General features: G+C 40.8%; 5 protein-coding genes across 11 annotated transcripts; 2 read left to right on the forward strand and 3 right to left on the reverse strand.

Annotated features, from left to right (window-relative positions):
- Nucleotides 1-1,647: 1,647 nt before the first annotated feature.
- On the forward strand, nt 1,648-21,416 carry LOC113418192 (low affinity immunoglobulin epsilon Fc receptor). 3 transcript variants are annotated; one of them, XM_026676939.2, is made up of 9 exons: nt 1,652-1,840; nt 5,458-5,577; nt 7,380-7,442; nt 8,669-8,722; nt 9,434-9,496; nt 11,406-11,495; nt 12,851-13,002; nt 17,209-17,315; nt 19,885-21,416. In XM_026676939.2, exons 1-9 carry the CDS (start codon nt 1,756-1,758, stop codon nt 20,021-20,023), a joined length of 873 nt encoding a protein of 290 aa, XP_026532724.2. In that variant the 5' UTR covers nt 1,652-1,755; the 3' UTR covers nt 20,024-21,416. The 3 variants fall into 3 exon arrangements, with proteins under 3 accessions (XP_087811738.1, XP_087811739.1, XP_026532724.2); XM_087955612.1 differs by lacking the exon at nt 5,458-5,577 and having other exon boundaries at nt 1,648-1,840; XM_087955613.1 differs by lacking the exons at nt 5,458-5,577; nt 7,380-7,442 and having other exon boundaries at nt 1,650-1,840.
- Nucleotides 21,417-37,671: 16,255 nt separating this feature from the next.
- On the reverse strand, nt 37,672-40,767 carry TRAPPC5 (trafficking protein particle complex subunit 5). Of its 3 annotated transcripts, none has more exons than XM_026676940.2 (2): nt 40,630-40,767; nt 37,672-38,346 (listed from the first exon to the last, which is right to left on the reverse strand). In XM_026676940.2, the coding sequence occupies exon 2, from the start codon at nt 38,337-38,339 to the stop codon at nt 37,773-37,775; it is 567 nt and encodes a 188-aa protein (XP_026532725.1). In that variant the 5' UTR covers nt 38,340-38,346; nt 40,630-40,767; the 3' UTR covers nt 37,672-37,772. The 3 variants fall into 3 exon arrangements, with proteins under 3 accessions (XP_026532725.1, XP_026532726.1, XP_087811741.1); XM_026676941.2 differs by having other exon boundaries at nt 37,672-38,343; nt 40,630-40,707; XM_087955615.1 differs by having other exon boundaries at nt 40,433-40,677.
- A 97-nt stretch (nt 40,768-40,864) lies between these two features.
- Nucleotides 40,865-56,091, forward strand: LOC113418239 (perlucin-like protein). 2 transcript variants are annotated; one of them, XM_087955614.1, is made up of 6 exons: nt 40,865-41,051; nt 51,103-51,189; nt 51,832-51,963; nt 52,717-52,871; nt 54,455-54,555; nt 55,577-55,849. In XM_087955614.1, the coding sequence occupies exons 1-6, from the start codon at nt 40,982-40,984 to the stop codon at nt 55,704-55,706; spliced, it is 675 nt and encodes a 224-aa protein (XP_087811740.1). In that variant the 5' UTR covers nt 40,865-40,981; the 3' UTR covers nt 55,707-55,849. The 2 variants fall into 2 exon arrangements, with proteins under 2 accessions (XP_087811740.1, XP_026532807.2); XM_026677022.2 differs by lacking the exon at nt 40,865-41,051 and adding an exon at nt 41,500-41,651 and having other exon boundaries at nt 55,577-56,091.
- Nucleotides 56,092-63,667: 7,576 nt separating this feature from the next.
- LOC113418231 (G protein-coupled receptor 54-like) lies at nt 63,668-82,257 on the reverse strand. The gene is made up of 5 exons (XM_087954082.1): nt 81,827-82,257; nt 77,121-77,245; nt 76,661-76,796; nt 66,173-66,411; nt 63,668-64,167 (listed from the first exon to the last, which is right to left on the reverse strand). The coding sequence occupies exons 1-5, from the start codon at nt 82,131-82,133 to the stop codon at nt 63,808-63,810; spliced, it is 1,167 nt and encodes a 388-aa protein (XP_087810208.1). The 5' UTR covers nt 82,134-82,257; the 3' UTR covers nt 63,668-63,807.
- Nucleotides 82,258-128,305: 46,048 nt separating this feature from the next.
- RETN (resistin) lies at nt 128,306-133,702 on the reverse strand. Of its 2 annotated transcripts, none has more exons than XM_087954083.1 (4): nt 133,570-133,702; nt 131,743-131,885; nt 128,775-128,852; nt 128,306-128,504 (listed from the first exon to the last, which is right to left on the reverse strand). In XM_087954083.1, exons 2-4 carry the CDS (start codon nt 131,864-131,866, stop codon nt 128,377-128,379), a joined length of 330 nt encoding a protein of 109 aa, XP_087810209.1. In that variant the 5' UTR covers nt 131,867-131,885; nt 133,570-133,702; the 3' UTR covers nt 128,306-128,376. The 2 variants fall into 2 exon arrangements, with proteins under 2 accessions (XP_087810209.1, XP_026532730.1); XM_026676945.2 differs by lacking the exon at nt 133,570-133,702 and adding an exon at nt 133,511-133,562.
- Nucleotides 133,703-144,179: the final 10,477 nt, after the last annotated feature.

The raw sequence follows: 144,179 nt of genomic DNA on the forward strand, positions 1-144,179 counted from the left end.
TCAGGGCACATGGCATGACTGCATGTCGGAGCTCTTCTACACTGCTTGCTAACTATTGAATGGAGATGCTCCCACTATCCTATGTAGAGGATGTAAATGGACAATACTTCTTTAAACTTATCCATGCCAATGCAGAGATAGCTTCTATTTGTCTGCTCTACTTCTCCAATTTGGGCTGTCATTTTCTTTGGGTGCAAGCAAGAGAAGCAGGGACTGGGAGGGAGAATTGGGGAAGTGGTTTGCAGTCCTCTGAGCACCAAGAAGATTCACTTCCTTCTATGCTTTACTATATGAGAGTGGCAGAAATTGAGTGGTCAGCCATTTCTTTCTAGTAAAGGATTGCTGGAGATTTATTCTTCTTGGTGCCAGGAGGAGTGTTACTGAAGGAGCTGTTCTTCTCTACCGGTAGCCCTTGCTTACTTGTTTGTTCAGCAATGGTTTGAAGTTACAATGGTGCTGTCCCTCAGTCATATGATCACTATCAGTACATTATATCCTGTACTTGACTATTGTTTCCTGCCCCAACCCACCCACCCACCCCCGACCCCAGAGAGAAAAGGATTACAAGAGAGCAAGCAGGCACACAATGGGGTACACATTGAAAGCAACGTGCTGGCACTGGCAACCACTACTGCACTCTGCAACATTCCCCAATGTGTGCCTGCTTACTCTCTTATAATCCCTTCCTCTCCAATGAATATAGATATAAATATTAAATCTCTTCTGGCTAATTATCGCAGCATCATTGCAGTGAACATTCCAGATTGCAGCAGGGTGGGGGAAAGTACAATCATAGTCATGTGCAGAGGTCTCATTCTTGTGGCCCACAGGCCAATTGCGGCCCGCAGGATGATATCCTGTGGCCCCCACCGTGATATGAAAGTATAATATTAGTGCGTTCTCCATGCGTCGCTAGCTGGCTAAACACTTCTATGTGCAGCCCAGCCTCACCCAGACTCTGCCTCCAGCGGCCCCCAGGTAAATTGTGTTTGAGAGCCCTGGTCATGTGATCTCCCTCTTAGTGAATGCTTCACTTATTGACAGAGTTGCCAGCCCCAATTGTCACTAAACAAGGACTACTTGTACTTCTCTGCCCCAAGAAGCAAGTGGAGATGAAGCAGGGAAGAAAAACTCCTTTGTATCAGTTTTCGAATTCCACAGAATGGAAACTCCACTCCATGTAACTGAAGAACAACAGAAGTTCCACAGACCTTCTGCTATTGGTGCCAATCACTAAAAGAGGCTTTTCCTGCTCCTCATGTCTCCTATGAACAGAATCCATATTCTGCTTCATTGCCAAGGTAGAAATCCAGGTATATTTTTATGTTGGCCTATTTTCTTCTTGCCGCCTGTGTAGCAGAAAAGCACTTTAATGCTGCCAAGTGGAGGTGTCCATGATTCCCGGAAAAGATACTGATACTGCGTGGCACTGGGTTTTCCAATCAACATTGGCAGTTGGCTTGAAAGGTGCCCAGTTCTGTGAACTCATTCTGACATGCACAAAGCAGACACTTTAATACTGAAGCAATACTAGACATCATATTCCAGTGTAGCCCTTAGGAGGCTGTGTTAACCAGTGCATTAGGATGATCTCCGGATTTTCAGAGGAAGGTTTTAAGAACTTTGTAGAAGTTCTGAGCTAAAAAGAGGAAGAGTGACTGCTCATGCCCATTTCATTTCCTCAGAAAAAGTTTGGGAGAACTTTAGACTATAATAAATAGCTGAAAGTCCCACAGCTTCCAAAGACTGAGAAAAATGTCATCACCACAGGGTATCTATAAGAGATGCGAGGAACCCGAGGAACAGGGGAAGAACCCAAGGAAGATATTTGAAACAGCAGGTAATTGCCAGCTCTAGCTGGATTCAGAAATTTTGACGTATTGCCTCTGGGGGGAGAGTTTCCAGACATTCAGAGCCAAATGGAAAGAAGCTTAGAACGGCAGCACAAACTCCCTCCAGCTATTTAAGAACTTATTCATGAAAATGATTGCCAATTTGGTATAGAACACCACAACTTCTTCAATAATATGAATTCTTATACTTATGGTGTCTGACAATAAGCCTCACTCACCATGATGAGACTTACTAATGATTGGATTTGTGCAAAATTGGACTATAAAGAGGGGAAAAATTGCAAAGGTGCATTCTATGGGAAATGAACAGGTATCTGAGAAGAACGAGAATACTCTTTCCATTTTCACTTATTTCCAAACATTTAAACATTCCATCCACCTAGCAATTTAAAGGAATGAGGGAAGAATTCTAGCTGCTTGAGGTACATGCTTATTGAGAGTAACTGTTCTTTGCTGATACGGAGCGATATGAGCTGCTGTAACTCTGTTTCTCGTGGTTTTGCATATGAGGAAACTCTGATTTAATGGTCTTCTAAGGCAGTGGCCCCCAATCTTTTGGGGTACCAGGGACCAGTTCCATGGAGAGAGGGTTTCCCACCAACCAGAAGGGGCATGGTTTTGCATGCTACCTGCATCCCACGGATGGGACTTTACTTGTTTGTGCGGCTCGGTTTCTGGCATGTTGTGGCCCAGTGCCGGTCCACGGACTGGGGATTGGGGACCCCTATTCTAAGGTACACGGGGAGGATCCTCTGTCTTGAGCTGTGAGAAAATCAACAGTCAACTCTAGCTAACACTGAGGTTGACGGATCAATGATCTAACATGATAAAAGGCCTATAGTCCTAACCTGAACCTGAAGACAAAACTTAATCTCTTTACATTTATGTTCCAATGTTGGATCTGCATTTCTGTCAGCAAGGAGATAGCAACCAAATTTTCTTAAACATTGCTTTTCATTAAATGTTGCCAAGCATAAATTAGGCAACCATCTCTCTGGGATGGTTTAATTTGTATTCTTGTACTGGGAAGAGGGATGGAGTTGATGACCTCAATTGACTTTTCTAGTTCAATAATTCTATGAAATAAGACTTCTAAGCTTATCCTTATAAAGTAGGCACAAATAATGTGAACCCACATGGTTGCAGTTCCTTCAATTAACCATGGTTAAACAACCATAGTTTGTTTACTAACTAGGTCAGTATTCTGTAAGAAACATGTACCCGAGTTTCCCTTAGAGAATATCAACTATCACACCAACAGAAGTTAACTGTTCAAAGAACAAGCCTTTTCCCTTTTTAATGTGCTGCTTCTGAACTCTGCGTTGGTAAGGTGGATCACAGTAATCTCAGTTCAGATAGTTGGCCCCACCCTAAGGCAGCTTTCTATGCACTTCTGTTCCACTGTAGAAAGCATCTTGAGCCTGAAGCCGTATGATCTTTGTTGTGTAATGTTTGAGAGGACAATCAGTTTGTTCCCTTTCTCTGGGTCATACCAAAGACAGCTGCTTCCTGCTTCCATCAGTCTGTGATCAATTGGTCAAAACCATTTTTGTTGGATCAGCAAGATTCATAATGATTCAGAACACAAGGCATTCATATGTGTTCTGGAACTGAGACAAGATGACTGAATCTAATTCATGTACTTTAAGACTTCTCATGAGGTTTAAAACAGTTTAGCTATAATAGGTTTCCTGCAAGGAATTCTAGGAACTGATGAGGTTAAAAATGGCATCCTAGCCATTATCTTACTGCTTTTTTTGCTGAGAAACCTTCTCTGTGTAACTCAGCTGAAAGTAGATATCATCATTTCCCTCTAAAGTCACATAGATCAGATGAAGAAAAGAGCCTAATGTGGTACTTGAGAGATCAAAGAATTAATCTTTCCCTTGCCTATTTTACCTCACAGATAAAATGGTTTGGTACATAGACTGATTTTTAAAAAAATACTTCAAAAATACAAAAAATATTTCTAAAAATGTATTCAAAATTTAACATGGGAGGTACATAATACAAATGATGTTGCTTTTAAAAGATTCAAGGGAAAACTAGCACTTTCTTAGTAGACATTAATAACTTTTTAAATCAACACCTTTAAATAATATTGGTGAGAGTATGACAGTTAATGGGAACTGACAGATTATTGCTATAGTATAAACACTCGTAGCCTGCTTGCCCCCAATTTCATTTCTCAGGGTTCTGTGCAGAAAGAGAGACTATGAGCACAAGACAGAAACCATGGCAAAAACTCCTTTGTAACACGGAAATGATCTCTAAGGTTCAGACAGAGGGACACCTAAAGGTGCTTTTTCCAGACAGCAACTGGACTGTCTTCTTTTTTTTTTTCCTTTGAAAACATTTTCCTCAGAACATCCAAACGTCTTGGATTAAAAGTGAAATATTTTCAAAGGGAAAAAAAAAGCCAAGAAAGTCCAGTTGCCTTTTGGAAAAAGCACCTTTGGGGCAACCAATAATCAGGATGATGGAGAATCACATTCAGAGGGGCAATTGAATGTACCTGTGGTAAATGACATGAGCTGGAATAGATACAGAATACACAATATACATCAACTCTTGTTCACTGCAAATAAAGATTTTTTTAAAAAAATTATACTGTAGCTGACTTTCCATTCAAGAGCATATTTTGAAATAAATCGATTTACCATAGCAATTATTGATGGAGTAAATTATTTTTTAGTTTAGAATCTCTCTTTCTCCTTTTGCACAGAAGCCGGGGAAATGAAATTTGGGGATGAGCAGGCTAGGAATATTTGTATTATTACAATGCCATCACTCCTATCAACAATCATATTCTCATCAATATTATTTACCATAGCAGTTATTGATGAAATAATTATTGTAGTTGAAAAAATGAGCCATGGACAAGAGAGAGAGAGAGAGAGAGCATCAAAAGAACTTGTCTGGGACAACTGTGGACATTATGGTAGGATCGGTTTCTTATGGATATTATTATATTGACATTCTGCCTTAGAGGATTACCAGGAAATACAGTGTTAGCCATTGGGTCCATTCAAATTGATGTGTGCTGCATTCAGCTTACTGCAGCATTCATCCAAATAGATGAATGCTACAGTAAGCTGTGGAGAAATAGTAATTTTCTTATTGTGCAGTTATTTAAGAACATTTACTCTGATGTATTGTGTTTCATTTCAAAGGCAGTTTTTCCCTGTGCACATTCTCATCTCTGTCATAGTCCATTTCATATATGTGTTGAAAAAAGTGCCTAATGATTATAAAAGTTTATACCGTGTAGGAAATCAGCTGTATAAAAGCATGTTTTGTTGCTATACAGAAAAGCTAATACAAATATTATTCTAGAATGAATGGGATTTTAGCTAGTGTGTCTGAAACTTTGTAGAGTTTTTCTTCTATAGCAGGGCTGTCAAACTCGTGGCCTGTAGGTCAGATGCATCACGCGCTGGCCACGCCCATGCCCCGTTTAGCGAAGGGGGAAAAGTCACAATATGTCATGAGATGATGCCGTGATGACGCGAGTTTGACATCCCTGTTGTATAGTATTAATATAGAATTCTTATCCTAGTTTTACCACTGTAGGTTTCATAAAACACATGATTTTTGTCTACAGGTAATTTCCTGCCACAAAGCTTCCGAGGTGGTTCAGGAGTATCCCTGCCGATCATTTCTCTTGTGACCATTGCGTCATTTTTGCTATGGATCATCACTGTTGCTGTGATGGCATCAAAATGTATGTCTTCTGAGTCAAAAGCTGGATCATCTATCTCCTTTCTAAAATAGCAGATCTTGGATGTGAAGAGAAAGAAAGAGAATAGGGTACAATTTGGTGCCCTATGTACCAGATTAGTATGGAAGATCAACCTCATAGTATACCTTCAGATGTGTTAAGTCTGCATTTTCCACAATTCCCCCCCAGCTTGGGGAATTTTGGGAGATGAGAGACACCTTTATTAAAAAAAATTCTAGTATCCCAGTTATGTTTTCAATTATATGTACATTTGAAAATAATTTATTTTTAGAGAGTCAAATCACTAAACAGCTCTGGTGGCCTAGAGGTGGAGCTCTCGCCTCACAATCAGGAGGCTATGAGTTTGATCGTAGGTAGAGGGTAATATTTGGAATAGACTCCTGCTTGAGCAGGGGGTTGGACTAGATGACCTCCAAGTGTGCCTTCCAATTCTGTTACTCTATTCTATGAAATATATTGACTAAAAACTATTACTCAGTTTTACATAAGATGTAGCTGTTTTGTCACTGAAATATTTGCACAGATATTATCAGTTATTGCTATCATCTCTGGTTATTAGCCATGCTGACTGGAATTGATTGGATGGAGCCCAACAAAATACCTCACTTCTAATCCAATTTAGTTTGTGTTTGATGAAGTTTGGGGAAGGGAGGAAGAATATTTGCTTTTTGTGACTACTGATCTCAATGTCCTGATTGGAAAAAAAAATACTGTAGGAAATAATGTGGGGTTTTTGCTCAGGACCCAATACTGCCTCTTGATTATGGACATTCTTTTCCTGTCATGCAATTCCCAAATTGAACACTTCACATGAAAGCCTTTATTTAGAACCTCACATCTGGTGGCCAATCACCATCCCTTCTCACATTTTTCTCTATAGATTTTAAAACACTTCACTCCATAAGCTAGCTATTTATTACAGATACTATTGGCCACTCTTTTTAATTAGAAAAGTTGAATACAATTGTATTAAATAAAAACATTGTCCTTTTCATAGTGAGCCTTGTGTCTTCCTCCATGGATGCATCTTATTCATTGACGCCTCAGATTTTTTTAGCTGTCACTCAGATTCTCTTTGCTTGTCACCCTTTCATCTTTACCAAGTATTGTTCCTCCTAATTGTAGAAGGAATACTACCTCCATGCTAGCAAAAGACAATGAAAATCTGAAATATAGACTAGGAAATACCAGTGCTTGAACTGGAGAAATTTGGTCAATAATTGTACCTTTTTATTATAACAAACTTTATGTAAGACAGTGGACTGATAATGTGGAGTACAGATTTATCCTTTAAGAAGACAACAATTTGAAAAATATCAGAAATGTATATTATTTTCTGTTATAGGGTTGAGATCATTCCCCTTTAACTTTCATAGGAAACCACAATCTATTGCTTATAATTAATTGATCACAGGCAGTTACAGGTTTCTTTGTTCTTTCTCCACTCCCACTGCTTCACTTGTCTAGTCTAGGCTGGTCCGATTGCAGTGGTGCTTATAATTAATTGATCACAGGCAGTCCATGCTAATGAGGCTGTTTATCTCTCAAAGTGAAAATCAAACTAATTCATTTCAAGTTGACTAGTCTTGGCCAGGTTAAACATTTCACATAGATTGCAGTGTAATTGGTTTGTCTCACTGAGTAGTGCATACCCAGCTACTGTAAATTATAATAGATGATTTGTGGCTTAGCGTATAATTGTTGTGCTAACCTGGACAGTTATGGTTCATCCAGGAAACCATGGTTTGATGAAATGTCTGAATTCAGTCATCCTATTCCTTCAGATTCTAAGATTTCCAAGGAACTAGAAGAACTGCGTTTGAATCAAACTTTGCTGACTAAAAATGGTAATAATTCCGTGTGTGTGTGTGTGTGTGTGTGTGTGTAAATTACAAAGATCACATTTTAAAAGAATAATAATTGAAACAGCTAACCACTCATATTCATATGCAGAATATGCAGAAATATTTTGTAAGTAACTGCAAAAGTAGACTTACATGAAAGGGGAAAGATGCAAATAAACAGTCTTTTGGGAAAATATCTTTCCTATATTTCACCACCGAGTTCCAGAAAAACAATGAAAAAACATAATACAACCTGTTTTGCTGTAAGCAGTGTAGTCTTGCACAGCCAGAGGGCCTTCAAGATGTATGGATTTCAACAATCAGAATTCCCTAGCCCGTATTCTAGAAATTGTTTCTACAGATCTGGATGGTATTCACTTTAGCAAAGGCTATCTTATGATAGCCAACGAAGTTTCATAGTGATAATAGTAACTACAATACAACTGAAATGCAGCATTTCACAAAGCATTCATATATTTTCCTATTTCTTGGCAAGATATATTGATCAGAAATTAATGATTGTCCTTTTAATGGGTCTGGACAGTGGACATTTCCAATTCTGAATTCATTAAGATGTGTACACATAGTACTTATACAAGCTAACAGTACATTCACGTTGAGATTTCTAGGATAGGCTAGCTTTTCTGTGTATCCATTCTATTCTACTATCATAAGTTTGTTAGGCCTGAACCAGGATCTCCCCAGATATTATTGCTTTTATTGAGAAAAAAAACACCTCCCATAAGCATTCAGTTTCTTGTTTTGATAGCAATAGCAATAGCAATAGCACTTAGAATTACATACCACTTTACAGTGCTATACTGTCCTCTCTAAGCGGTTTACAGAGTCAGCATATTGCCCCCAACAATCTGGGTCCTCATTTTACTGACCTCAGAAGAATGGAAGCCTGGGGGGAGTTGAACTGGCAAAATGCAGGCAGCAGGCAGGCAGCAGAAGTACCCTGCAGTACTGCACTCTAACCATTGCGCCACTGAGGCTCATTACAAAGAACTTAATATCTTTAGAGAAAAAGCTCTGGGTCTTTTGGGAAAATTTTCCAGTGGGGTTGGGTCTATACATTTCTGCTCAAGCTAATCCTGACCACGTAGGGGTTTAAAGTGATAGAGCTGTCTTATAATTTCCAGTAAATCCATATATTGTACATTATCTGCAAAACATTAAACTTTGAACTACTGTAAGTCCCTCAGGCTAATATTCTGTCTTTTTAGGTCTCAATTCAGAGAAGCAGTTGCAGCACCTCCGCTCCGACCATAATTCTTACGGTATGCATTAGCTTCATCTTGTGTCTGATATTTCAACTGAAGTTTCTCGTCGCTTCTTTCCTTCCTTGTGCCAAGCATCCTTGAGTTATTTATTCTTGTTCTCCCAACTATCACAACATATTGTTTTGGCTGCTGGGTAACCATATTTTGTTCAGTGTCTGGGGGAGGGGGTGAAAAATTCAAGATGATGCTGTGACCATACAATCAAAGGCATGTAACCACGACCTTAACCTTTTCTTTTTTTTGGTCTCTTTTATCCTATTGGATGCCTTGGCTGATAAGGAGAAAATGATTAATGGTACCAATTGAATGAATTAAGCAATTTGTCAATGGGAGTTCCTGCCTACTTAGGATGGGGGTTGGGGTGTATCTTTTCTGTGAGAGGAGAAAATTGGCTTATTGGATAAGGTCTGAGACTAGTGTACTTCAAGGATTGCTGGAGGGAGAAGAAAAAGCAATTCATATTTTTAAACTCGGGACATAGAGAAACATCTGGACTGTTGCTCTGAGAAATTTTAAGCAGAACTTACAGTTCTGTTGCTTATTACAGAAGTGGGCTTCCATTGTGGTCTCGACATTTAATTTTAAATCAAACCATTATCCCGTAGCACCTCCTATTTCTTCCTGCATAGTGAAATTTGGAGGTCTTAAAAATGCCTTTTCTTCCAAAGTAGCAATTACAGTTTACTGTGTCTTTTTCTTCTTCTTCAGAATCATCAGTAAATAACACCCTAAAAAAGCTGGAGGAAAGTCACAATAGCCTGAAAAAGAATGGTAAGTGGTTTTTATAGGAAGATATGGGCTTGCTTCTGGTGAGAAAGGAAGATAAGGTGGATACATGAGCTTGCTAATAGGGAATTTTATGAATAAAATTTACTTTGGATTGTTCCAAATTGAGAACTGTGAGTCATTCCTGGCAACATCAGTCTAAGTTCCTAGATCCTGTTCATTGTATCTCTATTGTTTTTTCTTTCTTTCTGAAGGACTCTTCTGACAACTTCCCCTATCAAGGATGGTCCTACATTAAAGTGAAGGATCTGCCTTGGGTAATTGATCAATGGGAGGGGCGAATGGGACACATCAGTATCAACAGTCCACCAATTCCTCTCCTGTCTTGTGTTAGAAAGCAGTTGTGTGAATCTTTCATATAAACAGACATGTTTTCCAGGAACGCTTTTCAAAAAAGCATTTTGGCCAAACATAAGTACTCATATTCTGATCATCAACAAGGAAATGAATGGCATCTTCAGCAGAGTAGGATCCCCTCCCCCGGCAATTCATAAGTTTTCCAGGCCAAAAAGAAAGTAAATATAAAAAATAAAATAAAATAAATAAGTGGAAAACATTCATGAAAGATGGAATAAATTGGTCAAAGGATATTATTTTTTCTGGGTTTCTTAAATAAATATGTGTTTTTATTTAAAATGGCCACAGATTATCAATATATTAATGCTGTTTAACATGTGAAGGAAGCATAAATGAGTTAGCAACCGAATAAACAAGAAACTGTTCAGTGTTAAATGTCTTCTAAATATATTGAAATTAGAGTATTGAAAGTATTGTACTGGTTGAAAGTCCAACAACTTTGGTTTCAGCACAGCTGCAAAAGTCCCAATTGACAAATTACCGCCACAAGCATATACTGCAGAGGTGAATTTAAGGGATAGAATAATGATATTTTCCTCTTTTCCATGCCTACATATAAACATCTGTACATGTAGAAAATGGCATGAGAAAGAAAATATAAAACAAAAACCATTTTTCATGCCTTCCCAGTGTTGATGAGAGGAAGTATATGGAAAGCAATAAGATTATTCAATATCTAAACCAGGAGTTCTCAGACTTTGTGGTACTATAATCTCTGAAAATAAAAAAAGGAACCTCTGTGACTCCCACTTAAATAAAACTAACAAATTCATGGACATTATTTGGGCAAAAATATTTTAAAAATTATTTTTAATCTATATATCAAATAAAACAATGATACAATCTTATAAATTTATAATTTTTTTTACTGAAAATAAATAAACCAAAACCTTATGTTTAACAGGAATTATAAACTTACTTAATTTTGCATAATTGCTAAAATTTATGGAGTGGGAGTTGAGACAGTCACACTAATTTTTCATTACACGTTCATTTTGAATTCATATTGTGTGATTTCAATCAAGACAGTGATTCAATTTTGAATGTGTATGCTATTGGATTTCTGGTCCCAAAGATGGTGCTGGGTCAGAAGCTACTCTGGACTTTTTTTTGACAAGATGGTTTCGGCAAGATGATTTTCCAGCCATAGTGAAAGCAAGTTCTGCCAGATATCCATCTTTGCATTAATGGAAAGATGGAAAATGATATTGCTTGTCATCAAAATCTCAGTGACAGGAAGAATGGCTTTAGACTGATCTTCTCTTGAGTTTGCTATCTGACCTTTATATATGTGTGTGTGAATATAAGGAAAATATTATTTCTTTCTTTGAATTCTCCTCTGCATCAATATATCAATGACTAATCTTCAATCTGGTGCCCATCAGATGTCTTGAGACTGAAATTCTTCAACGACCCTGTCAATAGAACATGATAGGTATAGGGTTTCAACATATCTGAAAGATACAGATTGGGAAAAGTTTTGTTATATCTAGTTTTATTTACATTTAATTGTTTTCCTGTAAATTTGTACTTTTAGTGAATGAAAACATAAAACAGATAGACACTCGAAGTGAAGGAAATGGGAAGGTAGTCATTGAATTAATCAATGCAGTTTATCAGATTAACGGTAAGATACAATTCCTCTGTCTGTCAATTCATTAAGATGTTACTCCTTCAGAGTTAAGCACTCAATCTTGTTGTAATTGAAGCTGTGTTGAAGAAAGCTTGTGTTTGATACTAGGCGGTTGATGTTTGAATTAAACAATACATGTACAAATGAAAGTTCTCCTACAAGTTTTGAACTGTAGCCCAATTTTACCACATGCCTCAAAGCATTGGTTACAGCACTATATATGGTATTATTATGCATCTTCTCTGGCGATTTAAAGGGGATAGATACAAACTAATATATTTGAATCCAAATTCTGATCAGGGCCTCAGTCAAACCACCCATAGAACCTAAGGGAAAATAATAATAATAATCCACCCTGGAATCCCCAAGTCAACTATGGTGGACCAAACTGTAGTTTCTCCCTGACCACATGATGGTAGCAGCATTGGCAAGCTGAAAAGAGAATTATCTAATTATGCAAAAAACTGATGGTGATATCCTCCATTCCCAGATTGCGACTGCTTTGAGATACAAACCAGGTCTAATACATAATCTCGAGTGTGTGTGTTAGGCTCTTGGTGACTTAGGTTAGGACCATGATTGTCCTGGTGGTGAGGAACTCCTGGACCGACCCACACTTCTTGCCATCTGTGGGCAGATAAAAGTCCCAAGAACTATAAGCCATCTGGCAAACAAATCTAACACTTTGGGTAGGGATACTGTTGAGCAACAGGGAGGCCAGTATAGCAGCTAAAACCTTAGAGCCAATGTTTAACCAAGAGGTCTCATATTTGATTATCTGCAGCACAGAATATCTGAAAGCCATTAAGGTGTTTTTTTTTAAAGCTGCAAATACAGTATTGCAGTTTTTACCAATCAGGACCTGGGACTAGTCTTTATTTTCAACACTGTATAGACCAGGAGTGTCAAACTCAAGGCCTGCAGGCTGAATCCCGTCCACGGGGTGCTTAGATCTGGCCCGTGGGCCCACCCTGGAAACAGTGAAGGACCAGCCTGTGGTGCCTCTGCCAGTGAAAATGGAGCTCAGGAGGGTTGTGCGCAACCCACCCGAGCTCCATTTTTAGCCATGACGGCCTCCTGCAGCCCTCTGCCAGCGAAAACAGAGCTCTGGAGGACCGCATGCAGCCTTCCAAAGCTTCATTTTTGCTGGCAGAGGGCTGCAGGAGGATCTCCTCCAGCCACACCCGGGCCATCACAAGTGCCCCCAACACGAGTGATGTTGAGCTGGCCATTGTTTAGATTTACAGACAGGACCAAACTATCACAAGCATTGGTAATATTGGTTTAATTACTAAAAGCAACTAGAATATGTGATTATCTGTCTTTAAATATCTACAACTATTTTATAGCTTCAGGCTGCCAGGTATGTCCAAAAGGTTGGCTGCTGAACAAAGAAAAATGCTACTATTTCCAGATGGGGAGTGAAGCCTGGTCTCAGGCGCAGAGGAGATGTGAGGCTTATGGAGGCCAACTGGTTGTCATTGATGGTTGGAGTGTGGAGGTAATAAGCTGCTCCAGTTTAATAATCAAACATTTTCCATTTCTCAAACTTAAACCACGCACATTGTCTCAAGGAGCACATTTGTGGGAAGGAAACCTCAGCTGTTGAGAATCGAACAGTGGTGCCATGTTGGCTCTCATTTTGAAGCTATTAGAGGTAAGGAGGAAGGAGAAGGGCAAAACTTGCACAAACCTCCTGCTTCAGTAGAGAACAAGGGTCAGAAGTCTCCTTCACATCTGAAAAGATGGTGGAAAGGGATGTGCACTCCAGGAACAGGACTCCATATCCATACACTGCATTTGTCTTCTTGTTCCTCTGGGAGGGAGCTAATCTGAGTGTCTCATGAGAGAGGCTGTTGGGTGGAGGGCTACTGGTCCTTTGCTTGGCTGCTGATAGTCAATACTAATATGCTGGTGATGAAGATAAATGATATGCAGCTCCCCTTTACAGGATACATTTTTACAGTTTCAGGGAAAGGTGGTGACCCCATTCACAAATTCATCTGCATTTCCTGTGTCAGATGACCGAGCACATAGAATAGAATGGAATGGAATGGAAATGGAATGGGAATAGCAATGGCAATAGCAATAGCATTCTTTATTGGCCAAGCCACAAGCCAGCCTCCTGAGTTTGATAAACACAGTTGTGATATGATTTTGTCTGAGTTCGACACTTTGCTAAATAAAACTCAACAAATGGGGAAAAAAGAATAGAATAGAATAGAATAGAATAGAATAGAATAGAATAGAATAGAACAGAACAGAATAGAATAGAATAGAATAGAATAGAATAGAATAGAATAGAATAGAATAGAATAGAATAGAATAGCATTCTTTATTGGCCAAGTGTGATTGGACACACACTAAGTAAATAATTATATTATAATTATGAAGTCCCAAATCCTGCAGAGGCAAATAAAGTATACGGTGTACATTTATTTTATTACATACATGACAATAGAAAGCAGAAGGAAGAACTAGCAAATAAATTAGGTATGCAGGTGGTAGATAAAGTAAAATACCTAGGGATCTGGTTGACTGCTCGATTAAAAAAGATAACTATGATAAGTTAATAAGGCAAATAGTTAAAGATTTAGATAATTGGGTCAAATTGCAGTTATCGCTATTGGGATGTATTTCGATAGTAAAAATGAATATTTTGCCAAAATTGTTGTTCTTGTTTCAAACAGTGCCAGTCAAGTTGGAAAAGATTTTTTTTTTGTAGAATTAAACAAATGTATATCTAAATTTATATGGCAGAGGAAAAAACCCAGAGTGAAATACAAATTATTACAGGATGCCAAGAAAAAAGGAGGATTTGGCCTTCCAGATTTTGAATTATATTATGATGCTGCTATAGTAAACTGGCTTAAGGATTGGGTTAAATTAGAAAATAGAAGGTTATTAGTATTAGAGGTTTTGATCTCCAACTTGGCTGGCACGCCTTCATGTGGGATGAAAAATCTAAACAACATTCATATTTCCAAAGGCACCATGTAAGAAATGTGTTGTTTAATATCTGGGGAAAGATTGAAAAAAACCACTACTACCCAAAGGTTCCATTGTGGCTATCTACACTGAAAGCAGTTACACATCCAAATATATTGGATTATGAAAATATTGTTAGGTATAAAGATTTATTATATGACACTGGAGAGCTTAAAAATAGGAACCAAATACAAATTCAAGGAAAGGAGATAGCATGGTGGCCCTTTGCACAAATACAAACCCATTATAAAAAAGATAGAGAACAATTTGGCTTTAATGTGACTCCACAAGAATTAGATAAAATATGGCTAGGAGAGGAAAAGAAAACAATTAGTAAAACATATAAATATCTTTTGGACTACAAATTAAAAGAAGAAACAGTTACAGAATCTATGATAATTTGGGCTAAAAACATGGGTCATAGTATTGAATTAGATAAGTGGGAACACATTTGGCAAACAAATTACAAATTAACCATGTCAGTCTCGTATAAAGAAAACTTATATAAAATGGTTCATCACTGGCACCTACCTCCTGCGAGACTGGCTAAGATGTTCCCCAACCTACCACCCAACTGTTAGAAATGTAACTATGCACAAGGAACATATTTTCACATGTGGTGGACTTGCCCATGTGCTCAGAAATTTTGGAGAAATATTAGAAATTGGATTTTAAATATAACAAAACAAAATTTAAAACTTGAACCTGAAACCTTTCTGCTAAGTATGATAGATTCAAACATGGAGAAAAAATATCAATATCTAATTTTGCACATCATAACTGCGACCAGAATAACCTATGCACAAAACTGGAAACTGTCTTCCATTTCTTCAGAGGATATGGTAATTAAAAAAAATACATGAATGCACTGAGATGGATAGCCTAACCAAATTGTTAAAAAATAAACAAGATAGTGACTATTATGAAATATGGAACATTTGGCATGAGTGGTTAAAGAAAAGGTAATATTTGATATTTGGATAAGTTATGGAAATGACAGAAGACGTGCATTTAATCACAAACTATATAGAGAAATTAAAACATTAAAAGAATGAAGGAGTTATGGTAACAGGGCAGATCACGTCAATGATAAAGATAAAGAAAAAAAAATTAACCATTGATCAATATATGCTGTAAAATCTATACATACATACATACATACATACATAATTTACATACATTACATGTATTCCAAGCTGATCAGTACTTAAATTTCAAAATTAATTAATTTACGATCTCACTATGTGAAGCTTTAATTGTTGTAGCCCAAAAGAGATTCAGCGGAGCAGTCACTCTCTTCCTCATCAGGCTTCTGAATCAGAAGCCTGATGATGGCAGATGAGACTCTGCAGACTTATAAGCAGTTCGCAAAATGGTGAAAATACTCAATATCACAATAAACATTATCACTTTTTTTTTGTTGTGCTTTAAAGTGACGTTGCATTCATCGCACATCAGGCTTCTGAATCAGAAGGAAAATACCCGAACAAAGCTGAATACCACACATGTAAGTACCCACGAAAACTTAAGAAAACATACATACATACATACATACATACATACATACATACATACATGTTGATTTGTCTGTTTTAAATGTATGTCAAATAAACGTTTTTTCTAGAATAAAATAAAATATTATAAAAAAAGAAAAAAAAGTATCACTGGAAGTATTTCTCCAGTGCCCCAATTACTTTAGGTGGACTATCCTTTTTATATGCCTCCAGATGACTGGAAAGCATTTGGTTGTAAATGATGTAGGACAACAAGTCACAAGTCATTATAAACCTCTGTTAAGGTTCTCAGCTAAGGTAACTAATCATATTTTAGGCTATTCCTCACAACCCAGTTAAAGTACTCTCATTCAGTTCTGAAGTTGACAGAAAACTAGACAAATAATATATTCATTGTTGCCATTATTACTATCTTATTTCTTTATCCTGTATTGTCAAATGATAGTACTAGTAATCCTTGACTTACAGTTGGGCCCAAAATTTCTTCTGCTAGGCAAGGCAATGTTAAGTGAGTTTTGCTCCATTTTACAACCTTCCTTGCCACTGTTGTTAAGTGAATCATTCAATTGTTAAGTTAGTAACATGGCTGCTAAATGAATCTGGCTTCCCCATTGACTTTGCTTATCAGAACATCACAACAGGTGATCACATGATCCTAGACACTGCAACTTTCATAAATATATAAAAGTTGCCAAGTGTCTGAATTGTGGCCATGGGGACTCTGGCACAGTTGTAAGTGTGAAACCTGGCCATACGTTTTTTCAATGCTGTTGTAACTTCAAATGTTTGTGAAACAAATTGCTGTAAGCCAAGGACTGTGTATATCCTGTTTTCAGGTATACATGGTATATTAATCACAACTATTGGTTAACTTCCCGGCTCTGCTCTTCTCATTTCTTGATGTCACCAAATGACAGGAAACACCATTGTGATTGGTACGTGTGTTTTAGAGAACACTAAATCCATTCTTTCAAAACACACTCCCTTCCTTGATATGTGCCCAAACAATAGGGGTACACAGTTTTAAATTATTAAATTTATACTCCTAGTTGCATATAAGCGACTACAAACCAGATAATCTGCAGGTTGCACAAAATTGTTGACCAATTTTGGAAAACGATTGGACAGTTCACAAGATAGAAAATTGGTCTATTCCATGTGGTATACTATAGCTGAACTGTTTAAACGGCCGTATTATTTTTCAGAATTTTCTTACTGCACATACAAAAGGCAAGACATTCTGGATTGGTCTAAGTGATATGCACTCTGAAAACAAGTTCGTTTGGGTAGACAAAAGCACTCCATCATTTACGTAAGTCTCTGCTAAAATGTTTCCTTTTTTTCTCATTTGTTTATAAATACTAGGGAATTTCTATACCAGACTTTCAAACTATGCAATCAGACTGCCTCTGTCAACATACTTTTTAACTGATTGCAGGTAGTCCTCAGCTTACAACCACAATTGAAAAAAATTTGTTGTTAAGCGAGAAATTTGTTAAGTGAGTTTTGCCCCATTTTCTTGTCACATTTGTTAAGTGAATCACTGTAATTGTTAAATTCAGGGGTGGAATTCTACCGGTTCGACAGAGTTCTATAGAACCGGTTGTTATGATTCTGTGCAGCTCAGAGAGCCAGCAAATCATACCTCTGGCTGGCCCCACCCCTCTCCACCAGCCCCTCCCCTTCCCACCCAGTCATTGCTGACTGCGTTCTTCCCTGCTCAGCCACTCCTTAACATTTTTCATTGTTCTATATTTCCCCTCCCAATGTGCTGGGATCCCTCTCACTGTCTTACTGCTTTGCCCAGGAGGCTTCCCTGAGGCCCAGGAGGCAGAAAGAGGTGTAGAGGGGGTTTGCTGTGCTCACCCCCACTCCATTTTTTGCCTTCCTGGGCCTCAGGGAAACCTTCTGGGAGCAAAAACACCCCCAAGGAAGCTTCCCCGAGGCTCTGGAAGCCCAAAAATGGGGGGTATGCTGCAAAAGGAGGAGGAGGAGAAGGAGAAGGAGTAGTAGTAGTAGTACCGTGTTTCTCAGAAAATAAGTCCAGGCCTTATTTTCTTTTGACCTCCGAAAAAATGGCTAGGCAGTCTTTTCAGGGGTGAATTAATTTCTCCCCTCCCCGCGCACCCTCGCCTAGAGCACCCTGTGGGCAGCCATGCCTCGCAACCAGCCACTCCTAATGGCCGATCATGGCGGAGTGCAAAGGGTTCCCTACCCCCTCCAAGCGCCTTTGCTGCAGACCTGGATATGGTGCTGGTTGCAGGCCGGGTCAGCAGGTGGGTGGTGGCGGCATGGATGTCGGCCTCAGCAGGGCACTTTACATTATGAGACCTTCAGCGCCTGCCACCGCTGCTTCCTCCAATGCTGTTGCTTTCCCTTCTGCCCATGCTACTGCGCATTCCTCCACCAGCAGCATTTCAGCCGCTTCTCGGAAAGGGGAGCCACCTCTGTAGCTTCCACAGTTCCCGCCGGCGCTGGTGCTGTTGTTGGAGATGGCTCTAGCGAGAGAGGCGCCAGCGCCAGCAGGAACCATGGAAGCTACTCCCCTGCCCAAGAAGCAGCTGAAACGCTTCCACGGTTCCCGCTGTTGCTGCCCAGGTTGTTGGAGATGGCACTGGCAAGAGAGGCGCCAGCGCCGGCGGGAACCATGGAAGCTACAGAGGTGGCTACCTGCCCAAGAAGCAGCTGAAACGCTGCCTGTGGAGGAATGCGCAGCACTCCAAATGCAGCAGCAGCACGGGCAGAAGGGAAAGCAACAGCGGCAGAGCAAGCAGCAGTGGCAAGCGCCAAAGTTCTCATGATGTAAAGTGCCCTGCCGAGGCTGACATCCTCACCACTACTGCCCGCCCACTGACCAAGCCTGCAACCAGCACCATACCCGAGTCTGCAGCAAAATCACTTGGCGGGGGTAGGGAGCCCTCTGCGCTCCGCCATTATCAGCCATTAGGAGCGGCTGGTGGCGAGGTGTGGCTGCCCACGGGGTGCTCCTAACAGCAAGTCCCCCCCCCATTTTTCTTGTTTTAAAATAGGCCTAAATTTGGGGGGTGGGGCTTAATTTCACCTTATGCCTAGAAAACATGCTGGGACTTTCTACGGGGGATTGTTGGAGAAACATGGTAGTAGTAGTAGTCATGCCTACATAGCCACACCTACAGAACCAGTTGTTTAAAAAGTTGAATCCCAACCTGGTTAAATTAGTTAACAGAGTTGTTAAGAGAATCTAGTTTTCCCATTGACTTTGCTTGTCAGAAGGTCACAAAAGGGGACCACATGACTCTGCAACCATCATACATGTGAGTCAGTTAGCAAGCACTTGAATGTAAATCATGTAACCGTGGGGATGCTACAACAGTTGTGTGAAAAACGGTCATAAGTCACTTTTTTCAGTGACGTAACTTTGAACAGCCACTAAATGAATTGGGTGATTGTGCCTTTATGCAACTAGGGCCCTGTTTTGTGCTGGTTTCATTCATTGATAATGTGCTGGTCACACACACACGCGCATATATCTGTGTGTGTGTGTGGTCTACTGGGTCATCCACTATCATCAGATGGGCCATTTTCTGGCTCTTTCTTCTGCTGTTTCCATCCTGCTGCAAGTTTATTGGAGACCCGTATCTTACACTGATAGGTAAGAATTGCTGCATAGGCATTCATACAGAAAAAATAATAATCACTGTTCCGTGTAGAAGTGTGCCCGCATGGATATCTTTCCCACTTCTGTGCTTTCCGAAGCATTTTCTTCCCACATATTGCTGCAATAATGGAGAATACAGGTAGCTCAGGTTGACTTATTGGATTCTTCATGCTTGTTCACCAATTTATCGGTGCTCGCTAATTAATTTTGCCATTTATATAATCCCTTGAATTTCTAACTGCAGCGCTTGGAATGTAGGAGAACCCAACAATAGTGGACATGGGCAAGACTGTGTAGTGATAAATTCTAATGGCCGATGGGAAGATCGTGAATGTGGAAGAAGTGTGGATGGCTGGATTTGTGAAAAGCCCTGGAAGTGCTAATTGTATCCAGTAAGAGGAAGACTCAACATTCAGCATTCGTAACCCATGTGTATTATTTTGAGCTTTCTTATTTTTATTGTCTTTTATTAGTTTTCTGTATTTTGCTTTACTGAAGACTATCAATATATGGTGCAGCATAACTATTTCGGTAAACAATTCTTTGAATAAACCGAGAGCTCAGCCTAGAACAAGAATGGGCAGGCTTTAGGTGTGCAGGAGCTATTGGGGTTCTTTTTACCAGAACAAGCTACAAAAATAGGAGTTCAGGACTACAGACAAAGAATTGAGGAACAAGTTGTGCTACTGAACAGAGAACTAATGGATTGGCTGTCAGCAGCACAGTTGGAGCTTACACACAAATTATTTCACACATTGACGTTCCCCTCTTACAAGCACTGCTGATTTTAGCAACCTCACAGGGCAACAATTTTTATTAAATTATCATGAGTCACAAACTTCTACTAATTTGCTAGGTAAATTACTTGGAGATCAGCTAATATGCCCAATTTCTGCTCATCCTGTGTAGAAAACATAAAATCGAAGTTGTCTAGTTTAGTAAAGTTTAATCTTTGCTAGCCTAGGAAATTTTAGTTTTCTGTTCTATAGTTTTTCATTTTTCATTGAAGCACTCCTAAAAAGTATCTAAATAATCCCAGATTTTCCAAAATACAGTTTGAAGAATCTCTAGTATGGATTCCCCGGAGTTTCATAAACAAATGCAAAGGGATCTCTCTTGTGATAAAATATTTGTAAATCCTTCGATTAGAATAATGATTTTTCAGCTTAAGAATCCATAGTATTATTTGGCACACTTTCAAAACTCCCTTGAGATTTCAAATTAAAATAACAGATTTCCAAGTGTGTGATTTCAATAGACAGGTACCTAATTGCAATTGTTATCTGTCTTTGCTACTTTCAACAAATCTGGCAGCATCTTGGGAATCAATGTGTGTTACTTTAGGTTTTATGATAGAAGGAGCGTGATATAATTTCACTAAATTTAAAAAAATTAAAATAGGACAAAAGGTTTCATACATACAGAATTCCATCACCTTATAGAACAATATTACCTTCAAAACTGTAAAGCTAATGGACCCAGGTAAAGAAACTCCAGGTCCAGAAACATGAATCTATACATGACACATACATTTGTGATGGTAATCTATCTTCAAAATACAACTGTTACTTAGGAAATAGATGTAACAATGTGCAAAATCACAGGACTGACTGAGTTTAAGGTGAGCACTTGGTACAGAATAATTCATGACACTGAAAATATTTGAGAAGTAGAAGGCATCAGCACAGCAGTTATGGATTCAAATTGGTGCAGAACTTTTTTATCAATTGTATAATGTGCAAATCTACACAATAATAAAATTTAAGAAAAACAAAACACTGATTTGGGCTGTATTTTTGCATTCCCTATATCTCAATGTCAATTTGCTGTGAATTCTTCCCCTTGACCAGGTCCCTTTGGAGTACAGTGCATAATGTCCTAGATAGAAAACTCTCTTTTTAATGATGGTTGGGAATCCAGTAGCGTAGGTTCCTCAATGCAGAGGCTCTGGTGCAATTTTTTCCCCAACCACAGAAACTTCTTATTGAGATTTAATAGCTGACCAGCTGTTGTAAGGCTGATGCAATGAGGATGAATCAGCATGGTTATTGCAGCTTTAAGACTGAGGTTGGAACCATAGGGTTTTACCTCTTTAAGAAGCTGTATATATAAAGGCGGCCATGAGAAGGCGTATCTCTCTCTCCTTGTGTTCTGTCTCCATTTGTGAGTTTTCCATGCAGAGTAAAGAAGATTGATAGATTACTAGGTATTTGCCTACCATGTATATTTATGTATATAGCTGTCTTGTATATAAACCACTGTTAAAAGACAAAGCCTCTGTGTGCTGTGTTTTGCTCCTGGGTTGTCTCACAATAGTAGTCACGCTGCAAATACTCTGACATTCTTTATCTGTGGACTTCAATTCACAAAATTATTAGCAATTACTAGGCTCTATCCTGACTGGAGAATCCCAGGAGTTAAAAGTCTACAGATCTGGAAGTTGTCAAGTTTGAGAAACACTCATCGAGCAGTTGTGTAAGTGGACATGAGGGAAGAATAGCTTGGTTGGATTAGTGAGCTGAGCAAACTGAAAGCTTCCACAACCATCTGGATGCCATTATGGTCCATTGTTACCATATCCTGTTTTAATATCCAGACCTTTTGTTAAAGACTTCATTGACAGATGTTTTTTTTAAATCTTGGAACTTCTTAAACATTAATGTTGTACTATTCCATTGAACTACAACTACAACTCTACAAAAGCTGTAATGGAGAAGAAAGGGGAAGCAGAAACTAGTGGTCTCAGTGGCATCCAGTTTCAACCCATTAGTACCAGTTGATCCAGATCAGAACAACTTTCATAGAAGAACTGAGATTTCTTGGGTACTTTCCCTTCGTTCTCGTGTCCTGAAGACAGTGCAGCTACAGATCGAGGCTGCTCCACATATTGATTCAGAATTTGAACTTCCATGGAGTAGAAATCTGATAGTAATTAATGGGAGGTACAAAGTATAGACGTTTTAAAATAGCCCTTGCTGCTGTGAAAGTTATTAAAAATTCTGGGATTAAATGAACTATTTAATTTAAGGGAGGGAGCATCTCCTTTAAGCTGAGTTAGATTTCACCTCTGCATTTTGCCCTCCAGAGCTGCTGCATCTGCAGTTCCTTTCATTTCAAATTTTCTGCAAGAGATGCAGATTGCTCAGTGCCTCACAAAGGAAGAGCAAAACCCGACAAAGGCAGGATACATACAATCTGCAGATGCATGCAGACAAGAAAATGTCAAAATTGCAGAAGAGGATTTGGTGTGCCTTTCAATGGAATTTTTCCCCCTTCCCTTCACCCTCCAAAAAATTGGATTCAGTTGGTTCCCTCACCCAGTAATTCAGCAAATTAACCTGGAGGTCTTTTGTCTGCAATTACCTGCAACAGTGAAGATTCATTCTGCTTTCCATTGACTGCTACTTGTGCTGGAGCCCCTCTGCCTTCCCCCATTAGCATGTTATATTCTAATGGTGGGTAGAGAAGAAGCACCAGAACCTATTTCAGAGTCTAGGTACAAGGGGAAATAATTGGAATATCTGATTAATTGGAAAGACTATACAGAATCAGAAAAACTATGAAAAACTAGGTCCTTGTCACTCTCCAAAGTCTCTCTTATTTCTTCCTTAAACCTTGAAAGTGAAGCCGGATAGGGATATGATGGAACTGAGATTTTGTAAAATGCTTCTAGGTATAGTTGGAAATTTGGATAGATTTTGGAGGAAGGGTTTCCTTGAAAAAGAAATACATTCTTGGAAGAATTTCTCCCCAGATTACCTGTTAGAGTCTAATTTAATTAAATTACTAATATATTTCCATGCCAATGTTTAGAAATACAGATCTCTCTAAGACACAGATTGAACTTTCTTGGACAAGTGAAACACTTTCTACATAAATCCTCTTTTATACTTTTTCTAATCGTAGTCTACTTATATGCTTATTAAATCATGTCTTATGTTTGATAGGTGATTATGGACAAATAATATAACATTGTCTTCTTTTCCAAGTTGTAAAATATTGTTCTGTCAATGGATGAATATTTATCAATGTATAAAATTCGTGAGTCAGATTGATTAAAACAAAGCCGGTTTATGCGACTTCTGAGACCTTATGAGACCTTTTCTCTTTCTCTTTCCCATTTCAACTTTTTGTCTATTTCCAGAAGTTTTCTCTCTAAGAAACACATAATTTATTAATAGTGTTGATAATTTCCACATTATAGTCTTTGCTAGCTGATTTCATTGACTACGCATAATTGAACACCCAGTAAAAATATATGTTATCTTCATCACTTTCTTCCTACAAAAGTCTTTTGCATTTTATTCAGTAGCTATATGTTGAATTGTTGTTTCTTGAAGATTATGTTTCCCCCCCAAATCTTTCCAGTATGGTTGAGTCCTGGTACAACTGAATCACTCAGATATCAACACCAAATACAGTAGGAATAGCAAAACAGTAAATCATTCCACTTCTATTATACTTATATAACACATAAATAATTAGTTGAAAAGTTCTGTTTTTTTACTTCTGCAACTTCCCTCTTCACAATTCAGTACAGAAATAGATCACTAATCGTTTGAGGAACAAAGCTGTGGAGATACAGCATATGATAAGAGTAGAAAGTTAGCACTCCCCTCTCCTAGAAGAATGAAATATTCTAGGAAATATTAAAAAGGCAGAATATTTCCCCTAAAAGAGAAATAACAATCTTAAAGGGAACAGAAACAAAAGACTGCAGCTCTCTGCCCCAGCAGATATTTTGGTGCCAGCTTATCTACAAGACAAAAGACTGGGCCAATCTATCTACAAAACAAAAGGCCTCAGCTCCAGGATGATGGGATTATCCTTCAGGGCAAAGCCAGTAAAAGTCCCAGGACTCATTGTGTTATATATTTGCATACTTACCTATGATAGGTTGGTCCGTGGCGGCGGGAGATTTGAAGAGCCGTCATTGGCCACGAGCCGCGAGCAGCCGGCTATAAAAAAGGCTGCCGTGGTTTCTCCGCATGCGATTACTAGAAAGAAAATAAAAAGGGAAAAAGTCAACTGGGTCTCGAGTCTCTTTTCCCACAACGCAACACATTGTGTGTAATTTTAAAAATACCAAATAGCCTAGATTGCACACTGGCTAACTTCAATTTGGCCTCATAAAAGAAAGAGCTAGGGCAGGTTCAAGAAACAACCCTTGAAATGGTCAGCCTGTAGTTATTTAAAGGAAAACCATGGCTTTGAAGAATTTTGGGGGTTGTGCTTGCTTGAAACCTGATTGAAAGCCCACAGAAAGTGACATCAAACATCTGAAAAAAAGTTGGCATAGAAAATTGGATACTGTAAATTTCTTTCCAGAACTTTTGCCCTGGCTGCCAGACCTTCATGGTTGAAAATTCTCCTTTTGGGAGCCACTGAAGGATCTTTTTTTGCTGCCTCTATCAAAGCCTTTCCCTTTGCATCAGAAAAATTAAAAGCACCCATCAAGTCTCCCTGATCTGATCAATTTTTAATCTTTTGCCAATAACGTATGTCCCACCCAAATATTTTGGCAAAAAGGGGGGGATTGTAGAAAGTTAGCGTCTACCCCTTTCTTAGAAGAATGAATATTCTAGGAAATATTAAAAAGGCAGAATATTTCCCCTAAAAGAGAAATAACAATCTTAAAGGAAACAGAAACAAAAGACCCCAGCTCCCTGCCCCCAGCAGATATTTTGGTGTCACCTTATCTACAAAAGACTGGGCCAATGTATCTACAAAAAAAAAAAAGACCTCAGCTCCAGGATTATGGGATTATCGTTCAGGGCAAAGCCATTTAGCCACAATAGGAAATTGCCCTTCATTGCATCACCCAGCAAGATTCAACCAAGCTTGGGACACAGACAACTTCAGCTATGACTGTATAACCCCATGGGAGTCTGACAACCAATAGGATGCATTTCTTGCAAGGCCCAAGAGAGGGTATAAATGTATCTCATTCTCTACTCCAGGGGTCCCCAACCACTGGGCCGTGGACCTGGACCGGTCCGTGGAACATTTCCTACCGGGCCGCTGGTTTGCTGGGCGCCGCCATCTTGTTTGACGAGAAAGTGCTTCCGGGTGAGTTTTTCCGGTTGGAAAGCGGCGTTTGGGTCCTGAAGGAATCCTTGCGCCCTAGTTTCATCGAAGGGGGCTTGAATGAAACTAAGGCGCGAGATTCTTTCAGCACCAAAACAAGGCGAAACGGCGACCGTCCCGAAGCCGTCCCGAAGCGAAGCCCATCAACAAAGGTACAAAGGAGGAGTTGAAGGTGGCGGGGAGAAGCGGGGGATGGCTGGCTGGCCGGTCGCTCGGCTCGCCTTGCCTTGTCATGCGTGCTGATGCCGGTACGGGGCCGCGGATCATTTTGTGATGCCAGTACCGGGCCGCAGCACAAAAAAGGTTGGGGGCCACTGCTCTACTCCATGTGTTCAGCTGCACCAGGATCATGTGCTTAATGGTTCTGCTCTATTAAACCATCCTTCCAAGCAGTGTCCACATTTCCAGTGTCTTTTTCCCCATTTGGAATTGAACCCAGATGGACATTTCTTCCAACACAAGTCTCAAAGGAGCAGATGTACTGAAATCTTCTGAGATTAAATTGTCAAACTGAGACCAAGAGACGTTCATGTAACTCTGATATATTTTTGATGCAAATATAAGTAAATGCAACTTGAAAAAGATCCTGAGATATGGAAGCTTTTGGTCCTTTGTTTGAGCCAGCTTTGTATGTGTGTATGTGTTCTACCTTCAATGAATGTACATTAGACTGACAGGGAAGAAAGTGATGGATCTGAAGGGCTGAGATCTTCTCATATCCATCCCTATTGCCCATTTTCTTCTCATTCTTTGCTGTGCCCGTGAAACATTTTCCTCGTTGCTTTTTGTCAGGAGGCCTGTGTGAAAATGCCAAATGCTTAAAAGTCTGGCATTGCACTTTGACCAATGTATTGCATTACCTTGATTCACCAATGTAAATGCATCTGATCTTTTTACATACTAAAGCAGATTTTCTGTCAGGACCTTTCTAAAACTGGAGCAATTAATCTAAGTAACTGCTCAGAAAAAAGTTCCTGATTGTAATGTGAAGAGAATATTTCAAAAAGAGAAATATCTGAGGATAATTTTGGACTCTCTATCAGTATTTATAGCATCATCCAAAGTGAATTAAAATAATCCTAACCCTGCTGGTGAGTCAGTTTTTCCACCATAAATGCAGTTAGAAAGTGTTGAGGTTTGCAATCACTTAAAGCTGTTCTTACTTTTCTTTGTCTTTTCTGCTTCAATGAACTTTCTCTCAGGGGTGGGATTCAAATTTCTTAACAACCGGTTCTGTGGGTGTGGCCTAATTTGTGGGTGTGGCTCGGTGGTTATATGACTGGGTGGGCGTGGCTTGCTGACTGGGCATGGCTTGGTGGTCATGCGACTGGGTGGGCATGGCTTGTAAGTAAATATTATAAATATTTATGTAAATATTGATTTTTTTTATTAAAAAAGAGCAACTTTTACTCAAAAGCAGGCAAAGCAGGCAGGCAGATTGAGTTGCTCACAGAATCACAGATTCATTTAGAGATCTATCCATCTGCAATCGGCTATCTGAATCTGTCACATAAAATTTGCTTGCAAGCAAATTCACAAAATTAACTCACAACACACTATGTATGTAAATATTGGACTTTTTATTAAAAAAGAACAACTTTTACCCCAAAGCAGGCAAAGCAGGCAGGCAGATTGAGTTGCTCACAGAATCACCGATTCACTTAGAGATCTGTGTTTCTGCCATCTGCTACCTGAGTCTGCACTGAAAAGCTTCCATCCTAAGGAAGGTTCGCCTCTGCTTTTAGATTAGCTAGAAAGCAAGAAATCCAAGGATTTCCTGCTTTCTAGCTAATCTAAATCTCCTGGCAGAGCAGAACAGCTGATGGTTGGGGGGGAAAAAAGGAAAAATAGCAATTTACCAAACCAGGCAAGTTGGATGACTTGCATGCCAGGTAAGGAGTGAGTGGGTGGGGAGGGGCAGGGCCAGCCAGTGGAGCGATTTGCCATTTCTCTGAACTGTGGACAATCGTGTGTGCAAGAAATCATCACCTGTGCCGCCTGGACAGCTGACAAATGCTGCACTTGGGTGCGCAGTGTTTGATAATCCTCTTGTTTCCTGCTTTTCCAACCTCAGCTGTGCTGCGCAAAGCAGCGGAGGAGGGAAAAGCAGGGAATAAAGGACAGCTTAGAGCCCGGGCAGGTGGGTGGGCCAAACACTGAACCGGTTCAGTGTCAGCTACTCTTCGCAGCTACAGGTTCTATAGAACCAGGCCGAACCAGTAGCATCCCACCCCTGTTTTCTCTTCAGCTGTCCTCACAGAGCTAAAATGTTTTTTTCAAACTCCTTAACAAAATGGGTGCTGTGATGGCACAAATTTTCAGTATTATTGAAAGGCAGCCAAGTAATACAAAATGCTGCTCCTTGCTGCCATCATGTGGTCAATGGGTGAAACAATTACAGTAATAATCTATATTATATATAAAATTAGTCAGGTCAAGGTGGCAAGCATACTTAATTCTCTTGTCCCCTATTTCCCACACAACAACAACCCTGTGAGGTAGATTGGACTAGAGAGAGAGAGTGATTAGCCCAAAGTCACCCAGCCGGCTTTCATATCTAAGGACCACAACTCACAGCCCCTTGATTTCTAGGCCAACACCTTCACCACTACACCAAATTGGTTCTGTTTCAGGTGAGGTGACTGAAATAAAAACCTCCAAAATAATTACCTAATGGTATGGAGGGAAAGGAATAAAAATAGCAGAATGTGAAGTAACTCAAATATAGAGGATGCCAACATGAAGCAGATTTTCACCTTATGGGGGTTTCTAGGCTAGTTAGGTTAAAGCTGTGTGGATAGTAATGCAACATTGGCCTATTTGGGGAACAAGGTAAGATCACACTGTGAGGATGACAGTAAGATGTAGGACATAATGAAAGTAGAGTATGGCAAAGCAGCCTTGGGGATATGGATTATAATTCCACCCATTATTCCCAGAGCTGGCAGTGACAAAGACTGCATCAATAAATGAGTTGATTCTCATTATTGCTGGTAGCTATGTCCTATAAAGTTGCCATGAACACTGAATTAACAAATACTGAACCATTGTCCTTAGAAGAAATACAGAACCTTTGTTTACAGTCCAAAAACTGAAGACAGTGTGTTGCTTCATTCAACCTCAATTGGGAATGTGCACCTCAAGCGACTCAAATTTTTCATTGCTCTGCTATGTCTATGAAAGAGCTGTGAGTATTGATCGGGGTTTACAAATTTAGTGAGTAGGTGAATCTGTATAGTACTATCTATTGCTTTCATAATTTGTTAATAGATTATTATAGAAAACAAATCATTATGATACTTTAATACTGATATATACCCCTCTCTGTGTGTATGCATGTGTGTGTGTGTATATTATTATGCTATTCTCTTTTAAGATAAGTGACATTATACAAAGTGTAGAAAAGGAATAAGAAATAATATGCCAATACCAGAGATAAGCCCTGAGGTAAGAAAATGAAATCGAGCTAAATCTAATTTATACCACCAGTCTTTCCGTTCTTTTTCATAGCACTTGGCAATAGCACTTAGATTTACTGTTTCATAGTAAATTACACTGCAAAAACATATGGACGACACAACTCGATCAGGGCAAAGCAATAGATGCAATCTACATAGACTTCTGTAAAGACTTCAGTGGTACATGACAAACTACTACTAAAACTAAAATCTTATGGACAACTGCATAACTGGATAGAAAGAAACATTCCTGTCAAACAGACATCAAATGGTCAAAATTGGGAGCATCCTATCAAATTCTGTACCTGTCAACAGTGGTGTCCCCCAAGGCAGTGTTCTAGGATAAACTCTTTTCATACTCTACATAAATGACCTCTGTGATCATATCAAGAGCAACTGCATTCTCTTTGCTGATGATGTAAAGCTATTCAGCACCACAGACAATACTGCTACCCTTCAAAAAGACCTCGACTATGTATCAGAATGGTAAAAAAAAATGGCAACTTCAAATCTCAACAAATAAATGCTCTGTCTTACATATTGGCAAAAAAAATCAGAAAATAAAATACAAGCTGAATAGTCAAGATCTTGTTGATGATCCAAACTCTGCCATGAACCTTGGAATACTCATCTCTAATGATCTCAGTGCTAGAGCCCACTGTAACTACATAGCCAAAAAGGCATTAAGAGTTGTTAACCTAATCCTATGTAGCTTTTTCTCCAGTAATATCACACTACTAAGTAGAGCATACAAAACATTTACTAGACCAATACTCGAATACAGCTCATCAGTCTCGAACCCACATTATGTATCTGATATTAACACAGTTGAGAAAGTCCAGAAATATTTCACAAGAAGAGTTCTACACTCCTCTACTCATTGCAGAATACCTTATGCCACCAGACTTGAAATTCTAGACCTAAAAAACCTAGAACTACTCCGTCTTCGGTCCGATCTAAGTATAGTATATAAAATCATACATTGCAATGTCCTACCTGCAAATGAATACTTCATCTTCAACCATAACAATACAAGAGCATACAATAGATACAAACTCAAGGTTAACCATAACAAACTTGATTGCAGGAAATATGACTTCAGCAACAGAGTGGTCAATGTCTGGAATACTCTACCTGACTCTGTGGTTTCTTCCCCAAACCCCAAAAACTTTAACCTTAGACTGTCTACTATTGACCTCATCGCTTTCCTAAGAGGTCTGTAGGGGCCGTGTATAAGTGCACCAACGTACCTACTGTCCCTGTCCTATTGTTTCTTTTATTTTTCTTATATGTATCCATTTCATGTATTCATAGCTATGTTTATACTTATACCTATTATCTTGCAAGTGATTGACAAATTAAATAAATTAAAATTAAAATAGTGCTTTACAACACTCTCTGGGAGGGTTACAGTGTCAGCATATTTTCCCCAACAATCTGGGCCCTCATTTTACCAACCCAGAAGAATGGAAGGCTGAGTCAACCTTGAGCCTCATCAGGACCAAACTCCTGACTGTAGACAGAGTTAGCCTGCAGTACTGCATTCTAAACATTGCGCCACCACAGCTTACTACATTTTCATTCATTTCTGATCTCCTGAATAATTTTTGCTTCCCTGGTGACTCTGTAACTCTTTGCTCTTTACCTTGTAAAAGGATTTTTTTTCTTTATTGCTTTTTTAAAGGCCACTTCCATTTCTTTGTTCTTCAAGATAAATATCATGGGGCTGAGAAATGGCGTAATTAAGGTATAGAGAAAGGAGAGCAACATAACATCATTTAATGCTCTGGCAGCATTTGGCTTGAAATAAATGATGGAGGCACACCCATACTGCACAATGATCACCGTGAGGTGGGGAGTGTAAGTGGAGAAGGCTGTATGCTGTCCATCAGTGGTAAGAATGTGCAGGATTGTGGGGAAGATGAAAATATAGGACAACATGATCAACATGAAACTGACAAACAAGCCCACAATGGAGGCTGAAGTTATCACCACTTCTATTATGTGATCGTCAGTGCAAACTAACCAGGGTCTCATGTGAGAAAATGACATGGAAGTCATGGAAGGGTAACCCAAACACTAGAACTGGTTCTGTTATGGATGTGAGAAACGCCACATCCCAGGAAAAGGCCATAAGTGGAGAAAGCTCTGACAATTCATAAGGACCGGATAATGCAAGACATAGCATATTGTCAGGAAAGTCATATCTCATGGCTATGGCTGTCAAAATAAGACAGCTTGTTCCCCACAGTCCAAGAGAAAAAGAACATTTGGGTAGCATATGCAGCAAAGGAAATGGTTATATTTTTGGGCTAATAGATTGACCTGCATTTTAGGGGTAACAACTAAACTGTAACAGTTTTCAGATGACAAAATGGAAAGGAAAATACATGATAACATGGAGGTTGTGATTAACTCCAATGACTGAGATGATCACCAGATTTCCCAACAGGGAAGATGCTGTAAACCCATTTAGAACAAATTTGTTTACATTTGTTTGATTTTTCTTTATTATGCTTATTTGGAATCAGGTAGCCTGTAAAAGAAACAAACAAATTAAACAAGAAAGAGTTTGTTACCCACTGTATGGTTGCATTATTGTTAATATTATTTAACAAACAACACGTGTCTCACCAAATTACATGATTTGTAAAAGTTTTCTGAACAGTGAACCCCTAATTGTTTACTTACTTACTTACTTACCTTCCATATTGTTTTATGGAACATGGAGGGAGGGAAATACAATGTATGCTATATGCTCATATTATTTTCCTGGGCTTATTCATATTCTGATTTCAGTTTGCTTAACAAAGTCTTCCATGAGATTCTACTGGGGAAAAAAGGGTCTAATGTGGGCTGAATCACATTATGATATAGGAAAGGTTGAACTGGTATATTCCATGGTTTTGCAATGAGCAGGTGACAAATAACGTGGTATGTGGTAGAAATTTGTTCTAGGTGTGTGCTTTTGAAATATCTATAGTGCAAACCCTTTGCATTGCTATTAAACTAAAAGGGAAAGGGCCACACACTTTATGGATTGTAATTTTAGTATAATTAGACCATGTATAATTGACAGACTGAATTTTATCATATTTTAGTTGTTATTTATTATTTTATACTATAATTTTTAATTGTATATTTACTAAGTGTTTTTATTTGTTCTGGTCTCTGGTCTATGACTGTAATAAATTGAATTATTTATTTATTTAATATCTATAAATGACTTGGACAAAGAGAGAGAAAATATGATAATTATATCTGAAGATAACAGGAAACTGTGGGGGGAGGGGTTACCCAAAATTTCAGAGGACAGTACTCTGATTCAGGAGGAACTTGGCAACTGGAACTGGGCAGAAACATTCCAATAAGAAAAAAAAAAGTCCTATATTTCCATAGGGAAGCAAAAAATCAAAGGATTGAATATACCCTGCTCAAAAAAATAAAGGGAACACAAAAATAAGACATCCTAGATCTGAATGAATGAAATATTCTTATTAAATACTTTGTTCATTACATAGTTGAATGTGCTGACAACAAAATCACACAAAAATTATCAATGGAAATCAAATTTAGCAACCCATAGAGGTCTGGATTTGGAGCTACACTCAAAATTAAAGTGGAAAAAAACACTACAGGCTGATCCAAATTTGATGTAATGTCCTTAAAACAAGTCAAAATGAGGCTCAGTAGTGTGTGTGGCCTCCACGTGCCTGTATGACCTTCCTACAATGCCTGGGCAAGCTCCTGATGAGGTGGCGGATGGTCTCCTGAGGGATCTCCTCCCACACCTGGACTAAAGCATCCCCCAACTCCTGGACAGTCTGTGGTGCAGCGTGGCATTGATGGATGGAGTGAGACATGATGTCCCAGATATGCTCAATTGGATTCAGGTCTGGGGAACGGGCGGGCCAGTCCATAGCATCAATGCTTTCGTCTTGCAGGAACTGCTGACACACTCCAGCCACATGAGGTCAAGCATTGTCTTGCATTAGGAGGAACCCAGGGCCAACCGCACCAGCATATGGTCTCACAAGGGGTCTGAGGATCTCATCTTGATACCTAATGGCAGTCAGGCTACCTTTGGCAAGCACATGGAGGGTTGTGCAGCCCCCTAAAGAAATGCCACCCCACACCATTACTGACCCACTGCCAAACCGGTCATGCTGGAGGATGTTACAGGCAGCAGAATGTTCTCCATGGTGTCTCCAGACCCTGTCACGTCTGTCACATGTGCTCAGTGTGAACCTGCTTTCATCTGTGAGGAGCACAGGGCGCCAGTGGTGAATTTGCCAATCTTGGTGTTCTCTGGCAAATGCCAAACGTCCTGCACGGTGTTGGGCTGTAAGCACAACCCCCACCTGTGGACGTCGGGCCCTCATACCACCCTCATGGAGTCTGTTTCTGACCGTTTGAGCAGCCACATGCACATTTGTAGCCTGCTGGAGGTCATTTTGCAGAGCTCTGGCAGTGCTCCTCCTGTCCCTCCTTGCACAAAGGCGGAGGCAGTGGTCCTGATGCTGGGTTGTTGCCCTCCTACAGCCTCCTCCATGTCTCCTGATGTACTGGCCAGTCTCCTGGTAGTGCCTCCATGCTCTGGACACTACGCTGACAGACACAGAAAACCTTCTTGCCACAGCTCATATTGATGTGCCATCCTGGATGAGCTGCACTACCTGGGCCACTTATGTGGGTTGTAGACTCCGTCTCATGCTACCACTAGAGTGAAAGCACTGCCAGCATTCAAAAGTGACCAAACCATCAGCCAGAAAGCATAGGAACTGAGAAGTGGTCTGTGGTCACCACCTGCAGAACCACTCCTTTATTGGGGATGTCTTGCTAACTGCCTATGCTTTCCACCTGTTGTCTATTCCATTTGCACAACAGCATGTGAAATTGATTGTCGATCAGTGTTGCTACCTAAGTGGACAGTTTGATTTCACAGAAGTGTGATTGACTTGGAGTTACATTGTGTTGTTTAAGTGTTCCCTTTATTTTTTTTGAGCAGTGTAGAAGAGGCAGGAATCATATTAGACAATAGTATATGCTAAAAGAAATTGTGTGTCTCAGTGGATCACAAATTGACCAAAAGCTAATTATGTAATTAAATTCCAAAAAGAAAAGAAAATGCAATCTTACAGTGGTATCAAAAGAAATGTAGCACCAAGGTGATTATCTGTTTCCGGTCAGTGCTGGTCAGAACATAACATTTGTTTCAGTTCTCTTTATTGCCTTGATTTTCTTCAAGTCCACTTCCTGCAGATTTGTGATATAAACTGTGAGGAAAAATTGTTCAGAAGGCATATAAACAATGGGTTTAAATTATAAAGAAGTTTACTTCAGTTAGATATCAAGGAAAAAAAGCAGCTTTAGACAGAGATCTTAATTGTATAACAATTATTTTGATGTAATCTGCAGTTTTCTATTAATGTTATATTTGGCTTTGTAAAATGTAAAGTATGTTATGCTTACCAACATCGACATTTCAAATCATAGTTAGCACTGACATAAGCCTCTTTTGAAAATATTTTTGTTTAAGTTTCCTAAACATTATTAGACAGTTAAAGATTTCTAGTCAGCACTGCATCTATTGAATATATTACTATTATGACAATTTTCTTTTTTTAAGGAAACTTTCTAACGAGTTGCTTATTTAGCAAAGAGCAAACTTCCTTGGGAAGTTAACTTCTCTCCTCTCTCTCTCTCTCTAACAAAACACTGAATCCCCTCTGTTTGGGATGTTGCAGGTTTCTGCACTGGGCAGAGGGTGGACTGGATTACCACAAAGGGTTACTTTCAACAGCAACATGTTACGAATTGGTGATCCCTTCCCTTCTCTTAATTTAAACAAATATGAACCTTTTGGAGAATTACAGAAAAAAGCTACTATAATTGAATTTGGGGATAAGGCATTATCTGAAAGTGAACTAAATTATATTGGAAACTGTTTCTCACTCGTACAACAGCACTATTTGTTATTTACACCTCTCTCTCTCTCTCTCTTTCTCTCTCTCTCCCTCCCTCCCTCCCTTATATATCCTAACCATTATTGAGCTCTATCCACTGTTTCAAAATGGCAGAAGAATAGCCTTGATTGGTTATAAACCTTGGTGCTTCCTAATTGCACTTATAGTTGTATAACTCTCATCAGCAGGTAACTGGGATAAATTTAAATCATTTTGGATGATGCTAATTTAAGGTGAAAATGAATATTGAACCACTCCAAAACTATCCCCAGAATTTTCTCATTTTAAAATATTCTCTTCACAATACATACAACTGGGAGCTTTTTTAATGGACATTTGCAAAGATTGATTGTGCCATGTTCCAGTTTTAAAAATCTGCTTTAGTATGTGAAATGATCAGATGCATTGTACATTGGTGATTCAAGGCAGTACAATAAACTGTTCAGAATATAACTCCATGCTTTGGAGTTTGGCATTTTCATGCAGGCTTCCAGGCAAAAGGCAACAAGGAAAATGTTTCACTGACACAGCAAAGAGTGGAAAGAAAATGGGTAATTAAGAATGGAGGAAAAGATCCCAGGGGCTTTAGAGTATTTGCAAGTGTAAAGTTTCAATGATTCCAAGGTTTCTAATACATCTGTACAGTATTTCTGCTGCCCTTAAGCTAAGTCCTACATTTGTAGACGAAAGGAAGGTTTGGCTCTTACACGTCCCAGGATCCCCAACTTTTCCCCTGTCAATCCAGTATACATTAACTGAACTTCCTTATCCGGTATTCACAATAGGCGTCAACCAACTCTTCATCACAGATTCAGTTTTCTAATTTCTGAAAGATTTTTCTTCTAAATAAAGCAGGAAAAGGAATATAAAAACAAACAAACAGTGGTCCAGAACAAGTTACCAAAAACTTATTACCTATGTTTGCATTAAAAATATATAAAATCCAGATAAGCTAAGTAGGGTAGCTACAAGCTACTCCTCCGAGTTTGACAGTTTAATATCAGAAAACATCTGATGAAGAGCGGAATGGGGATAATGCAACCATAGTTGCTCTCCTTGTCCTCGTAGCAGCCTTCAACACCATCAACCATGGTGTCCTTTTGAACTGACAAGGAGCAGGTGGCACTTGTGGCTATGAGAGCCTTTGCACAACTTTGGTTGCAGCCTTTCCTGGATCAGGAGACCCTGTGCTCAGTCATCCAAGTCCCAGTCATCTCATGCTTGGACTACTGCAATGGACTCTACTTGGGGCATCCTTGAACAGCATTCAAAAGCTTGAACTGGTGTAGAGTGGGCTATTTTCAGGAGGAAAGACTAAAAATGGCCATTCACCAAATTTATTATTTCAGTAAACCAATTCTCCCAAATATCTAGTGCATTAAATAGTAAGAACAGATTGATGTTAGACGTATTAAATGACAAATCAGTCTTGCACCTTTTATTATCTCCTTCCAGAAGTTTTTGCATTCAGTTCCTATCATTTTTAACATATAAATGGTCATATTGTCTGGGAATTTGATTTCAAGTTTTAGCCTAAAATACTGACAGATCTTTGGCTGGGTAAAGCTGGTCAAAACTACATATACGAATAGAGCTTAAGCAAAGATTTGAAAAAAATGCTCTACCCCACTTTGCAGCTGGAAGAAGAAATAAACCAGGACTAATATTCATTTTGCCCCCAAAACAGGATTGAAGAAACTCTGGTAAATGATTAAGCACCATCTGTAAACTTGGGATTGCTTAGATGAAGTTGAAAATATACTCACTTGTCAGGAGTTCTATTGCTTATTGTTCTGTATGAAGTCTATATGCATGGTTTTCTCATTTACTTTTTCTAAAAAGAGAGATAACTATGTTACAGTTATAATTATCCCCCCTGCCCCCTTTCTCAAAACATAGCAGGAAACATAGCAGGAAAGAGCTGTATGAAGGGATGATTAAGTTGACAGGAAATGCACGTGGCTTTGGCCTACTCTCAAAAGAGCTTTACTTGATAATCTATCACAATTTTTGCAGGCAGGTAGATTTATCTTCTTATGCTCAGAACAGAAACATCAGTAAAAAGTACATATCACAGAGAAAGGCATTGCTACTACTACTATCTCTAAGAACACATTTTAGATGAAATGTTAACATAGGTCCAACTTCTTATTTCAGATACACATAGGAAATTGGCTGCAATAGTTATGAATAATGGCAAGAACTAAGTAAAAAGGGCAACAGCACAAGCAAATAACCTGCTGGTAGAACATACATTTTTCATTAATATCGTCAAACTCCAATAGGACAGTAACAAAGAAATGCAATGTACTCCTTTCCCAGACTGGTATCCTCCAGGTATTTGGGATTACAATTCTTCTCAGAATGCCAGAAGTCAAGGATGAAGTATACTGCAGATTATCTGACAAGAACTAGGTTGAGAAAAGCATTATGGAACACAATAACCTTTTTCCGATGCTGGCTGGATCTTGCTTTCCCTCACCAAATACCATTTGCATATAGTCAAAATTTCAAAGTACATATGAATAAATTATTTTATTATAGAATGTGTGTGCCTATCTGTACATACTCTCTATATACATATACACACATGGATAATTCAAATTTATTTATACAAAATGTCAACGGCCATCCAACCCTTTGTCACGTGCTATAACTGACTCATCAAATTTAATCATGAGTGTGGTCCCTTTGTGCCAATGGGCTGTGACTTTAGCAGGGAAGCCACTGCAAGTGAGCATGGCCTCCACGATGCCAGCAGTGAAGGAAGCACAGTTGAGGGTGCTGTTCTCCTTGGGAACTGAAATGTAAGTATTGATAAGAGGCTCTTTCTCAATGATGTAGTAGGTCTTGTCATCATCGTTGGCTTGCTCAAGCTTGTCAGCTTCCTTCCCAAAGAGAGCCTTCCAAACTGTCACCTTGATGAAGAGCAGAATATTGATGACCTTGGTCTCACGTTTGCCATTTTTCTCTCGCATCACCAGCACATCCAGGATACGAGCTCCCACCTGCTGGCCTAGCTCAGAAAGTTTGTTCTGAAGCTCAGAAACAGAATAGACCCTGTTCTGGCAGTACTGTACAATCTCGGAAAACAGCAGGGAAAAGGCACTGAGGCTTACATCGGTCTTGGGTCGGGTGAGCGAACGTTCCAGGATAGCAGACTTGCCACGGGTAAAACGTGCATCCATAGTGCTACTGAGAAAAAAGTGATTGAGGCAATAAGCACCTGGCTATAATAATTTCGAAACAATATCTATGGAAATATTTTCCTTCACCTTTGATACCAGAGATCACTATAGAAATTGATTAAAACGGTTGATTGGGAGATTCAGACTGGAAAGCTAACATTATATACCTGTATTATGTAATATTTACGTATGTATGTAACAGTCATTCGTACATTTGATTTTTTATTCTCTCTCTCTCTCTCTCTATATATATATATATATATATATATGTGTGTGTGTGTGTGTGTCTGTGTGTGTGTGCAAGTGTGTGTCTGTGTATATGTGTGCAAGTGTGTGTATATACAGTATGTATAGCTATATGTATAAAATTTAATTTAAATAATGTGCTTATATTTATATTATTTATACATACAAATATACATGTATACACATATACATACCAATAGGAAGCCCCACTGTTTTATTGGCATATCAATAAGCCCCTCCCCAATTAAGCCCCATATAAACATGCAAATGGGGAAGGGGGCTTGCCGTTAGGTACTTTTGTGCATGCCCGGATATGGGCTACCTGCGGGTGGGCACTTACGGGAGACCTCCCACCGTGTTCTTCCTTCTCCCGCGCCTTCTGGCCGGGACGCAAGGCCCTGAGGGTGGCCCTGCTGCAAGCGCGCCGCCGGCGGGGCACAGAAACTGCAGCGGGCGGCGGCAGCAGTCGAGCCGGCCCGCCTGGCCTTTCTTTGAGGTGGAAGAGCTCGCGGGCTGAAGGGACCGGCGCGTCAGAGGCGCGCAGCGTAGGGAGGTCGGGAGGAACGGAAGAGGCCCCGGAAATTAGCCTCCCACGTGGTGGGCTGCCCTCTCGGGCAGGGAGGCTTGTAAATATCGCTTTACCTTCAAAGCAAAGGGAAGACGGAGCGCCTGAAACAGTGTCTGCTCAGGGCTCCGGTTACAGGGAGGAGCCCTGACTGGCCGCACGTGGCTGCGCCAAACGCCGCGGCTTTGCTCTAATGCCGCGGCAGCAAGGGAGAAGGGAAAGCAACGGTGGCCCGAACCCGAAGGTCTCCCGATACCCACCCGAGGATGCAGGGATAGTCACCCCGAAAGACGTCCTAGCCGTTGGGTCAAAAAATAAGGCCCGGCCTTATTATGTGAGAAACACGGTACATACATACATACATACATACATACATACACACACACATATCCTTGACATATTCATTTCATGGCTGTTTGAAATTTCAGTGGCAATGAAAAAAGTGACATGACTGTTTTCCACACAACCGTTGCAGAATTCCCCAGTCACGTGATAAAAATTTGGGGTCCCATAATCACCACTTGTAACCTTCCCAGACAGCTTCCAACAAGAAAAGTCAAGTGGGGAAGCCAGATTCACTTAACAACTGCATGATTCACTTAAGAAACTAACGATTCACTTAACAGCTGTGGCCAAAGAGGTTGTAAAATGGAGCAAAACTCACAAAAAGTGAGCAAAGCTCATTTAACAACTGCCTAGCTTAGCAACATAAATTTGGGCTCAACTGTAATCATAGGTCATGAACTATTTTATTGTATATCCATATCTGTACTATATATGTATATGCATATGTATATATAAAAATGACATCATTTAAATTAAATGACACACACACACACATATAATTAATATATACATCATATACATATACATATACATACATGCATACATACATACATACATTCTACGTTATACCCGTCTATCATTTTATATATATGTGTGAAAGTCTGACTCACAGATGAACACAATACAGAAGCCTGATGAAGCCTGATGGCAGATGAAATTCTGCCGAAACGTTGTGACAGTACGTTTTTAGACGCTTTTGCTGTTATACTACATAATTATAAATCAGAAGCACAGGCTCACACCACTACCCCATTTCAGGGCAAGTTTCCTTTAAACTACATGGGTGAAAACGTTCCCAAATGGTTTTGCTTTCTATGATGGACTTAAGGATCACTAAAGTGTCCCCCCACCCCCGCCCCGCCACCTCACATCGCACAAGATTTGCTTGGGAGAAGCCCCGTCAGCCATATCCGATGGTCAAGCTTACTTAACGTACATGAGCCAGGCAGTACTTTGCTCATGCCAGACTCCACCAGCTGTCCCTGGAGTGAGCTGCTGCTTCCCTCCAAATTAGGGAACGGGGGCAACACGACCATGACAGGAAGGGGAGGAAGGCAGGGGGCTACATCGTTTCTCTTGCAAACCAACCCCGCCTCCCCGAATCATCGCCCCCCACCGCCCCGCATCTCTCACCCAAAGAACGAGATTAACGCTTGACCGCGGCTCCTTATCCCTTCCGGCAGCGCGACTCCTTTCCGCTCGCTGGCAGAAGGACCGGAAAGAACAAGCGCACAGCGGAAGCGCCCGGAACCCGAAGGCGTCGCTATGGCAACCGGGTCCGGGGCCCAGCTGGTTTCCCGTAGCACTCCCCGACCTAGCCTGCAAAAACAATGGGCAGGCACTAGATGGCGGTAAAGAGACACGGAACTGTCTCGAACAGGCGTCACAAGCTCAAAGAAACTGGAAGACAACGGGAGGGTTGATTGATATAAAATATCATTACAGTAAACGAATGTAAACTTATTTTATTTCATAGAACAGCTGAATGCTGCAAAATGATATTCTCAGCACGTTAAAGTTTGTCATAATTGAAATGGCTGCTAGAGCAAATACTGGTGAGTTCAAAAGAGAGATTATATGCTTAATTTAGGAGATAATTCCACACTTGAACTGTACAGTAAAATTGCACAATTAGTTTTGCTTTGCGCCTTGGGTAATTCAAAACACTTCAACAGTCACTTTCCCAATGGGAAACTTTTTTTATGGGAGTGTCTATGACAGTGTCAAGTTCATATGTGTTTATTGTCCCCAAATATTTTGAAATCCTTTTTCATGTTTCCTAGCTCTGTGGTTCTCTACTTTTTCCTTTCCCTTAATAACCTGCCTTTCTTTGAAACAAATCTACTTTATCTGGATTTATCAGAGCATTCACCACATTTTACCCCATAAAGTTGCCATTTCTTTCCTTGCTAGCGCTCACTCAATGAAGGGACTGAGTGAGCAGCTAAAAGTCTCAGTATGGAAGTATTTGTGTTTGTTTGTATGGTATCTAAACTACAGGAAGAACTTCTTGGAGTTTTGCAATACAGAAGCATTGTCATCATCTCAAAATAAAACACTGATTGTTTTGGGGGAAGTAGCTGGATCTCATTTTAAAAGAAATTTCTGGAGCTATCATACCAGAGGAGTGGAACATATGGAAGACCAGAGGAAAGGTAGGAACAAGACTACTTTTTTTGGTAAACATACTGACACACATTAAAAAATGAAATTCTGATGCCCTCTCTCAAAAGAAAAAATATATACCCATACATGCACATATTTATACATATGCTACACACACACATACACATGCACACACTAATCACAGACCATTTAGAATACATAATAATAATTATGAAAGCTATCTTTTTCTATGGCAACCCGATCCTGTTTATGTATTGGATTAAACTCTTAAATCAGCAGATGCTTTTAAATATGAGACATATCTCAAAGAAAAACATAATGATTATGGGAAACTCTGGAGTTCAGACTGCCTCAAAAGGCCAAAACACAGAGATGCTTTAGTAACCGCTTCTTTCATTTTGTCCACATGAAATTCCTACGTATCATCCCCAGTTTGCTCCTGGACCCTTATCAAGAGTGATGCCAACCAGAACTTCACCCCAGTTCACATTCCTCCTGGCCTGTAATCTATCAACTGGGCTACTCATCAGAACAATGAGTGCCATAAAGGGAAAAAAAGAGCCCATCTTAGCATCAAGTTTCATGAGAACCATTTTGGTGTAATAGTTAAGGAACCGGGCTAGAAAGCAGGAGATCATGAGTTCTACCTTGGGCACGATGCTAGACGGGTGACCTTGAGCTAGTCTGCCTCTCTCAGCCCCAGGAAAGAAGCAGTGGCAAAAGAGGCATTTCTTAAATCTTGATAAGAAAACCTCAGGGAGTTCTCTAAGTGGTCACCAGAGATCATCACTGATTCAAAGCTCCCCCACCTCCCAAATAATCTACTGCCAAAGGGGAGAGAATGTGGGAAAAGGGAGAGCAAGACATAAAGGCATCAAATATCTGGGAAAACAGGAAAAGCCCGTTGACTTGTGAAGCGAGAACAGTCTCTAGTTTGGACTGAGGATCAACCTGACCCTGTAATCAGTCCATTTCACATGGAATCTTTAAAGTCAACTTCAGGAATATCCAGGAGTTCAGTGGGTCTTTGCAGTGCATTATATAGGTATACATCAGTATTTCATACAGGAGAAACAAGATTGTGCTCAAAATACAGAATTCCAAAAAGCAATTGCACACTGCCACTGCATCCTACTCTTTAGAACAGAATGTTGGCAGACTAGAGGTAAGAGACATGTTCAAGTTAGTATCAAATTTGGTGTGAGTTAAGGAACCAGGCTAGAAAGCGGGAGACTGTGATTTCTTCTCCTTCCTTGGGCCTGAGACAGCCCTCTCTGACTTACCTATTATTTTCACCTGATTTCATCTCTAACATAATATGTGGCTGAAGCCTTTTTACACATATACACATACACTGCTCAAGTGTTGAACGTACCAATATTCCTTCCTCCTCTTAGTTGGGCTAAAAGAGTGTGTCTCTCCCAGCTACTTTTTCATGTATAAGGCAGGAACTACAACTCATAGTATCCTGGTTTCTAGGCCGTTTAACACCTTAACCTCTACATCAAACTGTTAGATATGGGCTAGATTGAAGCAGCAGGACAACGGGGAGAGGGAAAAGATCTCTTTATTCTGCTCTGAGTAAAGACTGCCGCCAGGTGTGCCTGCTGTTCTTTTTACAGGCTACTGTCCACAACTTTAGCCACTGACGGCTGTTCATTTTCCCGCCTGGAAAATGAACCAATGGGGGAAGTCTGACATCACGGACTTTTCCCCATTGAATATCTAACACTCCTCCCCTCCTTGAAGAAGCATTCATCCAATCAGCTCTTACTCACAGAACATAATCACGTAGGCGGGACTCCTGTGTGTGTGACTGGACCTTCGCACTTCAGCCTCACCAGCAGTGGCAACCTGACTAGTTGGGTCTGTTGTCACTCCAGAGCCAGCCCTTTTGAACTGCCTCAAGGTTTTTCAGGGCGGGGCTGGCTCCAACGAAACAGAGGGCTCTGAGTTTCTTTGCTGGATTTCCCCCCCTCCCCAGCTAAGTTATCCTGTGGTATACTCGAGTTTGAGTTCCGTCCTAAAGTGGGGAAGCTTGTGTTTTCAGTATTTTTAGTTGTCAGGGTTAGTCTTTCCACTCTATGTTGGGTTTCTGTCTCTGAGGCTTTCTGGTCATTCTGATCCTGGTCCAATCATCCCCGGAGTTGTTCTATGTGTCTGCTCCATATTTTCCCATCTTCTAGTTCTACTCTATAAGATCGGGGGCCTGTGACTTCCACTACTCGTGCAGGGATCCATGCCCCCCCTGCCCCCTGCATAGTTGTGAGCATAGACCAATTGGCCTGTGTTCAAATATCTACATTTACTCGCTGAATCTGTGGGTGTGCTTGGATTGTAGTATGGGTGTAATCTGTCTAGCTCTGATCTTAACTTCCGCCCCATTAAAAATTCTGCTGGACTTCTATGTGTGGCAGCTGAGAATGTGATAAGTTGTTTCATTAAGAATTTGTCTATTTTCATTTGCCAATCCCCTGGTCCTATTTTTGCTAAGGTTTCCTTCGTGGACCTTATGGCTCTCTCTGCCCGCCCATTATTCTGGTTGTGTCCAGGTGCTGATAATGTATGGCGGATTCCCGGTTCAGCTAGAAAGCATTCAAAATTGTTTGCTGTGAATTGGGACCCATTATCTGATACTACAACATCTGGCAATCCATGTATGGCAAACAATTTCCTCAATATCTTAATCATGGCATCTGCTGTGGTGGTTTTCATTATTGTTACTTCCACCCACTTTGAATATGCATCAACGGTTATTAGAAATGTTTGCCCTTGCATTGGCCCTGCCAGGTCTATATGTATTCTAGACCAAGGTGCTTTTGGTGATTCCCATTCTAGGGTTGGTGCTGAAGCGGGTGCAGGTCTGGATTCCTGACAAGGCGTACAAGCTGCAACCCATTTTTCAATTTCCTTATCCATTCCCAGCCACCAAGTATAACTTCTGGCTAATGCTTTCATTCTTACTATCCGTGGGTGGCCCTCATACAACATTCTTAAGACTTGTTCTCTCAGCTTCCCAGGTATCACAACTCTATCCTCCCACAACAAACACTCTTTAATTACAGACAGTTCATTTTGCCAGATTTTAAATGGTTTAAAGTCACCTTCCACCTCTTCTTCTGGCCATCCTCTCAACACCCAGTTTAAAATACATGCCAGAGTTTTGTATTTGGCTGATTGATTGGCTATTTCTGATGCTGGGATAGGGCCGGTGACAATGTCTTCAATGAGGAGTATGGATGTGGCTGGAGCTGGGTCTTCAACAGGTTCTGGAAGGGGGCAACGGCTGAGTGCATCTCCATGAGTTATGGTGTTGCCCGGTCAATGTATAAGGCAATAGTTATATGCAGCTAAGAAAACAGTCCATCTTGTCAGTCTGGGGGATAATATGTTTGGTGTTGGTTTATTTTCTGCTATGATGCCTAGGAGTGATTTGTGGTCTGTGACTAGTTCAAATTGTCTCCCATAAAGATACACTGCTCAAAAAAATAAAGAGAACACTTAAACAACACAATGTAACTCCAAGTCAATCACACTTTTGTGAAATCAAACTGTCCACTTAGGTAGCAACACTGATTGACAATCAATTTCACATACTGTTGTGCAAATGGAATAGACAAAAGCATAGGCAGTTAGCAAGACACCCCCAATAAAGGAGTAGTTCTGCAGGTGGTGACCACAGACCACTTCTCAGTTCCTATGCTTTCTGGCTGATGGTTTGGTCACTTTTGAATGCTGGCAGTGCTTTCACTCTAGTGGTAGCATAAGACTGAGTCTACAACCCACACAAGTGGCTCAGGTAGTGCAGCTCATCCAGGATGGCACATCAATACGAGCTGTGGCAAGAAGGTTTGCTGTGTCTGTCAGTGTAGTGTCCAGAGCATGGAGGCGCTACCAGGAGACAGGCCAGTACATCAGGAGACGTGGAGGAGGCCATAGGAGGGCAACAACCCAGCATCAGGACCACTACCTCCACCTTTGTGTAAGGAGGGACAGGAGGAGCACTGCCAGAACCCTGCAAAATGACCTCCAGCGGGCCACAAATGTGCATGTGGCTGCTCAAACGGTCAGAAACAGACTCCATGAGGGTGGTATGAGGGCCTGACATCCACAGGTGGGGATTGTACTTACAGCCCAACACTGTTCAGGACGTTTGGCATTTGCCAGAGAACACCAAGATTGGCAAATTCGCCACTGGCGCCCTGTGCTCTTCACAGATGAAAGCAGGTTCACACTGAGCACATGTGACAGACGTGACAGGGTCTGGAGACGCTGCGGAGAACGTTCTGCTGCCTGCAACATCCTCCAGCATGACCGGTTTGGCAGTGGGTCAGTAATGGTGTGGGGTGGCATTTCTTTAGGGGGCTGCACAACCCTCCATGTGCTTGCCAGAGGTAGCCTGACTGCCATTAGGTACTGAGATGAGATCCTCAGACCCATTGTGAGACCATATGCTGGTGCGGTTGGCCCTGGGTTCCTCCTAATGCAAGACAATGCTAGAGCTCATGTGGCTGGAGTGTGTCAGCACTTCCTGCAAGATGAAGGCATTGATGCTATGGACTGGCCCGCCCGTTCCCCAGACCTCGATCCAATTGAGCACATCTGGGACATCATGTCTCGCTCCATCCACCAACGCCACGTTGCACCACAGACTGTCCAGGAGTTGGGGGATGCTTTAGTCCAGGTGTGGGAGAAGACCTCAGGAGACCATCTGCCACCTCATCAGGAGCATGCCTAGGCATTGTAGGGAGGTCATATAGGCATGTGGAGGCCACACACACTACTGAGCCTCATTTTGATTTGTTTTAAGGACATTACATCAAAGTTGGATCAGCCTGTAGTGTTTTTTTCCACTTTAATTTTGAGGGTAACTCCAAATCCAGACCTCCATGGGTTGCTAAATTTGATTTTCATTGATAATTTTTGTGTGATTTTGTTGTCAGCACATTCAACAATGTAATGAACAAAGTATTTAATAAGAATATTTCATTTTGAGCAGTGTATTTGTGAAAACGCTTAATGCCTGCTACCTTCCTTATCTAACTGGCTGTAATTTCATTCAGCTTTGGATAAAGTTTTTGAGTAGAAAGCAATGGGTGCTTCTCTGCCATTTGGGAATTTATGACTGAGAATGGCCCCTACCCCAAAGAGGGATGCATTACATGATAGTAAAAGAGGTAATGTTTCATTATATTGTACTAGAATACTGTTAGAAGTTAGGAGTCCTTTTATGGATTCAAATGCAATTGCTCCTCTGTGCCCCCAAGTCCATTCTGCATTTTTATCAAGAAGTCTGTGAAGCGGTTCAGCAACTGTCTCTTTCTGTGGTAGAAAAATACTGTAAAAGTTTAAAAGTCCCAGGAAAGCTTGTAATTCTGTTTTGTTTGTTGGAGTGGGAGCTTCCTTAATTGCTTTTATTTTACTATCTGTGGGGTGTATACCTGTCTCATCAATTAGATATTCCAGAAATTCAACACTTGGTACTGCTATGTGGCATTTCTCTTTTTTGAATTTAAGGCCAGCTTCTTGAAATCTGCTCAAAATGAGCCTTAGTCTTTGTTTAAGTTGTTCTTTGTCCTCTTCTGCCAAGAGGACATCATCAAAATAAGGTACCATCCTCCCAATGCCCTGTAGTAGGTTTTCCATTAAGCTTTGAAATAGTCGTGGGGCTATGCTTACCTCAAATTGCAGTCTTTTGCATTTGAAAGCACCCCTGTGTGTTACAATGGTCTGAGCTTCTGCTGTTTCTTCATCCACAAGTAACTGCTAATAAGCTTGAGCCAAGTCTAATTTGGCAAAAAAAATTATCATTTTCCTATTGAATGCAACAGATGTACTACTGGCACTGGTATGTGCTCTGTTGCAATGCGGTATTTATGGAAATTTTATAATCCGCACAGATTCTAATGGACCCATCTGGCTTAACTGGAGTGACTATAGGGGTCTCCCACTTCGCGTGATCAGCTGGCTCTAAGACTCCTTGGGCTATTAGTTTATCTAATTGTTCATCCAGCTTGGGCCTCAGGGCAAAAGGGACTCGCCTTGGTTTTATTCTGAACTTTTGGATCAAGGTTAAAAGAAATAGGGGTCCCCATATCCTTGCCTAGGCTCCCATCGAAAACATCCTTGAATTCAGTCTGTAGGTCCTCTCTCATTTGATTGTACTCCTCTGCTTGCATGGTGTGGATGGTCACCTTCACTCCTATGGCTCTAAACCAGGGGTGGGCAAACTATGGCCTGCGGGCCACATCCGGCCCGTTGGTCATTTTAATACGGCCCGCCTCCGGAAAAAAAATTCCCCTCTGAAAAAAAAATCGGGGCCGGCCAAAAGAGACCCCGCCCTGCGCGCCAAAAAATTGCACACACAACACGGAGCTGGGCAGCCGCTTCCCTGGTGGCGGGGCCGAGGTCGCCACCCGGGGAACGCCCACTGCTTTCCCTCACCAGGGCCGGGCGGTGGCGTGTTGCCCTGCGCCGCGTGGCCCCCACCTGGCAGCGCGCTTCTCGGCTGGTCTCCTCCTCGTCGGCCATACAGAACAAACAGGCAGAGAAGGAGACCATCCGGCTGGTTGGGGGAAGCTTTCTGCGCCGAAAGAGGCAGCTACTAATCTCCGGCTTTGCTCCGCTTCTCCAATAGTCCGGCACCACCCTGTTCTATGCGCCGGCTGCTCGGACTTGCTGGGCCTGACACATAGAACAGAGCATGCTGCAGACATCTCGCGACAAGCCCCAGGACATGTGGTCACCTGCTGGCTGGCCGGGCCAGGCTGGGCTGGAAGAGGCACGTTCTCCAGGAGAAGGAAGAAAGTGTGCTCCGGGAGGGCGGGTGCCGGGCAGGTGGGCGGATGTTCCGGGACCACTTAAAGGTCGACTTTAAGAGTACCCCCATGGAAGAAGCCGAGCAAACGTAGTGGCGGCAGGGGTGACGGGGCATGTGTGTCCCTCCACAAGGAGTATGAAGGGAGGCAGACACCGCACCTCAGGAAAAAAGTAGGTGCCAAAGCCCTGGCTGTCACCTGGGAGGGGACCCATCACATGCCCTTGTTGCCCCCGCCGCCTCTACTTTTGTTTTCGTTCTTGGCTTCTTCCATGGGGGCGCTCTTAAAGTCAATCTTTAAGAGCTGGAAGACGTTTTGTTAGATCGCCACCAACTCATCGTTGGGAGAGGTGTAGCCCCTGAATACACGAGAAGTCTTGGGCAAAGTTCTCTGACTTTTAAAACGCATCCGTGCGGTGTTTGCCTCCCTTCATGCTCCTTGTGCATGCCGGGAGCACCTAACTGGAGCAAAAGAGAGCGAAGTTGACTGCTATGAAATGAGCACCTTGGCTTCCCCTCTTGCTCCTCACAGTTGCCCTGAGCTGGTGCGGTTCTTTACTTGGGCAGCCAGACGCCCGCAGCAGCAACAGGCAGTTCTGCCCGGGCTCCGCTCAGGTGTCCGGCTGGGGCTGTCAGGAGTTGCTACCGCCGGCGCAGCTCCGCGCGGCTCCAGTCGCGTTGCCTTGGGAAGGGAAAGGCAAAACCAGGAGCTGCTGAGCCTGAGCCTCCGGTGCCACTGCTGCCATTGCAAAGCGCCGCCGCGGCTCTTCCTTTTTGCCTTTCCCTTCCCGAGGCAACGCGGGACTGGAGCCGCGTGGAGCTGCGCCGGCAGTAGCAACTCCTGACTCAGGGGGCCTCCGAGGGGAGGGGAAGGAGGAGAAGAAGGGTGGGGAAAGGGTGGGGGGCGATTCCCAAAAAATCTTGTGCTGACCGGCCTGTCTGTCAAATTTTAAAAGTCAGTGAGGCCCCTGAGCCAAAAATTTTGCCCATCCCTGCTCTAAACCAATCTATCCCGAGGAGGCTTAGTACTTCTTTGTCCATGATAGTTAAAGGCAATTCACCGGTGAAGTTTCTGAATTTTACTGGAAAAAATCCTCTTCCTAATATGGGAATTCTGTTTCCTTGGTAGTCTTTTAGTATTAAACATTGTGGTTTTAGTTGTTGTTGAGTTATGCCAGGGATTGCTTCCTTTATAGTTGTCCAGGACACCATAGATATGTAGGATCCAGAGTCAATTTCCATATCACAAGGTTTTTCTCCTATTATCACTGTGATGTTGAATTTCTTTGATTTATGGGGGTCAGAATGCCCCACTATTGTGTGCTCATAGTCTCTGTCCCTCTCCATTCTATTCTCTTCCCCCCTGTAATTTGAATTTGGCGGTCTCTGGAATCCCCTTTGTTGTGGACCACGTGGCTGATTAGGGAAACCTGCTTGTCTCTGATTGGGGTATGCTGGCAGATTTGCTCTGCATGCTTCAGCAGTATGCCCCCTTCTCTCGTATCGACGGCAGATTGCATCCCTGAATTTGCAAACCGCCCGGGGGTGGTTTCCTTTGCAGCCTGCACACCGCAGGGGTCTCTGGCTCACCCCTTGCAGCCCTGATCTTCTATCTGGTTTTACTCTATGTATTTCTTCCTCCTCTTTGGAGAATTCACCAATCTCCCCCTCTCCCTGATATTTGGTGGTCGTTCCCCATGCTGAGTGAACGCTTTCGAACTTCTCAATTTTAGCTGCAGGTTTTTCCGAGATTTCTGCTGCTCGGGCTTCCTCTATTACTTCTTTTAAAGAGATGCTCTTTTTAGCTATTAGCTTCCTTTGCAATCTCAGGTCTCTCATTCCAACCATAATTCTATCTCTTAAAGTTATTTCCACATTTTCAAGCTCACAGCCTGCGGCAATATCTCGTAGGTTTGTAAGGTAATCATTTATGGTCTCACCTGGTTTCTGTTCTCTGCGGTAAAAGTCAAGTCGGTGAGCCAGTGATGATGCAGCAGGAGCATAATGTTCTTCTAACATCTTCTGCAATTCTTTCCATTCCATTGTTTTCACATCTTAGTTGCAGCTAGGGTTCTAGCTGTTTTGTGGAGGCGATTCCCACAATATCCCAGGAATAGAGCTCTCTTCCTCTGTTCTGTTGTATCATGCAGTGAATTTGCTTCTAGAAACATTTGAAATTGTCCCATGTACACAACCCAGTCATGCCTTGTTGGATCAAAAGATTCTGGTTGAGCGTGAGTGTACATTCTGATGATCAGCACAGTGATGGAAGTGTTCTGTTGTAAGAAATTATCCATCTATACCTGCTTTCCTTTGTTCTCTTCTAGAATCCCACCTTTGTCACTAGTGTTAGATATGGGCTAGATTGAAGAGGCAGGACAACGGGGAGAGGGAAAAGATCTCTTTATTCTGCTCTGAGTAAAGACTGCCGTCGGGTGTTCCTGCTGTTCTTTTTACAGGCTGCCGTCCACAACTCTAGCCACTGATGGCTGTTCATTTTCCCGCCTGGAAAATGAACCAATGAGGGAAGTCTGACATCACGGACTTTTCCCCATTGAATATCTAACACAAACTACACGAAGCTTATCTTATATGGCAACTTATGCAGTCCTGAGAGTTTTTTTAAAAAGAAGAGCAATACTTAACAGTGTTTCTTTCTCTAGTCTTTGGAAGCAATCTTGATGATCCTGAAAGAAATTACCAGAATGTTCTACGTCCAAACAGAAAAAAAGCAATGAAAGCAAAGTCAGGTATGAAATTCTTAAAAACATAAAACATCTAGGAATTAAAATTTAAAATCAGGGGGGATTTTTCTAGTTTGAGAAAGATTAAGAAGTCTCAATGGGCATGGGGGGGGGGGAATACTTATGATTTCAATTATCCCCCCACATGTCCTATTCATGCCTATTTAAATGCTATATTATTAACAGTGCTACCAGAAGAATGAGATGATGATCTTATGAATATTTGATTATGAAATTGTTGGTAGTCTTCTAGTTTTGTTTTGTTTTATCCTGAAGCATTTTGGGGTCTAGGTGGCTCTGTTGAATTGTATAGAATCTTAATAAATTGTAAATCAGAACTCTTGGTTGTCCTTTTAAATCCCTCTGTCCCCTCAGAAAAGCAGGTTTAAAAAGTATAAAGATTGATGGCGTATGGCCAAGATAACACTATTTTTGACCCATGTTATGCCATCTTTCCTTTTAATCCCCACAATGTCCCCTTCCCAATGGTGGTGTGGAGAGATAAGTTATTCAGGCATGGGCTCTTTTCAATATTGTCACTTTTGTACACATGCCTCCTTCTGCTTATATACACTTGCTCTGCTTTCTACTATCAGCTATCTCACAATATACTAACTAATCAGTTCGCCTTCTATTGGTTATTTACAGGGGTGCCTTCATTTGGGATTACCAGTCATACAGGTTGCATCTCATCGAGAGCATCTAAGATCATCCTTTACATCTTGGTGTGTGTATCCCTGTTGATGGCAACAGCTGCTTTTCTGCTGGCTTGTTTGAAATGTATGTTCAGCATTTCAATTGCTTCCTCATCAGATGTGCTTATTTGTGTTCGTTGTCATTATCAATCTATGCTATGAGACAACTCACTTATGGGCCATAAAAATACATTGAAAAATACAGCTATAATGAAATAGTTCCCCAGAAAACAAGAGGTTCACTATGCTACTTTCATTTCCTTCTAATCAACCAACTTTGCAGGTGACTCATGCTATTGCATTTCTCTTGTATGGTTGATGATTGGTTCATTCAGTCACCCAGATGCAGAGATAGAGGAGAATTATGTGCTCTCAGCAATCCCAGAATGATTCCTACAGAAAGCAAAAAAGTAGGGATCCCCTGGTGAGAAAAGTTCTCAGTGTTACTCTAAAAATGATGGAATCTTTGGCCCTGTAGAAATGGAGAATGTCTTCAGAAATATACGTGCCTCAGCTATCCAGAGATTGGGGAAATTATACTTGCTGGTGTTAAAGCTATAATAAGTGGAGGGCTGGAGGAATGCCATAGAAACAGAAAATTAATAGCAGAAAAAGACCTAATGGTCCATTGAATCTGCTCTTTGAGTTTCTTTCTTTTTTGTTCTTTTCTTTTTAATTTATTTATTTTGGTTATTACTATTTTTATAAGTCCCAGGAAGTATGATAGCAGATGTTTTGTATTTGTATTATGTTGGTATAGTTGGCATAGCACTACTGAAGTATAGAATCCTTGCAATACTCTCTTACTTACTATATTGCATGGCTCTGTGCCCTGCAGTTATCCCTCAGTGTCCAAAAGGCTGGCTGAAGTTCCAGACAAATTGCTACTACTTCTCTGCTGATCAGCAACCTTGGGAGATGGCAATGAGTAGTTGCCAAAGCCTCAAAGCTCACCTGGTCGTGATTGATGGTAAAAATGACACGGATAAACAGGTGAGCCATTCTTTAGACAGGGTGTCTTGCACTTTGAAGTCGTCCCCGCCCCCGCAACGATTCCCTCATCCTTAGCCCTATTCTTACAAGAAGTAAGGCACAATACAGTACAAACTTTTACAATTGCGCATAGTTCAAATTTTCTTCTGCCATCTGTTTCCTAAAGATTAAGTATGTGAAATAAATCTTAACATTTTAAGAGAAGATGATATCTCCTGAACATTCTCTGTTTTATTAAAGATTAGAAACCTTAAAAAAGAAGCCTTCTCTTTTTTTTTTGATATAAAAATGCAAGCACTTTTATCTAGCTGACATGTACACAGGCTTAAGAGAGATTCCAGATGGAAGCTGCATTATTCCAATGCATACTAAAATATATATATTGGCATAACAATTACTGATCTGATTGTCATTCCAAATTTATCACCTGAACCTTCGGACCTAGCTTGTTGCTAAATGGTAGTGTTCTGATTTATATTGTGAGAAGGACAAGAGTTAGAAGAGTTCCCTCTCTCTTCTTTGCACTAACCCCCTCATCACTGTTCTTCAGCTGCTATTCGGGGTAATCTAAGCTGCTAAGTATTGGCTTGGAAATCTAGTAGGTACAGAGGAGAGTCCACTGTGAAATAAAACAGAACCCCCACTTGCCTCAAGTAGAATCATCATGATCCTCTTTTAATGATCCCATAATCCCTTGCGGGGTGGAGTCTGGGCAACTGAATGAAGCTGAGTATTTACTAGCCAGATGCCCTTCCTGTTGCCAATGCAGAGTTTTATTTAGTAGATATATTCTCAGTGTGCCCAGAGAGAGAAATATCTACCTCTACCTAGGATCGAACTCACAGCCTCCTGATTGTGAGGCGAGAGCTATACCCCTAGGCCACCACAATACTCTGCCTCAACTAGAATGCCCCTGGAATATAATGCCAAGGACCCGAAGACCAGTTGCATCTGCCCACATCATCGCAAAATGGCCAATAGATGCCACACCAATTCCATCCCTAGGGGTTACTTGACTATGATATTGATCTGAATGTGAGACAGCTGATTTTAAAACTCCCAAGTCTATTGCCAATTTAAGGGGGTGGGGGTGGTGTTGCTTTAACGCCAAAACAGATAAAGACGATTTCAAAGTGCCTCAGATATGAGTTGAGGATGAAATGAAAGCAACATCAGGGAAAAAAAAGAATTTTGCCATAGCATGTTCAAATTATACTTGAATGCAACAGGGAAAAGATACAAAGATAATTGACCCCACTGTTAATCCCAATCTGTCCTCTGATTTATCTGTTGAAGCTTGCTGCTGGATGGTGTTCTGGAAATCTTTGAATTTTCCTTTCAATATAAATCATCGGGATTCATTCATTCACATCTCAAGTGTTTGTATTTTTAAAAAAAGAATTTTCAGGTGCAGCTTTTACTAATATCTTGGATTGTTTTGAGAGAAGTGAAATTCAATAAACTTAAATCTGCTGCAATCCTAGTTTGGGTGAATGCCACCAGTAGCCTTAATTCAGTGAATTGGGTCTCAGTCACAAGTCCAGTCTTTGATACAATCCTTTTTGCTTTTAATTTTTCCCCAGGAATTTCTGGACCGTCTAAAAAATTCTAGCTATTGGATTGGCCTTAGGAGGTACCCTAAAGACAAGTGGATGTGGATAAATGGCAGACCCTTTCCAGAGTTGTAAGTAAAAGTTACTGATGACGGCTCTTTCTCTGATTGCTCTTTTCATGGTAAATCTTTTAGGAGAGAAAAGGAGAAAAAGAACCTCCAGGAAAGTAGTCATAGAAGCATGAATTCAAATAGACTTTTCAAAACATTTAAAGATATTTTCCGGTTATGGTGACATCTTTATATCATGAGTATGTGGAGTACTTCAAAACCACTTATTTACAAGGACAAACTGTCACTTGCCACATTCATTTTATCTGCTCCAGAGAAATCTGCTTCATGGAGATTCTATTGTAGGCTGCTGTTCAAGGTTTCCCTCTTCTTCCATTCTAGAGAGTCTGGAGACGAGGGAAAATCGTAGCTGTGAGCAACATTGAGGAGGAAATGTGTATTGGTAGGTTCACTGGCACTTAGAGCTGAGTGAGGAAAGGATGACGGGCAGCTTGGCTTTCTGTTCATGGCTGCCTTCCCAGTTTGACTGGTGGGGTATGCTGGGAAGAAGAGGCAAGGGGAAAAATTGGCAAATAGTCAGCTAGATATTACAGTTGGGACAAATCTTTGTAGAAAGATCAGACACTTTTTTTTCCATTTTATTCCAAATCTCATATATTATTTTGTAATTGCCTTCAAACACAATTGCATAGTTAATCTGTCAACAGTGGATTGCAAAGTGCTATTGGAGTTTTTATAATTGCTATCCCATTAGAAAAAAAAATTCACGTGTGAGATGGACAGCTACATAAATCTAGTGAATAAATAAATATAGTTTGGTTCCTCTTCTTCCTGCCTGCAGGGATTGGTGAGGGAGGAAAATGAATGAAATAAAAAACAAATGAAACCATTTATATACTGAGATATTGCAGAGATTAAATTGTGGTATTTAAGTATCGTGCAAACTATCACTTTAATTTTGGTTCCAATAGATTGTAAGAACCTTAGGTTGAAAGTCATCCTGAATTTATTTATTCTTAACTGACACTGTAGGAAAGATCTTCCTATTCTAATAATTAATGCTTGTCACTCTTCTTAACAGGACTCAATCTGTTGAAAATAATGAAAAAGAAAACTGTATGTATAATCTTTGGAAAGATTCCAAAAGTAGGAAAAAGAAAATTGCTTGTACAGAATATTTACCTTATATCTGTGAAAAAGAACAAACATAAAAACTTGCAATTTTATAAACTTTACATTTTCTTCTTTGAAAAATCATGTACTTCATTGTTTGATGGGTTCTATCTAATTTCTTATGGAGTTACAATTTTTAAAATGCTGCAATAATCAGAGTAAGACATTCCAATTAGGAGATGCTGCTGCCTAACAAACACAATTTGCCTTTTTTTTTTATTACATTGAAACAAGATAAGGGTAAAAAAGATGATAAGGTGGAGCATATTTTAAATATTTTTAAGGAGAGTTGTAATTTTAAGCAAGAAGAAACATCCATGTTCAATCATTCTAACTTGAAAAATAGTTGCATAAAGTTAATATGTGACTTAAAATGTTAATGTAGCAAACAAAGAATTTTTAATAAAACTATTTGTTACTCTAGAGGTTTTCAATGGGTTTTGTTTTTTTTGCTTTTATATAATTTTTTAGCAATGGTTAAATGACCATAATAAAGTTATTTTGTTTTGAATTTTTCATCAAATAGCTCTGTTTTATCCAAAGAGAGCTGCACATTTATGAATAGATTCAATAGCTTGACACTGGCTTGAAACATCACACTTGTGGCAGATTTTGTAGACCAAATAATTGTGCATAGTCTTCTTGTATGCAAAGAATTGGGAACATATCCCAAAATAGGAGAGCAAGTTTCCATAGTTCAGTTGTTCTGGCAGAAATATTTGTTGCCTTGATAGTAATCCTGATGGCATGCTATTGTAATTGCTTTACTATTGTTCAGTTCAAAATATTGTTCCAATAATATTTGACCTAAGTGGGTTGAGGATAACACAACAGCATAGTAAATATGGGATTTTTAGTCCATGCTCGTGAGAAAGAATTCCTACAAATACTTAATCATGGGAATAAAATGGATTCATGTGAATTTATACTTGAAATTTCATTCTCAGAACTACCTAAATTCCTATAACAAACTGATAATGATAAGAAAATGCAAGGAGTTGCTAGGAATTTAGAAATAGAAGCTACTACATTTGAAAGCCATATTTCTAGTTCTTGAATTTGTCATCAGTGGAAGTAATGTTTTGGAAGATGAGAGTTACCCTATAATTTCATGCCATTGGCCCTAGAGTGTATCTATTCTTCCCCACAATACTTTCTGCCTTGGTCTGCACCAATTTCATAAACTTACCAATCTCATTAGATCTAGTGTTCTTAGGTAAATCTACAATATGTAATCAGTTGCAATCAATTACTCAAGCACTGCTAGAAGAGCATAACAATGTAAAATGTGTATCATGCAATAGGAAAATGGACTTCAGTTGAATGCTGGGAGTGGGGGGGAAATCAACCTATGTAGACCCCAATACTCTCCCAATTCTAGGATAAGACTTTAATCGCAGTGCAGACAGGATAGCAATGGATTCCTCCAGTGGCTTCATGGTGGCAGAGAACTGAGTGCTGTGATTTATATTAAAGACACAGCCACAGGCCAATCTTTCCCTCTTCACAATCCTCAACTAAAACTGCCCAAAGAACAGAACCACTGCGTGTGGGAATTCTTGAAGGGAAAAAAAAGGATGGTTTTTGACATTTCAGTCTTATCTCTAAATTAAAACACCAGTCCATCTTTTAGATTTTCTGTGGGGAAAAAGGGTGAAATAGCTCATAGACACCCTTTCATATGCTCACTAATAAATGACGGTTGAAATCTCTTCATCTAATTTCTAAGATTCCATTAATTAACCCTTTTTCTTGGCATGACATTTGATTAATGAGATTTTATTGAATGTTGCTTCCTTGGCCATGTATTGTATGCTTGACACAATGTGAACCAGTACCTCCAATCCTCACAGATGATTCAGAAGATGCTATGGGGCCTAAAACAACCAGGGCGAGCATATTCTTATCCAGATCCAGACAAAAATCAACTACTTAGCAATCAGTACCATATCTCTTCCATGCTCAGGGTTGAACCTTAGCTAGTATAGACAATCTGCTTTTTTGGGGTCAGTCTATAACTAGCTCCCACCTCCAATGTCTCAACAGACCCCTGTAAAAATAGAAAGCTACACAGGGTGAGATTATTCAGACTAGCTGTATCCAAACCTCCTGCAATTGAAGCACACAACTTCCTTGATTCAGCTTGTCATACTCTCCAGCCATACGTGAGTCAGGAAGGGCAGGTGTCTAGCTGATAAGTCACTGAAGAGATATCAGAAGCCTATCTATTGGAGTCTGCGGACCAAAAGGAGTAAAACTACTACATAAATGTACCATAGACTTTTGTTTGCTAGGTTGTATACTTTCCTAAAATGTTTGTTACAAATGAATTTTTTAAAATCTCTTTCTCCCTTCCCTGCATTGTATAAAAATGATGGATATCACGAGAATCTTCTGAAATCCTATCTAAGATGTCACTGGGATGAGTGGCACTTTCTTTGCTAAAGCAGGACTGCAGATCAAGGATTCTTGACATGCCTAAAATCCTTCAATTCAACCCCAGGCTCCTCCGGTTAAGAGAAGTCACAGCTGATACAAGAACGCTTGAGAGCCTGTCCTGGAGGGCCATTGTAGGTCCAAGCAGAGCATTTTGAATATGGGGTTAAAGGCCCATTGTTTGCTATATATACAGACTCCTAATTTGCTCCACTTTATGAGCATTTGCTTATTTAACTGTATTTATAATCTGCCCCAGTTCCAAAGGATTTTTTTTAAAATCGGTTTGGTGTAGTGGAGAAAGTGCTAGCCTAAAAATAGGCTGTGAGCTCCTGTGGCACGAAAGCTGGCTGGCTGAACTTTGGGCCGGTTGTTCTCAGCCCATCCACCCCCACAGGGTTAATATGGGGAAAATAGGAGGAAAAATGAGTATTAAGATATATTCGGTGCCTTGAGTTACTTATAAAGGAAGGATTTGAAACAATAAAACTCTGCATAATAATTGGAAAAACAAAAACAAATGACAGAAAAAAAATCCAATTCCAAACTCTCAGTCAATCATCTGGAGTTAAAAGCTCAGTAAAATAAAACAGGTCAAATAGTTTTTGAAATATCAACAAAATGGGAACTGCAGATAGACTCATTATCTTATCCTCTTGGCAACCAATGCAGTGTCTTTAATATAAATGTTATTCTAAATTGACAAGCGTAATCTTGTCACTGTGTTTTGTGCCAGCTGGATTTTCTGGGTTATTTTCTCATACAGCCTCACATAAAATAAATTTTAGTAGACCACTAGAATATTTCACTCTATCACAACGTTGAAAATTCAGGATGTTTCACATGCAGAATTCCAAAGACCAGGCTCATCTAGCTTGAGACTCCCTATTGGGGACATCCACAAAGGGTTCAATAATATCAAAATGGCAGGCCTGATCAAGTGACCAAAGTCCACCCCTTTTCATCTGCCTGCATTTCATGTGATCCATTAAAAAAGGGTGGGTCTTCAATAACTGCAATTGCGCCTGCCATTTGATGTCATTGATCCCTTCCTGTGAATGCCGCTGCTCTCCAGATGTGTTGGATTAAATCTTACTATCACCAAGCATGGCCAAATCCTCCGTATGCTAAGGGTACTGGATTAGGGAAGGCTGATGCCACCCTTATTTTATTTTTATTTTTAAAAGCAAATGCCTGCAAAACTAACCTACCATCTTCCTATGAAACCAACTTCCTGATCGTCTAGATCTTTTGGAACTTCAATTCACAAATTTCCCCATTACAATGGCTAAAGATTATGCTTTTTAAGCATTCAATGAGTTGAAATACTTTCCATCACATCTGGTGAGCACTAGAAAGGCAAGGCTACTTACTATCCATCCCTCCATCCCTCCCTCCCTCTATCCATCCAACCAACCACAATGAACATTGTTCTATTTTAGCTATCCACTATTTAGAACATGTCCCAAAGTTGCTTTTCTAGAAGGCAACTGGCCTTTCTTGGTTTTTTTTTCCCCCTAAAAACATTTCGTTTCTTATCCAAGAATCTTCTTCTTGAGAAAGAAAATGTTTTCAAGGGAAAAAAAACCAAGAAAGTCTTTTCTTTTTGAAATGACCTTTGGGGCAACCATGACCTGGATGACTGAGAATCTCCATAAATATCTGGAACATGATTAAATAGTAGAAGTCAGCTGGGAAGGTTACAAATGGTGATCACATGACCCCAGGACAATGCAACTGTCACAAATACATGTCAGTTGCCAAATTGGCATGTAAATTTTGATCACATGACCATGGGGATGCTGCAATGGTCATAAGTATGAAAACTGGTCATAAGTCCCTTTTTTCAGTGCTGTAGTAACTTTGGTCACTGAACAAATGGTTGTAAGTTGAGGACTTACCTGTAAAGTAGCAGTAGTTTATTTCTCACGTGCTTATAACCAAAAGCAGAATAAAGTAAAAATTGGAACAGTAATGCAACTATCGTAATATTAAAATATAAGATCAGGAGTTTTTCAGCTAAATGATAATAATCTCTATGTATTTAAAAATTACATAAAAATGCAATTATATAGGCATAGACGCACAGATAACCCTAAGTATAACTTGAGTCTTTTTAGATCTGGCTCCAGCTGGATTCAACCCATGTTCTCTCTTTTTTTTAATTATCTCTAAAGGGCATAAGAATCATGAGAGTGTTTCAGCAACATATATTATTTTTCAGTTATCTGAAAATTAAAAGGGAAATGGAGAAAGAGGGAGAGAATTAAGAACAGAGAAATAACACAAACAGGTAGCAAAACAAGGTGGAAAAGAACTCTGGAAGGGAATTTCAGCTTGCAAAGCAGATTGGAAGGAATAAAAGGTACACTAAAGATTGGAATATTTCAGTGATTCAGGAACGCCAGTTGGGTTGTGACACTGACAAAATGATCACTTCTGAAGTAATGAGGTGAAAACATGGGATTTCTTCCTGTAGGAAAGTATACTCAAGTTAAGTTTCAGTACAGTAATGGTCAATTTTGCTTTTCAGTTTCACTGGGTTTCCTGTCCTAGTTTCCTGGTCACCTGAAGTGATAGGCCATATTTTTGGTCTTTGTCCTCTGTTGGTTGCCTTAGAAACTGTAGAATCTAGCAGTCATATTGGCTAATAGCAGCTCATGTACTGCTACGGATAGAATGATAGAGGTGGACAATTTAATGAATTTAATGCAATTCATAGCAAGGCTCATGTTAAATGTATTGAAACTGGGGGACAGGAAAAAAATGTCAAATTTAAGTATATTTGTCAGGTGTTCTCCTCTTATATTTATAATAGCTTCACATATTAGTGCTCCTGAACAATTATTCCAACTGATTATAGAAGATACTCAATGAAAGAGAGACATGCTTTCTTCAAACAATCACGTAGCCAGTCTAGTAGTAAAGCCTCCATCTCTCAGCTTAACCTACTTCATAGGGCTGTTGTGAGAATTGCATAGTAAAACAGCAGAGAGTCTGGTGGTCCTCAGAGCTAAAACAGGTCAATTATTCTCTTTTCTGCTTTCTTTACCACCTATTTAGCCACGGTTTAGTGGTTTAGAGAAGAGTTTTTCCTATTTTCATCTTTGATTTGGCGGGAAGCAAGGTAGATTTGCAGGCAGAACACTTGCCATTTCTTTTCTCCTTATACTGTGGTTTGTTTTGTATGCCCTCTTGTGAATATCCACAAATCTTTTTTTTAAACTCATGAATCCCTGAAGAAACAATTACGCAGGTAGAATAATGGCACCGTAGGAGTATAATCCTGAGTGATGGACTGACACTTCCATAAAGAAATATGATCTGTGTTTTTCTGGTCAGTTATCAGGCCAATACAGACACTTTTTAATTTTCTTCTTCTATTCTGCCTCTCACAGAGTATTTATGGTGCACTTTACTGATAGTGTGCAATTAATAAGCTTCAGTGTTCCTGAATAAGGCAGCAAGATTGCTGATTATAAGAAGGAATGATTTGGTATCACATTTGTGTGTGCAGAGCATTACTGAAACTAGCGATTTCTTTCACAGAACCATCTTTTGTGATCTTACCTTTATAAAAAATAGTGCCCATAAATATTAATGTTGCATGTTTCTTCAGGGACAGGGTAGACAGATCTGCCTGGTAAATCAGTTACAATAATTCATGTATGTTATGGCATCTGTAAGCAATCACATAGCAAAAGACGTATAGATGTTGTTGAAAGGTACAGGTTAATCTATCATGAAGGCTGCATCCTTCTTTTCTCGATGTGTATTACCATGCTAACAAGAATGAGGGGCTATCTGAAGTCCCTTCTTACCCTGGGCATCCATCTTGGAAATAAATCTCAGTGAATAGGACAGCGAGGGATGGAATTCTGATTATTCTTACTGGGAATATGGTTTGTTTTTTTTAAAAAAAAATTCCTTTCACTGCTCAAGCAGTTCCCATCAGATTGAAATGTTTGTATTTTATAAAGGAAGGGAATCTGAAACAATTGAATGTTAGTACATGAATATATTTAAAGTGATAAACTTCAAGAGAGGTTCAACCATCATTCACAAAAACATGAATTCTCAAACATTAAATATAAAAAGTGGGGGAGGTGAGACGAAAAGAAAACGAACTGCCTGGTGAGTTACCAGCTTGTTTAAAAGCACAGTATCCCTAGCAAAGGGTGACTGCTGACATTAGAAAATATGAGTCATGGGGAGACAAGTGGAAAGGAGAAATGATTACATTGTGGATTGATGTGTGTGGGGAGGGACAGAAATTATTTAACCTTCTCTTCCCCACAACAATTACCGTTGTCAAGGAACTTGTTCAAGTTATGTGTTGCAGCAGCTTGAACTGTGCAAAGTTGTCCCTACTCAGTGACAAGCTGGCCAGAATCACTTGGAAGATCTGCCTGAGTTAATGCAGTCACTGCTAATTATTGTATTCTCATCTGGACACTTTGTGAACCAGATCAAGGTCTCTATTAAAAGCAAGAGAAGGAAGGAGGGGGAAAAAACCCCTAAGACAGTGTGCAGTCTGGAAAGAACACCTCTTGCATTCAGTAGTCGATCCCAGGAAAGCTGGATCCCATTCAGATCTCAACTGCTATGGACTCAGATGCACCTGGAGAACTCTCTCCTGGTCCACAGCTCTCTTCTTGTCCTATGGTTGGGCTAGCTAGTTGAAGACGATGGGTATGTCCTGAAACTTATCATATGGTCAGAGCAGTCTCTGTTCCAGACTGAGATAAGAAGGGAGAAACTTGGAGTTCAGTCTACTTAGGGAGCCTAGTCAAGTGTTAGCAGGTTGGTTGAATCAAGCCATCATCTTTTCGCATCATCGTTTGTTTTAGCAGTTTGGCTTAGTGGTTAAAGTCCTGGCCTACAAACCAAGAGACTGGAAGTTCTCCATTAGTCCTGAATGAAAGCTGGCTAGGTAACTTTGGGCCCATTACTCACTCTCAGCCCAACCTATCTCACAGGGTTGGTGTGAAAAAACTAGAAGGAGGGGGGAGTATTAGGTATATTTACTACCTTGAATTACTTAGGAAGTAATAAAGGCAGAATAAAAATGTAATAAGTAAATCACATGTCACATGACAAGACATCTGCTGCCCTGAACTCTGTTGGAGAAAAAATAGAAAACAATAATGTTAAGGCACTAGTGGATATTAAATATTAACACTGTGTGGGTTGGTTAAACAGGGATGCATTTTAAATGCCATTGAATCAAGGATGTGTCTTTTGAACAATATTAATCTGTTATTTTATTATCATTTTAATCTGTTATTTTTTTAAACAAAACCCTTGAATCTCAATAAGTCTCAGGAAAAAAAATCAGTTTCAAAAATTTTATTTTTATATTTTACATCCAGAGACCGGATAGATCCAAATTGTACAAGACCTATATTCTAAAGATGGCCATAAACACAAAACAGTAGGATTTATTCTGGCAGCATTGAAACCTAATACAGCAGTGCGGATTCCTGAAGCCTTTAAAATTAAAATTCACAGTGAATAATATGGAATCCCTAATTCTTATCATTATGGAACTTACTTAACCTAGAATGCAGAAAATTATGCTTTGTGTAGGTGGTACAGAAGAAATTACCTTTCATATATGGCTGAGTCAGTAGCCATCTTACTTTAACATGTCAGTTCCTTTTTCAGGAAGGAAGCCAGCCAAGTTCTCCTCACAATAGGTCTCTAGGTCTCTTCAGTAACAAATTTCATCTCCGCGTTATGAGAGCCTGAATGCATGCCATTGTCCCGTACACGCTGGCGGAAGAGGAAGGGGAAGGCCTTCTTGAAGGATTTGCGGAAACTGTCTCCCATGAAAGCATAAACAATAGGGTTGAGGGAAGAGTTAGCATATGACATGCAATTAGCCCACGTCTTAATCTTATAGGTTTCATAGTTTGCCTGGAAATGGAGATAGAAGCCCTGAAAAAGCAGGTAGAACTGGATAGGACCCCAGCAAATGGCAAAAAGAAGGACAATCACTACAACCATCTTGGAAATCTTAGCTCGCATGGCAGCTGAGCGTTCAGAGAGATGTTGCACTTGCTGGAAATGAACAGAAAACACACATGAACAGTGTTTATGGAGTGTGCGCCAGTTGAGCAGCCAGATCAATTGCCTAGTTTAGCGGGGCCGGGGGGAGACCTACTGGTTTCAGATTCAGGAGGAAGACAATTGCAATTTTAGACAGTCATTTTAATATATATTTATTTTACTTGTAAGCTGCCCAGAGTCACTTTGCAGAGTGAGGTGGGTGGCATATAAATTGAATAAATACGTAAAATAAAGTATCCCAAGTTTTTAGAATATGTATCTTTGGAGAGGTATTTTCCAAAGAAAGGCAAAATGATGGAATCTCAGTGAAATGCAAGGAATTCAGCAGGCCTTTCAGAGCTATTTTGATACTCTGCGCTGCTGGATACTCTAAACTCAGCCCAGATTTTTGGCAATTTACAAAGCTTTTGGAAGCTTTTGGAAGAGGCTTGCCAATACCGTTTTGCTAGGGCTGACCCAGATCGACCCATTTGGATTTTGCGATTCTAGAGCAGGACTAGAATTCATGGTCTCCTGGTTTATAATCCAACACCTTTAACCTTTAACTGGGGCAGGTGGTGATGGTATTATTTGCCTATCCTTATATTGACAGTCCCTCTACTTATCATCTTATGTTCACCTTTTCTTCCATTTTCCCAATCATTGCAATTTTTTTCTTCCTGAATTTTCCCATAAGTTTAGAGACCTTTGAGGAGGGGAGATCAACTGAGTAATTTAAATTTAATTTAATTTAATTCAATTCACTTCTTGGGTAAAAATGATTGGGAATAAAACAAACAAAGCATAGCTTAATTTTTTGTGCTTCATAACTGATAGATAATTTGAGAATTTAGAACACATAGGAATTCAATTTCTTGGTGAAAGATATTATATAAACAGTTGAAGAAGACAAAATGAGAATTGATGAACCCAAATATTGTATGCCAAGTCCAAAGGTAAGATACATTTTCAGATAAGATTTCAGCAATATAGGAGCATACAAAAATATGTCTGTTTTGCCAGGTATTTTAAACTGATAATGAAATGAAATAAGAAAAAAAAGTGTTTGTTTATCAAATTTTTATCCTGCCCATCATACTTGCATGACTCTAGGTATTTATAAACAAAACAATAAAATCATAAAATCATTGCTTATTGTACCCTATGACTATTATTAAGTGTTGCACTTTACGATTCTTGACGAATGTATCTTTTTTTTATGTATACTGAGACCATTTGCACCAAGACAAATTCCTTGTGTGTCCAATCACACTTGGCCAATAAAGAATTCTATTCTATTCTATATAAAAGCCATAGTTAAAACATAATTAAAAATCATATTAAACCAAATATTTTTAAAAAACAACAACAACTGCAGAGTTAAAAGACAGAAGGAGCACCTTCAACCCCCAACCACCCCCAGGGTTGCACAACACTCTTAGATCCCCTGACCAGTTGATAGAACCAAGTTTTAATGCTCTTCTAGAAGGCCAGGAGAGTAGGGACCAGCCACTGGGGCAAGATGTTCCATAGGGTGGGACAACAGCAGGGAAAACTCTCTTTCTAGACCAGCCAAAGTTCTTTAACCAATGGGATTATATTTCATTAAATATTATTTTATTCTTAATTAAAATTAATATATTTGTTATTATAAATGAAGGCATGATTTATTAGGCATTTATAAGTCACAACAAACCTGTTTATGATTCCTCAGGCTCCTAGTTGACCTTAAGGTTAATTATGTGCAAAGTAGCTTCATTAGCAAAATATGCTGCATGAGCGAAGAAAATGATTTCAACTCTCACCAAAACTTATTACGGCATGGAATTTATTCTGGTGACACCTAAGCAATGTATGGAACAGAACAGGCTTTTAAAAGTTTTCTTTCAGATTTTTTTCTTTTTAACGTTTGTTTAAATTACCTGAACTGGGACTTTGTTCTTGCACATACAGGAGACTGCAGGAGCTATTTTAAAAAATCTAACAACAGAAGTACAGTTTCTTTCTACTTTCTTACCTGGTTATCATGGTCTACTGGTTCAACCACTGGACGTCCAATGCGCTTGAGCATGATGGTGTAGCAGAAGCAAATAGTGAGAAGAGGCAATAGATAAACACCCAGGAAAGTGTAGAGGATAAAACTGCGCTCCTGGCTCTTGCTTGTGAAAGCTTCAATGCAGTAAGTACGTAAACCATACCAGTAGCCATTTTCAGTACGGTGATAGATAGCCATGGGCAAGGAGAGAATGAAGGAACCTGGAGGTCATAGACACAGAACTCACAATCCTTGGATTTAGAAAACAAGCTCTACAGAGACTTGAGGAAAACTAGGATAATGATAATAACCCTCTTATTTTCCTTGGTGACCTCAATCTACCTCTTATAAATTGGACCCTAAACGAATGTTCATCCGAACCCATACATGCAACCCTGTACAATACTGTTACTACACTGGGACTGGATTAATTAGTAACTAACAACACTAGACTCAACAACTGCCTTGACCTCATCTTCTGCAACAGCTCAAACTCAATTTATGGCCTACAAATACAAGAACTCTTTTCAAACAGTGACCACAGTATGATTGACTTTTGTCTCAGTTTACGCCCTCACAAAAGAAGATCATAATGGAGACTTCCGGTGACATCGCGGCATGGCGAGATAGGAGAACCTTGATCTGCTCTCCTTCAGAGGTGAAGAAGAGACCCCGAAGCACAGGGCAAAAGAGGTCAGCCAGCAAGGCTGGCCCGAAGACACAATGGAACAACTTTGAGAAGGAAGTGGAGAGACGAGATCGAATTTGGAGTCCGGGAAAGAGTTCGAAAGGAATCGGTGTTGGATTATAACTAATAGATAAATCTGAAAGGTAATTGATACATGTGTGAAGTGCTGGAGCGGAAGGGGGAAAGTGGAAAGTGGCAGCAATACTGAACTGTTTACCCATAGCTCCGGATAAAGTGGAAAAGTGCTTTTAAAAAGGAAGTGGAAAGGAAAGGAAAGAAGAGTGACTATTGATGAGGAAAGTTTTGTATTTCCAGTCATATGAATATACCGCAGAGAATATTTTACAGCGGAGAAGAATTGTGAAACTTTGAAATTTTTGAAAGCGATCAAAGGAGTGACAGTGCTATTCGTGGAGGCAGACATTGTGACAGGGAAAGCGGAGTAAAGTGGCACAGGTACCAGATTGAACTGAGAACTGAGAATTGAGACTCAAACTTATCTCTGGATATAATCGGATTACTAAGGAAACACTAGGAAAAAAGGAGATTGTAAATCCTCTCTCATTGAGTGTTCATTTTGTTCTCTTTTCCCCCCCTCAAAATTGATTGGAACGGTATAATCTCACTTTCTATTTACTTAAGGTATACATTTAATTAATAAGAAAACAAGATTGATTGGTTACTTTGAAATAGGTATTAACTTAAGTAAGTAATATTTAACCCCTTTGGAGTATATTTTATATCTCTCTTTTCTTTTACTCGTTACATATATTTGATTGACTATAGATTAATGACTTTAATATATTGATTAATATAAAGATCAGATAATTAATTGTTCTTTCCCTCTCTTTCTCCTACCCTCCTTATATTAAATACTGTGAATTATTGAAATATTCATATATATATGAAAAATATTAACTGGAAATTTAAATTCCTATTATATATTTAAGGTAATATTAATTGAAATATTGTAATTAATTTAAAGAAGTAATTGGGGTTATAACACTGTTATATATTTAAACATAGTTGAATGATTTTTCAACCTGCTAGATGATTTAAGAATTGATGATTTATTGAATTTATTAATACTAGATACAATATTAACAGAATGTGAAGTGGACAATCAGGGTAATAATGAGTAAAGTGGACTGGAAAGTTTGAAAACATAATTAATTAACTGATAAGAATCTCCTCGCCTAATGGTGTTAAGGAATTAAATCAAGCAGATAAATAGTAATATAAAAGCTTAAGAGAATTGAGAAAATCGAACTGTTAAACATAGATAAAATTGATGGTAGTAGGCAATACAACTTGGGAGAATATAGCTAGGATAGTGGAGAAACAACAAAGAATTATTAAAGATATGACCAGCACATCTACCACCACTACTAAAGTAGGAAGAAAACCAACACCAGCAGTAACACCATCCACCCCCACAGCAACATCAACCCAAAAATGATTGAAGGGATGTTGGCACCAGAAAAATCTACAGCTCAAACCAGTACACAATCGGTCCAAACTACACTATTAACTATTCAAAGCATGATGTTGACATTGCAGGAATCGATGTCCAAAAACCATATGGAAAGCAAAGCAGAAAGAGAAATAATAAAAGAAGAATTAAAAAATGAGTTAGGGGAAATGAGAAGTGAAGTCAAAAATTTAGATGGAAAGATAGGCCAGATTCAAGAATTGATTAAAATAAATGAAGAGAAGATTAAAGTGAATCAAACAGAAAAGAAGTTAGAAGGCATGGAACAAACAATTAAGGAGCAAAATAAAGAGACCAATGAGATCCTGACTCAGGTTGAGATGGACAAGGCCTCCTATTATCTTAGATTCCAGAACGTGGAAGAAGAGAGGGAGAGAATTTACTGTTGGTGATGGCGGAGATGTTGGCGGAGCTTCTGAACAGAGATAGGGATGAGATGGTGAATGCGCTGGATGATGTATACAGAATATACACGAGCTACGCGAGACATAGATTCCCCGGAGAAGTGCATATTAGATTTGCAAGGAAGCGAGTGAAGGATATAATTTATAGAGTTATGAGAGATGAAGGAATAAAATATAAAGGTAGATAAGTGATTGTTCTAAAACAGGTGCCGAGGAGAATTCGTGAACAAAGGAAAGACTATCGATTTCTCACAAATTACTTAAACAATATATATATATATCTTTTAGATGGATTACCCCAGAGGGTATACTAGCAATATGGAAGGAAAAAAGGGTGAGAATAGATAACCTAACCAAAGCTCAAGAATTCTTCGACCAAATAGGAGGAACAAAGAAAGAACTGAGCAGCAGAGACAATCATGAAATTCCAAGCCAAGAAGAGCCACAATCCAGAAGCAGGGGGGAGGGAGAAGGAGAAGGAGAGGGAAGGAGATGAAGAGACGTTGGGAAGAGAAGAAATAGGAGTGAGGACGAGAAGTCAAACGACGGGTAAAAATGGTAGAAGTGGTAATACAAAATAAAAAGACATTTTTGGTGGGGATATATGCCCCTAACTAAAACCAAAGTGAATTTTACAAAAACCTATATGAAAAATTAATAGAATTTGGAAACTCAAGAATTTGCATAGTAGGAGACTATAATGCAATAACAGATAATAGACAAGATTATGCATGTGAACAAAGACAATTTAAGAAACGGAATACATTGCCTAAGAAATTTATAGAGATGGTCGAAGAATTAGAATTAATAGATGCATGGACAAAAAGGAACCCAGGAATATCACAGTTCACTTTCTACTCCAGCCCACATAAATCATGGTCCAGGATAGATATGGCCTGGGTAGTGAGAGATTATAAAGAGATTCAGGACATAAAAATTTTGGTTAACACATGGGCAGACCACAACCCGATACAGATAGTATGGAAAAATAGTCATTATAAAAAAGGTAAATGGACACTTAATTCCCAAGTACTTAAAGAGAAAGAATATATTCAAAAAGTTAAGGAAGAATTGATCAGTTTTTTCAAATTTAATAAAAAACAGGATACCTCATTGCAGAACCTATGGGATACAATGAAGGTATATTTAAGGGGAATATCGATAGCTTATATAGCAAATAGAAACAAGGAAAGAGAGAGGAAGTGGAAAATAAGCAAATGGAAACCCCGGGAGATAAGTATATCAGAAATGAACTAGCATTAGTTAAACATGAGATGAACATTTTAGATCAAGAAGAACTAATTAAAAAATTATTATATACAAAACAAAATTGTTTCGAACATGCAAAAAAAACCGGAAGGTGGCTGGCATATAAATTAAGAAAAGAAAATCAGACAAGAATGATATACCAATTACAGGATAAAAATGGAATAATACAGATCAGGAGAAAAAAAGGAAATTGTAAGAGAGTACTTCGAAGATCTTTACAAACAAGAAGCAGTTGGCTTAAATAAAATAGAAGAATATTTGAAAGAAGGAACTCTCTATCCAATATCAGAGGACAAAAAAGAGATGTTGAATAAAGAAATAACTTTAGATGAGCTAAAGGTGGCGATTCAAAAACAGAAAAGAAATAAAATGCCAGGCCCAGATGGGTTACTAAATGAGCTATGCAAAGAAATAGGTGATATATTAGAGATAATGTTATTAGAGGTTTGCAATGGGGTATTACTGGATGCTAAAATACCAGAATCTTGGAAGGAAACATACATAACATTGATTCCAAAAGAGGACACAGATGCCAATCAAACAAAGAATTACAGACTAATATCCCTTTTAAACTCAGATTACAAAATTTTTATGGCGGTAATGGCAGAAAGATTAAAGAAAATACTCAGTAATAAAATTCACCCGGATCAAAATGGATTTCTTCCCACGAGGCAGATCAGGTATAACACAAGAACAATAATAGATATATTGGAATATTATGAAAAGCATCCAGGAAGCAAATGGCTTTGGTCTTCCTGGATGTACAAAAGGCCTTTGATAACTTAAACTGGGACTTTATAAAAAAGCAGATTAATTTGATGGATTTTGGAGATAATTTCATAAAAATGTTGAATGCAATCTATGCCACACAAAAGTCCAATGTATTATTAAAGAAATTATCAAATCATTGGAGATAAGAAAGGGGGTCAGACAGGGATGTCTGCTTCCACCTCTGCTTTTTATGACTATTTTGGAAACTTTGCTGGATAGAATTAGATTAAATAAGGAAATTAAAGGAATTAAAATTAAAAATCAAGAATATAAATTACAAGCCTTCGCAGATGATATGGTCTTTGTCATAGAAGATCCAATAGGCTCAGGACCAGCTCTACTAAATGAAATAGATAAATTTGGGAAATTAGCAGGATTAAAAATCAATAAGGAAAAAACCAAAATACTAGTTTAAAACATAACAAATAGTAAACAAAAAAATTGGAAGAAAAGACGGGATTACAAATTGTAAATAAAATTAAATATTTAGGAATCTGATTAAGAGCTAGAACATTAAATCTGCAAGAGGATAATTATACCAAATTACTGAAACAGATTGAAAAGGACTTGGAAAATTGGAATAAGATGCAAATTTCATTATTAGGTAGAATAGCAACAATCAAAATGAATGTTCTACCTAAAATATTATATTTATTTCAAACAATTCCAATATTAATGGACAAAAAATTCTTTAAAGATTTAGATAAAATTGTGATGAAATTTATCTAATATAAGAAAGAATCATTATACTAAAATTCTTTAAAGATTTAGATAAAATTGTGATGAAATTTATCTGGACAAAGAAGAAAAAAAGGATAAAAAAAACTTATTTACAAGATAATAAAAGCAGGGGTGGATTTGGACTACCTGTCTGGGAGACATGCTGTAGAGCAGTGGCATTAGTGTGGATAAAAGATTGGATTGATTTAAGGAATAACAGGATTTTACAATTGGAGGGACATGATTTACAGCTAGGCTGGCATGCATTTCTATGGAACCCGAATAGTAAAAACAATTTATATTTTACTAGACATGTATTCTGAAAGTCTTTAATTAAAGTTTGGACTGATATAAGAAAGAATCATTATACTAAAATCCCGAGGTGGTTCTCAACGATGGAGGCAATGTTTCATTTAAACACGATGGACATCAGTAAAAAACTTAAATACTACCAAATATTAGATAGTGAGAGAAGAATTAAAACGAAACAGGAACTAGAATCACAAAAGATAGCTATTGATAATTGGTCAATAGCGATACAATAAAGATGTAAAGGAATATGGAATTGAGGTAAAAGATACATATTTGGATAAAATATTTTTAAACCCTGAGAAAAGTTCGATTTCCAAATTATGTAATTATTTATTAGAATATGAAATGGCCGAGAAAATTGTGAAAGGTCCCATGTTGGCTTGGGAAAAAACCTTTGGTTATAGTATTGGTCTGGATGACTGGGAAGAAATCTGGCAGAAAAACCTGACACTAACCAAATCAGTAGCACACAAGGAGAATTTATACAAAATGATGTACAGATGGCATCTTGCACCCTCTAGATTAGCCAAAATATTTCTGACAGCCAATCCTTGCTGTTGGAAATGTAAAGGGAAATTTGGTACATACTTTCATTCATGGTGGACTTGTCCTGAGATAAAGAAATATTGGCTAAAAATAAAAACGTGGATAGAAGAAATTATAGAGAGTGGGCTGGAGTGGAAACCGGAATTATTTTTGTTGGGAATGATCAAAGGGGACTACTCTGCTAAAGTAAAATATCTGACCATCCATTTATTAACTGCAGCATGTATCTCACTAGCACAATATTGGAAAAACCCAAACGTACCACTGATATATGTTGTAATTCAGAAAACATATGAGTGTGCCCAACTGGAGAGGCTTATGCTTAAAATTAATGGGAAGGACGATACAATTACCGGATATAGGATAAATGGCATAAGTGGGTAGACAATAAAAGGGGAAACATGTAAATGAACCTAAGATAAAAATTATATCCAGCGGTTTATAATATACTGTATTAAGTACATAAAAACAATTAAAGATTTTAAACCTTCTTTTCTCTGTTACTACTATTATTAGTATTGGCCATTTATAATATTTTTTTGTGTTTATTAGTTAAAAAACATGAATGTATTCGCCAACGTGAAAATAAATGGAGTATATTGTGAATTATTTAGCACTTGGGATGTGATAATGTGTGAATATGTGACTAGTACTAGCCAATAATGATTTTTAGGACTTATGAAATTCGACAAAAAATGTAAAAAATTATGTGTTATTGTTGTTTCTGTATTTTTGAAATTGTACGTTTTAAAATTTGTAAATAAAATTGTTTTTAAAACTTAAAAAAAGAAGAAGATCATAATGATGGATCTCCAAAATACAATTTCACAAAAGCCAACTACGATCTCATAGATGCCGACCTATCATCTCTTGAATGGCACATTCTGTTCTCTAACTGTAATACTACAGAAGACCATTATAATGCATTCTTACTTGAACTTGAAAGAGTCATTAAACTATATGTACCATTAGTTACCCCCTAAAAACAACAACAACAACAACAACAAAACAAATTACCCATAACAATAAGGAAACTTCAATTAAAAAAAATGACTATGGCATAAAAACAAAACTAGGCTACGTAGCAAACTTTAAAAACTGATACAACACCTTATGCCAACAGATAAAGGCACAAATTTTACTGCAAGCAGGAGGAAAACCTCCTACACACAAAATCTACCCGTGCCTTGTACAATTTTGTAAACACTCAAGAACCATCTCACCTCTAAAAGGACCAAATGGAAAAGACTGCAGCGACGAAGCTGTTAAGGCTAACCTCTTCAACACATTCTTCAGCTCAGTCTTTGTAAACAGCAATGGCTCATGCCCAACATTTCTTAGTCATACCACAACTAACTGCAATGATTTACTTCATATTGACTTTACAAAAGATAACGTAGAAAAGGTACCACAAAACCAAAACCATCACTATCTATTGGCCCTGATGGATTATGTGCATACTTCTTTAAAAAGCTCTCCTCTGCCATAGCAGAACATCTAAGCATTATATATGATATATCATTCAGAACCAGCTCCTTATTGAACCTATGGTCCTTAGCTACAGTCATCCCTATCTTCAAAAAAGGTGACCCCAGCCTGGTTGAAAACTGCAGACCAATCTCACTGTGTTGTGTCACGTGCAAAGTCATGGAATCAATCATTAACCCCCTCCACTTAGAGTCAAACAACCTACTCTCCCAAAAACAATTTGGTTTCAGGAAAAAAATGTCCTGCAACCTACAACTCCTACACTACAAAAATATATGGAATACTGTACTTGACCAGGGTAAAGCAATAGACGCAATTTATATAGACTTCTGCAAAGCCTTTGATTCAGTGGTACATGACAAACTACTGTTAAAACTAAACTCTTACAGCATTTCCGGATCCCTTCATAAGTGGATTACTGCATTCCTGTCAAACAGGCAACAAATAGTAAAAATCGGGAGCACTATATCTAACCCTACTCCAGTTAACAGCAGTGTCCCCCCAAGGCAGTGTTCTAGGACCCACACTCTTTATACTCTATATAAATGACCTTTGCGATCACCTTATAAGCAACTGTGTCCTCTTTGCGGATGATGAAAAACTACTCAACACCACCGACAATGCTACTGTTCTTCAAAGTGACCTTGATTATGTGTCTGAATGGTCAAATGATTGGCAATTCCAAATCTCAACCAACAAATGCTCTGTCCTACACATTGGTAAAAAAAAAAAACAGTACACCAAATACAAACTAGGTGGATATGACCTCATTGATGACCCACACTTTGTCAAGGACCTAAGAGTACTCATATCTAATGACCTAAGCACCAGAGCTCACTGTAACAGCATTGCCAAAAAGGCATTAAGAGTTGTAAATCTAATCTTACAAAGCTTCTCCTCTGGAAATATTGAATTGCTAACTAGGGCATACAAAACCTTTGCTAGACCAATACTCGAATACAGCTCATCTGTCTGGAATCTGCACTGTATATAGTGAGTCCAGAACTATTTTACGAGAAGAGTACTACACTCCTCTGCTCGCAACAGAATACCCTATATCACCAGACTTGAAATTTTGGGCTTGGACAATCTTGAACTATGCCGCCTATGGTTGGACTTAAGCGTAGTATATAAAATTATCTGCTACAATGTCCTACCAGTCAATGACTACTTCAGCTTCAACCACAACAATACAAGAGCACACAACAGATACAAACTCAATGTTAACCACTCCAAACTTGATTGCAGAAAGTATGACTTCAGCAACGGAGTGGTCAATGCCTGGAATGCACTAACTGACTCAGTCGTTACATCCTCAAACCCCCACTCCTTTAACCTCAAACTATCCACTATTGATCTCACCCCATTCCTAAGAGGTCTGTAAGGGGCATGCATAAGTGCACCATCATGCCTCCTGTCCTTGTCCTATTGTCCCCATTTATTCGTACCTATTTCCTGTATTCTTACTCATGTTTATACTTATACTTATTATCTTGTAAGTGATTGACAAATAAAATAAATAAATAAATAAATAAATAAATCATATCTCTTGGAAAGGGGAATAGCAGATGGATGGATGGATGGATGGATGGATGGATGAGTTGGATAGATGGATAGATGGATGTATGGATATGTGGATAAGTATGGTTAGGGATCATATCTCTTGGAAAGAGGAACAGGCAATAGATGGATGGATGATGGATGGATGCATAGATGGATGGATGGAAAGATGGATGGATCGATATGTGGATAAGTATGGTCAGGGATCATATCTATTGGAAAGAGAAACAGCGGATGGATGGATGGATGGATATCTGGATAAATATGGTTGCTGATTTACTAATAGAGATAAAGCTAGTCCCTGCAGTTTTCTTGGCAAGATTTAAGAAATGGTTTGTCATTGGATTCTTCCTAGGGTTGAGAGAAAGTGACTGGCTGGAGGTCACCCTGCTGGCTAAGTAGGCCTAGAACTCATGGTTTCTAGCCTGGTGCCTTAACCACTACACCACACTGTCTCTCCTTATAATATGTAATAAAGGTAAAGGAGAATATTTTTGAAAGTGGTGTTCAAAGCATTTATCAAACATAGCCCAGAGACAGAAGGATGAAAAGAGAGGAAACTGAAATATGACCCTGTTCAAAAACCCATCATTTAGAATGTTTAGCTTTGCCATGACAGTCAATGACTTGAAGTTTAAACAATCTAAAGATAATGGTTACCAAAGATTATTTTAAGCTTAAACATAGTACTATTAGTTAAAGTAGTATTTATTACATTATTTTCATGTAGTAAAAGTTTGGGGATTGATTAAAAAAAATCTGAAACTTCATGAAGAGGTTGATGAACTGAAAGGCTTGGAGACCTCTGATTTACAGGAAATTGTGGATAGTTCAGGGAAAGGTAAGTTCTAGATTCTGATGTCAAATGATTATGATTTATTAAATTTATATGCAGCCTGACTTGCAATGAGACTGGAAGGTTTGAACTGAAATAACAGCTTCAAAAGTTAGGATAATTGAGTTGTCATGATTTTTATTCATGCTCCTTATTTTATACACCTGTATATTTAAAGTAATAGTAGCACTTTTTACATCCCCTTTCTTTCTGACCTCACTTCTTAATTAAATAAGCAACTCCAGAGATTATTGGGCTAATCCCAAGAAGGAAAGTCTGGATGTGTCAGGCATGGGTTTGGTCTCCCTTCCACTTCAAGCTACATAGTCTCTTCTTTTTTTCCCAGAGATATAAGTGCTCATAGATTTTGCAGATCCTCACTCACCAATCCAAATAGCAAAGCTGATGGACATGGCTACCTGGGGGGTTCGATAACGCAATGACTGCAGTGGGTACAGAGTAGCATAGCAGCGGTCCACACTCATAGCCATCAGAGTAATGCAGGTGGCCTGGACAGTCACCTGGTGAGAAGACAAAGCATGTGGTGAAGACACCGAAATCTAAATCCATCCTTCAGCACCTCCTTCCTTCCCCTTTTTAATGTGAGAACAGCACTATTTGCATTCACTGTGAATCGTTTATAGTCCCCGCAGATCTATAACAGCTTAGCAAAGGTGTTGGGAAAATGTAAACAGCCTGTGAGATGCCTATCCTAGCATACAGCTATGTTTTTGGCACCATATAGAGCCATTAACATTTATCCACTTCATACCATCCATTGTTCCCGTGGGGATTTAAAACAAAATTATAGATACGATAGATAATAAAATTATACTATAGCTCACCTGCTGTAAATAGTTGACAAATTTGCACATAAAGTCACCAAACACCCAGCTGGGCAAAGGATAGAGAGTGGCAGTGAAGGGAACACAGCACACTAGGAATATGATGTCAGTGGTAGCCAAATTTGCTGTGAAAGACACAAAGTTGAGATCAGCTTTGGCATAAGGTTAGTTGAGACAAGTAACGTCAATCTCCTTCCCAGATTCAAGTCTTAAAAGTTCTGTCTAACACAAAGGATTCCTGTTTGTCTGGGACTCAAGAGAAAAAGTGCCGTAGAGATCACATGACTCCATACATCCCTCCTCCTGACTTCAATTGCTGTTGTTTCATGTTCTTCACTGGATTTTTGAACTGCGGTACTTCAGCCCACATTTTGGAGTCATCAGTGCCTTAATAGTCCAGAAGAAGAAAGGAACATCTCATTAAAGTATTCTTGCTGAATATACAGCCTAGAAAGTTTCCTTTAAACATTTATTTATCCTTGCCTATTTCTTGCATCTTTATATTCATCTCCTTATCATTTATTATTTACCTACCTTTATATTCATCTCCTTATCATTTATTATTTACCTACCTAAAGTCATTTTAGAAGTTCTGGGGTTAAGATAGTTGCCTTTTCCTTTTAAGCACATAGCAAGTCTATTGAGGTAATTCCCCGTTAGGAGTATGAGTGCATACAGGGAGACGTATTTGAGAGGAGTGTTTGAATAATACACATACAGCACACAGATACACTGTACAGTAAATGTAGGTTTTTACTTCCAGAAACATTAAGCAAAGTCCAAAATAAGCAATCCAAAATCATTCACAAGTTAAATCAGTCAGTTTTCAATCCAGGGATAATCCAAATATCAAAGTCCAGTGTCAAAAACCAGTTCAGTAACAGACTTACATTAAATCCAGAAATATCAGTCAATTAGAAGAAATGGAGGAACGGCAATACTTTCCAACAGAAGGAAACAGAGACTGACTCACACTCTCTTCTGAGACTAAGACTAAACAACCCAGGTTTCTGGCTCCATCTTATGGTCGTTTGAGAAACAACACCCAACTACAGTTTTGCATTTTCTTAAAGATACAGTTTTAAAATGTTTATCCTGGTTTATATATTTCTAACCCAAATACCTGTTAGGTGACTCATATTCCTAATAAAGTCATGGCAGTTTTTCCTCTGAGTGAGACATGGTGTACTTCGCCAACTATTTGGTTGATAGTATGATTCAGGGGACCCCAAGTGGATGAGGTCAGGACTGCATCTGTAGACTATCAGTTGATATAGGAAATACCATCCCACCCACTCCAGTCAATTGGTATATTCCTTCAGGGCCATTCAGCTCTGAGCAATGAGAAAGTTCAAATCTTTCCAGCCAAACCTCCATTTGGATCAGCTTGAGTAGTCAGTGCCCAAGGGATTGGAAGGAGAAAGAGAATATAGAAAGAGTGCTCTTTTTCTGCTGCTTCATGGCATACATCTCCTTATCCAGTCACCTGCTTTCAGGCTGCCTTGGAGTATGGATTACTCACTCTGAGCAGATGGGAGGAGAAGAAGAGGAAAATGGCTCTTGAGCTGCCAGATCACTTATCTCACAAAACTGATCTCCGGGGATGGAGACCTAATGGGTTAAGAATCAGATCCCACCTTCTCCTGGCTTCTGATCTCCAAACTGGGACAAGTGGGAGGAGAAGAATGGTAATCAGCTCTTTGCCATTTTCTCTTGCCATTTCTTTTTGCACTTTCTTTTGCCATCCTAAAATGGGCTGCCACAGCTCATGCAAAACCAGGAGTGACTTTTGACAGACAACTAAATCTCTTAAAGTTCACCTGATTCCCAGATTCAACCCTCAACCCAGAACAACTGGTCTCATTTCCCCCTGGTTGAAATATTTATTCAGAGTGGAAGGAGCAAAATTGGGGTGATCCAGTCAATCCTGTTCCCCTTTTTGCAGTAAACAAAGGCAGAAACACTTAGCAGCTTCCATGAGTCAGCAGCAGGGCAGCAAAATTTGTAATTGTAATTTTTTACCCATTGAAAGATTAATGGATTATACTTGAAGTGGATGAGGAACCCAAAATACCGTATGGTGGTATTGCACTACCAATTCCTACAAGTATTGTATTTAATGCAATGACACATATAGATTAGAAGATCTGAGAATGTTTGATGAAAATCAGCGGAATTCAAGTCCTAATTTTAGAGAATGATTACACAAAAGGGGCAAATTATCTGAACTAAGGGATGGAAAGTGGACTGAGATTAACTCTAAAAGAGGAAGCATACAGCCTTTGTCTAGACTAAGTGTGCATACCTTTTTCATAATGTGAAATTATTTACATAGAATGGCATGCATAATAATGCCAGATCAACTAGGGATATGATACAGAATACCTCACCTCTTCTGATGCATATGGTTGTCCAGCTTTGTGAGCTATAATAGACTAAGCCAAGGGTGAGGAACTTATGGCTCTCTGTGAAACACTGAATTTCTATTCCCATCAGCCCCAGCTGCTGTGGCTAACAATAATGAAAACTGGGAGTTATAGCACAGCCACCCCTGGAAGGCCACAAGTTTCTCAATATCTTATGAGGTCATATGAAAATGTGCCCAAGCTTGGGAATAAGCATTTTTTAACCTAGCTTCTCTGAACATAGTGTAAATAGCTTTGAAATATTCACAATCTTAATATATTCAGAATACAGAATAACAGAGTTGGACAGGAACTCAGAGGTTTTCTAATCCAACCTCCTGCCTAAGCAGGAGATCTATACCATTCTATACAAATGGATGTCCAATCTCTTCTTAACAACCTTCAGTGTTGTAGCACCTGAAACTTGAAAACACCAGTTGCGTGTAACATTACAATCAATTGTGTACAGGAAAGTTGAAAACTCTTGAAAAATGCATTGAGCAATATATTGGTTTACATTAATTTTTGATTGGTATATGTATGTATGTATGTATGTATGTATGTGTATGTGTATGTGTATGTGTATGTGTGTATATATGTGTGTGTGTGTGTGTGTTTTCTTAAGTTTTCGCGGGTACTTACATGTATGGTATTCAGCTTTGTTGCACAACTATAATGTGCTACAATGACGTGGGAAAATACCCAAACAAAGCTGAATACCATATATATATGTTATGTCTCCCCTTTAATTGCAGGCGAGCAAAACAAAAAGCAGCCGTTTCAGAATTAATTCAAATCAAAAACAAACCCTCACAAGAGAACGGCTGGAGTTAATTCCAATACACAGCAATAAATCCACACTCTGTCCGGCAATCCTGGCGTGGCAGTAAATCACAAGCCTCAGAGAGTTTGCTGCATGTCTTCACTCCCAATTAGTCACTTTGCTTCTGGCGAATTCCACCAGCCCAGCCGTGTCCTTTTATTCCCTTATGGAGCGTGCTAATTTCCCTAATTAATTACTAGCTCGACGCTTCCTTTCTAACTGAGTTTGTTGTCTCAGCCTCCTTCTGTTTCTGACGTCTAGCCATAAGTTCTCCAAATTTTCATCTTCACTGGAAAACTCTCTCATGCCTTCCCTGTCAGCCATTCCCGGCTGCTGATCAGATAAAGAACCAGAGGAGGTCGAAGGTCCTGACAACTCTATTAATTCAGGTCTATCTTCCCTTGTTACATCCATCTCCTCATCCTGGTTACTATCCAAATCACTAAGCAATGCCGGCTCATATTTTGCTGCCATAAGTTTTCACGGGTATTTATATGTATGGTATTCAGCTTTGTTTGGGTATTTTCCCACATCATTATAGTTGTGTTTTTAAAGTTGTAGCAACGTTTCGGCAGAATCTCATCTGCCATCATCAGGCTTCTGTATAGTGTTCATCAGACACAATACAGAAGCCTGATGATGGCAGATGAGATTCTGCCAAACGCTGCTACAACTTTAAAAGCACAACTACAATGACGTGGGAAAATACCTGAACAAAGCTGAATGCCATACATGTAAGTACCCGTGAAAACTTAAGAATATATATATATATATATATATATATATATATATATATATATATATATATATATATATATATATATACATACACACACATACATACATACATACATACATACACATACAGTATATATAATATTATTCCTTTAAAGTTACAACACACTGTGGATTTTTGCCTGGCAATTGCTGATGAACTTAAAGAGCAACACATCAGTGTAATCTGGAAATGCACTAAGGAATTAACGAATGTTTTTTTTCTTTCTTTAAGGAAATATTTTAACCTTTTGTGAAATCATTAAATATAAACAAACACTTTATTTACAACTCGGAGTAAGTGGCAAGCAATATAATTCCTGTTTCAAATATTACAAGTTAATTTAATGCCTTAGAAATGCCAACTTCCCTGTACACGATTGATTGTAATGTTACAAGCAACTGGCGTTATCAGTGGGAATTTGTATGGTCTTAAATGTTCATTTAAATAGTCTTGATGGAAGTTGACTGGATGGAGCGAGAACCTAGGTCTAAAACCCTGTCAGGTTCTAAGGTTCTAGGATTTAGGTTCTAGGCTCCAGCTAAGGCAGAACATCCAACACAAGTGCCAGAAGAATGTTTCCCCCCGCCCTCACTTGACAATACACAGAAGAAAGCATGTTAGATGACTCTGCCCGCCTTGGAACCAGCTGGGTTCCAGGTGAGTTCTGCTCCTACTGAGTGGGGACGCAGGATTCACTCACCAATGTAGAAGTTTGTGGCTGTGCGCATCTGACGATGCTTGCTGATGACATAGATGACCAGGCCGTTCCCCACCAGACCCAGCAACATGATGAGGGCGTAAAAGAGCGGCACGAGCCAAGCATCGGTCAGAAACGGGGGCGAGGTCTCCTCTCCGCTGTGGTTAAAGATCCAGAACTGCGTCCCGAGCTGGAAGGTGCCTGCTGCTTTCTTGGGCTTGGTGCTGATGGGGTCACTCTGCCAGGCGGCGGTGGGCTCGCCCATCCAGTTGCCCCAGGAAGCCTCGGAAGGCAGGGGCTCCGCAGCCATACGGAGGGGCAGCGGAGGGGCAGCTCCACAGTGGAGCAACCCTGCTTCCAACAACACGGGGCCGCGAGATAACTCCGGAGCAGGACCGGGCAGGAGGGAGCTGAGGCACGCAGCCCCTTCCTCCTTCGGCAACTGAAAAGCCTCAGTCTCTTCTTAGCGGAAGAGGTGCACGATGCGTCTAGTGGTCCCACCACTAAGGTAACCGGCTGCCCAAAGTAGGGACGGGGAGCCTGCCCTCCCCTTGTACAGTTTAGGACCCGGTCAGCAAAGGCTGTCTCCCCCGTGGTTTCTGGCGCCTCCCTGCTCGCTACTGCAGCCGCCGCCGCGCCAATCGCCAGAGTTAGGCTTGCGGGCGCAAGGAGAGGAGAAGCGCATCTTTCCAGGACCGCGGATGCTCTCCGCGCCGAGCTTGCTGGACTCCGCGGGACTCTTGCCGTAGTCCGCCCAAGCGCAGCATTCCGGAGTTTATTAAGAGGCTCCGGCGGCTGAACTTAAGGAAAGGAAGAGCGGCTTCGATTGGCTCCCGAGGGCGCTGCCGCAAGCGGCGGAATAGATAGAAGAGGTTCTTCGCTTGAAGACCGTCTGCCTGGCGGTAGCCCCGAAGAAGAATTAAGGGTCGACGGAAAGCCGAGTTAGCAGGAGAAATAAACTGCCCCTCTGCAAGTTTCCCCGATTTGTGTGTGGGTGTGTGGGTGAGTGTTGGGGGGGAGTGTCCCCTGGAGTTCTGCTGATTCAGTTCTACAGAATAATTATTGAGTCTGTCATCTGCACCTTTAAAATTGTTTGGTTTGGTTCTGTAACCCAACAGGAAAGGCACAGACTTCAGAGAGTAATTAGGACTGCAGAAAAAACAATTACTACCCACCTGCCTTCCATCGAGGACCTGTATACTGCACGAGACAAAAAGAGGGCTGTGAAAATTGTTCTGTACAAGTCAATTTACACTACTGTAGCCCCGCGTCGCGATTGGTTAAGGCGCGCGGCGATCGGATTGGTCGGCGAGCCGCACTGATTGGTCCGTTCACGAATCCCCGCGATTGGTGGAAACTAATCGCGGGGATTCAGCGGTGTCATTGGCCGCGGCCGCCGCGCTCGGGAATAAAAAGCCGCAGTTTTTCCCTTCAAGCTTAAGCTGTATCAGGAGCCAATAAAGAGCTGAAACCAAGTCACTGACTCCGAGCTTCCTTTTCTCGACGGACACGACACTGGCGGCGAGGATGGGATTCAGAGAATAACCACCGAGCACGTGTCCAGAGGAAGACAAAGGACCGACGAGATGGCCAGCATGACCCCACCAGCACCCTTCAACCCCGCTACCGAGGACTGGGAATCGTACACGGATAGATTCCTGATGTTCCTCGAAAGTAGCAATTTGAAGGATGCGAACGGGCAGAAGAAAAGGGCCGTCTTCCTCACACTGCGGGCCCGCAGTGTTTAAGATGGCCAAAGCCCTCGCGAAGCCAGAGGACGTGAAGGCGATGGACTGGGCCGATCTCGAGCCACTCCTTCGAACCACTACGCCCCGCTGTGCCCATCCTCATCCGGCGGGATGAGTTCTGCTCGGCGAAACCAGCGGCAGGGCGAGCATTAGCGACTTTATAGCCGCCTGCGAGACCTAGGGGGATGTGCGAGTTCAGGGACCTGGACGATGTCCTCCGAGACCGCGTGGTCCTAGGCCTCAGGGATCAGGCACTAAAAAGTCGACTGATGGCGAAAGGCAACATCGACCTCGGGGGCGCCCTGGCCGAAGCTTCCGCAGCCGAAGCCACCCGGAAGTCAGCAGCCAGACTTCGGAGGGCAGACAACGGGGACCACACTGAAACCCCGAGACAAGCCGACGAGAAACCACCACACACCACGGGGACCTGGACTCCGCCTCCGATACCACGGACGAGGAGGAAGGCGTCCACCGACTACAAACAGGACGGGACCGGCGAGATCAACGGGGTCGTAAGTCGGGAACCAGTGCGCCGGGTGCGGGAAACCACTTTCGATCCGAGTGCCGTTTTATCGGCGCGATCTGCCGGCATTGCAACAAGAAGGGCCACATCGCCCGAGTCTGCCGACTCAAAAAGACACACAGCCCCGCCGGCGAGAACCAAGCAACCGGGGCGAGGCGACACCCCCGAGAACCAGAGATCGCCAAGCCGACTATCGCTGGAACCGAGACAACCGAGGACGACGGAGCGGGGAAGGCCGACAGAGAGAAGAAACCCACCAGACGGTCACCATCGGCCATGCCGAAACCACGGATGCCCGGAAGGTCTACGTGGAGGTGAGCATCGGGGCGAACCATGCCGGATGGAGGTAGACTCCGGATCCTACCTCTCCATGGTCGCCTGGAAAGAACTCAAGCGCCTGGTGCCAAACATCCAGAAAAAAGGACTGGAGAACCAGAAACTGATCATCAAGGACTATCAGGGGAACCGCATCCCGTCATTGGGACCGGACAGTTCGTGGTGACTTTCAAAAACCGCACCTGAAACTTCCCTGACTATCGTGGACGGAACCGACCCAGCCTTTTAGGACTCCAATGGTTCGCGCCACTCGGGATCGAGGTCACGGGAGTAAACCACACCACAGAGGCCGACTGGGAGCAGCAGCTGGCGAGGGATTTCCAAGAAGTATTCGACGGCACCCTAGGCAAGTACAAAGGGCCCCTATCTCCTTTAGCCTAGACCCAAATGTCGCCCCCATACGCCTAAAACCCCGACGGGTGCCTTTTGCACTCCGGACGAAAATAGACGAGCAGATTGACAAACTCGTCAAACAGGGGTTTTGCAGCCAATCGACCACGCCCGGTGGGAGACCCCTATAGTCACCCCAGTCAAACCAGATGGGTCAGTAAGGATCTGCGGGGACTATAAGGCCACCCTCAATTGCGCCCTGCAACAAAGCGCCTACCCCGTCCCAGTAGTGCAACACCTATTACACTCGCTGGGGGGCAAGGTCTTTGCGAAGCTCGACCTGGCGCAAGCCTATCAGCAACTGCCGGTCGATGAAGAAACCGCCGGCGCAAACAATAGTCACCCACCGGGAGCGTTTCGTTGTAACCGACTCCAGTTTGGAGTCAGCGTAGCCCCAGGAATTTTCCAGAGCCTCATGGAGAGACTGCTGCGAGGAATCAAGGGGTGGTTCCCTATTTTGACGATGTATTGGTGTCATCAGCCAACCAGGAGGAACTAGAGGGTCGCCTAAGGGAGGTACTAGAAAAATTCAAAGGGGCGGGCTAAAGGTGAAGAAAGAGAAATGCCAGCTATACACAGAGCAAGTCGAGTTTCTGGGGTACCTCCTAGACCGACATGGCATCCACCCAACCGGAAGCAAGGTCAAAGCCATAAAGGAAGCCCCCACACCCAAGAACAAAACAGAGCTGCAGGCATTTCTGGGACTGCTAAATTTTTACAATGTGTTCTTGCCCCAAAAGGCGACCGGGCGGAGCCTTTGCATAGGCTCCTGGACAGGACGGCCAAATGGACCTGGGGAAAACGGGAGGACACCGCATTCAAGAATACCAAAGACCTACTCACCTCGGATGCCGTTCTCATTCAGTATAATGAGACCCTACCCATCGCCGTCACATGCGACGCCTCACCATTTGGCGTCGGCGCTGTCCTCAGCCATACACTCCCAGACGGAAAAGAAGCACCCATCGCTTTCTTTTCAAGAACACTCAGCAAACCCGAAAGAAACTACAGCCAATTAGATAAGGAGGCACTGGCCATCGTCGCAGCAGTAAAGAAGTTCCACGAGTACCTCTACGGCCGCCGATTCACCCTCATCACAGACCACAAGCCGCTGCTAGGCATCCTGGCGGGGAACAAGGCCACACCGAACATCCTATCCCCCAGGATGACAAGGTGGTCTGAGTTCCTCGCCGCCTACGACTACCGGCTCACACACAGACCGGGTAAGACGATCTCCCATGCAGACGCGTTGAGCCGCTCGCCGCTTCCGACCTAGGCGACGATCCAGCTCCCACGACGACCACCCTCAGCATAGAGACATTGCGGACCTACCCATAACCGCGTCAGACATTGCCCGAGAGACTAATAAAGACAAGCGTCTGGCGCGGGTATTACATTGGGTAGCAAAGGGATGGCCAGAGAAAGACAGCGATGATGCATTCAGGACATTCGAAACCGGCAAACAGAACTGTCACTACAGAAAGGTTGTTTGTTATGGGGGACAGGGTGGTCATACCGGAAAAACTGCAAGGAAGGTATTACAATTATTACAAGGGCACCGGGGATTGTGAGGACTAAAGCTTTAGCCAGAAGCTATGCTTGGTGGCCAGGTATGGACAAGGAGATCGAGGCCTGGGTAGCCAAGTGCTCGCGCTGCCAAGAAACCAGACCAAATCCCCTGCAGCACCAATTTTAGAATGGGAAACGCCCAGGGGACCATGGTCGAGACTCCATATAGACTTTGCCGGGCCCACAAGGGAACACATTCCTCATCACGGTGGATGCTTACTCCAACTGGCTGGAGGTAAGCAACATGAAGACCACCACAACAGATGCGGTAACAAAGGTCTTAAACAAACTCTTCGCAACCCACGGTCTTCCGGATGTCATCGTGTCAGACAACGGGCCCCAGTTCACCTCGCTGGAATTCGAAAGATTCCTAGCGGGCGAGGCATACGACACGCACTGACAGCGACGGCGCATCCGGCGGCCAATGGTAGGGCAGAACGGATGGTTCAATTTACAAAAAGAACCCTCAAAAGATCGAACACGGGGACATACAAGAAAAAAATAAATAAAATGCTCCTAATACAACATATCACCCCTAACACAACGACTAACAAAAGCCCGGCAGAATTACTAATGGGGAGAAAACTAAGGTCACCACTCGACAGACTACACCCCACATACAACCCGGAAAAACCCCGGACTCATCTAGCAAGCACCGGGTTTTTACACCAGGCGACGCAGTCTATGCAAAAACCTTACCGGAGACCCACTATGGGTACCGGCAACTATAACAACTGACAGGACCCCACTCCTACCGACTACAGACAACCGGCGGACAAACATGGAAACGCCACATCGATCAAATAAGATCAAGAACAAAAACACAACCGACACGCAACCAAACACAGGCGACCCGATAACACAAACCAAGAGGGGAGGGAAGATACAGAGGATCAAATAGGAACTAACCAGCAATACTCACCAGTCAACAGCCAGCCCGAAGTCTCACCAGGAAGGAACAGCCAGGCCAGCTCAACCAGCCCGGAAAGACCAGGCAGGAGCGGCGAAAGTCGCAGCTCGACCAACCCGGGTAGACCGGGAGGGAGCTGCAACAAGAGGCCCAGCGACACCTTCCAGGGGTTCCATCGACAGGGCCAAGAGAAACAGAAGTCCCGACCGAACCGGCCGGGAACCAAACAACAACTAAGCTGCGCAAGTCAAATAGACAAGTACGAAGCCCGCCTACCCTACGGGACTACGTTACGTAGGACCGAACCAAGAGGGGAGGGGTGTTCTGTACAAGTCAATTTACATACTCGTAGCCCGTCGCGATTGGTTAAGGCCGCGCGGCGATCGGATTGGTCGAGCGAGCCGCACTGATTGGTCCGTTGCGAATCCCCGCGATTGGTGGAAACTAATCGCGGAGATTCAGCGGTGTCATTGGCGCGCCGCCGCGGCTCGGGAATAAAAAGCCGCAGTTTTTCCCTTCAAGCTTAAGCTGTATCAGGAGCCAATAAAGAGCTGAAACCAAGTCACTGACTCCGAGCTTCCTTTTCTCGACGGACACGACAAAAATATTTACAGACCCCTCACACCCTGGACATAAACTGTTTCAACTCCTTCCCTCAAAACGACACTATAGAGCACTGCACACCAGAACAACTAGACACAAGAACAGTTTCCCCCCGAAAGCCAACACTCTGCTAAACAAATAATTCCCTCAACACTGTCCAACTATTTACAAAGTCTGCAATACTATTACTATTAATCTTCTCATCTCCCCTTATCACCCATCCCCTCCCACTTGGGACTGTATGACTGTAACTTTGTCGCTTGTATCCTTACGATTTATACTGACTGTTTCCTAGGATGATTTGATTGCTTATTTGTGCCCTATGACTATCATTAAGTGTTGTACCTTGTGATTCTTGACGAATGTATCTTTTTCTTTTATGTACACGGAGAGCACATGCACCAAGACAAATTCCTTGTGTGTCCAATCACACTTGACCAATAAAGAATTCATTCATTCATTCATTCATTCGTAGAGGAGAGCGGGAGGACCCAAGGCTTGAGGGTGACTTGCCTCAGTGGATGGGGGTCTCACTTACTTGGGATGAGCAAGGCCACTCAAACTCTTCACTCCCCTTGTCGTTTGCCATTGGCCAGGCTCACTGGGGATCCTGGGAACTGTAGTTCAAGAAACATTTTGGAGGGCTGCAGGTGGTCCAGACGATGTAAAACTTTGGTCCAACTGTAGCTAAAGAACTAGCAGTTCTGATTTCACATTTCTGTGTATAGAGTAATAATATTGCTATCAAATATCTGTCAGGCTACCCCACCTCCTTTATAGGAATGATCTGAAGCTGTATAGAAAAGCACCACCTGAAATAGGATCACTGCTCAACCCTGCCCATATATACAGCCAAGATACTGCAATAGGGTTTGGACAAATATGGCACTCTTACCATTGACAGGGGAAAAATAATGAACATTGACAGTATCAAGATGCCCTATGGAAATAATATCATGAATCTGGAGCAAGAAGATAGTTACAAATATCTGAGCATCCTTGAAGCTGACAACATCAAGCATGTTAAAGTCAAGAAGAAAACTAAAAGTGAATATAGCATGAAAGAGAAGAACTTAAAATCTAGACTCAGTGGAGGGAATACCATTAACCCCTGGGCAATTCCAGAAATTAGATATACAAAGCTGGAATAGTGAATTGGACTCAAGTAGAACTAAAATCCCTGGACAGGAAGATCAGAAACATAATGACAATGAATGAAGTCTTTTATCCAAAAGCAATGTTGACAAACTTTAGTGGAGCCAGTTTGGCCTACTGGTTAAGGCACCAGGCTACAAGTTCTTGGCCAATCTTTGGCATTGAAAGCTGGCTGGGTGACTTTGGACCAGTCTCTTTCCCTCTCTCCCTCTCTCCCCTCTCTCTCACACACACATCAGGCTTGGGCAACAAGAGAGCCAGTCAATTTCTGTCTTGACCAATGGATCAGTACTTGGTTGATTTGCAAAAGGGCAGACTCTGTATTTGTGGGAAAACGCTAGGAGGAAAAATTTGGGATGTATTTTCAACAAAGCAACAACGTTTTATTGTACTTGCATTGCTGTGGGTAGAACATGTACTTTGTAAGCAAACAGAATTAGGTCCATTCCCTTCATCTGAAACAGAAGGCACAAAGCAAATGATGTTTTAAAAGCTGTTTTATTTGTTTAAAGTTCTTAACAGGTTTATAGAAAGAAATACAAAAATACTATCTATCTAAAAATATATATATGAAAAACTACAAAAAATCAATTACTCAACAAAAACAAAACAAACTGGTGAAGAATTTTATATGCTGCCAACATATGGCAATGCCGAAAAGGTAATGGCTGAGAAACAATTCATGTGTTTCTTCTTCTCTTTCTGATACCCACATTTTTATTACCTGGGAAATTTGTTATTTTTATCTTTTTAAACTTTGTATTTCCATTATCCTGTGAACAATTATGAGGTGTTTTCCTTGCAACGATGGAATAGCCTAGATAAAATATACTCTTGGTGTATTGTTTTTGGATCATCTAGTGAAACTGAATGATGGAAATTTCAGGGCATACAAAAGAAATTATTTCTTCAAAGACTCTATTGTGGAAATTGCCACCAGAAGATGTAGCTATGGTTATCAACAACAGCATTCATGGGATGGGGAGGGACTGCCAAAACAGGCTAGATGGCACCTGCAACAATACAATCTACACTCAGCATTTTTTGTGCATGTGTCAATAATGGCATTTATGTACAAGGGATTGGAGACTGAATCCCCAACCCTCCAATTTCACCACTGATTCTTTTTTCACCATGCCTCTTTCCGTATGATGACCCATAGTCTCTCAAAATAACCCAAAACCCAAAACATACATTAAAGTCCGGTAATGCCTTCAACTTAAACTTCACTGTTTTATTAGGCACAGTTTAAAGTCACAAAAGTAAATAATGAGGCAAAAGGAAAACCAAAACAAACCGCATTGACGAGAGTTCTGAAGCAAGCCAAGATAATTAATCATACATTCCAGGAAAATAACGGGGAGAGTCCATGGGAAGAATGCCAACAAAGATAAACCTCTTTCAAAGGAAACAATAAACTTTGACTCCAGCAATTCTGACTGTGCAGTTACAAACTTATATATATAGCTCCCAGCTGCAAGCCACGAGGAGGATCATGATAATCTCCTCCTGAGTAGACCTCGCTTTTCCCTGATCCTCTCCTCTCTGCATGCCCAAGGATGGATAGGGGATGGGCCTGGATCCTCTTCTGATTGCTCAGCTGGCCTCTGCCCTTCCCCAGCCTCCTCCACCACCTCTGGAGCCACATTCCCACTCCCTGTTGGTTATTCCTCCTCTTCCTCGGAGTCGGTCTCCACCAGGGGCATGACAATCTGCAGGAAAAATGGACAGATTAGGAGGGCAAATTTACCCTGATGCTATTTTCAGGCTCGCACCATTTCACTTTTGCACAAATCACCTCTGCTATCTGTTGTCTTCCTCTCTTCTTTATTTTATTTTTAGGGCTAGTATGGGGAAAAGCTTTTCCCCTAATACCATGGAAGTGGATTATGCCCCTTTATGAATAAAGAACGGCTCTATTTACACAACACACATAAGGTTTTTATTGAATCAGTCCATGTTCTAGATTTGTATATAATATTGAACCATAAACAAACCACCCTCAAACACAGCAGAAATTAATACTAACCAAGCTTAGTTTATTACATGAATTATCCACTCGACTTTTAACATCCTGTTTAAGAAGGAGATTGAGATGCAGCCAATGGATTTATGCCAGAATCAGTGCCGTTCTTTTTCCTTCTTTAAACCATCCTCATCACCTGAGGAAAATGTGCTCCAAGCTCATGGCCTTGCCTTTAACGTTCCACATTTTAAATAATGTATGCCTTATCCTCTCCAGAGGGTTCACAATATGAGCCTTTTATAGCTCATTTTTAAGCCTCAGCTCAGCTCTTAGGTTCTTTGCCTGAATAACGAAAAGAGTATTCTTCTTTTCCCCCCTGTATCTCCAGTTTGATGAATTTGTAACCACCTTATAATCCCTCGCAGGAAGAAGCCTCTCTCTAGCATTTCTGCAGGGTATGGAGTGGCTGGCCCTCCTGGTCTGAAAAGGCTTAAGTGTTCCTTTATTTGCCTTTCATCACAAGATGGTGCTTGAAGAGCACCTAGGGCTTCATCTCCTTTGTACCCTGGCAAATGTAATCTCGGTCTTCCTTTGCAAATTAGGCACATGCAGCCTCTCCAGCCCCAAAGATCTGTTTGAAAGAACCGTTCACAAGGTCACACTTGCTGGCATGTCCCATTCGCAGGGACATGTCTCAGTGGAGAGGCGCACAGCGAGAAAAAGCCACTTGGGTAATGACTGATAAGGAGAAATCGAAGGGCTCTTTGTGTAGTGAATGGGAAGTGATGGAAGGGAACAAAACAGAAGGGAGGAGGGAGGAGGTTGTGTTCTTTTTTTAACTTTTTCCTTCTTTCCTCCCTTCTTGAACATGTTTATCACAAGGGTCCTTTCCTTTTCCCCTTCTCGGTTAATTTAGCACCAGGCAGCATCTAAATAAGTATCAAATAGGACTGTGATTAATGATACATTTGCTGGTCAGAACTACAGCAAAACTTCTGCCTGTCAAGTGTGTACATTGTCAAAGAGTCCAATGTTTGGGTTTAAAGGAGTTGCTTATTTTGTTTCATCCTTCAAAAACCTGGGAGGGCACACCTGCTCCATCCTTTTTATCCTCCAAGCAATTCATTGTTTGCATCTCTTAAGCTACTCTTAGAAGCACAATTGTCCATATGGTTTAGATGCACTCATACATTTGCTAAAAACATTAGGGTTCCCCCCCCCACCTCCACTGTTAGTCTGATTTCATGTTTTTGTGGTTGAGTTTTTCTCAATGTTTGCCAAAGACCTTGATCAAATAACTATTTGATTTATCTTTGCAATACTCCTGTTGCTACTTGTTATATCCAGCCATGCAGTAATGTGGAACTTCCCCATGGATTGAAATGCTATAAATAGGAGCCCAGAGATAAAGCTGTTGAGACTTTTTTTCAGTGTTCTATCTTGACTACAGGATATTGATTTGAGTACTGGCAGGGAGAATCTACAGTGCCTAACATCTACAATACATTTAGACAAGATGCATTACAACTTTTACTGAACAAATTTTCTGTGTATTGAACCATCGGTCAACTAACTGATTAGCTTTACTCCATAGACAACAAAAAACAAACTAATTTAAAACTAACCAAGAACTCTTTGTGCAAATGCAGCAATTCTTTTGAGAGAGACAGGTTGGTGTAGTGGCTAAGGCATCGGGCTAGAAATTAATTCTAATTCCACCTTAGGCACAAAACTAGCTGGCTGTCCTTGGGCCAGACACTTTCTCTCAGCCCTAGGAAGGAGGCAATGGAAAACCACTTTTGAAAAATTTTCCTCAGAAAACTGCAGGGACTTCTCCAGGCAGTTGCCAGGAGTCAAAAAGTTGGCTTAAAGGTGGATGCATGTTCTTATGCAACAGGTAGGAATGTATGTGTGTATGTATGTATGTATGTATGTATGTATGTATGTATGTATTTTTTTATTTATTTATTTTATTTATTTGATTTGCCAATTGTTTACAAGATAATAAGTATAAGTGTATACATAGTTGTGAATACATGAAATGGGTACATATAAGAAAAATAAAAGAAGAATAAGAGAAACAATAGGACAGGGACGCCCCCTACAGACCTCTTAGGAAAGGGGTGAGGTCAATAGTAGACAGTCTAAGGTTAAAGTTATTGGGGTTTGGGGAAGAAACTACAGAGTTGGGTAGAGTATTCCAGACATTGACCACTCTATTGCTGAAGTCGTATTTCCTGCAATCAAGTTTGGTGCGGTTAACTTTGAGTTTGTATCTATTGTGTGCTCTTGTGTATGTATGTATGTATGTGCCAGCTTAAAGGTGTACATGTGTGTGTATACACCCAACCCACACACAAGTCTTGACCTTGCTCTTGTTTGAACCCAGACACTAAGATAAAGTACCAATAAAGTCAAGTCCATCCAAGTTTACTAAATTAGTGTTGCTACTTACTGAAGGTAGGAAGCCAAAATGATTGATTGGCAAGATTGACATCTAGGCTTGACTGACATCTGAGTTTATTTAGCTTGGGGTAAAGGTAAGAAAGGGGGAAGTGTGATAAAATATGTAATATTTTATCATATGCATATGTAATCAAATATGTACACTGTCAAAACATTAAAAGATTTTTTTTCTCCCCTGCTTGAGATATAACTATGTAAAACAAAATGCAGAAAAATTCACAAAGAATGAAGGGCTCTGCTTCTTTATGAAGTGCATACATTTACTGGTATCGAATATGATTTTTAACATTGACCTGTACAAATCCTTCAATATCTTCATTAACGACTTAGATGAGGGAATAGAAGGGGAACTCATCAAATCTGCAGATGATACTAAGCTGGCAGGAATAGCTAACACCCAAGAAGATAGGCTTAAGATCCAGATGGATCTTGACAGACTAGAACACTGGGCCATATCTAATAAAATGAAATTCAATATAGAGAAAAGTAAAAGTCCTACACTTAGGCAAGAAAAACCAAAAGTACACATATAGACTGGGTGAAACCAGGCTCAATAGCAGTAACTGTGAGAGGGATCTTGGAGTCTTAATGGACAACCAGCTAAATATGAGCCAGCAGTGTGCAGCAGCAGCCAAAAAAGCTAATGCAATCCTAAGTTATATTAACAGAGGGATACAATCAAGATCAAGGGAAGTACTAATACCACTCTATAAAGCCTTAGTAAGACCACACCTAGAGTACTGCATCCAGTTTTGGTCACCACATTATAAAAAAGATGTTGAGACTCTAGAAAAAGTACAGAGAAGAGCAACCAGGTTGATTAGGGGACTGGAGGCTAAAACATACAACGAATGGTTGCAGGAACTGGGCTTGGCTAGTCTAGTAAAGAGAAGGACCAGGGGAGACATGATAGCGGTTTCCCAATATTTGAGGGGCTGCCACAGGGAGGAAGGGGTCAAGCTATTTTCTAAGGCTCCTGTAGGCCAGACAAGGAATAATGGATGGAAACTGAACAAGGAGAGATTTAACCTGGAAATAAGGAGAAACTTTCTGACAGTGAGAACAATCAACCAATGGAACAGCTTGCCCTCGGAAGTTGTGGGAGCGCCATCACTTGAGACTTTCAAGAAGAGATTGGACTGCCATTTGTCAGAAGTGGTGTAGGGTCTCCCGCTTGGGCGGGGGGTTGGACTAGATGACCTACAAGGTCCCTTCCAAAACTGAGATTATCAGTGATTTCTAGTCTTGATGACTGTTGATTTCCTCAGGAATCCCATGGTTTGCATCATGCCAATTGGTGGCGTGTAGAAGTGGAGGAGCATTATGACCTTTCCCAATGCCTTAGTTTGTCATGGTAGGACATCAAATGCTAGGTTAGATTGATCATTGGCCTGATCCTGCAAGGGTTCTTCTTTGAGGGAATTCTTAGGCTGGTTCCCTTTTCGGAATATTATTCATCGGAATGCTTCCTTAAATGTGGTATCCAGAACTTCACACAAGTGCTCTGACCATCTGACCTGCAGAACAAAGATAAACTATTACTTCCCATGATTCAGAAATTATATTTTATGGTCTTTCTGAAGCTACATCACTGACTCATATTAGGTTCCATGATCAGTCACAATTCCAATATCTCTTTTATATACACTGTATTATTACCAAGCCAGATCCCCTCTTTTATTCACGTGCATTTGATTTGTTTTTCCTAAGTGAAGAACTTAGCATTTATCTCTCTTTAAATTGCTTGTCATTTACTGCCTGCTTATGACATCAGAATCAGTTTTAATTCTGTCTGGGTCTAAGGTGGTAGTTATACCATTCACTTCTGTATCATCTGTAATTTGGACAATCTTTTCCTGCTGTATGACAATATGTAATTAAATTATGTTTACTGCTTTCTTCAGGCTTACTATTCAAATAATCATAATTGGTGCAGGGAAGGGAATTGATCTGAAACATGATAAACTCTGTGGGGGAGATAATAACTTAGAAATAGTTTTTATCTAAAAAGGAAAGACGCTTTCCAGCCCTTCCAAAAGTGCAGTTAATTAGCATGGATGATCTCCAGTTTAGATTTAAATCTTGACTGGACAAATTTCCTTCCTTCCTTCCTTCCTTCCTTCCTTCCTTCCTTCCTTCCTTCCTTCCTTCCTTCCTTCCTTCCCTTCCTTCCCTTCCTTCCTTCCTTCCTTCCTTCCTTCCTTCCTTCCTTCCTCCCCTCCCTCCCTCCCTCCCTCCCTCCCTTCCTCCCTTCTTTGTTTCACACTTACTGTTTACATTGCAGTATGTCCCACAGAAATACTTGAAGTATATCATTTGTTAATTTATTTGAAATTCAGAGAGAATGAAAACTCATAAGAAAGTCAGAAGACATAAATAAATTCTCTGCAATACAGACTAAGTAAAAAAGAGAATTTTCATGGTTCTTACAAGTAAAAATGTTCTTCTCAATGTAACTCTAGCTATAAAAAAGAAGCTGGCCTTGATTCCCTTAGAAAATCTTACAAATCTTTCAGCTCCTATATAACTTATTTTAGCTTAGCTTACTTCCAAATGCTTCAACAGCACAAGAGGGGCGCCCTGAAGTAAAGTGACCATATGCCCTTTATAACAAAGGGCAGGTCTTTATTTCAGAAGTATATCCTTTAGGTTTATTTAATTTAATTATTCATTTGCTTAGTTTCGCTCTTAAAGTTGTAAACAATTATTATGATTCTTTTTTTTACCCTTACAGAGCTCTTTCAGATTTGACCTTTTTTCAGGTTTGTCCTAAGGTTTTCCCCCCAAGAATATGTTCTCACTTTACAAGGACATTTCTCTCTTTTCGGGGGTAGTCAGTAAGAAAAATAGCCCCATCTAATTGTGAATCTCTTACAGTTTTCATTTATAGGATTAGGAAACAGCTTCCAAGCACATGAGCAATTTAACACAAGTAGAACAACAAAATTACTTACATATATTACTTGAGTAAGGAAGCGGCAACAAAGAGACTTTCCTCCTAGCAGTCCTTGGCCTGGCTGGAGTACCACTCTCTGCAGCTTCCTCGGGAACAGGAGAGGGACAGCTTGGCAGCCACAAAGGATGGCATTCAGCCAATGTGGATAGGAGGGCTGGAGTTTCATCAGGTAGGAAATTGCCCAGTGGATGGGAATCAAGGCTTAAAGGGCTGAGAGCTACATTGGATTTAGGTGGGTGAGATTGAAAAGAGCCCAGACCAAAAGGAAGGATTGGCAGGAACATTGATATAGGGGACACTTGCAGAAACAGCTACTGCCATGGGGCATTTCGCAAGGGATGTATTGAGCTATGTATATGGTCTCTCTCAGTCTGCTGTGTACCAACTGCTAGCTCTGAGCAAACCACAGAGGTCTATGTCTATGGAGATTCTTAGCCGAAGAAGCTTCTTGGATGAGAAGAGAAACGTCTTCAAGGAAAAACAAAGTCTAGTTGCCTTTGGAAAAATGCAGAGATCTATCCTATTGAGTTCAATAGCTTACCATAATATAAAGTTAGTGTTAAGGTAATTCCCCGTTAGGAGAATGAGCGCACACAGGGAGATGTAGTGAGAGTGGTGAAGAATAACACACAACCAGCACACAGATACACTGTATAGTAAAAAAATGTAAGTTTTTACTTCCAGTAAACGTTTAAGCAAAGTCCAAACACAGTCCAAGTCATTCACGGTTAAAGCAGTCAGTTTTCAGTCCAGGGATAATCCAATAACAAAGTCCAGTATCATAAACAGTTCAGTAACAGGCTTACGTCAAATCCAAGAAGAACTATGATCAGTCAATAGTCAATAAGGAACAGCAACACTCTCAGCAACAGAACAGGAACTAAAACAACCCAGGTTTCTGGCTTCATCTTATGGCCGTTTGTGGAACCACACCCAATTACAATTTTAGCATTCCCTTAAAGAGACAGTATTAAAATGTCTATCCTGGTTTATATATTTTCCAACCCAACTGTTAGGTGACTTACATTCCTAACAGTTACACATGTACTTAACTGTTACTATGTGGATATCTCTATGGTTACTGTTTTTCTCATGCAGGTGGGAAAGCTTTTATTGTCACTGTTCAACTGGAGTTTGGATTTTTTTTTTCTTACTGCAAGAGGGAGCGGGGAATTTGCATCTTCTAGCCCCTCATATGAGTTGGAGACATGGAAACGAATTTGTTTAAAATGAATAGAATAGGAATTGGAGGAATCCTGCTGAGGAGATCTCTGGGGAACATTGTTGCTATGGGGGAGCTATACAGGGAAACTGAAAGTGTAAGCCTCCAACCCAGATTTAATATAGTTTTGGAAAAAAAATATCAAAACAACCTCCCCTTCCAAAAAAAAAATCAGGCCAAAAACAAAACAAAACAAAATCTTACAAAATTGCTACTTTAAGTGCCCTGAGATATTTTTGCTCCCCAAAACTGAGTGGTCTAACAATTGGATTCATACAATTGATCAAGCCATCATGATGGAAGACAAGCGTTCTCAAACTTCACAGTATTGTTATTCCTGAAAATAATAAATGAATATATCCTCCTCCAATAAACCAGTTGGTTTGATTGCATTTAGAGTTGGGCAAGAAATAAGCACTATATACCACTTACGTTTAATAATATAATGTTAAGCATAGAGCACAGGGATGCTCCAACCTTGCAGTACTTCATTCACCTGCAGAAGTTAGCCAAGTGTGGAGCAAAGGCCAGACCAGGTTTTGACTGCACTCCTGTGTTGCTCGTTTTTTAAAATTGTGACACACACACACACACACACACACCAGGTTGTTTCTAATCCCCATAAGGGAGAGGTCCCAACCTGAAGTTTTCAAAACCTAGTTGACTTTGTGTTATATGAACTTAGATAACATTTCTCTCTAGAGCTGCCTCCAACAGCTGCCTAGGATCTATATACTGGGATTTTGATGCAAATACTAACTCAATAGGAGTCAGCCAACCACATTTCTTTGATCATTGTACAGAGGTTGGAATATACAAAGGCATTCAATTAGGATACAAAAGTATCCCACAGAAAGCCAAAGAGGAAAAGGTACCATATTAATTAGACAAAGATTCATTTCCTCATCTGCAGCATTGACGTCCAAGAAGTCTGCTCTTAACTTGAAAAAACATCTAGTCGGGTTGAGGTCAACAGGAGATTAAATTCTCTGAGAAGGATTAGTTACTTTGGTAAGGCTTGGTCAGTATACGGCCCCACTGGCTATTTAGCATGGTTTTTAGCAGGAAGCACTAGTAGTGCCCAGTTTTGCAAGAGAAGCAACTTTTATTAAATGTTGGTTGTAGCTGCTATGGAGTGTTGTACAGGTAATCCTCAACTTACGACCACAATTGAGCCCAATATTTCTATTGTTAAGTGGGATGTCTGGTAGGTGAATTTTGCCTCATTTTGGGACCTTCCTTCCCTCAGCTGTTAAGAGAATCACTGCAGTTGATAAGTTAGTAACCTGGTTGTTAAGTGAATCTGGCTTCCCCATTGACTTTGCTTGTCAGTAGATTTCAAAAGGTGATCACATGATCTTGGGATACAGCAACAGTCATAAATATGAACCCATTGCCAAGCATCTGAATTTTGATCACATGATCATGGGGGTGCTGAAAATGTCATAACGGTGAAAAATGGACGTAAGTCACTTTTTTCAAAGCCGTTGTAACTTTGAATGGTCATTAAGCAAACTGTTGTAAGTCAAGGACTACCTGTACAACATGCTGAGCAAGTTATACTAAAAAGTCAGAACTAGCAATGTACCATTATCAGAACTAGCTTCCTCTGGAAGGAACCCATCTGTTCTATATGGTTACGAGCTGAGAAAGAGAGAGAGAGGATACTTCAGAACTCCTGACAGATCTTCTTCTTCTTCTTCTTCTTCTTCTTCTTCTTCTTCTTCTTCTTCTTCTTCTTCTTCTTCTTCTTCTTCTTCTTCTTCTTCTTCTTCTTCTCCTTCTCCTTCTCCTTCTCCTTCTCCTTCTCCTCCTCCTCCTCCTCCTCCTCCTCCTCCTCCTCTTCCTCTTCCTCTTCCTCTTCCTCTTCCTCTTCCTCTTCCTCTTCCTCTTCCTCTTCCCATGCCCCTCTTCCTCCTCCCCCTCCCCCTTCCCCCTCCCCTTCTGGCTTCTTGGCAATAGATATACAGGCGAGGCTAACAACAGTCAGACTGAACTTCCTGATATATGCAGTTCTGTTACCAGCCTTTCCACAAGGATTTCTCATTCGGCCAGCTTTAGGGAACAGAGAAGTATTTTAGATATTCCTGCCCTAAGTCCAGAAATCCAAAATTTAACAAAAACGGTCATAAGATTGGGCAAGACTCACTAAATGACTCCATCACTTAGCAATAGACTTTCCCATCCCAATTGTGGTTATAAGTCGAGAACTATCTGTACTTCTGGCAACAATTCTAGTCTAAGAATGACAGTATCTGAAAGTTACTAGCTTTGAAAAGGCTGATCTAGATTACTTCTGAGATCCCCTTCCTCATTAAGATTCTAATTTGAATTCTACAGATCAATCTGTTAAATTAACACTCTAGGCGAGCTCCTCCTGGGTCTTTTTTTCAGGGGAGGGGGTGCTTTGTTTGCCCTCTAAATCTGGTGGGATAATTCTTCATGATGCAGCAGCCGTCTCCCAAGGAGAATAGCGGTGAATGTCTGAGTCAGAACGAATCAGCTAGAAACACATTATCAAATTGGCAAATTGGTAGATTAGGAAATCGGCAGTCTAACCCCTGGGGAATTGGCAAACACATGTCATGACCATTTTTAGAGAAACCTGTGCCTAGACAAAGAAACTGAAGATAATTCTCAAGCAGCTGCTGAAATCCCAGGGCAGCACAATATTCTTTGAGTTATTGCCAGAAAAGTGATGGAAGATTCCTTTTTTCCAAATATTGTTAGCGCTAAAAACTAGCTAAACTGACTGACTACATTACATTTTTTAAATGAACAAATTCAATTGTTTTTAATCTGCTTTAATTTTTCCTCATGAGAGCTCAGGAAAATCATGACCCTCAATGTTGTGCTTCTAAGAAGATGGGGATTTTGGGCAGTCATCTGGACAGTCATCTGTCACTGATGCTTTCAGTTGAATTTCTGCATGGAATAGGAAACTGGGCTCAATTGTCTAAATCACTGTTTAGCGTGGCAATTTCCAGGCTCAAATCACAGAATCCACAGCCAACATGGCAATTAATGAACATTTGGGTTAGAAGGTTGGAAAGCATTATCTGTTCCGACCAAGGCTTCCAAACTGTAATTACGCACTTTTAAAAACAAGAATTGTTTCATTGCAACGCTGGGAATTGTTTTAATTCATAGCCAGAATTAATCTCAAACAGTCCCCCGAGATAAGCACACACCTTTCAGTTTTATGAAGTGCTGCCAAAAACAGAAGTATCAAATGAACTAGAAAAGAAACCAACCGAAGTACAAAAAGAAACCAACCGAAGTACAAAGAGCTTCAAGAATGACTCTGAACCGATCGAACTACGTTGCTTCCTGTAAAGGTACCGTCATTGTGGCCTGACCTTTATACCTTATGGGAGGGGCAATCACCTCCCAGCCTTACTCCCAAGTTGCCCCTTTTGTTTCAGCTGCTCTTGCCTTTTAGTAGCTCTGCACACACGCGCACTGGGAACAGGCTCCCCTGGGTCCTCTGCCTCGCTGCTGCCAGACTCCGGAGGCTCCAGAGGCAGCACCCACTCCCAGATGGTCCTGGCCCCATCTCTGCATCAGATGCAGGACCCTCGTCCGAGTCCTCTCCAGACTCCCTGACTGGTCCCCGTTCTTCCCGACTGTCCGATTCTGCTGCCTTCTGCACAGGCTGCCAGCGAACCACAACATAATCTTAAATGGCTTTTCAATGTTATGACTCTGTGGTTCAGAGAATCTGTCATTTCCCCATTCCTACATTAGAGTTATTTACCCATACTTGAGTCAACAGAAAACAAGACCACATTAAATTAATTCAATTTAAGTTTTACCTATTTTCAAATGGTCCTTATGAAAAGGCAAATATTTCTCTTGTTTTACCTTTACCAGCTAAGGATAATGTGAGTTGGGAATGACATGGAAACAATGTCAATGGTGGAAAAGAAAGCAGATGTTGCCGAGAGATCTTTGTGTCATGGAACTGAGAAAAGGATAACATAGTATAGCAGAGGAGTGTCTATGGAAATTCTCAGTCATCTAGGTCATGATTGTCCGAAAGGTGCTTTTTCAAAAGGCAACTGGGCTTTCTTTCTTTCTTTTTCTTGAAATGTTTTACTACTCATCCAAGAAGCATCCTCATTTCTGACTAAATGCTAAAGAATGTGGGGATTTATTTAGCATTCAGTCAGAACTGAGGATGCTTCTTGGATGAGTAGTGAAACATCTTCAAGAAAAAAAACCAAAGGAAGTCCAATTGCCTTTTGAAAAAGCACCTTTGGGATATAGGAGAGGAGAAAAAGGTTTCAGTTAAAAAGTATAGAAAAGGGTGGAAAGCCCCTCTTGTCTATAGGAGAATAATAGAAACAGCGGACTCTCTTTAATGTGTCTGTAGTAATGTTTTGTCTGTGAGCCACAGACCACTTATAAATTCCTACATGAAAATATATAAGAACTGAAAAACAGTTTGTCTGTATTCAAGGCAACTCAAAGCACAATGACCAAATTGTATTATGGAATCTGAAAGACATATTTATGTTCACTGTTGATGGAGCCATGCGTCAGCTAGCAAGCTGAACCCAAAACCATTTACCCGAGAGATAATGCTGCTCAGGGGACTATTTGGTTCAGAGAGGAGACTTTTTCTAAAATCCCTGTCATCTTAATGGGGAACAATGGGCAAAGAATGACAAACAACTCTCACTGAAGTGCAGTACTTGGACTGATTTCCTGAGACATCATGGGGAAAGGGAAAGTGGACAGAAAGAGAAGGCAGTTTGCTGAAAACTGAAATAGCTGTTGGGATGGAGTGTTTATGCTGGCAGACAAACTATTTATGACCACTGTATGCCACATGGGCATCTATGACAGAGCTAGTAGTGAAATATGCATAGTGATGTAATCCCACCAGTAAAACAACTTAGGTACTTAACTTCAGATGTCCTTATGCAAGTACATACTCAAGGTCTTGGCATGATTGTGTCATTGTGCATGATGCTTTTAGCATCATCATGGTTTGCCAGGTTTGCCAGGTAACACTGGCTCAACATCAGGGCCCATATTTTCCTTGTACAAAATCCCAGCCTGATATATTCAGGCAGCAGTCAAAAAAGATTCCTCTTTGACTTTCTGGATTTCTGGTCCTAAAGAGGACAAACAATATTCTAGACTAGAGGGCTAAGAAGTTGACTTATTACATATTGCCTTTGTCAGCATCTCTATTATCTGTGTGCTAAGGCTAAATTTTATAAACCTCAAACTATTGTTTAATTTCATAAACAGCAGTAATAGGATCCCTTCCCTTAAACATCATCTGGTGAGACCTTTGAGTTTCTGTACCGTCTTCATGGCTGCCCGGCTCTTTGGAACACATGAGGTGTAGAGTGCTTTGCTCCTATCTTTATAAGTTTTCTGGAAGGCCATGAAATCCTGACTCTTTCCCCAGGCTTTGGGCTTGGAGGAGGATACACCATTGTAAATATAATTGATGTGACATGATTTTCCTTTATAAAGATAATACAATTGCTTTATTGCTGCTTTATTGAATTTGTTGTGAGTCACCCAGCATTATTGCATAAAAGATAGGTTGCTGCATAAGTTCTATATATAAATAGTATTGTTATGTACTTTTTTTTTCAAATATTGAAATGTTCCTCACAGGGAATTGTTCCAACTTTTTGATCCTTTGGGTTATTGTTTTCTACATCTCTCCAGCAGGGGCGGGATTCTACCAGTTCGCACCTATTTGCTAGAACCGGTTGTTAACATTCTAACAGTTGGGAGAACTGGTTATTAGAAGAAATTACTGGACTAATCCTGTAAGGAAGGCAGGAAGGAAACATTCTGGTGTTGCTTACAGAAACTGCCTCTCCGTTAACCCTTACTACATTCTTGGCAGGACTAGACTTCCTGTCTCAGGAACTTCTCTGGAGTTTTTTTCCCCTCCTTTGCTGGTACTTTGCTTGTGTGGAGTGACCATTCAAAGTTACAATGGCACTGAAAAAAGTGACTTATGACCATTTTTCACACTTACGACTGTTGCAGCATCCCCACAGTCATGAGAGGCCAGGTGAGGAGATGCGTGCCTCGATGTGAGTGATATTGAGTTGGCCACGCCCAGCCAATAACATGACCAACAAGCCATGCCCACCCAGTCACATGACCACCAAGCCACACCCACCACCTAAGCCACGCCCACAGAACCGGTTGTTAAAATTTTTGAATCCCACCCCTGCTCTCCAGGGCTTTGGTGTCATCTTCAAGATATGGCAGCCCAATTTCTACAATACTGGCAGATGGATTGAGTTATGTGTGTGGTGTCCACGTATATTGCAACAGCTGTTCATTTTCCCGCCTGGAAAATGAACCAATGGGGAAAGTCTGACATCACTGACTTTTCCCCATTGAATATCTAACACTCCTCCCCTCCTGGAAGAAGCATTCATCCAATCAGCTCTTACTCACAGAACATAATCACGTAGGTGAGACTCCTGTGAGTGCGACTGGACCTTCGCAGTTCAGCCTCACCAGTGGTGGCAACCTGACTAGTTGGGTCTGTTGTAACTCCAGAGCCAGCCCTTTTGAACTGCCTCAAGGTTTTTCAGGGCGGGGCTGGCTCTGACGGAACAGAGGGCTCTGAGTTTCTTTGCTGGATTTCCCCCCCCTTCAGCTAAATTATTCTGTGGTGTGCTTAAGTTTGAGGCCCACCCTACAGTGGGGAAGCTTGTGTTTTCAGTATTTGTAGTTGTTAGGGTTGGTCTTACCTCTCTATGTTCTGTTTCTGTTTCTGAGGTTTTCTGGTCGTTCAGATTCCATTCCAATCATCCCCGGAATTGATCTATGTGTCTGCTCCATATTTTCCCATCTTCTAGTTCTACTCTATAATATCAGGGGCCTGTGACTTCCACTACTCCTGCAGGGACCCATGGGGGCCCCCTGCATATTTGTGAGCATAGACCGATTGACCTATGTTCAAATATCTGCATTTACTTGTCGAATCTGCGGGTGTGCTTGGATTGTAGTGTGGTTGTAATCTGTCTAGCTCTGATCTTAACTTCCACCCCATTAAAAGTTCTGCTGGACTTCTGTGTGTGGCAGCCAAAGGTGTGATATGTTGTATCATTAAGAATTTGTCTATTTTCATTTGCCAATCCCCTGGGCCCATTTTTGCTAAGGTTTCCTTTGTGGACCTTATGGCTCTCTCTGCCTGCCCGTTATTCTGGTTGTGTCCAGGTGCTGATAATGTATGGCGGATTCCCGGTTCAGCTAGAAAGCATTCAAAATTGTTTGCTGTGAATTGGGGCCCATTATCTGATACCACAACATCTGGCAATCCATGTGTGGCAAACAATTTCCTCAATACCTTAATCACAGCATCTGCTGTGGTGGTTTTCATGATCGTTACTTCCACCCACTATGAATATGCATCAACAGTTATTAGAAATGTTTGCCCCTGCATTGGCCCTGCCAGGTCTATATGTATTCTAGACAAAGGTGCTTTTGGTGATTCCCATTCTAGGGTTGGTGCTGAAGGGGGTGCGGGTCTAGATTCCTGACGTACAACCCGCAAACCATTTTTCAATTTCCTTATCCATTCCCAGCCACCAAGTATAACTACTGGCTAATGTTTTCATTCTTACTATCCGTGGGTGGCCGTCATGCAACATTCTTAAGACTTGTTCTCTCAGTGTCTCAGGTATCAAAACTCTATCCCCCCACAACAAACACCCTTTAATTACAGACAGTTCTATTGCCGAATTTTAAATGATTTAAAGTCACCTTCCAGCGCTTCTTCTGGCCATCCCCTCAACACCCAGTTTAAAATACGTGCCAGAGTTTTGTCTTTGGCTGAGTGTTTGGCTATCTCTGATGCTGTGATAGGGCCAGTGGCGATGTCTTCAATGAGGAGTATGGATGTGGCTGGAGCTGGGTCTTCAACAGGTTCCGGAAGGGGGCAATGGCTGAGTGCATCTGCATGAGTTATGGTGTTGCCCGGTCAATGTATAAGGCAATAGTTATATGCAGCTAAGAAAACAGTCCATCTTGTCATTCTGGGGGATAATATGTTTGGTGTTGGTTTGTTTCCTGCTATGATGCCTAGGAGTGATTTGTGGTCTGTGGCTAGTTCAAATTGTCTCCCATAAAGATATTCGTGAAAACACTTAACGCCTGCTACTACAGCCAGTGCTTCCTTATCTAGCTGGCTGTAATTCCGTTCAGCTTTGGATAAAGTTTTTGAGTAGAAAGCAATGGGTGCTTCTCTGCCATTCGGGAATTTATGGCTGAGAATAGCCCCTACCCCAAAGGGAGATGCATCACATGTTAGTGAAAGAGGTAATGTTTCATTATATTGTACTAGAACACTGTTAGAAGTTAGGAGTCCTTCTTTGGATTCAAATGCAGTTGCTCCTCTGTGCCCCCAAGTCCATTCTGCATTTTTATCAAGAAGTCTGTGAAGCGGTTCAGCAACTGTCTCTTTCTGTGGTAGAAAAATATTGTAAAAGTTTAAAAGTCCCAGGAAAGCTTGTAATTCTGTTTTGTTTTTTGGAGTGGGAGCTTCCTTAATTGCTTTTATTTTACTATCTGTGGGGTGTATACCTGTCTCATCAATTAGATATCCCAGAAATTCAACACTTGGTACTGCTATGTGACATTTCTCTTTTTTGAGTTTAAGGCCAGCTTCTTGAAATCTGCTCAAGACAAGCCTTAGTCTTTGTTTAAGTTGTTCTTTGTCCGCTGCTGCCATGATGACATCATCAAAATAAGGTAACCCCCCCCCTCAATGTCCTGTAGTAGACGTTCCATTAAACTTTGAAATAGTCCAGGGGCTACGCTGACCCCAAATTGCAGTCTTTTGCATTTGAAAGCACCCCTGTGTGTTACAATGGTCTGAGCTTCTGCTGTTTCTTCATCCACATGTAATTGCTGATAGGCTTGAGCCAAGTCTAATTTGGCAAAAAATTTCCCCCTTCCTATCCAATGCAATAGATGTTGTACAACTGGCAGTGGGTATGCACTCTGTTGCAATGCAGTATTAATTGAAATTTTATAATTAGCACAGATTCTGATTGACTCATCTGGCTTAACTGGAGTGACTATAGGGGTCTCCCACTTAGCGTGATCAACTGGCTCTAGGACTCCCTGGGTGTTATGTTCGAAGAATAAGGAGACCAGACATCTGACCAGTGACTTCAACTCTTTAATAATAACAGGAATAGGAATAGAACAGAGCAACTCTATGGGCAGCAGTAACCCTTTTATAGGGTTGGCTGCTACCCTATTAACCAATAACCTTTGTGATAAGTTCAAATAATAACCAATAAGGAGTGGCCTCATCCTGACCAATCCCTGTTCGTTGTTTGAGGACCAATCAGGTGTGCAGGCCTTCAAACCCTACTTTGCATTTTATGCTAGTTACTTTTATTGATTCATAACACCCCTCCCCCTTGGGCTCCGTTTGAGGGGAGCTGTAACAAAATCCTCAAGGTAGACAGGCCGTTTGGTCTGTCTAGATGATTTCCGTGGCTCCACTGGGTTTTGCCCAAAGTCCGGTTCCGGTGGAGCGTTTGGATAGTCTCTATTTTGTTCCGTTCCGCTGCACGGTGCTTCCGTGCTGCTTTCGTTGAGGTTGTTTCTACTAACTAATGGTTCTTCGGGGTTTTGTAGTTCGGATTCCCCCAAGTTCAAGTCCCCTGGAGAAATCAACTCCCTCCCCGTTTCATTTGCCGGTCCTTCCCTGGGCCGAAAGGTATCCGTTGGTCTGCAATCCGTCATATCGAAGTCAATTTCCTCGATATTTCCTCCCCCCTCAGTTTGGGAACCCGGGGATCCATGGCCGCTGGGTGGCAATCTTGAACGGAGCTGGTCTATGTGGCGTTTCCACACCCTCCCATCTTCTGTTAGTAGGCGGTAAGATCTGGGCCCTGTGAGGTGGGTGACGGTTGCGGGTATCCATAAAGGGTCGCCGGAAAAGTTTTTTGCAAAGGTTAAATCGCCTACCTTAAATTCCCGGCATTTGCTGCTGGAGCCGAAAGGCTTTTCGGGTGCGTATGCGGGGTGGAGCCGGTCAAGGTGCGATCGTAGTTTCCGCCTCATGAGAAGTTCGGCGGGCGTTTTGTTGGTGACGCTGTGGGGCGTAATATGCTGCAACAATAAAATTCGATTGATTTTTTCATCGATGTCGCCGAATTCCATTTTGTGGAGGGTCTTTTTTACAAACTGTACCATGCGTTCTGCACGTCCGTTTGCCGCAGGGTGCGCAGGTGAGGTCAGCGCATGGCGGATGCCCCGATCAGCAAGATACTGTTCAAAGTGTAATGCAGTGAACTGTGGGCCGTTGTCCGAGACCAAAACATCCGGGAACCCATGTGTGGCAAATAGTCTATTTAATCTGCTGATAACTGAGTCTGTTGTAGTTGTATTCATCCGATGGATCTCGAGCCAATTCGAGTAGGCGTCGACTGTAATAAGGAAGGTGTGTCCCCTTGTAGGCCATGCAAAGTCAATGTGAATACGGGACCACGGTCCCCTTGGGGTTTCCCATTCGGTTGGGCTTGCTTTAGGTGGGGCATTACTGACGTCTTGGCAACGTTGACAAGTAGCGACCCAGGCCTCGATTTTCTTGTCGATTCCCGGCCACCAGGCATAGCTTTGTGCGAGTGCTTTCATCCGCACTATGCCCGGATGTCCGTCGTGTAATACCGCTAACACAGTTCGTTGCAGTTTGTTCGGAATTATAACTCTATCTCCCCACAAGATGCAGCCCTTTTGGGAAAATAGTTCAGTTTGGCGGGCTTTAAAGGGCGCCCATTCTGGTGATAGTTGTTCTGTTGGCCACCCACGCTCAACCCAGCGTAGGATGTGTTGCAAAACCGGATCTCGTTTTGTTTCGAGGGCAATGTCCCTTGCCGTCAATGGCGGCGCGTGCAGGGCCTCAATTTGTAGCGTTGTAATGGTCGGTGCTGGATCTTCAACCGATTCTGGGAGTGGTGCTCTGCTTAATGCATCAGCGTGGAGAATTGCTTTTCCTGGGCGGTGTTGCAAGGTGTAGTTGTACGCCGCCAAGAATTCAGACCAACGGGTCATTCTGGGGGACAATATATACGGGGTTGGTTTATTTCCCGCAATAATCCCCAATAGTGGTTTATGATCAGTAATTATTGTAAATGCACGCCCATACACATATTCATGGAATCTTTTAACTGCAGCCACAATAGCTAAAGCTTCTTTATCCAGCTGACTATAATTCCTTTCAGCTTTAGCTAGAGTTCGTGAGAAAAATGCGACGGGAGCTTCTGCTCCGTTTGGCAATACGTGGGCCAGGATTGCTCCAATGCCAAACGGTGAGGCGTCGCAAGTAATAGTCAATGGCAGAGTTTCGTTGTACTGCATAAGTACAGAATCAGAAGTTAGCAGTTTTTTAACTTGCTGGAAGGCGTTTTGTTCCCGTTGCCCCCAAACCCACGTTGCTTTTTTGTCTAAAAGTCTATGCAGTTGGTTCAGCTACCGTTGCTTTATTTGGTAGAAATACGTTATAGAAATTGATAAGTCCAAGGAACGCCTGAAGATCTGCCTTGTTCCTTGGAGTGGGGGCCCTCTTAATTGCCTTCAATTTGTCCTCAGTGGGATGGATCCCTTGGCTGTCCAGGAGGTATCCCAGAAACTCTATCCTTTCTGTGTATAAGTGGCATTTATTTCTTTTGACCTTGAGGCCGGCGTCTTGGAACCTTTGTAAGACCATTCGGAGTCGTTTTTCTAGAATGTCTCTGTTAGGGGCGGCGATGAGTACATCGTCGAAATACGGTACGACCCCTCTTATTCCTTGCAACAGTCTCTCCATTAAGCTTTGAAAGATCCCGGGAGCGACGCTCACCCCGAACTGGAGTCGGTTGCATTTAAACGCACCCCTATGGGTGATGATAGTTTGCGCTTCGGCGGTGGCAGGGTCTACAGGCAATTGCTGATATGCCTGCGCTAGATCTAATTTAGCGAAAATTTTTCCGCCCCCCCAAGGAATGGAGCAAGTGCTGCACTACTGGCACTGGATATGCACTTTGCTGAAGTGCGTGGTTAAGGGTGGCCCGATAGTCTCCGCAAATTCTCAGTGACCCATCAGGCTTGATAGGCGTAACTATTGGAGTTTCCCACCGGGCGTGGTCGGTGGGTTCCAGCACGCCCTGTGCTATTAGTTTATCGAGTTGTTCGTCGATTTTAGGTTTCAGGGCGAATGGCACCCGACGCGGCTTAAGGCGGATGGGTGCTACCTCAGGATTCAAATTAAATGATATCGGGGTCCCCTTGTACTTGCCTAGTCCGCTCGCGAAGACGTCTCAGAATTCTTGCACAAGGGCCTCCTCCCAATCGTTGCTCTCGGCCCGGTGAACTCCGGCTACGGTGATCCCGAGCGGCTCGAACCATTGTAGGCCTAAAAGGCTAGGCCGGTCACGGTCGACAACAGTCAGTGGCAGTGCAACGGTGCGGTCCTTGAAAGAGACCTGGAATTGGCGGGACCCAACGACGGGAATTCGATTACCCTGGTAATCTTTGAGTATAACCCTTTGAGGGTTGAGGTCTTGGCGGCGAATTGTTGGAATAAGCTGCTGGAGCGTCTTCCAAGATACCATCGAGAGGGATGATCCTGAGTCTACCTCCATCACACAAGGTTTGTTTTCGATCGCGACCTTCACCCGGATTTTTCCGGTGTCTAAGGATGTAGCGTGGCCTATGGTGATTGTTTGGTGGGTTTCTTTCTGTCTGGTTTCTTCGCGTCTGGGGTTAGTGGTGGACGGGTTGTTTCTGTAGGAGCGGTTTCCCCATTGGTGGTTCAGTTTGTCTCGGTGTGTACCGAGGAATCCTAAAGATTGGCATTCGGCCTGTCGGGGTTTGGAGTTGGAGGCTTGTTTACTTCTGCAAACCTTTGCGATGTGACCTCTTTTTCCGCAAACGCGGCAGAGTGCGCCGAGGAATTTGCAGCTGGATCGTGGGTGACTCGCTCCACATCCTGCACAAGGTCGATTTGAGCGTTGTGTGAACTGGTCTCGTTCAGTTCGGAGTCGGTTGACCTCTTCCTCGTCACTTTCTGATGGGGATTCTAGGTCTTTGTGGTGAGTCGATACCGGGTGTCTCTCTGGGCGAGGCGAGGTATCATCGGCGAGTTGGCGTAGCGGTGAGCTGGTACGGCGCATTCGTGCTGCCGACTTCTTAGTTGCTTCCGCTGCCGAGGCTTCTTTAAGGGCATCGGTAAAGCTGATGTCCCCCTTAGCCATGATTTTGCTCTGGATTGTGCAATCCTCTAAACCCAGAACTAGGCGGTCCCGGAGGGCTTCTTCTAAGTTGGAGAACTCGCAGAGGCCTCCAAGGTTTCGAAGGTCTGCGACGTAGTTGGCAAGGCTTTCGCCCTTCCGCTGGCCTCTCTGGTAAAATTCGTGCCTTCTGACTAATGTTGGCACGGTGGGCGCGTAGTGGGCCCGTAGCAAAGGCTCGAGAACATCCCAGTCCATTGCTTTTACTTCGGCTGGCTTGGCAAGTGACTTCGCCATTTTAAACACAGTAGGCCCGCAGTGGGTTAGAAAAACAGCTCTTTTTTTGCTGGCCGTTGCATCTTTCAAGTTGTTGGTCTCCAAAAACATTTGGAACCTATCCATGTATGACTCCCAGTCTTCGGTTTCTGGGTTGAATGGAGCGGGTGGTACGGCACCGCTGGCCATGATTGCCGTTGATAGTGCGTGTTCGACCACGTGCTCTGTTGGTTGCTCTGTAGATCAGTCAGCTCTTCGGTCTCCGCATCCCACCTTCGTCGCCAGTGTTATGTTCGAAGAATAAGGAGACCAGACATCTGACCAGTGACTTCAACTCTTTAATAATAACAGGAATAGGAATAGAACAGAGCAACTCTATGGGCAGCAGTAACCCTTTTATAGGGTTGGCTGCTACCCTATTAACCAATAACCTTTGTGATAAGTTCAAATAATAACCAATAAGGAGTGGCCTCATCCTGACCAATCCCTGTTCGTTGTTTGAGGACCAATCAGGTGTGCAGGCCTTCAAACCCTACTTTGCATTTTATGCTAGTTACTTTTATTGATTCATAACACTGGGCTATGAGTTTATCTAATCGTTCATCCACTTTGGGTCTCAAGGAGAAAGGGACTCGCCTTGGTTTTATTCTGACAGGAGGAACTTTTGGATCAAGGTTGAGGGAAATAGGGGTCCCTTTATACTTGCCTAGGGTTCCGTCGAACACATCCTTGAATTCAGTCTGCAGGTCCTCTCTCATTTGATTGTGCTCCTCCACTTGTATGGTGTGGATGGTCACCTCCACTCCTATGCTCTAAACCAGAGGTCTTCAAACTTGGCAACTTTAAGACTTGTGGACTTCAGCTCCCAGAATTCCTCCTCCAGTCATGTTAGCTCAGGAATTCTGGGAGTTGAAGTCCACAAGTCTTAAAGTTGCCAAGTTTGAAGACCTCTGCTCTAAACAATTCTATTCTGAGGAGGCTTGGTACTTCTTGTTCCACGATGGTTAAAGGCAATTCACCAGTGAAGTTTCTGAATTTTACTGGAAAAATTCCTCTTCCTAACACGGGAATTCTGTTCCCTTGGAAATCTCTTAGTGTTAAATGTTGTGGTTTTAGTTGTTGTTGAGTTATGCCAGGGATTGCTTCTTTTATAGTTGTCCAGGACACCATAGATATGTAGGATCCAGAGTCAATTTCCATATCACAAGGTTTTTCTCCTATTATCACTGTGATGTTGAATTACTTTGATTTACAGGGGTCAGAATGCCCCACTATTGTGTGTTCATAGTCTCTATCCTTCTCCATTCTATTCTCTTCCCTCCTGTAATTTGAATGAGGAGGTCTCTGGAATCCCCTTTGTTGTGGGCCACGTGGGTGATTAGGGAAACCTGCTTGTCTCTGATTGGGGTATGCTGGCAGATTTGCTCTGCATGCTTCAGCAATATGCCCCCTTCTCTCGCATCAGCGGCAGATTGTATCCCTGAATTTGCAAACTGCCTGGGGGTGGTTCCCTTTACAGCCTGCATGCCATAGGGGTCTCTGGCTCATCCCTTGGGGCCCTGATCTTCTATCAGGTTTTACTCTATGTATTTCTTCCTCCTCTTCTTCGGAGAGTTCTCCAATCTCCCCCTCTCCCTGATATTTGCTGGTCGTCCCCCATGCTGAGTGAACGCTCTCGGACTTCTCAATTTTTGCTGCTGGTTTTTCTGAGATTTCTGCTGCTCGGGCTTCCTCTATTACTTCTTTTAAAGAGATGCTCTTTTTAGTTATCAGCTTCCTTTGCAATCTCAGGTCTCTCATTCCAACGATAATACTATCTCTTAAAGTTATTTCCACATTTTCAAGCTCACAGCCTGCAGCAATATCTCGTAGGTTTGTAAGGTAATCATTTATGGTCTCACCTGGTTTCTGTTCTCTGCGGTAAAAGTCAAGTCGGTGAGCCAGTGATGATGCAGCAGGAGCATAATGTTCTTCTAACATCTTCTGCAATTCTTTCCATTCCATTGTTTCCACATCTTAGTTGCAGCTAGGGTTCTAGCCGTTTTGTAGAGGCGATTTCCACAATATCCCAGGAATAGAGCTCTCCTCCTCTGTTCTGTTGCATCCTGCAGTGAATTTGCTTCTAAAAACATTCAAAATTATCCCATGTACGCCACTCAGTCATGCTTTTTTGGATCAAAAGGTTCTGGTTGAGCGCGGGTGGACATTCTGATGATCAGCACAGTGATAGCAGCGTTCTGTTGTTAGAATTTTCCGTCTTCGCCTTGTTTCCTTTGTTCTCTTCTAGAATCCCATCCTTGTTGCCAGTGTTATATGTGGGCTATATTGAAGAGGCAGGACAACGGTAGAAGGAAAGGATTTCTTTATTTAGCTCCAAACAAAAGACTGCCGCCCGGTGTGCCTGCTGTTCTTTTTACAAGCTGCTGTCCACAATTTCAGCCACTGACGGCTGTTCATTTTCCCGCCTGGAAAATGAACCAATGGGGGAAGTCTGACATCACTGACTTTCCCCATTGAATATCTAACAGATTGCATTATGCGTGTGTGTCCACGTATATTGCAGCTTTTATCTTCTGTCCCTATACACCTTGACATAGAAATTACCATTTATACAACTGCACCACTGTGGGTAAATATTTTCATTACGCTTGCCAGAAGAAAACACTTAGGATTCCCTAAGTGTTTCATTACGCTTGCCAGAAGAAAACACTTAGGATTCCCTTCTCAGCTTCGTCTCATCAGGACATAGCAAAATATTTTTTTGCCCACATTACAGATCCATTTCAGACCATATTGAACTATATATGCTTTTTTTTTTTAATTGTCCATTTGGCTAGGTATACCTGAGAAATCTTTTTGGAGTTCTTTGCAATCCCCCCTTTTTTTATTCTCCTGGAAAATTTGAGATCATCAGCAAAACATCCTCTCTTATTTTTGGACCACTCATGAATGAGTTATAAAACACTATTTTTTGAGTTTTTTAAAATAGTTTTTTTGTTTTTGTTTTTATTTTATGATAACTAAAATGAAAAAAGTTGCATGAGAAATATAAAAGAATCATTCAAGATACTTTTTTTTCACTTGCACACTGTTATAGAAGGAAAGGCTTTTAAAAATAAAAAGAATGGATTCCTTGGTATTGAATACAGTTATTTACAATACGTTTCAGTTCTATTGGACTACAACTCCCATCATGTCAAGAGTTAGGGAATTGTGGTCCAGGTCTTATGAAAACTGATTTAGTGTATGCTAGGCTTGCATTATTGTACAAGATAATGTGCCACTTTTGTTGACCCTGTCAGGGACAATTACTTTCCCTTAGCTGTTGAAGGCTTTTAGCAGTGGATATAGACTGAAATAAAAAGCATTTATTTGATTGGATGTGTCAGAGGAATCTAGCTATGACAATGGTTAGGATTTTACTAGGATTTTTCCCTCCCATTTTTGAGGGCCATTTTACAACATATACCTAAAGTGAGGGAGAAATATCCAAATGACATCAATAAAGAGTAGCCGAGAAGTTCAATAGAATCAACTCACCCTGTTTTCTTCTCCTTCTCTCATTTTTCTCCAATCAAGAAGCTTTCCAGATGAGGGAAGAGTGATTCTATATTCAAATGACTCCTCCTCCCTCACCTGGATAGCTCCTTGACTGGAGAAAAATGAGAAGAAAATAGAGCAAGTTGATTCCATTGAAATTCTCTGCTACCACAAACTCGAGCCAAGGTTTTTTTTAGAGATAACAGTTGCTGGTGGTACCATATTTTGGAAATGAATGGAATGAGAATAAAAGTATACCCGATGTGAAGTATGGAATTTCTAACCTGCATGATTTGTCTTCCCCTCCCTTTCTCTAGTTTAAATCCTACATCGGTTTAGTCATCTGAAATTGCGTTTGTCTATTCTATTGTATTCCCTTTTTTGAAAGATGTTGAATTAATGCAGAATTTGCCAGAGTTCATTTGATTAGACCATTCTTTTAATAATCTGAGAATTTTAAAATTGCAAATTAAAATTTCAATTGTAAGTTATTGTGGGAGAATTTCACAAAGATTAAAGAAGATGAATATTTTGGTTACCTTGATTTCTCGAATTGCTCTAATTCTGTATGTATTTGTACAGTTCTTCACAAATTTATCCACTAGAACTCAATAAAGGAAGTGAGATTTTAAATTAAAATCAGAGTGTATTCATGGAATTTTCACCTTGCTATCAGTAATCTTAAATTATTTTATATTAAGCTACATTAAACATAATAGTAACCCCATACATACATGATCTACAGATCTCTTTATTTGTTTGGAGGAGAAAGGGATAAGTCACTTGCTGAAAAATGAGATATGCAAACTTCGGACACTGTGTTAACTTGTCACTTAATTTGCATTTTACATCCTTACAGACCCCTCACATCCCAGACATAAACTGTTTCAACTGCTACCCTCAGAACGATGCTATAGAGCACTGCACACCAGAACAACTAGACACAAGGACAGTTTTCTCTCGAACGCCATAACTCTGCTAAAAAAATAATTCCCTCAACACTGTCCAACTATTTATAAAGTCTGCACTACTATTACTATTAATCTTCTCATCACTCCTTATCACCCATCCCCCTCCCACTTATGACTGTATAACTGTAACTTTGTCGTTTGTATCCTTACAGTTTATATTGACTGTTTCCTAGTATGATTTGATTGCTTATTGTACCCCATGACTATTATTAAGTGTTGTACCTATGATTCTTGATGAATGTATCTTTTCTTTTATGTACACTGAGAGCATCTGCATCAAGACAAATCCCTTGTATGTCCAACCACACTTGGCCAATAAAGAATTCTATTCTATTCTATCTTCTTTATTAGCATTCTTGATCTGTACTCACAGTCTATTTTTATTCCCCTTTATTTCTTGTGTTCAATACCTCAGTTTCTAGCTTGGTCTTCTTTAATGAACCTTTCCTGGTATAGCAAGATGGCTCGCCTGAAGGGCATTTAATGTAAGTATATTGGGATGTCAGATTTCTGCAAACCAGTTCTACCTTTTCCAGCTCTGATGCCACACAACAAAAACAGGATTAATATTACCTCAAGTCAATCTTGCTCAAACAGAAAAGAACTCCATGTAGATATCACCATATAGATATCTACAGGTAAAAGTAACTAATATTTAGCTACAAAATAAATAAATTTCTACTCTCCCAGTCTGAATCAACTTAATTATACAGTCCAAATGTATGCATGGTGCTAAAGCGGAGTATAATATTTCTTTATAGCTTTGTGTACAGTATCCTGTGAACATCATATATTCAACAAACCATGTGTAATAAACAAAGAACCCCATTCCTCAAGCATGCTGTTCTATAACTTGTACAAACACAAGTCAAGGAAGCTCCCTCCCACACTCAACCAAATACTTAATATTGTACACAAAATCTCACTGAGCAATGATGAAGAGATTTTCCTGTCAGCCCTGTCTTGCTGGAAAAACATGCCTAAGAACACATGAACCAGGAGATAACTGATTTTGGAATCCTAATCTGGAGAAGAAGAAGAAAAAATAGAAGCTTAGTAGAAAAGCCATCTCTACCATTTCCCTAAAAAAAGCGGAGAACAGTTCTCTAGGCCTCTGAAGAAGTAAAGATGTCTAGGAAGCATCAGAAAAAAGACTAAACTGTTTTCTCTGGAGAATAGATGTGAAGAAGGAAGCAGTGGATTGGGACACCTGAGAGCTCCAGGAAAACATAGGAGCTAAGATAAATTGTTCTTCAATCTCTAGTTGAAAGTTACAATATATTAGATTCAGGGTTTATCTACAAAAATGTGAATCCTTATTCTAAATTTCTAAGTTTTAGCCAGGGACTTTGGTTGGTCAGCTTCATTGAGTCCTCTGCAAACGTTGAATGTATCTGTTACTGTTTCTAGTAATTTTTTTTGTCTCAAGTTTATTTTAGTTGAACCAAGCAAACTCAGCTCTTAGATTTTTGTTCCCTCTTGAGCTTTTTGAGTCCACTCAAGATAGTTTTGCCTATTATCCCCAAAGTTTTTTTTATGGGAGGTTGAATATGGTATTCATGATTTTATCAGCAGTAAGTAAGACATTTCATCCACTTAAAAAAAATTGGGATAATTTTACATTTTCTCTTTGATAATTTGTAGTAAACTTGATTTTTAAACAGCTTTTTAGTGCATATATTTTTGACTCAACAAAAAAGGAGGGATAACAGTTCTTCTCTAGCCACATATCTTAAAACTATAATGGGCAGGAGATGACATTATAGAGTTTGATTTTCTTCTTCCATTTTTATTTCTAGTTTGTTGGCAAGTATGTATTTAGACTATGAAAGGGCCTGCCTTTTTCACAAGCTGGTATTAAGAAGGAAGAATCCAGATGAAGGTATTTTTCCCTAAAATTAAATGATAGCTGTGATTTTGCAGGAAGGCTAGGTCAAAGGATTGACGTGTCAAAAACCTTGTGGAGTGGAAAGCGCACACTGCATCTGATAAAAATACAGCCAGGCAGCCTGGCCACATCCCATCTTTCTCTGCCGCTACACATGGTTATATAAAATATAGATTATGTCATTCGGGCATGGCTGTAATTCTGTCAACAAACCCAATCTGAATTTGAACAGAATTACATTACATAGAACAGGATTAGAATTTTCAGCTGGTAGTAATTTTCAGCTGGGAGCAGATATATTAATGCTAAGAAGGAGGCAGAGGGCTTTAGTATATTTTGCTAAGTTATAAACTATAATCTCAGCAGGTGAGTTTTCCTCTAAGCCATAGATAATGAAACAGTGGTTGGTATTTCCAGATATTAAGTGTTGCTGAAATTCTACCTTTTCCTCCTTCCCAGATTTCCTGTGATATGAAAATACAGAAAAAAAAATAGTGGGAAAGCATGGGAGAATTGCAAAGGAAAGATTATATCGTGGAAACCTCCCTGAAATGTTCATCTTTGATGAACTATCTGATGGCAACACAATTAAAATTATTCTGAAAGCTACCAAATTTTAAAGAATCAGGAAAAAAACTACTTTCCTATATCCAGATACCTATAGCATCAATTAAAGCTTTGGTCTTTGGGTCATGTACATTATCAACACCACATGCTGTCTTGTTCACATGTTGAAGAAAACATCACAGCTACCAGCAGGAATATGATGCCTTTTATCACCTGCATAGCATAGAACTTCCTGGAAGGAGAAAGATGCAGTCATTACATAATTCCTGGATTAGGTATAGCAGGATTCTGAAGAACAAGTAGAGAAAGTGGATGTCTTGTGAAAATAATCAGAATTCTAGGGACAGTATTTGGGGGAACTAAAAACCACAAAACAAAATGTCCAACATTATAGCTGAATTCAGTGTCAAGCAAACAAACAGGGCAATTTGGGTAAAGAAGATAACTAATAGAGTAGGTACAACCAATGAGAAACCAGATCTTATAGTTACTGATAAAAATGTAACCATTGCAAAAATAGTTCACTATATATTTTTTAAAATATACTTTTTATAAAATAAGGATATATAAGAATGTAACTCTCTGGCTGCTGTAATGGAGTGGGTGAGTCAATAAACTGAAACTGATCCCAGGCAAAACAGAAGTGCTCACAGTGAATGAATTATCTGTTCGGAAAAGTGATGTTTAAACAATTCTAGACGGGGTAGCTCCCCCCGCACCACGCTTAAAGGGCCAAGTTCATACCTGGAGGAGCTTCTGAATCCATCTTTTAATATTAGAGGCCTAAGTGAGTTTTGTGACACAAAGTGCCTTTCACCAGCTCAGGCTAGTTCACCAGCAACTGCTTGGCTTAGAGAGAATAGTACACATATTCCAGTAAGGTGGCTTTAATGCCAGTCTCAGTAAATACGGAATCTTGAAATTTCCCATCCTCATTTACTGTGAGTTCATTAAAGTGAAGTGTTTTTTGAATGAATTAAATTCTTCTCGGTGTCTTTCCAGTTGGCCTAAGTTAAACAATCAATTGTCTGATTTTATGGCAGCCTTTGATCATCCATGTGGGGATATAAAAATGGCAAATGAAGTTATGGGGACACCAAAGATACTTTTAAATATCTTTTATATTAAGAAACAACAATAACAACAATGGAAATAACATTTTAATTTTGTCTAAGCTGGAAGTGCCTGTTGTGAGCAGCTTTCATATAAACAGTAACTCTCTCCCATTTCTCTTAAGTAACTCTCTTAACATTTTTTTCTTTCCAAAACCACAGTCATTATATCTTTTGCCCTCTCTACATAATGCATGTAACTGTTTTACCAAAAAGCATGAGAATGTTCTTTGACATGGAGTACTTTACTCCCATTAATCATGCATAATGTGCATCATTTAAGACAGGCAATTTCACATTTATCTACCCGCTTCTCTGAGTAGCCCATGATTAATCCTGAATAAGACATATTACAAATGAAGGATAGAGAACAGCAAGTAAAATATACTGATTTCTATTAAAGACTATGGAAATACATTTAATTTCACAAAGATGTTTAGAGCCACAGCTGGAACTACAATTCAACTTGCACATCTCAATATTTCAGTGTCTATATTTCAGTTTTTGTACTTCTATAGTCGCATAATCCTATACTGATCAAAAGATCTATCTCGAGAACAGGATAGACAAAGAGGAGATGTTAATGCTCACACATACAGTAACATTTGCAAAACTGATGACTACATATTTCTTTTTTCTGTTTTTCTTCCATGAAAACTTTGAGCAACCTATTCTGCAACTTGGTGCTCCCTTGCATCAAATATAGTAATACTCAATTTGCCTTTCCTTAAAACTCTCACATCAGAACCAAGACTGAAATCTGGTACATATTGGCTTCAATATATCTACTCTGTTTCCCCCAATAAGAAATTCAGCCATGGTAAGGTTACAGTGCCAATCAGAATTGTAGGAGAAAGGCATTTGCTAAAGATTATAACTCTCTGAGAAGACAGTTTTCAATATCTGGTGCATCTAGGACAGGGCTGTCAAACTTCCGCCCACCCGGGCTGAATGCGTCATGCGCTGGCCACACTCACACCCAGTTTAGTGAAGGGGGGAAAGTCCCGATAGATACGTCATGTGACGTCAACAGGACAATGTGAGTTTGATACACCTGATCTAGGAGAATTGCAGTGGCCAGTATATACTAAGCAGATTTTGAATTTCCACTCGTGTTTACTCTGTTTCTTTCCTGTTTTCCTATTTCCTGCTTTTAAAAAGCATCAAGCAGGAGGAAGAAGTCTCAATAAGTTGAAAACTTGAAATAATTAGGAAGTGTTTCCCCCCACCCCCAAATGAATGACCACCTGCTTGTTTAAGAACATGGGTACCTAGATGCTATGTTGTTAAGTTTGGGGAAAAGATTGATTTCCGTATGTATCAATTCCTTTCCAAAGGTTTTCTTGATTTAACACAGCATTTTTGTGGAAGAGGAAGTTGAAATAGAAACTGGCTATGATACAGCAAGAGAGACTGTTTGATCATTAAAACTGTGCAATGCCACTTGTTAGATCGGGTAGATCGGTTCCCACAGAGACGCGAGACCAAAAGTGTACATTCAGCTCTTTATTCAATGTTAAGACCTGTACAAGATCTTGGAGCCATGGCAGCCCTTCATATAGGGATTGCTTGCGGCTCGGCGGCCAATGACAGGGCTTTGAATCTCCCGCGATTGGCTCAGCCAATCGCAGTTGATTCTTAGCGCGCCAATCACGGCCGTTCAGTTGACCAATCGGGTCGCGGTCCGTGTGGACCAATCAGTATTCAGTATTTGGAGTATGCTGATATAGAACACCCCTCCCCTCTTGGTTCAGTCCGACGGAGCGTGGTTACGTAGTCGCACAGGTAGGCGGGGCTTCGTACCTGTCTAGTTGACCTGTGCGGCTCAGTTGCTGCTTGGTCCTCGACCAGTTCGGACAGGCTCCTTGTCGTTCCGGTTCTCTTGGATGGAACCGCCTGGAAGGGTGAGCCGGGCCTACTCCGGTAGCTCCCACCCGGTCTACCCGGGTCGGTTGAGCTGCCGATTCTGCTGTTCCTGCCTGGTCTTTCCAGGTTGGTTGAACTGGCTTGGCTGCTCCTTCCAGGTGAAGCTCCCGGCTGCTCATCTGTTTCGGGTTCATCGTCTACCAGTGAGTATTGCTGGTTTATTTTGGCTTGGGGGTGTTCGGTTTGCATTTTAGGATTTTCTTCCCTACTTTGTTTTTTGTTTGAGGTTTCTCCCCACCTCTCTAGTTTCTTTATTAGTGGTTGTTTGCGGTATTTGCATGTTGTCGGTGTCGTCGGTGGCTGTTCTTGACCTTAGTTGGTCAATATGCCGTTTCCAGCTTCGTCCGTCTATGGTTTGTAGTCGGTAAGACCGGGGGCCCGTTACCTGGGTTATTTTGGCCGGTACCCAGAGTGGGTCCCCTGTGAAGCTTTTGGCATAGACGGCATCTCCTATGTTGAATGTGCGGAGTTTGCTTGATGAGTCTGGGGGTTTCTCGGGATTGTATGTGGGGTGTAGCCTGTCTAACGGGGATCTTAGTTTTCTGCCCATGAGTAATTCTGCTGGGCTTTTGTTTGTCATTGTGTTGGGAGTTATGTGTTGTATTAAAAACATTTTATTTATTTTTTCTTGTATATCCCCGGTTTCGATTTTCTGTATGGTATTTTTTGTGAAACGAACCATGCGTTCCGCCCGCCCGTTCGCCGCCGGATGAGAGGGCGCCGTCAACGCATGCCCTATGCCCCGTTCCGCCAGGAATTTTTCAAAGGCTAGTGCGGTAAATTGTGGGCCGTTGTCCGACACTAGCACGTCTGGTAACCCATGGGTGGTGAATAATTTGTTTAGTTTCTTTTTTAAAAAAAAAAAAACAGATTTTATTAATTTTTAAAGACAAACAAAACATCATTAAACATTAAAGACATTAAACCTCTTTCCATTATAAATTTTTACAAGGCAGATAAAACATTGTTTTATACAATATAGTTCTGATATATCCCATTTCCACTTAAATATCTTTTAGCAGATTTCTCATTATTTCTCTTTGCAGTTACATTTCTTCTATATTTATCCATTTTATAATCATCATATTCATATTTCCCTCTGTCTTGTTTGCAATTATTCTCCTCTAGCTTTCCTCCAAGGTTTTATTAAATCTCAAACAGACATACACACACAAAACACCAAAAACATAAAACTTCTTTTTTAAAAAGTAGCTTGGCCCCGGATTACCTCTCTTTATATGGACTTCAATTAAATTTATGCTCATCATATATACCATTACCTATCTTATTTACCATTCTATATCTTCATTATAACTTCTCCCTGCTTTCCACTCTTCTTAATTCTATTTTATTTATTTCATCTTAATTTAAATCATTATACTTGTATCTTTTGTCCATTCTTTTGTTTAGTTTCTTGATGACTGCCTCTGTGGTTGTGGTTTTCATAGTGCTTACCTCCAGCCAGTTGGAGTAAGCATTGACTACAATCAGGAATGTGTGTCACTTGGTAGGCCCGGAGAAATCTATATGGATTCTAGACCAGGGACCCCTGGGCGTTTCCCATTCCAGGATTGGGGCAGCGGGTGGGCTTGGTCTGGTTTCCTGGCATTGTTTGCATGCGGCTACCCAAGTCTCGATCTGTTTGTCCATTCCTGGCCACCAGGCGTAACTCCTGGCCAGGGCTTTCATTCTAACTATGCCCGGGTGCCCCTCATGCAACATAGACAATACCCTTTTTTGTAGAGTCTCTGGAATCACAACCCTGTCTCCCCAAAGTATGCAGCCTTTTTGCGTAAAGAGTTCAGTTTGCCGGTTCCGGAAAGGTTTGAATTGTTCGTTGCCATCGCTTTCCGGCCACCCTTTTCCTACCCAGCTCAAGACTCGCGCCAGCGAGTCTTTATTGGTTTCTCTGGCAATGTCTGACGCGGTCAAGAGTGGGTTGGGTACTGTCTCTATGTGCAGGGCTGCTGTTGTGGGTGCCGGATCGTCCTCCAGGTCGGGCAGGGGGGAACGGCTCAACGCATCTGCATGCGAGATGTTCTTGCCGGGTCGGTGTGTCAACTGGTAGGAGTAGGCGGCAAGGAACTTGGACCACCTTGCTATCCTGGGTGAAAGAATGTTCGGGGTGGCCTTGTTCCCTGCCAGTATCCCCAGCAGCGGCTTGTGATCGGTGATGATTGAAAAGGTCCTACCGTATAGGTATTCATGGAACCTTTTCACTCTGGTGATGACTGCTAGAGCCTCCTTGTCCAGCTGGCTGTAGTTTCTTTCCGGCTTGGATAGTGTCCTCAAGAAGAAAGCGATGGGTGCTTCTCTTCCGTCCAGTAACGTGTGGCTGAGAATGGCTCCGACGCCAAAGGGGGATGCGTCGCAGGTCACGTTTAATGGCAGAGTCTCGCTGTATTGGATGAGAACTGCCTCTGATGTTAGCAGGTTTTTTTGTCTGTTTGAATGCATTCTCCTCCCGCTTCCCCCAGGCCCAGGCGGCTGTTTTGTCCAGCAGCCTATGGAGGGGTTCCGCTACCGTCGCCTTCTGGGGCAGGAAAACATTGTAAAAGTTAATGAGGCCGAGAAAAGCCTGCAATTCAGTCTTATTCCTAGGTCTAGGGGCTTCTCTGATGCCTTTGAGCTTTTTTTCCGTGGGGTGGATTCCGTTTTTGTCTAGGAGGTACCCTAGGAATTCAACTTTCTCAGTGTAAAGCTGACATTTTTCCTTTTTAACTTTTAGTCCGGTGTCTTTGAATTTTTCCAAGACCTCCCTTATGCGGCTTTCCAATTGGGTTTTATTTGTAGCTGACACCAGTACATTGTCGAAATAGGGAACCACCCCTTTTATTCCTAGCAAGAGTCTTTCCATCAGGCTCTGAAAGACCCCGGGTGCCAGGCTGACTCCGAATTGGAGCCGCTTGCACCGGAATGCCCCTCGGTGGGTGATGATGGTTTGCACCTCCACGGTCTCGGCATCGACTGGCAGTTGCTGATATGCTTGCGCCAAATTGAGTGCAGAAGGTGCTGTACTACGGGGATGGGATAGGCGCTCGGCTGCAACGCATGGTTGAGGGTGGCCTTGTAGTCACCACAGATCCTGACCAACCCATCTGGCTTCATCGGGGTGACTATGGGTGTCTCCCACCAGGCATGGTCAATTGGCTCTAAGACCCCTTGCACGATGAGCTTGTCCAATTGCTCATCGATCTTGGGTCTGAGCGCGATGGCTTACAGAAACTGCCTCTCCGTTAATCCTTTTTACATTCTTGGCAGGACTAGACTTCCTGTCTCAGGAATGTTTCTGGAGTTTTTTTCTCTCCTTTGCTGGTACTTTGCTTGTGTGGAGTGACCATTCAAAGTTACAATGGCACTGAAAAAAGTGACTTATGATCATTTTTTACACCTACGACTGTTGCAGCATCCCCACAGTCATGAGAGGCCAGGCGAGGAGATGTGTGCCTTGATGTGAGTGATGTTGAGTTGGCCATGCCCAGCCAGTCACATGACCACTAAGCCATGCCAACCAACTAAGCCACGCCCACAGAACCGGTTAAAAAATTTGAATCCCACCCCGATTATTATTATTATGTTATGGTTTTATTTTAGGTTTCTGATTTTATGAGCTATAAGCCACCTCAGATAGTCGATTTGGTGTAGTAGTTAAGGCACCACAGTAGAAACCAGGAGATTTTGAGTCCTAATCCTGACTTAGGCACAAAGTCAGCTGAGTGATCTTGGGTTGATCTCTCAGCCCTAAGCAGGAGACAATGGCAAACCACTTCTGAAATCTTGCCTAGAAAACTTGTCTTGATTTCTCCAAGCAATTGCCAGGAGAAAAGAGACACCTTAGTGACTTGAAGGCAATAAACAAACAAAAAAAAAAACAAAAAAACCGACCTTGATGATACAGCATACCAGGAACCATTTCTAGATAGATAGATAGATAAATAGATAGATAGATAGATAGATAGATAGATAGATAGATAGATAGATAGATAGATAGAGATAGAGAGATAGAGAGATAGAGATAGAGATAGAAATAGAGATATAATGTCAATTCATGAAACTTCCCTGACCCGCTCCCAAGTTGCCATAGGCAGAGGGATGGGAAATCATACCTCACAGGTGCACCAATCAGAGTTGGCTTCACCTACATAATGCTGACATGGTGCTCCTAATGAAAGACTGGATTTTTATTGCCAGTTGGCTTGAGACTCTTAATTGTGTTAGGGCACTGGTCGGAACCCTGACAATAGAGATAGAGATAGAGAGAAAGAATCTTCTTGATATAGTTAGCATTCTTCTTTGTATCCCACAAACTGCAAATTGCCTTGCTAATTGTTTTAAAGGTCATGTCACCCTGATTTCCTCTTTGTCTCATTCCCATCTCACCATGGAGACAGTTTAGATCTGTGTTGCTGTTCTAGTTTCACAACAGTGTTTTCAGCTGCTCCCAATGCAAGTTCTGTTGTAAAAACGAGCTACCATATCTCACCGACAATGTGAGGCTAGAATGTGCTCAATCCTGACTGGCCACTTTAGGCTACTGCAAATCTACCTCCTGCCCTTGGCCCTCTTTCTATGGTCATTTTAGTTTGGGCTGCAAAAGACACTGAAGATTTGGATTCTGCAGAGGCATTTGCTTTGAAAACCACTGGTTAGGAATTAAATGAGTTCCTTATATGTAGCACCCTTCTGGAAGACCTGTGGACTTGTTTTTCAAATGTGTTTAATGTTTGGTGAAAGTACAGCACACTTTCTTTAAACAACAGAAGCAAGAAACCAGGGAAAAGAGTTGATTCTTGCTATTTCTGTCACAAAAAGGGCATTGCATCAAGGTGTATATTCCACCGTGTATTACTTTGAGGCAGTGGTGGAATTCAAAATTTTTTTACTACCAGTTCTGTGGGCATGGCTTGGTGGGTGTGGTGTGGCTTGGTGGGCATGGCTTGGTGGGCATGGCTTGGTGGGCATGACAGGGGAAGGATACTGTAAAATCTCCATTCCCTCCACACTCCTGGGGGAAGGTTACTGCAAAATAACCTTCCCTCCCCACCCCACTCACCTGATTTCCAGCTCTGTTCCCCTGTGCAGGGCAACCAAAGAAAACCCAGCTGAACATCTGGGACTCGGGAGGCAGAGAATAGATGGGGGCAGGACCAGTCAGAGGTGGCATTTGCCGGTTCTCCGAACTACTCAAAATTTCCACTACCGGTTCTCCAGAACTGCTCAGAACCTGCTGAATACCACCTCTGCTTTGGGGGACACTTCATCTATCTTCTTCTCCTTCTCCTTCTTCGTCCTCCTCCTCCTCCTCTTCCTCCTAGTGTATTCCTGCAGGTGCAGGATCTGCTTCATCAGGGACAATTCATCTATCTTTATGCTATTGTATTTACTACACACTATTTCCATCTGTAGTCACTCACCAAAAACAGTGCCGCCTCTGTGTAACACTTACTACTTGGGGATATAGATGGTTGACAAAAGATCTGCCCATTTCCTTTTGGGTCCAAGTGAGAAGTCACAAATGCAATTGAGGGCACAGGTCGAATCAAGAGGCAGCCTCCCTGATGCTCCTCACAACTAACCTGTTAGATCGGGTAGATCGGTTCCCAGAGAGACGCGAGACCAAGTGTACATTCAGCTCTTTATTTAAGTGTTAAGACCTGTACAAGATCTTGGAGCCACGGCAGCCCTTCATATAGGGATTGCTCGCGGCTCGGCAGCCAATGACAGTGCTTTGAATCTCCCGCGATCGGCTCGGCTAATCGCAGTTGATTCTTAGCGCGCCAATCACGGCCGTTCAGTCAACCAATCAGGTCGCGGTCTGCGTGGACCAATTAGAATTCAGTGTTTGGAGAATGCTAATATAGAACATAACCCATGACAGATAGACTTTTCCTTTAATCCTCTTCCCAGAATCGAGCTTGACTATGAGCTGCCATTGAATGCATCTATATAAATCACTTGCACAAAACCAGACAGGTGAGCTCAGTGCACCGAGTGGGCCATCTGTAAGAACTCACCTCCTCTCCAGCCTTTGCTCTCCTGGGTTAAGCAGAGTGATCCTAGACATTTTCCTGCTAACTGATCAAATTTCAATGGAGGGGAAACCAAGGCCTACATTAAAACTGTAAAGACATAGCCATCAGGTAGGGCTCTCATGACTGAAGCAGAAAGACTCTCATTACCCACTCAGAGTCACCAATGAAATGGGCAGCTACATAAATTGAATGAATAAAAAAAAGAAATTAAAAGGGCTGGGCTCTGCAATTGGAGCACAATATGCTTGCATACTATTCTGCCACTTTGAAGATCAGAGTATTTTAAGGCAATTGTGAGAAAGATCCTAATTCAAGAATCTTTGATTTGCAACATAAATTGCTCCAGGATCCCTTGTGATCATACTATTGGCCAACATGAGCTATGCCTTTCTATTTCAACATAGATCAATCTGCTTTGATGGCTGTTTGTTGATTCAATCACCTGAATATTTTATCTGTTTGATCAGGAAAGGTCACAGCATAATATATTTTATACTCGGTATCAGTTCTCTTAATGCAATTATTTTCTCAAGAAACAAGGAAAGAAAGTGATAATTTCCCTTTATATCTAAAATGTAGAATTAAGAATACTCAACTTAGAGATGCAGTGATTCCAGGAAGCCATATACTGAGAGCAGTCCTTTCAAACTCTATCTGATACAGAAGCAATTTTCAAGAATTATGTGTTCAATCCTTCAGGGCCCATAATACATTTATACATTTATTAGGATGTAATTAAAGTTTTACAGCCTTTCAGGTCAATTGGTCTTTCATTTAATAGCTTTGTCAAAGCCTAGCTGGTTTGACAAGGAGTATAGATTAAAGAAAAATAAACTGATTAAGATGCAAGGAAAGGTTAAGCCTTCACTGGATAGCAGAGGCTTTTCTCCTCACATTTGGCTTTATAAGGAATATAAAACCTACTCTTTAGGAAGAAAAAAAAGTTCCTTTATCATGATAGTTAGAAAAGGAAGGATTAACTTTAACTGAAGGCAATGACAGGAGATATTGGAGTTTCTTTTTATCATGAATTAATGAAGTTCGCAAAAGTTTTTCCATTTTTCATCACTGTACACTGGATAAGAATTCAAATAGAGAACAATTCATAGAATTCATACTTTTATTGAGCAAAGAAACTGGAGCTAACTTGCCATCAAAGCGGCTTAGGAGCCATCAGTTAAGCAATTTTGCAGCACCGGGCTGAAGTCCAGTCAATATTGGCACATTGGCAGTGACAAATTGAGTCTTGACGAATATCCCAAGACCCACAGGCCATTCCACAGGCACATGAAGTCGGTAGAAAACCTAGGAAGTAAAATGAAAATGGAAAGAAAGTTAGAAAAGATGAAAGTTATACAGACCTGTGTTACTTCATTTGAGTGTTTGGAACAATTGTGATATAAATGCCAAACTAAGCGGATTCCTTCAGCAGTCTAGCTTAGTTTACATTTTGTACCCATGCATGCACAAGGCAGACAGATGTCAGAAAAAGGGGTTTGATAGAGGGGATTTTTTCCCCCACCCAATCCTCTTCTCTTAGCTCCTGATCTTCTCCCACAAGTTATTAATTCTCACCTGATGGACAAGCGACAAAAGCACCTCGAGCATCCACATTTTGGCAAACCATTTGGAGCTTTGGCAGATATGAAGACACTGGGGAATGAAACCAATAGTTATTATTAACACATGCATCTTTAATCAAACAGGATTCTTTATTTCTGTTTTGCAATCATTTGTCTCACTGGCTTTTGCTTTGCTCTTGTCCTTTTGGATTCATTCTCAAGAAAGCAGAGAGATATTCTGCATATTCATGTACAGAAAACAATTATTAGCTCATCATCAAACTTAGCATGTTTTATAATGTTTTATTTCTCTTATAATAGATAAGAAAAAAGAGATGAAATCTGAAGGTCCTAAACGAAGAGTAGAGGTAAAATAAATATTTTTATTGTGCCTACAGGAGAGTTATGAAGAAAAACTATTGAATGTCAAGAGAAACTAGACAGTTCTGAGCAGATGAGAGATCACATGAAAAACATTTTTCAGGCTCTGTTTTGGCATGGGTGACATGGTTCCTTCCTACAAGGATAATTTCTTCCATTCTGCCTATATGAATGCACTGTGTCTAAAATATGTTATGGAAAGGTGATCCTAAAAGCTAATAATAAAAATTATTATTAAATATGGAGGGCCATGAATTGAATTTTGTATATTGGCTACACACCTTCCAGATGGAAGAAGCTGGTCCCTCAAAAAATCAGCAAACCCATGTGCCAACAGAGAACAGACTGTTGCAGGCTGCCTCTCCCATGCACAACAACAGACTCCATGTTGCCTACATGAAGCACCTGATGATAGGAGAGGGGGAAAAGCGCCACATTTGGAGCAATGTCTAAATTCATCCTCTGGCTGTATCAGCTGCAAATGGACAATGGAGGCGTAGGCTGTGGCTTGTGGACCCAACCTCTGGAAATGGTTAGTGAACCATCCTGATACCAGGGCAAGGAAGCTGTGTGGATTCACTCTTTGACACCCTGTGTTTAACTGTTTCAGATTTCACTTTTTTAAAGTCAGCCTTTACTCCCACATAAAATGAAAGAAAATCATTAACCACATGAACAAATTCAATATACCTACAATACTACTTTTCCTTCCTTTTTATTATTTGCTCAGGATTAGACAGGAGATGTATGTCCCACGTCTAAGCAGGTGATGTATACAATAAATCTCTGTTCAGAAACATACTGTTCTAGTGATTAAGTAATGGAACCAGTCATCGGATTCAAATAATTTAACAACCGATTCTCTGCCATAATGACAGTGCAAAAATTGCCCCAGCTCTACAATACTGTGATCTTTTTAACGATCTTTCATTTTTTAACTAAAGCAGTGCTGAAAGGATTTAAAAAGCAAATTCAAACATTCCTTTTATTCTATTTAATCAATTTTGCCAAATATCTCCCCAACTCACAATAAAATAAGACTGTTCCAATATTTGAGGGGCTCCTACAAAAATGAGGGGGGTCAATCTATTTTCCAAAGCACCAAAAGGCACAACAAGAAACAATGGGTGGAAACTAACCAAAGAGAGAAGCAATTTAGGACTAAGGAGAAATTTCCTAAGAGTGAGATCAATCAACCAAAGGAAGTTGTGGGTGCTCCATCACTAGAGGCTTTCAAAAAGAGATGGGATAACTCTTTGTCTGAAATGATATAGGGTCTCCTGCTTGATCAGGGAGTTGGACTAGAAGACCTCTGAGGTCCCTTCCAACTCTATTTTTCTGTGTTCTCTATGTTCTAAATTGGCTGTTTCATAGCAGAAGCAATACAGCTGGCTGAAGCACACATGAATTAAGTTCAGGGCCTGTATGATCAAGCTGCGTCATTGTTCCATCCTGTATCATTTTCCTCCAGGAAGAAACAAGAAGTGGCCAACACTGCAGCAGCTATGAAAGGTCCTGGGGAAGTCCAGGGAGTATCAGCTGATCACAGAAGTGTTACTTAATACCTTTTATAATGAAAATGTTCCTAATCTTGTCCTTCTTTCTGAAGGGAAGAGGTCAATCCTATCCCTAGATGGGTAACTGATGGATTTCCTGAGTGTTTTTCTGCACGAAGCCTATCAGTTTCTATTGTTTATTCAAGGTGTGTGCTGGCTGCATTCCTGAGGTTTTGTTATCGCAACTAAATATTTTTGTGTTGTGGTTCTTGGCTGTCTGCCCAGAACTATTAAGTGAAGGGAGAGAGAAAAAGAAGGAAAAACCCTCTCTTGCACTTTATTTTCAGCAGCTTTGTGAAACTGCACAAAAAGTTAGTTACCAGTTCAATTGAACTGATGTGAACCAGCTGAATCCCACCACTGCATGGAACCAGATTGTCTGAGAAATATCTTCTTCCAATTTCGTCCACCTGCCCCACATGGATAGGCAGGGAAGGCATGTTATTAATTCTTTTTGATTAAACATCTTTGACTGGCAGGGTCCAGGAAGACAGCCTTCTCTGCTGTTGTCCCCATCCCATGGATCAGCTTATCCCCAGAGGCAAGGCAAATCCCGACTCTCCAGGCCTTCTGGAAGATCATTAAGATCCTGCTATGCCAAATTATCTGCATGCCCAAGGGAGCTATGTAACCCTGGAGGTGGTTGATGGGTTGAAATTGCTTACTCTGCCTTTTTTTACGTTGTAATTGTAATTGTTTTAATCTGCTTTTTAACTTGTTTTACCTATAGATTTTGTATCATTTTACTGTTTATTCTGTAAACTGGCCAGAGTCAGGCAAGTGTGATGAAGAGTATAGAAATTTATAAGCAAAGACAGAAACCAGGAAACTGAGAGTTTCAATCCTGCCTTAATATGGAAGCCAGTTGGGTGACTTTGGGCCAGTCACTTTCTCAGCCAACTCAAGACACAGGGTTGTCGTTGTGGGGAAAACAGGAGGAGGAAGGAGTATGAGGTATGTTTACCACTTTGTGTTATTTAAAGTTAATAATAAAGGAGGGATATAAATAAGCAACAACAAAATAAAAAATAAAAAATTAAATACCTAAAGAATCAATTATTTTCTTAGTCTTCAGTTCAATCACGTTATCAATTTCACATGTCTGACTATTTGCATATTTTTCGAAAAGCAAGACGGTAAACAGCAGGAATATGAAGAGTTTCTTCATCTTAATGATGCAGAACTTCCTGCAGAGAAAAAAATGTAAGCGTTCACTCTGGCATGGTACTTTTAGAGTCCCTTTATTTCTATATCTTTCTTCCCCAGGCCTATTCACTTTACCCAGTGAGAGTACCCATTCAGAGAAAATATATTAGCAATAGCACTCTTAGACTGATATACTGCTTTGCATTGTTTTATAGCCCTCTCTAAGCAGTTTAGATATTATTAGAAAGTAATACGTATGTTTGTATGTATAAATGGATTAAACAAAAAAATTAAGTGCTACAACTTTGGGTTGTAAATTAGTTATTTCCGTAGGACTGGAACTTGCTTCACTTCTCAAGTGGAGAACATCAGGATATCCAACAGTTGTCATCTCCAGGAGGCAGCATTGGGTTTGGGGGTGGGGAGCATGATTTCCATCTTTGGGGCATTAAAAGTGGTGTATGGGAGTAGAAAATCTCTGGAAGGAAAACTCTTTGCCTTTGCCCAATTAAACTATAACCCTCTCCATCATCCCTGCCAGTGTCTGCAATTAAGGAAAATATTAATTAAATGCAATATGTGGGAAAATTATTAAAGTACTTATAAATTCACCAATGAACAAAGATCTCAGAGATAAGGATCTCTTAAATAAATCATTTTTTTTGTTTTTGTTTTGTTTTTGTTTATCAATGCTACTTGAACAATCATATCATTGTCATATAAATTCTTGCAGCTTCATCTGTCATTCTTCTATTTAATAAGATGTAGGTGATTGCAACCGGGAGGAATGTTGACTATTATGGGCCTAATGATGGAATTTCCCCTCAGGCAGGAAAACCTATATTTTCCTGACACAGGATTGCTTCCAGCCTGTGAAAATTCTTGCATATTGACTTCTCTGAATTTTTAGTTCACCAAAATATAGCTATGCTGGGTTCTTTCAAAGATATTGCAGTTGAAATTTTAATATTTTTAGTGGATGGAAACTGAACAAGGAGAGATTTAACCTGGAAATAAAGAGAAACATTCTGACAGTGAGAACAATCAACCACTGGAACAGCTTAGAAGTTGTGGGACCGCCATCACTTGAGACTTTCAAGAAAAGATTGGACTGCCATTTGTCAGAAATGGTGTAGGGTCTCCCATTTGGGCGGGGGTTTGGACTAGATGACCCACAAGGTCCCTTCCAACTCTAATTATCTGTTATCTGTTATCTGCTTTTTAAAATTATTATTGCATTTTAATATTCTGTTGCTATAAATCAGCCAGAAAACATTAGGTAGGCTACCAATATGGTAAAATAACAAAATGTATAACCACTAGATTCCCTGAAAAAAATTAAAATGATTTCTTTAGTCAGGAGCAATATGAATCTGTAGCAAAGCCCAAATAAACCATGCCAGATATTTCAGTTCGTAAGCCAACAGTTCTACTGAGTTTTTAACTGGCAATTCCAGCATTTCATCCATTTGTTATCTCAAATTAATCTTCTATAAAGAAAAGTCAAATCAACAAACAAGCAATCTGTAACTTGGTAATGCAATTAGAAGCCCCTTGGTGGGATGGATTTTGAGATAAACATACAGGACTGTAGATACATTATGTCCTGAGAATAGCCTCCTCTTCTTGTCGTCTCTTTCTCTTACCAAAAGAAGTACAAACTTACCTTTAAGAGGGATTATTTTTTCCTCACAAAATATTCTGTGCTCTGAACAAATTACCTACCTTTAAATACCATAGAGTTGCCCACCCTTTTTCACCTGATTGGCCTAAATGGTTCAAGAGTGGATTCTCTCCTCCCCTTATCTACGTGGCAGTAGCTCTTTTAAATTCTGCTGTATAGTGCAGTGTTGGTGTGATGTCGGGGTTTTTTGGTTCAATGTGTGGAGGGTGAAGGATGTGTGTTTGTGTTTATTTTCATGGTCATGATCATGATGTGCACTGAAGATGGTGTTTGATTTCATTGTACAAGGTGCAATGACAATAAAGTAAACTAAAACCATTCTTATCTGCAGCAGGAACATTATTTTAAATTATTCCCAGGGACCTGGGCGATGTCCTGGTTTGGTCAATATTGAGCCACAGAGCAGGAAGTAGTGAAAGTTAAAGAGTTTACCTAAGGCAGATTATGATAACTCCGGTGAGTAATCTAAACAGGATAGCCTTGGCAAGATTAGGATATTTCCTTTAAGATTAACAATTTTATGCATTTGACTATGAAAGCTCTATTTGTCTGGTTAGAGTTGAAAATAATGATATCAGTAGTCCTCAACTTACAACCGTTCATTTAACAACAGTTTGAAGTTACAACAACACTGAAAAAATGGACTTATGATCAGTCCTTCCACTTACAACTGCTGGAGCATCCCTGTGGTCACATGATCAGCATTTAGGAGCTTGGCAACCAGCATATATTTATGATGATTGCAGCATGCTGGGATCCTGGGATTGCCATTTGCAACCGGCAAAGTCAATGGGGAAAACCATAACTCCTAAAAATTCACTTACCAACTACATTGATTTCTTCACAACCCTGGCAAAATTGGGCCTGACTTATGTAACAATCACCTTGCTTAGCAGCAAAAATTGTGGTCATATGCTAAGAACTACTTTATTTCCATTCATTCATACAGTGTTGAGCCCCAATCCGGGGCTCACCATACCTAGTGGGTGGGTAGGGGTCTATAATCAACCAGTGAAGCAGCCACACGATGGAGCCACGCAAGCCATGGGAGCGACGGGTGAGGCTGCAGCTGCAGCAGCAGGACTTCCGGGTGCTGCACTCCACCACCCCTTGATCAGCTCAACAGCTGGCCAGCACATCCCCGGCGTCCTGGACCTCTCACAGCAGCAGCCTTCTCTCCCAACTGGAGGCCCGATCCACAGGTGATCAGCTGTTGAGCAACCAGCTGACAAGTGGCAGTGGAGCGCAGACAAATAGAGCTTTCATTTTCAAATGCATAAAATTGTTAATGTTAGAGGAAATCTTACCAAGGCTATCCTGATTAGATTAGTCACTGGAGTTATCATAATCTGCCTTAGGTAAACTCTTTGACTTTCACTACTTCCTGCTCTGTGGCTCAATATTGACCAAACCAGGACATCACCCAGGTCCCTGGGAACAATTTAAAATAATGTTCCTGCTGCAGATAAGTAAATAAGTAAGGAGAGGAGGGAACTTGTGAAACATTTTGGCCAATGATTCTGGCCTCCTACTGTTCCTGGCTAAAGTCACAAATCATATGGCTTTTCCAGGAACTCATAACAAGTTGGCAGTGCCTTCTTTTAATTCTGTGACTCTCTCCATCTAACGCATCATTTCTTTATTTTACAACTCACATCTTTCTATCAAACTATTTTTTTTCCTTCAAAACCTTCCTTGTCTTTGCAGTTTCCATAATCCAAAACAAATGACATCTCAATCTAATTAAAGTGAGAAAGAGGAAAAAAATGAAGGAAAAAAACCCAAACCAAAGAGAACCATTAAAATTTTAATGAGAAAGAAGAAAGTTCATTCTGAAGTGCTATGGAACAAATTGAAGAAAGCAGGAAAAGGAGCTGCTTCCTGCTCACTACTGTTTCTTTTATCTATTGCCTGTTGCTGTCTTTTGTATAGCACCTCTGCCCCTTTCGTAAGTCTATGTTCCTTGTTCAAGGGCTGCTTCTCTTGGCAATTAGCTGCAGCCCCAAGACCTATGCACTGAGTCCACAAGCAGCCCATTCCGATCCTTCAACATCCAGTCGCAGTGCCAATGCGGGAGTTCAGGAGTGTATGCTGCATGTGAGGGGGGTGTCCCCACAGATGGACTGGGATGTGGCCGGCTTGAGTTTGGCTCATCCTGCCTGAAGACCCAGAAGACTCTGGTGCAGCAGCAGCAGCAGCAGCAGCAGAATGGTGCCACTCAGCCCCAGCACCTGTATCCGGCCTAAAAGGATACCAAGTCGATGATATTGAAAACTGCTGAGAGGTCAAGGAGAGTGAGGATGGTTGCACTATCCTCATCTCGCTCTCACCAGAGATCATCGACAAAGCTTCTATAGGTTAAGCCAGCATCTTGAATTGAACCTGGAAGCAAACTGCCACACAATGCAGTTCATGGTTAGAGGTGTTCCATGTGCCGTTCTTCCGGAATGTAGCTTGTGTGGCTGCTCTTTGCAGCAGCTGAAGGGTCTGGATACTTTTCAAGGGTAGCCCTGTGTTGAGCACACTGTAGTCCAAATGTGAGATGGCCGAGGCATGAGGGAGCAAATGGAGAGCCTCCCTATCCAGAAAAGGGCATAATGGGTATCGAAAGCCACTGAGAAGTCAAGGAGAGTGAGGATGGTTGCACTACCCCATCTCGCTCTCACCAGAGATCATTGACAAGCGTGACCAAGGCCATTTCTGTCCCATAACCAGGCCTGAATCCTGACTGAAAGGGGTCCAGATAATCTGTTTCATCCAGGACCCTCTGCAACTGCCAAGCCACCACCTCTCACACCACCTTCCCTAACAATAGGAGTTTAGAAACTGAACAAAAATTGTTTAGGCATGTTGGTCCAATGATTAAAATGGACTAACTCTGGTTGAAGCTACTTCATAGCTCACTTTTATCTTAATGTGTCAATTTTTTTCCAGAGAAGTATCATTAGATTTCATCGCTGGCATATTTTTTTAGGTGTCATGGTGTTTTTCCCCTGTCCTAAATCAAAACTCTCCTTTATATCAATATGATTTATCTTCTACACTCTGTGGTAAATCCAAATTTTTATTCTCTTCTTTAAATTACCAGATGCTAAAGTTTTATTAAAAAGTACAGTATCATAATATTTGGGGATTGAACAGTCAAAAATTCACATTTTTCCTTCTCGCTAAATTTGAGTTATGAGCAATATTAAGCCATGATACAAATAGTTTGTATCAACTTAGCATGTTGTGAGAAACCACCACTCAAAGCTGAACATATTTGAACTAGGGCATTGTGATTTGTTTGACAAACAGAAATTTAAAAATAGGACTTAGAATCCAATTCTTTCAACTCCGGTTTAAAAGTGGAAGCTTGAACTGCTCCTCTTGTAAGTAAATGTATTTATATCCCCAAGGCAGCAAATTTATCCAGCACACTTTCCTCCTCTTATTCCTCCAACAACAATCCTGGGAGGTGATTTGGGCTGAGAGTGAAAGAGAGAGAGAGTGGCCCAAAGTCACCCAGCTGGCTTTCATGGCTAAGGCAGGACTTGAACTCATAGTTTCTTGCTTTCTAGTCTGGTGCCTTAACGACTAGACCAAAGTTGTTCTGTATCTTTACAAACCTTATAAACATGCCTTTGTGCTTGGGAATTCATTTCTTAGTAAATTATTTCATAGTAAAATATTTAACTTTAATCTACTGCTGATCGTGCCCTACAATTGCAGCTACAGTTATAGGCCACTACAACTTAATAATATCCCTGGGCGAGTACTTAAAGAGAGTGCTGACCAACTGGCCACTATTCTGACAGATATCTTCAATCTCTCATTGCATCAGGCCATAGTTCCATCATGTTTTAAGACTGCAATCATTGTACCAGTGCCCCAAAAATCTATAATCACATGCCTTAATGATTACTGTCCAGTTGCACTCATTATGATGAAGTGTTTTGAGAGATTGGTAAAAGACTATATGGCTTCATGCCTTCCGCCAACATTTGATTCATTACAGTTTGCCTATTGGAAGAACCGCTCTATAGATGATGCACTTTCCTGTGTGCTTCATCTTAGCTTGGCACACCTGGAGGACAAGAATACTCATGTGTGAATGTTCATGTTGATTTTAGTTCGGTGTTCAACACAATCATTCCTCAGCATTTGGTGAACAAACTGGGCCTATTAGGTTTTAATACTCCTTTGTGTAACTGGATGTTGATTTCCTTATTGATAGGCCCCAGTTTGTGCAAGTTAGAAGAAAAGTCTCCAACTCCATCTCCTTGAGTACGGGTTCCCCACAGGGCTGTGTCTTGAGTGTGCTACTGTTCACCTTGATGACTCATGACTGCTGTGCCAAATCTGCTACGAATCATATTGTGAAATATGCAGAACACAACAGTGGTGGGATCTTATCCAGGACAACAATTAAGATGCTTATAGAAATAGGCTCTGGTGGACTGGTGCAATAAAAGTAACCTGGTTCTAAATGTTAATAAAACAAAGGCAATCATTGTAGTTTTTAACAAGAGCTCGCATAGTCATATTCCACTCAGTATCAAGGAGACAGATTGATACTGAGTGGAGTATGACTATGCCAGCTCTTGGTCAACAGTATTAAGTATCTGGGTGTGTAGATAACCAACAATCTGAATTGGTCTCTCCACACGTCATCCTTAGTGAAATGTGCAAACCAGCACCTGCATTTCCTGTGTCAGATCGTTCTCCTTCTGTCCCGGCCACTTTTTAAAGAGGCACAATTTTAACAGTGGTAGCAGTGTCTCAGATAGAATATACAGAAATAGAAGGTCCACACAGAGAATGGTAAGGACAGCCGAGAAGATTATAGGAAGTCGCTTCCCATTATTCAGGATACTGTTTATAAACACTATTAGAATTAGAATTATAATTCTTTTATTGGCCAAGTGTGATTGGACACACAAGGAATTTGTCTTGGTGCAAATGCTAATAAATTTAGAAAAGAAAGAAAAAATATGCAGAAAGAAAAAGAAAAATAAGGTTGTAGTTAAGAAAAATAAATATATATATAAATTTAAGGGACATAATAATAGGGAAGTAATAATAGAATAAGTAGAATTAGTTTAAGTTGCTATTTCACTTTTGTAACAATTGCTTGTGCTAGTCATATCATTAATCTAACCTGCATTTGGCTTCTGTAAACATTTGCTTCTGCTATGCATTTGTAGAATTACTCTAACCTGCATTTGGCTTCTGTAAAGCATTTGGCATCTGCAAACATGTGGTTCTGACATCAATCTGAACTTTGTTTTTCTCTGCCACCCAACTGTGCATACCTCAGTTTAGAAGCTACATAAAATCATTATCTGTCAGGGTTCACACAGCAGGCACATATGGGGTGCCCCACTATACTTTTGACCCAGTGGTGGGATTAAATTTTTTTTTACTACTGGTTCTGTGGGCATGGCTTGGTGGGCATGGCAGGGGAAGGATACTGTAAAATCTCCATTTTTGCCGGTTCTCTGAACTACTCAAAATTTCCATTACCAGTTCTCCAGAACTGGTCAGAACCTGCTGAATACCACCTCTGTTTTGACCCCAACTCTGGCTTACACTTTTGACCTGTGTTGTTAAGAATACAGGCTTGCTCCCTGGGGCACCAAGGGGGCCAGTAGAAGATAATATAGAAGAAAAAAGGCATACCCAGGGCTGAGGTAAGATTGATGGAGGAAGCATCCATCTTGCGAAGGGCCATAAGGAATGCTTTGAGGAAGATGAAGCCCGGGACCGGGGGGCGGGAGGGAAGAATTGGGTGCCAAACTGATATCTCTGAAAGTATAAAAGGATGCCATACTTTCCCCAAAGTGTGGGCTTTCTTTGCATGCTCTTTGCCTGTAGGTTTGGAATGGTCCACCCAGCTCTTTTGCTTTGATCAAAATAAAAGCTGTTTCCATTTTTCACTTAAGATCTTCTCTTTGGTCTTTTGTTGACTTAAGTGCATCTCTGAACCTTACAAAATGATTTCCCTTCATAACAAGTATAACCATTTTAGTAATTTATCACTTTTTCTTAAAATACAATAAATATCCTCTGCTTTCTATGTCTCTTTTTTTAAATCTATAAGTAAATCTATAAAATGTCATTCAGTCCTAATCAGTGAAAATCCATTAATCCACTTACCAGAGTAAGTATATGTATTTTAGCCTTGCTCAAATAATATATTCCTTCCCTTATTTTTAATCTTGATCTTTAATTCCTTCAAAGTCCTGGAATTTGATTTCTATTCATTTTTTTTTGTCACTTCTCATAAAACCCCTCAAAAGTTTAAGATTCTTTTGTAAATCAAATATAGGAAATTTAGCCATATCACTGTTTTAGTTTGTTATTTCTATATTCTTTTTAATTATTAAGATATCAGCCAATTTCACTGGTATATAATATCTTTTGCTATATCATTCTTTTAAATGTCATTTTAAAATCAAATCAGATTCAGTCTTGTCTGATAAAACCCATTCCTCTACCATGCCTTTTAAATACAATCTATCTATAATGGTGGAGATTTTCAAAATTTTAAAAAAAATCCTTTAAAATCTCTGATGCAAAAATATTTTGCTCCATTCTGTATTAGTAAATCAAACTGTGTTCTCCTTCATTTGTAATCTTAGTTCCTTCTGGATTACTTTACTGTTTAACCTTCAAATCCTTTGTTTAAAGAATTCAAAACAAATGAATGTATAATCTTTATCATTAAGCTGTATAATTAATTTCAAAATCTTATTTCAAATCTGTATGGACTTTTAGTCCATTTGTAACTTTCCAAAATCTATGTTTTAATCACCCCCTTTGCTGTTTATTCCAAAATAAATGACTTTTTCAAAATCCTCAAATCTGTATTGAAAATCTCTTTTGCTAAGGATTAAAAGAAACATACTCGGTGCTCTAAAATGTGCCGTTGCAAAGCAATTAAGCAATTTCTGAAAGAAATGAGGCTGAGCAAGTTTTATGTGTACTTAGGCTATATCATGGTTACTCCCAGTCTCTCAACTCATGAACCAACTGATTGGTCTGTTCTACTAGAAGCTTTTTTCAGGTCACAAGAGAATCCAGGTTCTCTTGAATTCTAAAAGACAGAAGAAGCATTCAATTCAGTGATAAACTCTTTTGCAATGTATGTCTTCATCCAAATAGAAATATATTGTCATGACTTCTGCTTTGGCATCATGGCAGGATGGTCCCTGGATAGCGGGGCTCCACAAATCCCAGCCAATTCTTCATTGTTGGGGGCCCTAAGGGGCTAAAGCAGGGGTATCAAACTCCATTTCATTGAGGGCCGCATCAGGGTTGTGTTTGACCTCAGGTGTGGCCAGGGTGGGTGTGGCCAGGGTTGGAATGGGCAGCTTGATGTCACTCATGTCAGGGGCACCTGTGGTGGCCTGAGTACTCTGCCAGTGAAAACAGACTCCCAAGTTTTTGGCTGCCACAGCCTTCTGCCAGTGAAAACGGAGCTGTTTTCGCTGGGAGAAGCACCATGGGCCAGCCCTTTGCTGTTTCCAGGCCGGCCCCATGGGCCGGATCTAAGTACCCCATGGGCTGGATACGGCCCCCAAGACTGTTTGACACCTCTGGGCTAAAGTCACTCTAGAGGGGTGACTAAGAACGGAGTGGCTTCTTGTTGATTGTGGGAGAGTGGCGGCTCTCCCACTCGATCCAAGCTACCCTCCCAACTAACAAAGAAGAGTGACAGCCATTATGGCCAACTGAAGCTGGGCAACCAAAGAAAAATATGAGCTGGAGCAGTTTGTGAACAGTGGATTGGAACTGGGTGAGGTGATTTTCAACTTCTATATCAAAGACCTAACCCCATGGAATAATTTTTGAAAGAAAGATTCTCTAAAGCACTGAGAAAGCGGCGAGCTTTGGATGATAGCAGGCCCCAGAATAAAGAGACATGAACCAAAATTTTAGATAGGATGATTCCAAAATGTACCAGAACTATTTGTAATCCTGCTGAGCCATTGCTAATTGTGAAACATGGTTTTGCAAAGTATGTAGCTTTATAAATATATTTGGACATAGAAGGACAAAACCGCAAGAAATAAGGAACTGAAAATAGCTGGTGGATAGAGGGTTGAAATGTACACAGATATATGTGGAAACTGATGGTCAGTATGAGGGAACAAGGAATTAACTCCAGTAAAATTCCATTTACTGAAGGATTGTCAGAAGAAAGATATAAAAGAAGGAAATGGGTCTCAAATCAGGGCCACTGGCCATAGCTATTCCTTTATTAGGTCTCTGGACCTCATTGCAATGGGTTATTACTGTAAGTTATGTTATAATGGCTGTTCATATTCCAAATTGCTCATGAAATAAACTTTTGATCTTAAAGTAAAAATTATTGTTTGTGATCTGTTTGTGTTCCTCTTTATTGGGATATTTTTACAACAATGGATAGGAAGCTAGTGAACAGGTTTTTTCCTCTGTTTTAGAAGTGGTTGTTTTGGGTTATCTGATGAACTGTCTCCATACTTGGGATAATAGCACACACACACAAAATGTTCCAAGCTCTCAGTAAGGCAACAGTACATCATTGTTATAGGGAGGGAAAAACTGTAAAGAAAATAGGGAAAGTATAGCCAAACAATATTGGGAAGAAGACTCCATCTTGATTTGGGTTACATGTAAGCAAATTTGAACATGAAACCAATTCTCAAGATGAAGTTTGATATGTGCATGTGTGACAGGTTTTGCATTTTTCAAATCAAACCTCTGGGATAATTTCCTTTTCCAGACACAATAAGAATATGGAAAAAACATTTTAGGATCCAATACTGAATTTTGTCATTCTATATGTAAGAGGGTTGCAACAAGATAAAGAAACCAGCACTTGCTTCCAATTTGGGGCCCACACAGACACACAGACCTACAGACACACAATTCAACAGTTAGCCATTTATCAGATTCCAGCTGTACACTGGATAGGAATTCAAGTAGAGAACAATTTATAGAATCCATACTTTTTTTTTTCAAAATTTTTATTAATTTTTAAAAAACAAAAATATACAAACAAGACACAAAACATGAAAACATAAAATATCTTTTTTGAAAGCAGCTTGGTCCCGGGTTACATCTCTTCGTACAGACATAAATTCAAGTTCATGCTCACTTTTATATACCATTCCATATCTTATTACCATTCTACATTTTCTATATAGCTTCTCCCCTCTTTTCACTCTCTTAATTCTATTTTATTTATTTCATCTCAATTTAAATCATTATACTTATATCCTTTGTCTGTCCTGTTTCAGCTGTCTATTATCTTTTCTCATTAACACAAAATTTCTCCTGTAATCACTGATTGGAGTATGACGCCTTTATATCTTTCCCCTAAATTTAACACTTAATATAATACATAACTTTCATTCAGATTCTGCTTAGTACATTCTAAAGTTACGCACTATATTTTAAGAATATATATATATATATTGAAGATGCAGCACGACCACGAACTCGAAGCCAAACAGCAAGATCACAGCTCACCAGCTCAAATCCCCCAGTAACTAAGACCAACCTGAGCACAACCAAGCCCCCACCTGAACAGAACACACCTCCAGCCAATCAGAACATGGCCAACCCCCAACCAATCAGAACACAGCCAAAACCCCAACCAATGAGAACACACCCCACCCAATCAGAACACAGCCAAGCCCCACCCAATCAAGTCACACCCCCACTAGCAGTTAAAAGGAAGAAGCAGCTGCAAGCTCACATCACTCTGAGAAGCACAGAGTTGAAGACAGAAGCCTGAAGATGATGAATGAGACTTCATCGAAACGTTGCCTAGATACTTCCAATCTTACGCGGGAGAAAACCCGAATAACCAAAGATCCACATATTTTAAGAATATATATATATATATAAGAATATATATATATATATATATATATATATATATATATATATATATATATATATATATATATATATATATATATATATATATATATATATATATATATATAAAGAATATATATTTGTTTTCTGAGGTTCTCATGGTATTTGTATGTGGATCTTTGGTTATTCGGGTTTTCTCCCGCAGTAAGATTCAAAGTATCTAGGCAACGCTTTGGCGAGGTCCCACTCGCCATCTTCAGGCTGGTGCTTTCGGCTTAGTGCCAGTGCAAGCAGTGTGTGACCGGAGCTGCCATCTCTCTATATATACAAGTGGTGGGGGATGGTGTGCTGGGCTGGTTGGCTGTGCTGCAGCCTCTTGATTGGTTGATGGAGTTGATGTTGGTATAATGGGCTGTGTAATGGCCTTTTGTTGTAGAGATATCCTGGATCTTGTGCTGTCATCTCCTGGGTCGTTAGCCTCTTGTGTTTTAACGGCTTGGGTAATGGGTTGTGTGATGGGCTTGTGAGTTCTTTTGTTGTGGTATCCTGGGTCTTGCGTTGTAATCTCCTGGGTCGTTTGTGTTTTGATCTCTTTTCGATTAGCCTCCTGTGTAGTAACAGCTTGGGTAATGGGTTGTGTGATGACCTTGTGAGATTTATTGCTGTGGTATCCTTGGTCTTGTGCTGTGATATCCTGGGTCATTTGCTGTGTTGTGACTTCTTGAGTTCTTGAGGTGTAATTTCTTGAGTTTTCTGATGTGATGTCCTGAGCGGGTGGCTGTGATGTAGCATTTTGGGT

This window comes from Notechis scutatus, chromosome 2 (genome assembly GCF_049901735.1).
Source record: "Notechis scutatus isolate UNSWTSFEM ecotype Mainland chromosome 2, rNotScu1.2, whole genome shotgun sequence".
NCBI classification, from domain to species: domain Eukaryota; kingdom Metazoa; phylum Chordata; class Lepidosauria; order Squamata; family Elapidae; genus Notechis; species Notechis scutatus.

Excerpts from the sequence above, each read along its gene's own strand:
- LOC113418192 (XM_026676939.2), top strand. The coding sequence starts at position 1,756 with ATGTCATCACCACAGGGTATCTATAAGAGATGCGAGGAACCCGAGGAA. Across the intron at positions 7,443-8,668 it reads AACTTTGCTGACTAAAAATG|GTCTCAATTCAGAGAAGCAG; the intron begins GTAATAATTCCG and ends CTGTCTTTTTAG. Across the intron at positions 9,497-11,405 it reads CAATAGCCTGAAAAAGAATG|TGAATGAAAACATAAAACAG; the intron begins GTAAGTGGTTTT and ends TTGTACTTTTAG.
- TRAPPC5 (XM_026676940.2), bottom strand. The coding sequence starts at position 38,339 with ATGGATGCACGTTTTACCCGTGGCAAGTCTGCTATCCTGGAACGTTCG.
- LOC113418239 (XM_087955614.1), top strand. The coding sequence starts at position 40,982 with ATGCTGCAAAATGATATTCTCAGCACGTTAAAGTTTGTCATAATTGAA. Across the intron at positions 51,190-51,831 it reads AGCAATGAAAGCAAAGTCAG|GGGTGCCTTCATTTGGGATT; the intron begins GTATGAAATTCT and ends GGTTATTTACAG. Across the intron at positions 52,872-54,454 it reads AAAATGACACGGATAAACAG|GAATTTCTGGACCGTCTAAA; the intron begins GTGAGCCATTCT and ends ATTTTTCCCCAG.
- LOC113418231 (XM_087954082.1), bottom strand. The coding sequence starts at position 82,133 with ATGGCTGCGGAGCCCCTGCCTTCCGAGGCTTCCTGGGGCAACTGGATG. Across the intron at positions 76,797-77,120 it reads TTGTCAACTATTTACAGCAG|GTGACTGTCCAGGCCACCTG; the intron begins GTGAGCTATAGT and ends TCTTCTCACCAG. Across the intron at positions 64,168-66,172 it reads CAGTAGACCATGATAACCAG|CAAGTGCAACATCTCTCTGA; the intron begins GTAAGAAAGTAG and ends GTTCATTTCCAG.
- RETN (XM_087954083.1), bottom strand. The coding sequence starts at position 131,866 with ATGAAGAAACTCTTCATATTCCTGCTGTTTACCGTCTTGCTTTTCGAA. Across the intron at positions 128,853-131,742 it reads GAAAATAATTGATTCTTTAG|TGTCTTCATATCTGCCAAAG; the intron begins GTATTTAATTTT and ends TTCATTCCCCAG. Across the intron at positions 128,505-128,774 it reads TTTTGTCGCTTGTCCATCAG|GTTTTCTACCGACTTCATGT; the intron begins GTGAGAATTAAT and ends TTTACTTCCTAG.